Genomic DNA, 144,179 nt, shown 5'->3' with positions numbered 1-144,179 from the left:
ACCTTTTAGTTGATGAAATTCCACCAGTTCCTTGAGTAGTTCTTCGTCATGTATGATGATTTCCATGGAGTTCTTGAGCTCAACTACACTTATTATCCTAGTCCGAGACTTAGCTATAGTAGACTAGAAATCAAGACTTATAGTTTTGATCACTAACATTGACAAACATGCTTGAGATAACAACGCATGCGATTTCGACCGAGCAGTGCTCTAACAGTTATACCCCCGTATTTTCATGTAAAATCATTCCAAAATAATACCCAAGAATATATGTTACCCTTATTTATCGTGTGTACAAGAATCTGCCCTTGTTTTACGTTTCTAGACCACATGCTAATCTTGTTTTGACCAAACAGGTTGATTCCAACTCAGATCCGCTAAAAATTCTCAAAAGAACTCGTCCAAAATCCAAACGGGAAATACGTTGTAACTGAAATTCCAAAAAAACATCCCGCCAAAAATAACGTTGCTCGAGAAGAAGATGGTATCCAATATGGGGTCCTTTAGCAATTGGGTGCCTTTAGTGAATTTAGCGGGTGCCCATAGTACATTTCATGGGTGCTTTTAACAATTCTATGGGGTTCCCTGAGTAATTTTCACTGGGGAAAAACATCACTTTTCGAGTCAATTTTCCACAGGAGTTTATTTCTCCGAAGACACAAAGGTATTAAAAGTGTGAAGCGTTTTTTATTTTTAAGAAGCGACGCGTATGTTGAAACGTGAAGCGTCGATTCATGATTGATGTTTGAAGCGAATTTTTTCCTATAAATAATAGTAATCTGTTATCAATAATGTAATATTTATGAATATAATAATTGTATAAATTTAACACAAGTCCAATTAATGTCAAAAATAGTAGCGTGGTATAGTGGTTCACTTTAGTTTAAGTAAGTTGGAGGTCGGAGGTTCGAAACCCTTAGAAATCTGGAGCTAGGGTAGGCAACGAGGCTCCGAAATCCGATATTCGTCTCTGTAAATTCGACATCCTATAGGATTTAATCCGACATATCGGATTTCGGATATCGGAATTAACATCTTAATTAACCCTATCAGAATCAGAATAAGATGATTCCGTTTGGTTAATATACGACATCCGATAAGCTTATCAAAACCAACAACTGTGATTCAGTTAGGGATTCAGACATACTAAGCCATGAAATTAATATTCAAACATTAAAGAAACTAAAACTAATACGGAGAGAAATTGGATAGGTATCTGCTAATCAACCAGATCCTCCATCTTCAAGAGTCTGGACTAATGATTTAAAGATTAAAAACAAAGAATCTTGATATAACTGTGCCAATGGGAAATTACCAAGAAAACTGAATGAATTTTATTAAATTCTGATTTTTGTACTTCATTTAGCCCCTACTCTGTAACCTATTTCCTCGATTCTTCAGAATTTCAAATACTGCAAAACATAACTTGTTAGACCATAGATTGTGGAAAACTGAAATTTGTACTTTAATACCTTGCTCCAAACAATTGAGCATTACAAATTTCTCCCAACCCTTGCGCAAAGTCATTTTGTGATAGTTACCAACGCATTCAAATTCAATGCTAAACTTTACCAAAGTATAACTGTAAACCTTCACTAGTATTCCCCCTTGGAGATTTTCATTCAAGTTCAACAAAGGTTGCACCTTGTTTACGAGATCTACTGGCAATTTTAACCTATCATAAACATATCTTTCTGTTAAAATTTTAGTGCATGATACTACTATACCCCTTTGTGCGAGAAACCGGATTTTATCGGATAAAATTCCGATATCCGATAGCTTATCCTTAACCTTATCGAGATGAAATTTTTGGATTCCGCCGGATATTATAGGATATCGGATATCAGATAATCTTAACCTTAACCTTATTAGTACTGCCAATACCTGTCGGATATTTATCCGTTGTCAGCCCTATCTGGAGCGAAGCGTAGCGTGAAGTGGCCCTTTTAAAAACCGTGATCTTAAATAAGATTTTAATACATCATCATCATCCTCACCTGCATTTTCTAGAATCATCACAATCTATTTCGGAGAAAAAGAATTAAGTAACTTGGAGGTCTTAGGTTCGATACCCACCTAATTTTTTTTATTTTTAGTTTAAAATTTAGGCGGGAAATGACTTGACTAAGTCAAGAAGCACATCAATTAAAGGAATCTTCCGATTCATGGTAGATTCGCTTCATAACTACGCTTCGGAGCGAATTGGAAAAATCTGGAGCGAAGCGTAGCGTGAAGCAGCGCTTTTAAAAAACATGAAAGACTATAAATACACAACATTGTAATATTCGTACAAAATTGAGCGCTTATAACAAAATGGAGAATTGAAATCAAACCAGACACAAAAAATGTGTCTATCTATATATGAACTAAAGAAGTATTTTTTTAATTCGAATATAAGAATTTATTTTTGAAATCATCGACTGGTTGAATGTTAAGTAGAAAAGTGAGGAAGAAAGAAAGAAGATGAGGCGCCGATAGAGAGAATAGGGTGATACAAAATAACTAGAATGATTTAGATTCTAAGACTTTTTTTCTTCTTTTTATCAGGATAAGGGGCGTTATGGTTTTTTTTTTATCACTAAAAACAACCCTTTAAAACCCAACCCCATATAACCATTAGTATCCATGACAGTATCTTCAAATATGGAATCTTTTAGAATGTGGGAGTATCCATCCGAAAAAATAACCAGATATAGATTTGTTTTGTACGAATCGAGTCGAGTAACAATTCGATTCTTCCAAATCTTTGTGTTCGGTATGGTATGTATACGAATGAAATTGATTATTACACTATTATAATTTACAAATGATTATTTTTTGGATTATATGCAGAAATAGGCCTGTTTTGGACCCTCACTTTCGTTTGTAGACCTGTTTTTTTATTTATTGCTAGACTAGGAAAGTTAAACGGATTCCATCCACTTTAACTATCTCGGTCAATTTATCGCGTTGACTCTCAAATATCTCACCAAAATATCATATAGGGAGATCTCATGGATGTGGTAAGATTACTGAAATGTCCTTCGCACATGTGTATCAGTCACATTAGATAAGATGTTCACGTGTCTCGATAAGATGTGCACGTGTTTCTTTCTGAGAGCCTAATCTAACTAACATGACATCTCGAGGATTAATTGAACGGCCATGATAGTTCTTCAATGTTATTATCGACAGCACGGGAAGGTGTAAGGAATAACAGAAGACAGAGAGAAATCGATTCATTTAGTTTCTTCTTCTCACTTGTTCTTCAGAGAGGGTTCTTCAGAGAGGGTTTTTAGTAGAGAGATAAATCAGTGAAACAGTGTTTTGTTAGTTGAGATTCGAAGAACAAATTGAAGATTTCCTGCTGGTGAAGATGACGAGACGAAAGAAGCGTTCTACAGAGAGGTGACAAAAAACCCTAATCTGTTTTTTTAGGTTTCATGGTTGATTTTAACGTTTCGGTGATGCACATATTATGGGTTTTGTTTGTAAGGTTGATTTATTTGGGTTTGTCGGTGTTTATATTTCTAGGGTTTTATCTGTTTATAGAATTTTTATGAAGTTCGAATTTGTTCTGCTGATAATGAAGTTCTACTGATAAATTTCTAGGGTATCTTAATTTCAAAATTGGGTTCTGCTGATAATGATTAATTGAAATTGATTTCTAGGGTTTTTTATGGTTTGTGTGATAATTGATTTATAGGGTTTTTATGGTTCTAGAATTTGTCTGAGATGGGTTTTCCATAATTTGTCTGATATATATTTTGTTGTTCTTAATTGTAGAAAGCAAGTGGTTAAAGAGGTTATAAATGAGGTTCAACAAGACATATTTCCAACCAGAGATATTAAGGTGAAGGATCTAATCAACACTACTATGTGTTTTGAGTTTAAGGGTTTGTCCAGAGAAGATATGGGTATAAATCAGTTAAAGTCTAGGATTAGTCCTATGTTGAGATTAACCAGTAGGGAGACATTGGACCTTCTATGGTATGTTGATCCATGTCTACCATCAAACATCATTAATGATGAAATTTTTTGGTTTTTCTGGGAAAATGCAAATCAATATGAACATGGTTGGATTACATTGTATTTGCAAGTGATGCCACTAGATGAGAATGGTGAGATAGATGTATCTCAGGTTACTGCAGATTCACAGCCTCCTCCACCAAAGATGAAACCCAAAAAGAATGTGACTCCGAAGAAGCCAGTCTCTAAGACTCCACCTAAACCAGTTGGTTCTAGTGGTTCATCACCTAAGATAGTAACAAAGAGATTTAGGGATGGCAAGACAGTTAGAAGAAGTCAAAGAATACCTAGGATGAAGAAGAAGAATCCTACTAAAGTATTCATTGATTTAGCTGGTAATGAAGATGTTTCTGATGAAGATGTTGATGATGGAGATGTTTATATTCCACAGTTTACTCAACAAATACAAGCTAGTGCAGCTGAGAATAATCCTGTTTTGGAAGCTAGTGTAGCTGAACCTGAAGAATTGACTCAACACAGTAATGCTAGTGGAGATGAACAAGTTAATGAGATACATGGATTTGAGGAATTTTTCAATCATGACTTTTGGTTTGAAGCTACAACACAGGCAGAAATGGTGGAAGATTTGTTTGCAGTTGCCCAAGAGTACAAGAAAAGTGATGAGTATGTCCTGCACTTGAAGAATGTAGAAGAAGATGAATGTAATCCTGATGATGAGTGTGTCCTGAACAATATATCAGACAAAGACAGTGAAGAGAAAGATATCAAGAGTTACAATAAGTTTCTACAAAAAGTTGAGAATGGGTATCTTTCAGATACTGAGAGAAGTGATGATGGTGCAAGTGATGATAAGGATGCTGCAAGTGATGGTGATGATGCTGAAAGTGATGGCGGTGATCCAAACTTTGGGGAGGTGGAAGTTGAGAATGACAAGGAAGGTATTTCATTGCTTCTGTCTTTTTTTAAAAATTGTGGGTTTGATTTTTAGATTTGTGTAGTACTAATGCACTTATCTCTGTGGTTTTGTAGAGGACCATTATGGGGACTTGGTCTCTGACAGAGAAGAAGAAGGTAAATTGTCATTTTTTTTGTAGTCTTTTGTTTTTCTTATTTTTTGTTTGTTTGTTATGTTTGTTTGAACTCTAATTGAATCATTTGTTTTGGGGAATTTGTATCAGAAAGCAACAAGACTGATGGGCTTGAACTTATAGTATCAGAAAGCAACAAGACTGATGGGCCTAAATGTTCAAAGCCTCATGATAACACCCAGTTTGAGGAAGACCATGCACAACATTTTAAAGAGGAGGAAGCTGAGGAGATGTTCCCTGAGGGAGTTATTTTTCAACAAGTGGATCCTTACAGCCTAGTGAAGGGAAGCAAGTTTGTAAGCAAGAAAGCATTCCAGAAGCATTTGAGAGGCTACTGTGTAAAGCATAAACATCAGGTTAAGTTTAGTGATTCAAACAACTACAAGATTAAGGTAAAGTGCATTCATCATGAGAAGACCAAGTGTCTTATGTTCATTTATGGAAGAGTTATGAAGTGTGAAGGAATTACATTTACCCTGAGAAGTTGGAATCTGAAGCACACATGCAATGGAAATGTTAAAGGGGAGAACAGATGTGCAAATCCAATATTTGTAGCTGATTGGTACATGGAAAGGTTGGAGACTCTTGGCAACAAAAACAACATCCCTGATCCTGAGTCATTTGCAAATGAGTTCAACAAAACAATGAAGGTGAAAATTAAGTACCATACAGCCTGGAGAGCAAGAAATATTGTGTTGCAGAATCTTTATGGCAGCTATGAGGAGTAGTACAAGAAAATTCCTGCATTCTGTGAAATGGTGAAGGTAACATTGTTTTATTATTTGTTTGTTAATGCTTGTCTTTAGTTAGAGCAACATGACTTAATATTACAAATTATATGGCATTAACATTACTTTGTTGTAATTGCAGGAAAAAATGCCTGGCAGTATAGCTAGTTTCTCATATGGAAGCACAGACAACACATTCTTGTCAATGACACTCTGCTTCAAGCCTGCTATAGAAGGATTCTTGGCTGGATGTAGGAAAATCATTGGATTGGATGCTTGCCATTTATATGGGAAGTATGGTGGTGTGTTACTGGCTGCAACAGGTCTAGATGGTTAGAATGGTTTAGTTCATCTTGGTATAATGGTGTGTAGGAATGAAACCATTGAGAACTGGAAGATATTTCTCAAAGACTTAAAGCTATACTGGGTGAAAACTTGCATTTCACCATTATATCAGACAAGCAGAAGGGGATTAGTGAAGCTTGTGACAAATACTTCTACTTGGATGAGCACAGATTATGTTTCAGGTAATGTTATATTATTTATGTTTCAAGTAATGTTATATTATTGTTAATATATTTCCTAATAATATCAGTTCAATGACTAACTATTACTTGGCTACTTGGCAGACATTTGATGAAGAATTTCAAGTCATACAACTTACACACTCATTTATGGAATGTTGTCAAATGTTACAAGAAGAGACACTACCAGGTTTGCTCATTTCTCAAAACAATATAATGTAATTGAAAGTATTACAAACATGAGTTTAATACTATTTATGTTTGTTTTTAGCAACACATGGATAAATTGTTTGTTGAGGATGAAAAAGCTGCATTGTATCTCCTAGATCAAAAACCTGAATGCTGGTTTAGGTCTCATTTCTCAAATGATAGCAAGTGTGAGCACATTAACAATAATTTCTCAGAATCTTTCAACAACATGGCAAAGCCCTTCAGGGATAAGCCTATCATTACACTTGCACAAATGTATAATAAACTGGTGATGGGTCTTTTCTTCAAGAGGAGGAATGAAAGTGAAAAGTGGCAGGATGGTCAGATAGTTCCAAAGGAAATGAAGCTGATTACAAAGATGCAGGACTTAAATCATCTGTTTGAGTTGATTGGAGCAATAAGGGGAAAGGTGTATGAGGTCAGGAGTGTTCATGATGCTGTGTTTATTGTGGATCTTCCCAAAAAGACATGTAGTTGTTTGCAGTGGCAGCTGAGGGGATTTCCATGTCAACATGTTGTATGTGCTTTAACACCATTGAGACCAAACTGGGCTGAGTAAGTCACACTCTCTTTTCATTCCAGAGTTTCATTCCCATGTTTTGATTTGTTATGTTCCCTTTATTTTTCCTTGCTCAAGTTTGATTGTAAACTGATAATTTGTGGATCTGCTTGTCTGATTTCATGTTGTAACTACTGTGACCCTGTGTATAGTGTGGAATACTACAAAAAAACATATGCTCCAGAGTTTGAACCACTGTCAGCTGAAATTGACTGGGTAAGAGCATTAGTTTTATTAAAGATAAAGATATTGATTATTGTGCAATTAATATTTAATAATATCAAAGATTCTTTTAGGGTTTCATACATGCTTTATATAGTACACAACCTTTAAGGGTTTCATATCTTAACCAATATCTTCTCTTTCTTTCTTTCTTTCTTTCTTTCTTTGTGTAGAATATACTGGTAGAGTTCATTAATCCTCCTGTTATCATAAGGAAAACTGGAAGGCCAAGGAAGAAGAGGATTCCTTCTTATGATGAAGATGGAAGTGTGAAGAAAATGAGAAAGTGTAAGAAGTGTGGAATTTATGGTCAGTATGCAGTAACTTGTGGTGGTGGAGAGGTTGGAAAGAATCCAAAGGGCAACAAGCCTAGAACCTGTGTTGATGGCTCAACATCAACACCTTATGTCCCTAAACCATCAAAAATAAAGTACAACAGAAAGAAACCAGTTGCTAGTGCTTCTGCAGGTGCATCTACTACTGCTAAGGATGGAATGAAGAACAACAACAGTTCCAAAACATGTGTTGCTGAATCTTCTAAACAAGGTGCTGCAAAATCAGGTCAAGGGAGTAAGAGAAAGGCTTCTTCTCAACCTGCTTTCAATCAGACTAACAAACATGTTGGATCTGTCAACAACAAAGTCACCTTCACAGTTGCAGATCCAAAGGGAAAGAAGAAACCAAAGAAGTACATGAAAATCTGATTTTATGTTTGTGTTGGTCTCTTTTGTTGTGATTGGATCTGAACAATGTGGTTGATTTTGTGTTTCAATTTGGTTATGGTCTTTTGTGAATGGATGAATGGATGCTTTTGTAAGACAATGCAAGTTCTGAAATTAAAATAAATTTATTATAAAATTGTTGCAGGCTACATTTTCAGATTTTTCTTAAATTCCTTGCATATTTCATACACTTTATCCTTCATTGTTTCTTTGCTTTCAATGACAAGAGCATTTGAAGCCCATCTGAATGCATCACAAGATTTCTTCTTGCACACAAGGTATGCTATGTTGAAATTATGTTGATTTTTGCATATCTTCAGTTCTAATTGAGAGTTGTAGTTGTCTTTAAAGCATTTTTTAAGCTTCAGTGGACATCTTGTAACACTGTGATTGTCTTCTCCACAGGCAATACAACCATGAGCTGATGGAAGCTTGATTGGAAGTGCTGAAGAATGGGAAGAAGCTTGAGAAAACCACTCAAAGTAGCTGCAGGTAGGATTCAAGCATTTCAAGAACAACTTTCCATTACTTACATCTGTTTTAGACCTCAATAAAGCTCTTACTCCATTACAAGGTACACGTTTGCACCTTGAATAAACCCATGGACATGCCTTTGTTTCATGATCTTCTTCCATTTCACATATTAAACACACTATCATGCTACTTGAAGTACTTGCTTTATCATTCATACCACCACCCATTTTTTCAGATCTAAAAATGAAGAGAAGCAGAATTATGTGGTTGTGGAGATATTCATTTATGGAGAAGAAGATAAGAGTGACACGTAAGCAGTGCCACGTAAGCGGTGCCACGTACGCACTATGGGTGACGTATACAGAGTCAACACACATCTGGTTGGGTCAAAATAACCGATTCAAAGGACTTTTAGGTCTTTTTAGTTACAGCTAACGGTGCTAACTTTTCACCCATCACTTTTGGTCAAAACTGACTAGTTTTGCAATAAATAAAAAAACAGGCCTAGTTTTGAAAAGCACAAAAAAAAAATAGGCTTATTTTTGTAAAAAACCCTTATTTATTCAAAAAATTTATTTTATTATAAAAATAATTTATTAATAAATTTATTTTGAAAATCACGCTTCTTTTAAAAGTTACAAAAAAAAAGGTAATTCATAAATATAAATTTAAGTAACAAAGACTTTTTTTTATTAATAAAAAATAAGAATTATTTAAGAAAAAAAGCAATATAAAATACTTATGTCACTATGCATATTTGGGTCACCAATTTTAAGATGCAGCAGCACTTTTTAAGTTTAGGTAGCAGCCCGTGTCTTTACTGCGCTACTGAATTAGCTACACACTACTATTGCCACTATTTCCGTACAAAAAGAATCAGATCAGGTGAAAAGGAAAATGTAGGAAACAGACAAAATGTGTGAAGGGTCAGAAATCGTTGTATAACGTAGGTGATCATCACCAAGTCACCCGATTGGTTGTTAGAGAACAAATCAGATATTGTTAAGGATATTATTGTAAATAAAATCTGACAACCCGCAAAAGGAGAGAGCAGTGCAAATTCCTTTTCGGTGGTCGTACAAAATCAATTGCGTGTGTGTGGAATTGTAATTGTTTTGTTCTTCTTTTTTTCTTCTTCTCCAGGGCTTGTTTACGGTAGCATTTCTTCCCAAAATCTGAAAAAATCAAAATCTTCATGAAGAAGAAAAGCTTTGTATATTCATAACCTACATTGTATCGATGGAAACAAAAGATTTGAAGAACTAAAACACTGAAGGTTTGATGTTAATCCTTACTCCATTTTCATTTTAACTATCATGATAGGTTTTGATATGATAATAAGAACTTGAGTTTTCCTCTTATGTGTTTGTAGAATAATCCAGCTTTGTAATGCTCACCATTAATGGTGAACTATAAGAAAATAAGTGATTTTTTATTAAACTAGATTTTTTTCCTTTTTTAGGTTTCATGGCAGTAGATTTAACTTTTTTAATTTCAAATTTAGATATGAAATCAAGAGCTTGAGTTTTTTTTATCTTACTATTTCATAGAACCGTGCTTTCTAATGATCACTATTATGGTGAAATATAAAAACTTGGTGACTTCGTTATTAATCTACAGATTTCTTTTTCATCTTTTAAGTTTTGTTCGGTCTAGTTAGTAACCTTCACTCTCTTTTTTCCTTCAGGTATCTGGATTGGATTTTGAAAGATGAGTATTAGAGGCATAATGCAATGGTTCACTGACTTTTGGGGGGTGATTGAATTTGTGTGGGGATTCGTCGATTGAGATTCTTTTTTGGGCGTATATGGGAGTTCTTAGTGTCACAATTTTTTTTACGAATCTTATCGTCTTACGCAATACCCATGGCCATTACAATAGAAGGATTTTATGTGTTCCAATGGGGCTTAGTTGATCTTCTTATTCCCACATACTTGTTATGGTTCTTTATCCATGGCGTTGATGGATAGTACTTGCTTATGCCATTGTAATGTTTGACTATAAAGGAGTTATTATGGACTTTGTAGGAGGAAATGGATACTGCACAACAGCAGAAGAAGCAGAATTAAGAGCTTGTCGAGAAGCCACTAGATGGGCCAAAGATATAGGAGCAACAAGAATAGTGTTTCTTAATGACAATCTCAATATCATCAACGCCATGAGAAGAAGAAATTTTGTTGTCAATTGGAGAAGCTACGCTTTTATACATAAAGCTTTAGAAATCTCCAATTCTTTTGCTTCCTCTTCTTTCTATTATATCAAAAGGGATTGTAACTTTTTAGCGGATAGATTTGTAAAATATTTGAATAAGTTTGGTGTGTCAGAAGTAAACTCTATGAACTGGTCTAGGACTAGGAAGATAGATTTCTTTTCAAAGTCTGTAATATAAACCAAAATGTAATGTTTTCTGCTTAGTTGAATGGATTTTCTTTTTATCAAAAAAAAGGAAAAAGATAGTACTTGGTATATTGGTTGCATGGGGTTGTGGACTAAGTAATTGGTTGGAAGGACACACCAATAGAATCTTGACTTTCCTTAGGGTTTTTATTGAGAGCCGAGGCATCGATGAAAACATCATAAGGTGGATCATATCCAATTACACAATGAACTTTTCTATCGTTTTGATTCATCTAAAAGCAAGGCCTTTTGTTTTACTTGGAGGCGTCTCTACCAGTCTAGCAGCTGCTTCAGCTTTGACACTAGGTAGACAAGATGGTGCTGGTCTTGTAGAAGGTCTTGCTACGAGTTACTATATTTCAGCATTAACATTCCTTTACATGACGGATGATGGAGATTGGAAATGGAAACTTGCTGGTGGAGTGGTTATGGCCTGTTTGCGCACTATTTGTGGGGTATGTGACTTTCACTCGTTTTACCATCTTAACTCCTTTGGCCCAACTTGACTTCTTTGACCCTTTTTAATTCAATTTAATTTCTTGATTCCTTTGACCCAGTTTGACTTCTTTGACCCTCTTTAATTTAATTTTATTGTATTTCTTAATAATTGGACAACGACCAAAGGGAGGAGTCCCTATGTGATGAAAAAATGGTGACTTTGTCCGTCACAGAGAATGTGCAGACAAATGAAAAAATTATTCTGAAAATTCGGAAACAGATCAATACAATTCATGAAATTGATCACGGATTTCAATCAAATACAGTAAAGTGAACAAATTACATGTTCAAAGTACAACAAAAAAAACCATTGATTCGATCGGATTTCTTCATCTATCTCAAAAAAGAATAAAAAAACCAAACTTCATTATCATCTTTCTTTTTCTTCCGAGTTCTGATTCTTCTTATTCCGCTTTATTTTTCATTTTCTTTAATATTTCATCTTTAATTACAAGACTTTGATATCGTCATCTAATGGATCAGTTGGTTTCTTTTTCACCACATCTTAGAACATAATGTTTCTAATCTCTGATTTACTACTGGAAACTCCGAAGACAGTTGTCGCTGTTGTTCTCGGTTGATTAAGGAGTTTTTAGAGTTTGTGAGTAATTAGGATTATTGGGTTTGTTTATTACTCGACTTTGCAGGCTAAAGTATTTCAGGGAAAGAGCTATACAAGATGGAAAAGAAACAGCAAATTGACTGATCTATCACCAGTTTCACGTCTACAAGGTGTTTGACCAAAAGTCCCATAAGAAACATTAGTGACTGGCTCATGAATTGCCCTGAAAATGAGCTTTAACAGACGTTTTACGTTCAACTGATTGGTGTATATAATGCTCATAGACCAACAAAACAGTGGTATGTCTCATTTGCTTCTTTGGATTAAGTTCAATTCAAAAAAGAGTGAAAATAATTTGGATTGACGAGAGAAATTAAGATGGTCTACTTATAAGTAGCGTGGGTCTTTCTCGAATCTTTGGGTGTTGATTATCAATGCATGCAATAAATGTCTGGGGATAGTTATGTAGTCAGGTGATGGCTTGGTTGGCTAATTTGACGGTGAAAATAGTTGGTTTGTGTGTGCCGCCAAGAGATAAAAATAAAGAATGAAGTGAATGATGGTGGGTTTGGTGGGAGTGGGAGGAAATACGAGAAGGATGCAAGAGCAGGTATCTCTGCGTTTGTTTCTTCATCAGTTTTTTTCTTCGTCCCCGCACTGCTGCAGCAGTAATCTAGTTAAATATTATTATTTTAATGGATAAAGAGTATTACATTAACTAGTTGGAAGGCTAACAAGTTAAGCTCCAACAACATACTACTACATTAATTGAACATGTTGTTGTGCTAGCCTACCAGCGAGCCTCCTGAATAACCTAGTCAAGAAAATCAAAACGGATGGTGGGGATGAGATTATGTCACAAGGAGACAAACTAACTCTACCTTCCATGTATTTAATAATTTAATTTACTTTATTTCATTGTATTTCTTCATAACAGGCTGGTCAGAAAAACATTAAAAGAACAACATTACCAAAATACCTTTCTGAGATTTCTGGCTGTTGCTTCCACTGTCATAAACATGAGGAAGAATTACAGCAAGTGAGAAAAAAACATGAAGAGGAATTAAAGCAATTGAGAGACAAATATGATGATGAACTGGATAGTATCAGAAAGGAACTTTCTCAATTGGGTCAAGAACTTGGAAGATTTGAAAGCCCAAGGAAAAAGTCTAAGGTAATTTCTATTATACTCATTCATATTAGCATCACAATTTGATTTTCTAACAACAATTAACAAGTGAAATTAGGGATTCTGGATGTATTTGATTCTATGAGTTCAATTTTGGTTTATTTGTTTGCTAGTACGACTTCATTAATAGGCTAGGTTATTTTAGTCATCTCAATTTGCATCCTTTAGGTTTTCCAGCTTCTTGTTATTCAGCCCATATGATTTTGTTCTTGTCACTTTGGTGTGTAGTTTTTGTTAGAAACTGAACTTGAGAATTCTGAAATACAATGACTTTGAGGCGCTTTATCGCTTTCCTTAAAGTGATATTTGCCCACTTCCAGGATATAATAAAGTCTAGATTTTGTGGTTTAGCAAAACCAGAAGTGCTCTTAGAACTTTTATGTCGAAAGAAGGAAGAACAAGACTATTATAAGAGGGAAAATAGAGAAGAGAGAAGAAGTTTCTGTTGTGTTTTCCTTCTCAATTTCACTGGTATAGAGCACAATAGGTACCATTTGAAGAGAGACATCTGTTAGATCATGTCCAATGGTACTCAACAGGTGCAATACGTAGAGTTATCATTCAAAAGGTCACACCTTTTGACATACTCAATCATCTTGTAACTGCAGCAGTTACAAACAGTCACAATCTTCCATCAATCCTCCACTAGATTGTAACAACCATCATAGTCGAATTAACATCCTTATGGATATAAGAAGGTGTCTTTCGATTTAAACCTTCAATTAGTGTAAGCAATTTAAAGTTCTGACAAAGTTTTGGTGGCCTTTAGCTTAAACCGAACCTTCTTATGTTAAAACCGAAATCACTACACATACGATATTGTAGTTCCTTCCATCTAAAAATTCTGAAACATTTGATTTGAGCACTACTATGGCCTTGTGCTCCACCCTGGTTTCATAAACATTTTTCAAGAGAAAAAACCCACACTCTTGGTAGAAGCGGCACCACTTCTTATGTTCATATAGGCAAGGTTTCACATGTCATGTTACTATAGACATCATAACTATAAACCTTATTAAGAGTATACAACTCATCCTTTTCTTTTGACATTCTTGCACTGTCATCCTGGAATGGGCTTGCACCACCATTTAAATGTAACTTGTTATTACCCATTAAACTTTGAATTGGTGATGTTCTAATCAAAGTTGGGTTACCATTACTGATGGTTTTTAATTAAAGGGTTTCAGCCCCCTTCCACTAGATGTATTCTTCACTAAATCTCTTGAGAGACCTTTAGTTAGTGGATCCGCCAAATTGTTACTTGACTTGACATAAATGATGTTTATAACCCCGTCGGTTATCAACTGTCTAACGTATTCATGTCTTAAGCTAATATGTCTAGATTTCGCATTGTATGTTTTACTATACGCTCTAGACAATGTTGCTTCACTATCACAGTGCAAAGAAATTGATGGCATTGGTTGTGGCCACAACTCTATCTCGAATAATAAATTTCTCAACCATTCTCCTTCTTTGCCTGCCGCGGCTAATGCCATGAACTCAGATTCCATTGTGGAATGAGTTATACAGGTTTGTTTCTTCGAAGCCCAAGAAATTGCTCCACCTGCAATAGTATAAATCCACCCTGATGTAGATTTCTTATCATTGTTACCTGTAATCCAACTCGCATCTGAATATCCCTCAAAAGTACTGCCGGGAATTCAGAATAAAACAAACCCAAAGATATGGTTCTTTTAAGATAACCAAAGATTCTGCTAATTGCTTTCCAATGTATTGTACCAGGATTACTGGTAAATCTTGTAAGCTTACATACAGAAAATGCTACGTCTGGTCTTGTTGCATGCATTGCATACATCAGACTACCTATTGCACTAGCATATTCAAGCTGCGCAACCGGTCTTCCCGAATTCTCTGTTATCGCCATGTTTGGGTCATAAGGGGTGGCTGCTTCCTTTATATTTAAATGCTTATATTTCGTTAGCATTTTCTCTATATAGTGCGACTGAGACAATGCATAACCCCCACTATGCTTTCTCAATGTTAAGTACAGTAGGTATTTTATTTAACCCTTGATCTCTATCACCTTCAACCAAGAAAACAATTGCCTGGGAAGAAATAAAACCAGGAGCTAGTGCCTTTTCCTTTCTGACACGCTGGCCTTTTCTAGGTTCACTAGAAGTTTCAAGTTCTTTTCTCTTGTCGGACAAAGAACTCACGTCAGAATTATGTTGAACTACTGGAACAAATTCAGTTTCAGAATTGTGAACAAATTTGTTTTCAAAAAATTCTACGTCCCTAAGAGAGAACATATCCCATGTTCAGAGTAGGGACGTTGCTCTCATGTTGTTTGATAAGTCACCTAAGAGAGAATATCTCAGTGCCTTTTTGCTACTATTTCCTAGATCACACACATTGAACTGTCTGCATGTCTAAATCTGCAACTTAGCTCACCTCAGGAAGGTGTTTGATTATTTCCTTGATGCTTTAAAAAAATTTGTCTCTTTTTAACAGATCGACGCTGATGTATCCAAGAAGTCTTCAAAGGGGTGGAGGAGATTAGGTCCATTTAAAAGTAATTCTCATAAGAAGCAGGAAAAGGATAAGGGGTTGAATCAACTAGCTATTAAAGATGTTACTCCTCGAGGTTTAGCCAACACAGGGAATCTATGTTTTGTAAATGCGACAATGCAGGCTCTGCTCTCTTGTTCTGCATTTGTTTATCATCTGCGGAAGTTGTGTACTTATTCAATTTCAGAGGCAGGTTCTTATTCCATATTGGTCATTTGGACCTCCAATGATGCTATCATTTTCTGATACTCTCATTATCATTTCAGGCTGAGTACCCTACGCTTCGTGCAATATGTGATTTTATACCTCATTTTGAGGCTGATGCAAGCTCAAAGGCATTTACTCCTAGTATGCTTAAGCACCCTGTGGTAGAATTCTCCCCTCCTGTACCACAAATTCAGGAAGATGCTGGAGAGTTTCTAGCTTTCCTTATGGACAAAACAGATACTGAATTTCGCAAGTGGGTAAGTTTCTGCTCGTGCTTTAGTACATTTGATCTATACATTGTGATAGCAGTTCTAGAATGGATAGAGCTAAGAATGGCATGTATAATGGGAAGTCTATACATATACGTAGAAGACACCATTCTCTGAAACAACTAATCTCAACGGGCGTTATTTCCATTGATTGGCTAAGGTCCAGGGAGAATATCGCGGACCCTTTGACTAAATGATTATCATTGACTCGGTTTAACTGTTAGGTAACACTCTGTGGCAATGATGGAAAGAAATCGTTTTTCTCTTGGAGAAAGGGAAAAAACAGTACTGATGCTCCGTTCGCTTCATTAAGAATCACAGAAATGTTTGAAGGGCAAGAGATTATCATTACAAAGGTTCCAGGTAAGAGACTTTTCACAACTTGTCTATTGTAGTTCTGCACTCAATATAACCCATCCGGGATGCTTGCTTTTTGAAATGCAGGGGAGATAGATACCTTCCTCTTGCTCCATCTGAGCATCTTAACAGAAAATGATTCTATTGAGAAAGCATTGGTTCGTCGTTTTTCTGCCTCGGAACTTATCTTATCTGCAGAGGTACTCCACTTAATGAGAAATGCACAAATATCCTTTATTGTTAATGCACTAGAAAATGGATTACTTTGCACGGAAGTGTTATAGTGGTGCTGTATGGAACATGGAGGGTAATGCAGTTTTTACTATGCACCATATCACTTTCCCTGCAATTCGTGTCTTTACTAATAGTCTCCGTTTCATCAGAAAATATCTTGAGCAAGGGTAATTATATTTTTCCGTATTAATGAAGTAAAACCATTGTTCTGAAGAAAGAATCACCTGCTATTAGTGGTTGATTTGGGTACTTCATTTTTTCTTAATTGTTGGGCCAAATCTTTAAGAGATGAAGAGGAGATATTTATGTCCCAACAGAAGAAGATTCTAAAACCGAAGAATAAGTTGAACTGCACCTCTCCCCTTCTTATCGATAAAATATATCATGTTTATAGCTAAAACTCGCACCGTTAGTGCAAACCTTATAATATAACTTGCTAGACTCAGCAATATCTTTCCAGTACGTACTATAATTTCTCTTAGAATTTCCATCTCATCATGTATTTCACAGGTTGAGAAGACTGCGACTGAAATGAGAAAGATTTCAGTTCCTCCTAAGATTTTGGTTTTGCTACTTTTGAGGTTTCACTTTGATGTAAAAACTGGTATCTCCAGCAAACTCGATAAGCATGTGAGATTTGGACTAGACGTAGTTATTGATCGTGACTTATTGGTTGACACTTATCCGTTGGATGAGGTTAGTAGTTTTTATTAAGCCATATAATTAGATAATAACATAATATTATGATTGGTCTTCAGTTTTCCTTTTTTTTTCTGTTTTCCACTAATGTTATCATGGTCATGTTGATGCAGTGTCTGAGTTGCAAATTAATTGCGACTATCACTCATCTAGGAGAATCCTGTTCAACAGGGCATTATTATGCGGATCGATATTGCTCAGATAAACAGTGGTGAAGATTTCATGATCATAAGGTCACTGATCTGACAGAAGATGAAGTTTTATGCAGTCCAGCTTATATTTTATTTTATGAACAAGTTTAGATTACCTTGGTTGTTTATGTGGTCAAGCTCAGATTGCTTGCCTTCATTTTGGTGATAGTCTTTGAGTCCTAAAAACCACAAAATACCCCTCTTTTTTAGTCAAATCATTATAACTCTTTATATATCTTATAATACCCCTCTATCTTTCCCTTCTATTGAATACATATATTCATTATGCAATTAAAAAAAGAAAAAAAAGATACTATGATACTTACGCGTCAGGAAAAATGATACTAAGCTGTTTTTGTGTTTGACATAGATTTTGCAGGAAAAATGATACTAAGCATGCTTCTGTGTTTGGCATAGAATTTGAAATAAAAAACTTGGGTCTGAAAAATAATTTGTGTAGAACTTTGTAAGATAACGTATTTATATCCTTATATCCAATAACCTTAACGAAACAGTATCGGCCGGAAATTATAGGTATTGAAATCCCGATAGAAACTACCGGTTAGATAGGTTTCGTTAACTGCCCAAATTGTAGAAAAAGAGAAGAGAGGAGCCAAAAAAAAAAATTACTCGTTTATAAGAATCAATACAAACCAATACACCTGTAAAAAAATGCATATGCGGCAGCCGCCTTTCACGAGACATTGTAAGGAAAAAAAAAAAAAAAAACTAAATTTATAAGGGAGTGCAAATCAATATATACACCACACAGCCACCCTTTCCTGTTCTTCTTCTTCAAATGAAAGACTTTTAATCAATCAAATTGCTCGAATTCATGACGCGTCGAGCTTGTCGCACCCACCCCATACTTTCCACCTAGAACAATGGGGTACAAAAATATAATATACGATCAACTGTCAACAAACGGTGAGTTATCCTAGTATCTATATCCTGAAGAACCAGGCGGTGGGGGTGGCAACCGGTTTGGCGTACGCCGACTAGCAGAGTTTGATCCGGAGTTTGAGTCACCATTTTGGGCAGGATCACTGTAGCGCCTGCTGTGACCATTGGAGTTTGATCTCCCAAATGAACCATGGTCTCCATTTGCTGCAGCGTCAAAGGCTGATTTCCAGTCATCTCCTGATGCTGCACCTGTAGTTCTCGGGCTGCTCTCTGTAAGGAATAAAGACCATTTTGACGAATGGGTCAATGACGTTTTAAAAAAATTACAGCATTTATTGGAAAAGGCTACACATTATCTTACAGCAAGTAATAAATGAAATTGTAGAAGAAAAATGTGATACTAATGCAAATGCGTTTGCAGAAGGTGTTAATCGCGAGCAAACAAAATCTTAATTCTGGTTTCCTCATAGGTCGTGAGCCGTTGAAAGTTTATAATGGCGCACATTTTGTTCACTCGTGTCAAAACAAGGTGAACGGAATTGGGCAAATGAAATAAGTGATTGTTTTACCTGCTCCACTGTTACCATTGGACCAGCTAGAGGCAGCAGAGGCTCGATTGTCATGGATACCTAGCTGGCGTGTGAGTTTTGACAAGAGATCGGACTGTTTCTGATAGCGTTCCCTCTTGCGCTTAACATTCTGATCTTCCATTAGCAGCTCTCCGATCTTTGCATTGCTTTGAGAACTATCAATAGTAAACCAGAAATAAAAGTGGAATCTTTCTTAGGACAGACGGAGTATAAATGACACTTACAATTAGACAAATGAACAAGTATATAAACCTGATGGAGCTATAAAGCTGAGTTAGCATGTCTTCCTTCGCTTTTTCAACTTGACAAAGAACAACTGCCTACAAAAAACAAATCAATTTGCCATATCAGAAACTTGAAGGTGTCTTACTAAATGAAGGTGACAACTATTTCGCCACATCTAAGGTGTGCGAGCAAAACCAACGACTCGGAGCTATTCATACATGAGCTGTGATACTTGTGACTAATTTATTTTCAAGTTAGAGCTTCTAGAAAAAGCAACTTGATTCAACTCACCCGCCTCACTTCATAACTGCAATTAGTTTTAATTTCTGAAACAAACGGAGGGGAGCTACAAAAAGGTGTACTTGAAAATGAATCCTTACTTTGGGGACATTTGCAGCTAGACTATTCAAAACTGCTTCCACGTATCCACGTACTTCCTGAGACATCCACCTAAGCTCTTCTTCAGGATCTGCAGGTCTTCTAGCCATTGATTCCTGAAAAATCATGCAATATAGTAACCAACTAGTAGGATACAGAGAAAGCTGATAATGATGATTAAACGGCAAATATATTTCATGATAAAGAAATCACAATTAATTAACGGGTACGAAAACCTCAAACCCAAAAACCTAAAAGTAAACCAAAAATAATAAATAGTTCTATCTCTACGACAAATACTGATTGTTGTTTTTGTTGCCGAACTCTGTACATAATCTCAATAGACTGAAACTCACCAATGAACCATCTGAAAGACTTTGTCGCATAGGAACGCCAGCTTCAGAAATACCCTTGACTCCTTTAGAAGTAGCGTTTCTTATCTTGTTCATCCATTCAATCTTATCTGCCATACTCTCGGCCTTCAATACAACAGCACTATGAGCTGCAAAATTAAGGTATTTAGGTGAACAAAATATCCTTTCACTCTAGAAACAAACAATACAAGATAAAAATAGAAAGGAAACCTGCTCTCAAGGAGTAGTAAAAGTTATTTACCTTTGAGAACTGTCTTGTATGGAACCTTGCTAGTTATTTTAAATAATAAATTTGATCCTTTGCTCGAGTCATTTGACTTTTTATCCTTGGAGCTTTTAGATGGTGCCTCCTCTTCTTCTGAAAGCTCTTCGACATTACATTCCTGCAGCATTGAACAGTTTAAAGGGATAGTTCCACATAATCTACTACAACAACAAAAAAACTGACATGGAGATATCAATTTCCATACCTCCAAAGTAATAACCCCACGAAAATGCCTTTCCTCTTGCTTTTTGGTGTATCCAAGCTGTTAATCAAGGCAATGCAGATAAAATCAACTGTAAATACAACTAATGACACCTATAGAACTAGCGACAATCTAAGTAATAATACTGCTAATATGAACTGGTACGGTAATCAAAAAACCAACCTTTCCATTTTTCTCATTTAACACAAACCACCGCCTGCTCCAGCCATTAGTCTTTCCACTTTTCTTTAACAAAAAGCCTGCCAAAAACAGATCTTTAGTATAAAAGGAGGTTGAAAAGTCAATGGCAACAAGAAAATGAATGCCGTGATTTTTTTACATTTTTACTGAAAGTCCTGCTGCAGCACTTGGAGATAATAGATGCATAAGAAACTGCCCTCTACTAGTTACTAGTAAAGCCAAGTAATATTTCCCCATTCGAAGGAAAAATCAGCAAAATAATGTCCAACATTGCTTCCACTCAGTTTTTGTACAAACCTGCTGTTATCTCCCCATCAGGTCCAGCAGTCTTCAGAGCAGATGAACCCTCTGGTGCATCTTTCTCCGGCTGACCAGATTTATCTTTCATCGATTTCAGGCTACCCCCAGTTGGTGGGGGGACTCCTGTTTGAGGGCTCGTTGCCTAAAGAGGAGGACATGAAAAAAAAATAATAAGTAAAATAAGCATGCAAGGTATTTACAATGCATAACATTGTATATACCAGATTGAAGCTTCTGGAAGAACAAAGGTAAAAGGATATTTTGGTAGTATTAAGTGCAGATAATTGAACAATAGAAAATCCCATACTCTGTTCAGTAGTGATTGTTCTGCATCTTGCCCTTTTTTCGATGATTTGTTTCTTACCTCTTCCTCTCTGCGCTGTCGGTCCATCCTGATAAGATCAACAAACATCAAAGAAAAAAAAGAGTGAGTCTATCAAAAGAATGTAATTATTTAATCTATTCCGCATTAACACCACAAGCTACGAGAACTTACTCAAGCACTTTTATATACTAAAAAATGTTTTACGTATTTATCAAAATTAAGACACCATAGGTCAAACAATCCATAATCTATGTGGAAAGAAGTCGATATGCAATATATGTTCGTGAGAAAAAGAAGCAATCCTATTCTGAGTATACCTTCTTTGAACCAAACGGATGAAGTGTTGAGGAGGCACAAAAGCACGTTCCATATCAACTAGAGCAACCACCATTTTTTTAGCTTCATTCTTAAAATTCTCTAAAGCAGTACTTGCAATGGCCACAACCTGGTATGAAGGTCCAATTACTTTTAGCATGATACAAACTTTAGCAAACTCCATAAAACACAAGAAACACTGACCAAAGGCCCTTAAATATACAAAGGCATAACTACCTCTCTCTTAAAAGGAGGATATCTTCCAAGTCCTGGTGTAGAATTTGCAGCAGCAGTAACTATATCTACCAATACACGATGCACCTGTTCCATAAGTTACCAAGAAGTTAGAGAGAGGGGGGGAGAGAGGGAGAAGGGTTTATTACAAACAAATATAGATTAGCAAATAAGATGAATAACACCACTCTGACATATTACCTCATCTACACAAAGACGTGATGGTTCTTTAGCTAGTTCGAGCACAATTTTTATCAAGGATCTCAACCCTTTCTCTGGAGATATAAGATATGGTTGATAACCATCAGCTTCCAGGACAATCTGTGGCAGGAATTGTAAGATGAAACGGAGAAAAGTGAAAAGAAATCAAGAATTTAATGTAAAGTCAAAACTACAGGTTAAACGATACCCTTTTGACATTGTTGAGGTCAAAATGTCTGTCCAAGGGTAGTTGCTTGATCCTATTTGGGAAGTTTCCTTCAAAACTGGCAACAACTTTCCAACCGCCGCCCTACAAAAGAGACATAATATTGTGAACAACAATTATGGTAGATCAGAACTCACGATGCTTCTTAAAAACATTTCACTTGGTAGATATTCAACATCCCAAAGTAATGCTAACCCTTCCAGTAGACATACAGGAAACTCAATCGCCAATTGTCAACCTAACAAAATGACATACCACTCCAAAAACTGAATCCAACTCCATTAACTAAATCTTTAGTGCTACATTAAAGGTAAAAAGATTAACGACTACATGGTGTCTTGCAAGGCAATTCAAAATAACCGACACATCATTTCCCTGGTCCATCTAAAGGTTTATCCATCATTTTATACCCTACAGTGGGGCGTACTCAAACCATGTGAAGCACAGGATGCACAGAAGAAATCCTATGATCCTAATATGAGGAGGCCTAGTGGTTAAACTATATTTAGAGTAATGAGTGGAGCAGTGATCAATTGCCGCATGTGACCTAATAGGTACATTGCCAGCTGCAAAAACTTCACTCCTACAGTGAGGCGTACTCAAATCATGTGAATTTCAAGATGCACTAGAAGAATTCCTACAATCCTAACATGAGGAGGCCTAGTGGTTAAGCTATATTTGGAGTAATGAGTGGTGCAGTGATCAATTGCCGCATGTGACCTAATAGATACATCATACATGGTCAGCTGCAAAGACTACAATCCTTAAAAAAAGGATGCATAAGCCTTTTGCAGATATCCTAGATTCCGTTGTAAAAGTACATAGTAAGTATGCAGGTTGTTCCTATCTAGCTTACAAATGAAATATATTAATAAGCAAAAAAGTATACACTAAAAACTGATTGATCAATGAGTATTTATTATACTTTCTTTACGCGCACTCAAATTTGATCAATGTTAACCGCTAGAGTCTGCCGTCTGTGCAGTGGGTACTAAGTGATCACGTGAGGATTATTTGTGTTCTCTTAAGAGATTTAGCTAGGAGGATTCAGTCTAATGTCTGGGAAAGAAGCAGGAACCTTCTCCCTTCAAACAATGGAACATGTTCTGCTACATGATAAAAGTACAAACCAACCATGTGGAGGACCATCAAATTATCCTGACTTGTTATACAAAAACAGAAAGATGACAAAATACTGAATACACAAAATTAGCGAACTCTGTATAAAGCATCCAAGTTTAATTATATTAATTTGTATGTACATATATGAATGGAAGTATGTGAAGTGGAACTGTGGAAGGGTAACTCACCTCACCAGTAGAAATATGTTGAAGAAATCTGTCCTCAAATTCACGGCAAAGCTCCAACGCAATCGCCCTTGTACCTTCAGGACTATCAACCATTTGTTCTCCGAGCCTCACTAGCTCATCCTCAACTACTTGAGACTTACTTTGGAGACTGCGAGTTATATGACCAAAAAAAAAAAAAGTATCAGAAATACTGTGAAAGAACATACCAATTAACAAATGCACAAACAAGTTCAAAATTTTCAAAACCACTACATCATCACATCCGGATCAACAAAGGAATCAACGTTTACTTAAAATTTGAAACATCAACATGCATTCATAATTTACTGGTAGTATGTTGTACTAATGAAACAATCATTGGACTGCAGACAAGCAGTGATGACCCGAGACAATCTTCAGCTGAGTTACCCCCATCAACTAATGGCAAGTCAGTCCATATCATAAGCCACCAAAATGTATATATACATAGAAAACAAATTAAAACAAAGTAGATGACTTATTTCTTTGAAGAGGAACTGAACCTTAATCGCAGAAAGGAGAAAGAACCCTAAAAAAAGGGAAGAAGAAAGACAATCGAAGAAGAGCTCCAGTTGAAGGTGAATAAAGCAGGAATCAATTGTAGTTTATCTTACAACTACTCGCTAGACAATTTCTTTCACAAAACCACGTTAAAATCATGCCATTCCTGTAACAAGCCAACTAAGTACTAAAACATGCTATTGGAAGAATTTGAGTTCAAAAGATATACTAATGAGCAGCAGACATTTCAATAGATTAATGAGGAAGCAACAAATCTGTTCTTTGAAGACCAAGGATTGCAAACAGTGGGGATAAAAATACATAAGATATGTTACATGTAAATAACTCTTCTAGCATATATGTTAAAGCACATGGATTCTTATCAGTTATCACATAACAAGTTAACTTGATTGAACATAGAATGTACCCAGAGAGGAGGTTCGGAAGCCTGATTTTCATGCGGTTGCGGATCTGCCCAGCAAGAGTTTCTACCAGAGCAACTCTGCCAAGTTTGCTTTGAGGTGCACCAGACAGTATAGATTTAAGGCTTTCACTCTCGGCTCGCCAAGCTGTTTCAAGAGAGTTCTCTGAGCCAACAGATCCTGATTGGGCAGATGCAATAGATACAGATTGCCCAATCAAAGCCACCCAAGGAATGTCAGATGTATTTCTCGGTCCCTGGTTATTTAGCAGAGCCTGAACTGCAGCTAGGACCTTCGGGTCCGAAGATGCTTGATCTATTTTACTAATGACGCCGACAGTTCTGGTACCTGAAATGAACCGAAATGGCCAGCTAATTTAATCAACGAAAATTCGTAGAAAACACAACTCCACCTCTAAAAATATAAAAAAACCACTTTCCAATTTTTAATTTCTAATATCAAGGAAGAAGGTCAAAAGACATACCATCTGAATCAAATTCTTTTATCAATCTCAGAGCTTTGGATGAGGAAATTTCTGGGGACTGGGAAGCTGGAATTACAACTAGCAATATTGCATCATTATGCCCAGCGTAATCACTGACCTGAAACAGTGTACTGTGTCATGTAAGCAGAAGATTTACTTTGGTAATTCTTACACGGAAATTTGCAAGAGCAGCAGAATCCAATGAAAGAATGTAAAACACTGGCACGATAAACTACTACTAACACGTAGTATTTAATGAGATACAAGATAACAGAATGAGTGGCTACGCACCAATGCATCGTCCATCATCCGTTGATCCAATCCAGGTAAATCAACCAATTTTAAAGGAGGAGCTGATGACAAGATTGAGTTAGTAAAAATCCAGACAAGGTTATTTGAACAAGCAAGTAATCACTGCTGTAGACACTTCGCTGATAATGAAGCATTTTAAATCCTTGTACAAAAATCAAAAATAATATAACTGAAAATAAAGATTCTGCAACTACATTAGACTTTGAAGAGAGATAAAGAACCTAACCTGTACTAGTACGAATTTTCAAATATATTTCATCAACACGTCCCTTGCTGGCAGCACTCTTGCTCAGCCTATCCTGCAAAGAATGCCGGAGTGCACCTATACGCGCACAAGAAAGATGTATCAGGTTTGTGTGCAACAATTGTAAGGCACAGTCAATTCAGTCTTTCAAAAATTCAGATACAACAAGTTTATTCTTAGTTAAAACTTAGTGATCTATTCTCACAAGACCCTCTAAACAAGAAACCTGAATGTTAACAAAAAAAAAAAAACTGTGAACTTGTGCAGCATACTCACTTGCAGAAACCTGTTGAGATTTATTGTCAATCTGTAAAACAATTGATTTGGTACTAAGTGAACCATCCCTTTGTAGATCAATGCTGATAGGGGCGCGAGTTGCGCCATTTTCACCCGTTGGCTGAAAGAAGATGCATTGTCAAGGAGGCATCATACACAAATTAAATAAATCACCTCTAACATTCCATATTATATCATGGCTGAACATGAATATTGAGTTTAACACAACTTACCAAAACTGGATGCCCGATTAAACTATTCAATACTGCAGATTTACCCGCACCCTGATATGATGTACCAAAAAAGGAAAATAGATCATGAGTTGCAGAAAGATTACATTTACATCATAATAAATATAAATAACGATAGAATACGAGTACTGGTAGCAACTAGCAAGGATGTTCAATACTAATTCTTCGTAAAACTAATGCCACAATAGAGAATGCTGTCAGATGCTAATTGTTAGCTAATCTGGTTAGGACTTTAGAACAGACCGTAAAATCTTGATATCATATCTTCTCACGAGTTCTGCTTTTCATGTCAATGAATTCATCAGCTGTGAAAGTCTACTAAATACTTTATGGTTTGGTAGTGGTTGTCACACCACCAAGATAAAAAATATTACAAAATCCAATATCAAAAATATTGTTGGTAACAGCAAACGACTGAATGAGATGACTGAAAACTGAAGGCAGGTGGTTTTAGCTCCACCAGAAGTGTTAATACAACATCTAGTTTGGGTTAAGATTTTTGTGAAATTGCCCGATGTTGCAATCTTAAGCCTACTCAGAAGCTAAAAGTTCTCAAGAATCGAGACAAAAGATAATGGCCAAGTATAAAAACCTGTGTTACAACGATACGCCTAAAAAAAAATCAGCCGTATCGATACTTATTTACACAGATACGCGTACTAATACTTCAAGATACAACTCAGTTAGAAAATTTTTGACTAAATATTAGAAAATTTAGATATTTTACTAGATTCTATGAGAAGCTTTAACTATAGTGACAAAATGTTAGTTCCGAATCTGTCCACTGATCTTGCTCTAGACTTTTCTTCCTTCTTATCCAGACTTTTCTCTCTTCAGTGAGGTTAATCATACAGATTATATTTTCATCATGCAAACACATGTATGCTTTTTGTTAAGTTTCTATCTTATATATAATATATTTATGCTAAACTACTGATCAATATTGAGTATGCCGTATCGCCGTATTTTTGTTTTTCAAGTTGGTGTATCATAGTGGCGTATTGGTATCTTGTATCCGATACCGTACCCGTATCGTTGCAACACAGATAAAAACACAATGGAGTAGATGTTCACTGTAACAGGACAGTACCCAGAGGAGAAATGAAGTGATTGAGATTATTACATTGAATAACAGGGGAGGATTTTGCGTTCAACAACATGGAAGAAAGAAAGTTCTTGAAACGGTAGCGGAGTTACAGACAGCAAGGATATTGAGAAGAGATGAATGTCTGTCTATAAGTTTGGTTTTACTTCCCATCCACATCACCACATTGCTACCAGTTCCAAGAGCTCCTAAATCTATCTATACGAAATTAAGAGGTGCTTTTGAGTCATGTCATACTGCTAGCTTTGGACGCGTTGAATTAGGTACGAATGGTTGCTAACTCTCCTACCATGCGAACTTCCATGAAACGTTAATATAAAGTAATGAAATAAGTACTCTCCTTGAGCAGATCAAACCTAGAACTACTAGATGTTACCAAATTCAGTGCGATCTTCTACTGCAACTAATTCCACCCTATACAAAAACCCTAATTACTAGGCAATGTAACCCAAAATCCAAAAATTGAGTATTTTCTTTGCTCTATTAACCTAATGCGATTCACAAAATCAAATCAAAACCTTGTTCTCTTTCAAATTACAAGGGGAAAAAATCAGATCAAACAAAAAAATAGGAAGAGGTACTTACCACATTGCCAAGGGCAACCACGTTGAGAAACGTAGATGCTCGTCGAGATGATGACGGAGATGATTCATCAACATCTTCATCAGCGAGAAGTGCTGACGCCTGTTTCATGGAATCCGAGAGATTCATTAGTTCTTCTATCGCCTCCATCTTTACAGCTCGGATCTACGAGAAGATTTAACAAACCAAAAGAGAGAAAAAAAAATCGATCGGGAAAATATGAAGAATCTCCTGAGTTGATTGATGATGAATGCAACAAGAGGAAAACAAGATCTGGTTTGGATCGACGAGGAAGAGAGATTTACAGGAGGAGAAAGAGGAATGAGGAAACTTAATGAAAAAAACGTAGTACCAAACCAAATAACAAAGGCAAAACACCTCTTTTTTGAATCTTTTGTTTGTTGTCGTTCTCTTTTACAATTTGTTAAAAACACGAATACCTGGGCTGGCGTATGAAATTACGTTACTGGGGTGTCGGTGTTTTGTATTCCCTCCACGTCGTTAATTCCATCACGAGACTGTTCATTCAGAGTTCAAAATTCAAACGCAATGGTAACTTTTTTCCAAAAGGGGAAAAAGTAAAAAGCTTTCGGCCTTCCTCTATTGGACCACAAGTCCATAGCAATTTCACAACAGTATATATTGTATCTATATCGAGCACTGGCGGAACTAGGAATTTAATACATGAGTCTTACGTCAACTAGCATGATCATTTTTCTGTCTCAATCTTAAAGCTACAGTAAAATGTTGATAAATTAATAATTTTGGGAGTAAAATAAATTATTATTTTAGCGAAGCTATCAATTTTTTGAATTAAAATTTAGCTTATACAATTTTTGTTGGGATAGAAAATTTTATTATTTTAATGAAATAATTAATTTATCAAGAGGACAATTGTACAAAAACGTCGGAGGAGGATGGTGTTCGACACACATATAATGCCTCGTCAAAACCTTGAGAAGAAAGACCGTTTAGGTTAAAAACCTTTGACGAAGGAAAAAGAGTACGGTACATTTAATCCCAACCAAAGGTTCCACGTGTTTAATCCCCATGAAAAAAACTTTCTCAAAACGGCGGGTGGTGCATGCATCGTAAAACTTTTAGAAAACTGCCTTACTATCTGCAGCTTGTGGAGGATTTGCTACCTGGTCTCGCGCCTAGTGAACAATCATCATTGTGCACCTTCAATTTAGATCCTCCAACCATTGCATACAAATCTTAGTATCTCGCTTAAACTTTAGGCATGAAATTAAAGGCTTCTTCTGAATTTATTTAGTTATTCGTATAATAGATGTTAACCTTTTGAAATGTAATCTGCAAAATAAAAATTAAAACAACAAGATAATGCATGCACATGGTACATCTAGATCATAACGTAGTTTGTCTACGTACGAGAAAAATAAATCACCTTCCACTCTAAGGGATATCCACGTAACAATGGTGCTAATTTAGCAATACAATGAGTATCATAATTTGGATACCCTAGTCTATGTAGACATTGTCAAAGCATTGCTTGGTTGAACCCACTGGTATTGGTATGTCAAACCAGTTGTCAAATTTAGATGCCAGCGTCATTCTTGATTTAGTTCATTGAAATCAATTTCAAAATAGATTGTTTTAGGTAGTGATATGGAACCAAATGTATCCTTGAAAACTCATGAAGACATTTAAAGAGAACTTCATTTAAGGTTAGTAACAAATACTTTATTCTCTTATTTATTCTACCTATATCTATTGAAACAATATTTATATATGACGACAAATATACTTTTTTATGCACACCTGAAGAGTTTTGATCCACATGACTTTCGTGAGATTAACCAATGACCTTGGAGAGGTCTTTAATTTATAGTGAACGAGAAGATCAATCTAACGAGTCAAGAATCACTCAGTTTTGAGTTATAGGAGAGAAGTTATGAGTGATTTACTAAAGCTGGAAAAGTATGGCTAAAGGTTCATTTCGTGAATACAAAATAGTATATGAAACTGTCACACCCCGAATTTTTAGCATGGCGCATGCTCAAAGATGCGTCGCGGCCTGAAATGAAGCTTCATCTTAAGCTTTCGTTGCGTAGTAAGAGGCAGATTGGCCAAAAGGCCATTATCGTACCAAAGAGGGCGCAAGTTGTAGCTAGTTTGGCCAAGGGCCAATATCGCGTTATTATAGCGCATTACAGAAGTTATATTGGCCAAAGACTAATCTCACATCAAATGATGTATTATTTCAGTTGGGTAGATGGCCTTGAGCATTGTAATGCTACCTTAACGCATTATGCAGGTTATTGACCTAGAGCCAATATTGCACAACAGTTGTGCAATATGACAGAGAGTGCTGGCCGAGTGAGTATTGCACAATCATTGTGCGATACTGAAGTTGGCCTATGGGACAAAATGGAAACACAACAATCATTGCCGGTTATTTCAGAAATACATGGCAGCGGCCATAAATAGTAAAAATGACACCCGGTGATGTCAAAGTCCTTCCTAAGGTTAAAGTTGTAAATATGCCAATAAAACATATATATGGAGGGGTAGTTGGTTGAGGGTGCATATGCGGACTATGCACCAAGTAAGCTTCATAGCTTAGCCGGAAGAGTGTAAATGATGCTTAGGCCTCTTTTGTAGTTGCATAGCCTTGCAAATACTATGCCATGTCGCAGACTAAATTATGCAAAACCATTGTGCATTTTGACGAAATGGCTTATTCGGACTAGGCTGAGGCTAATGATGCACATTTTTTGCGCATCATTAGCAAATAGCCATTTAACATGTACGAACTAGGCATTGCTTGGTCACGTCCTTGCAAATAAGTTGTCTTGTCCCTTTGTGACGAACTACGATCATGCTTGATACCTTTAGAGTAAGGAAGGATATGTAGGCAGCCGCAACGAGTTATAGCATTGCCGGTCCAACATTTTGTCCCTCATATCATCTAATTGTGAGATGATTGCGACATATTGGCCTCTCATATCATTTGGATCGGTATTCCGATGCAAGAGATGATTGTGCCAAACTTGATGAGGCAAGTTGCATACCATTTCCTTGGATGTTCATACTTCCTATCAAGGCGTTCGACGCAGACATATACCAATGGCGCACTGGGGATGGCCAGGAAAATAATTTTTTACCGGTATACAAGTATCAGAGCTTGCATAAGCCTAGATTAGGTAAGGATGATGGAATTATGCCTTCAATGGCCTATGTGCACAACGTTTAGAAGCTAGTGATGCATGCAAGATGCATCGTCCATAGCCTTCAAGGATTTATAACCTTATTATGAGGGTAAGTTGGAACGATGTGAAAGCTGCAACATGCTCGTTAAGCATTCTTGCAAGGGAAAATGAGCATACATTTTCCTAGTTTAGGCCCTGTTAGTATCATAAAAATGACGCATTGGGGAGATTAAGGCATGCTAGCTAATGCGCCAAAGGCGTAATTTTTCGGCCGCCACACGTACTTTCAGCGATAGTTCGCGAACTAAAACTTCAAAAACGTGATTTAAGGTCTATTTTAGTCAATTTTTTGATCTTTCCTTTATTAGACAAGGTGGCTTGAGTATTAATCAATTAATGTAACTACACAATCTATCCCTTGGAAAAATGTGTGTATGTGTTGCATAATGTTGTTTTCCACATCTTATTTTTTCATGGACAAAAGTGAGATTTTGAAAACTTTACTTGGGGATCATAAAGCAATGTAAGCTATCTTTATCTTTGATATTTTTGGGGAACATGTCTTGGGAAATAAAATTTGTAAGGGTAAGGAAAAAGTTTGTTATTTGCATGATCGGAATTCGTCGTGTGTGCAAATAGGGAAACATAGGGAAACCGACTATTTGAAGGATTACAATCAATAAAATTATAAACATCATCCGCCCCTACAATGGATATGTTGAGACAGAACAAACGCAATGATTCTGTGAAAGACTAGCACTTAACTTAAGAATTGGCAGACAGGGGATCGCCAAAATATGAATTCCATCTTGCACCAAAGTTGTGTGTCGTAAACAATTAATTCTTAACTATAATCTTAAAATAAAAAATATAAGGCTCGACAAGAGCTTTCGTTTAGGGGAAAGCATATCAACAGAAGCTAAACAACAAATACGTTATGTCACGTTAAGTATAAGGTGGCTTGCTAAAATTGTAAATCATGGAGCATACCATTATCCGTATGTCCATATATCCTAGAAATCAATTGTGTGCATTTATTTTGAATACATATTAACTACCAATGAAATTTTTACGTCGTAGAACTATGATGTTGTTTATATTAAAAATTTATAAAACAAGATAAGTGAGTAAGAGGCTGAACCAAGGCCCTAGACCCTGGAGATATATAGTATATATATAAGCCTCCACATAGTCTTAGATTTTCTAACAACAATTAACAAATGAAATTAGGGGTTTTGGATTTATTTGAATTTATATGGTTAATTTTGGTTTATTTGTTTGCAAATAGAGTTTCATGGATATGATGGGCTATAGATAATCACCTTTATTTGTATCCTTTAAATTTCCAACTTCTTGTTATTCAACCTAAACCTGTAGATTTCATTTTGTTCTTCCCACTTTTTTGTGTAGTTTAGAATTGAAACTACATCCTCTAATCCCATTTTGATGTTCTATCATGTAGTATTGCTTTCATGAAGTTTGATAAGGTATCTAGGTAAGCATCTCAATATCATCTTCTTAGACTTTACTTTAGCTAAATCTTATGTAGTACCCTCTGCATTAAGTGAATGAAAGTTTAATTTCCATACGAGGGACAATATGAGTGTATGTTAATTTTTCGACACTACATTAAAGCACGATCAATTTATAAGGTGCAATGGACTAATTTGAAAACTAAAATTTTGTTTTTTCATTGACATAGAATTTTGGCAGATATTCTAGTTAAATGGGAAATTGCCGCTAGTTCTTCCGGGTGGAGTATTTACGATTTATGTCTAGTGACAAATCTTTTAATTTTACTTTCACTTTAGATCAAAGTTTTTTTTTATGCTCTTTGAATTTTGATGTTCTTTTCCTCGATTAACAAGAGGTATCTCTTGATAAAACATTAGTATGAAAATTTTGCTTATATTATGATCAACAACGCCGAACTAATAACACAAATGTTTTAACATGTTTTAAAAATTGGAGAAACATAATAATTTTTTTATTTATATATGTATAAGTGTAAACCAAAGAAGACATAAACATTAGTGTACTAATTTCAAGCCACTTTAATTTTTCAATCACCATGGGATGCTCCTTTTAAAAGGAAATAAAATATCGGTTGTCGAAATCATTGGATAGGGGATGTGATCAACTGCAAATTACCCGATTGGTTGTGAAAACACAAACTAGTAAGTGTTAAGGGTATTAATATAATTAAAATCTGACAAGCCACCAAAGGACAATGCATCGTATGCAAATTTCTTTTTATTGGACGTACAAATCAATGTGTAGAACGAGAAATGGGTTTGGTTCTTCTTTTTTCTTTTCTTCTACATTGCTTGCTTAGAGTCGCATTTCTTCTCTATATCTAGAAAAATCACAATCTTCGACAGTATACTCATCACCTACATTATTTTTCAAAAGGTTTGAAGCTTTGAAGAAGTAAAAGATTGAAGGTTTGATATTAATCTTTACTCTCATTTTCATTTTTGACTATCATGACATTAGGTTTAGATACGAAAATAAGAACTTGGGTTGTTTCTTTATGGGTTTGTAAAATAATCGAGCTTCCTAATGATCAACATTAATGGCAAAACATAAGATGTAACTGATTTTTTATTATACTAGATCTTTTTGTCTTTTTTAGGTTTCATGATAGTAGATTTAACTTTCATAATAACATATTTAGATATGAAATTAAGAATTTGAATTGGTTATCTTATGATTCTGTGGAATCGAGCTTTCTAATGATCACCATTAACTATGAAATATAAAAACCTGAGTGATTTTTTTTTTTCTAATATATAATATTATTTCGTAATACATAACAACAACAATAATCAATTACATGTCGGTAGTAGGAAGCCTAGCAACAAGTTGGGCTCCCACCTCTTTTTGGATGACTATCCCTAATCTACGGAAAAGAACATTGTCTATCTTATGATGAGCATCATGGCTGGAATGGATAGGCAGTTTCCTAACCTTTTCGGATATGCAATTGTGTCATCACTTAATTCCCCTAGCGTAGTAAATGCGAGCACGCCAAACCCGTATCCATGTGCAGAGCATTTGTCAAGATACTTTTTCCGTTTACGGGTGATTGCCATGGAAATTGCGTCCCCTGGGGTAAAGCGGCGTGTGCTAGCACTGGTGAATGGAGAGACCCCTGTGACGTCGAAGCAAACATCCTTACCACTTTCCCAATTGAGCACTAGTATGTCTGCAGGCTTTAGGTCCTTGGCCGAGTCAGAGTGAAGTCCTAAAGAAGCTTCTTTCTGCCCACGAACCTTGGATTTGTAACAAACATCAAATAAGACATCTCTCGCAAGGTCATGGAGGTATTTAATCCCCACATCTTTAGCGCAGTGTAGAGAGCGTGATCGCCAAAGGCATCCATTGGTTTATTGCAGCTGGAGCATAGGCTGTCATCGTCGAAGAATGGTATGCCAAGTCGATACTGGATACAACACGAAACTGTCGAGGCCCTACAGCTTGGCCAAGTCCACTAATCGGAATCGCTTTGAGGAAATCCATGGCACGAGGGAGCCTGTTACTGTGTCATAAGAATAAATCCCTTTCTGTTAGCGAGAAATTTGTGGACAGTTTCTCCATGACAACACCGAAGTATTTGGCTGCCAGTGTTTTCATGAACTTGGGGGCAGCATTGACGATGTTGTAGTCGGACATCGTAAGTATTCCGAGTCCCCCTAGTTTGATAGGAAGTGTTGCGAGGCATGGAGGTATCCCACATGCCTGAATGTAGTCCTGTAAAGCAACCTGTAGGTAGTGCTCGAGGCTAACACTTCAGGGAAAGACAATATAGTGGATTGGAGATGTCGGGTCTGTAGATATGAAGAGAGATAGCAATAAACGCCAGTGTCGGACATCGTAAGTATTCCGAGTCCCCCTAGTTTGATAGGAAGTGTTGCGAGGCGTTGTTGTACTCTGCCAAAGCCCGAACCATCCCCTACGATCAGCTTACGAAGATATTGCAGGAGGTGCATATCGAAATTGGAAGCTGCAGGGTGTAAGGCTTGGGTGCAAGTGGTTCGCAGGGTGAAGTAAAGCTTCGAAACGCCACAGCAGTTTCGTAATAGCAGCAGATCCGCTTGCGGGCCATGAAGATTCTGAATTTTGTTCATAAGTTGCACTGTTTTATCAACCTTGCTTTGAACCTCTTAAATTTTGATATGTAGATCAAATTCAAGATGGATATCATTGATGTTAGATAAATAATAAAAACAAATCAATGATAAAATAAATCAATCAAGAATAAATAAATCTACATACCAAAACAATAATGGAGACGATGTTTAACGTGGTTCGGTCAACTCAACCTACGTCCACAAGCAACCCCGTAGGGTGAATAATAATATTGATCATCAGAACATTCTGAGATGAGATTACAATTACATTGAGACACTCTATTTATAGAGTATGAATAATTAATATAGGATATTATATTATTCTCTAGAATATATATCCTAATTAACTAGAATATGAATAATATGAAATTAGCTAGATATTTGACTTATCTAGAAAACTACCTAAATTACACGAGATCTTTTTATTCTTGGAAACTTAACTGATCTCCCTCGATCTTTTGTGTTGTTTAATCTCCGTCGATCTTCTGGTAACTTGAGTCTTGATCACTTCATCTTGACTTTGACTTCAGTTTGTATATTGTATGGTCTTCACTTCACGTGCCATGTATATCACGGTCACTTGACTTAACCTCCACTTCACGTGTCTTACTGCACATTTACTTGATTTAGTCTTCACTTCACCATATAGTTTCCTCGGTCCTTTTCTGCACCTCGGTTACTTGTTTGTATCTGCTATATATTCTAATACCCCCCCTCAAGTTGGACACGCAGAGAAACGTAGTGTGCAACTTGGACAATTGAAGAAAACTTGTGACAAAAATCTGTACTTCACCTTCGAACAAGACACTTGAGACGATGGATTTGGTTAGTTTAATACTAACCATACGAAAGACTTCATGTTGCATCAACATTGAGAAATATTGGTAGGCGTCTAGGAGACTTTTTCAAATGAAAAAGATTCTCCTAAAGGAAAATATTGTGCAAAATCGTAATAATTATTATTACTAAAAAATATGATCGAAAATAGGAAATATTTTCGAAAATAAAAGATAAATATTTTATTGAATATCATTTCATGACATAAAGATCTCGCCAAGATTGGCAATTAAACAAATTTACCACTCTTAGCGTCCTTAAATATAAGGAGAAATTTTACGTAGTAAAGATACAATATAATCTAAAATAAAGATAGAAATATTTTATATTGATTTTCAAAAACACATAAAATATTTTCAAGATAACCCAGAAGCGGGAGATTTTCGTCCTTGAATGTAAGGAGATATTTTTATTCCATACAATATTTTTTATGGAATTATTTTTACTTACTATTTGCAGTAATCATAAAAGTATACCACAAATATGGAAATACTTTTAGTGAAAGAAAAATACTTTTGCATATAATATTCAGACAAAATATTTCGGGAAAGAAATATTATTGAATATGTTATAAATGATTATCTTTGGGATACAAAGACGCTTTGGAAAGTAAATCAATTTCCAAAATAGGATATACGAAAATTAAAATTTTCTGTTGGAGCAACAGTGAGTTCAGTTTTAGACCTTTTGGATGGAAATCAAAACTGAAATGACATAGACGATCTCTGATATGAGACGTAAATACATACACCCAACATGTACAAAGACTCTTGCTGGGTCTGAATGAATTATCGGTCAACTAAATCAATGTTGACGTAAGTACGAAAGTGATGTAAATACATCATTATCTTTGAAGAGAAATTTGAATAATATATTTACTCATAATAATCACAGCTAAGAATATATTAAATATAGTGAAGTATATTTTAAACGAAAACTATTCTTGGAACTGAAATCAATTTCCATTATCATGTGAGATAATAAACAGTAGCAGTGATCTTTGATATTGAAGAAAATAATTTTCCAAGAACACATGTGATAACGTTAATGAGGTTCTCATTAAGTTGATAATAATCATACTCAAACAAATCAGAAATAGACAGTTTTGTTTGGACGATAAAAAAACATAACAAAGTCAGACAAAAACTTTGTTATATTCGATCAAAATTTTTGATGTCCAATTTAAAATGAAATTATTATTGAACATTAAAATAGATTGCGGAAGCGATTGGATCGAGAGCATTGCTGCTCTGATACCATCTTAAATTTTGATATGTAGATCAAATTCAAGATGGATATCATTGATGTTAGATAAATAATAAAAACAACTCAATGATAAAATAAATCAATCAAGAATAAATAAATCTACATACCAAAACAATAATGGAGACGATGTTTAACGTGGTTCGGTCAACTCGACCTACGTCCACAAGCAACCCCATAGGGTGAATAATAATATTGATCATCAGAACATTCTGAGATGAGATTACAATTACATTGAGACACTCTATTTATAGAGTATGAATAATTAATATAGGATATTATATTATTCTCTAGAATATATATCCTAATTAACTAGAATATGAATAATATGAAATTAGCTAGATATTTGACTTATCTAGAAAACTACCTAAATTACACGAGATCTTTTTATTCTTGGAAACTTAACTGATCTCCCTCGATCTTTTGTGTTGTTTAATCTCCGTCGATCTTCTGGTAACTTGAGTCTTGATCACTTCATCTTGACTTTGACTTCAGTTTGTATATTGTATGGTCTTCACTTCACGTGCCATGTATATCACGGTCACTTGACTTAACCTCCACTTCACGTGTCTTACTGCACAGTTACTTGATTTAGTCTTCACTTCACCATATAGTTTCCTCGGTCCTTTTCTGCACCTCGGCTACTTGTTTGTATCTGTTGTATATTCTAATAGAACCATGTCTTGACAGAACTGGATGTCAAGGCTTACGGGACCCCCTAATAGTTTCACACCTGAAACTGCTTACCGATTTGTGGCGGGAATACATCTGCCATATCTCTCCGGGGGTCATAGGTTGGCCAGAACAGTTCAGTCTTGGTTAAGTTCAAGTGCAAACCACGACTTGGTCCCTCTGACTGTAATATATGCAGAGCTTTAGATACCTCCATGGTGTTACCGGCAATTGTTCCGTCGTCAAAATACCAAGCATGGAAATCAAGTGAACATTGAGATGCAATCAACGCTGCGATAGGCTGTAGGGCTAGAGCAAACAGTAGTGGACCGAGGGGGTCACCTTGTTGGACTCCTTGCGCGAGGAAAGGGCAGCGTCATTGTACTAGAGTTTATCTGGGGATGAATAGCAAAATTCCACCCTTTTTGAGATCTTGGGGCAGTGAGCTCTTGTCTCTTTAACCAACGTTGTCCTGTCAACCATGTTAAAGGCGTTGGCAAAATCAATTAAAAGCATTGTCTTGCTAGAAGCATGGCCTTTCAACTCCAATAACCTGTTCGCAGCATGCATAATGCCTTCGGCACCACTAGGGATGCCTATTCCAAACTGAAATGTACCTAAATAGGATGTCATGTCTTTACAGACTGATGTGGCTGCGAGTTCGGAGCACAGCCTTCGCCATATGGTACCCACAGCTATAGGGCGTAGGCTGCCTCCAGGTTTAATTAGAGGGGTTAGTGGTGCACTTGCGACGTATTTTCCAAGTATAGCTGGGCACTTACCGTCTATCCACAAGTTGACAACGCCAGCAACGGAGACAAGTAGATCATCTGCAATGGCTGCCGCAGGGCCACTCATGGCGTCGAGAAGGTGTTGCGCTCTAAGGCCGTCTCTACCACATGAGGTGCCCTTGGGGAAGCTTTTGATAGCTGACTTAACGGATGTGGCGTCAACAGACAGTGATTCGACTAATAAGCTTTCTGTAGGGATCACCGGAGGGCTTACATATGGGTGTTTAAGTTGCAACTCATTTAATGTTTCAAGAGTAGCAGGCGCAACTCCATCAGATTGCAAAATACGTATAGCTGCGGAGAAGTGGCCATTACTTATTTTGCGTCTGCAATCCTCGATGTTGGTGTCCTTTTTCTGCTGTCTGGTTCTTACCTTGGAAAGGTCAAGTAATTGTTGGACCAGATGATAGCAACCATGCGGTTCGATCCATTTGACAAGAGCTTTATTGATAGCTGCAATCTGTAGCTTCTTGCGAGTACCAGACCGTTCTTCGGCAGAACACTTAGCACGTACTGGTTCAGGGTGCAAGCAGGTAGGAGGAGCTTTAACCAAGCTTCCAAACTGGTGGGTTTAGTAACAACATCGTCTAAGGAAGATTTAAGAGCACGAGCAAATTGTAACCCGCACGGCGGTGGAATACTTACAATTGTTGTGATTCTACGTTCGATTATTTATTTTTTTCTTTTAAAAAAGATAGGTTTTTTCAGGAAATTCTAATGGGTCTTATTGACCGTGATATCACCCTGAGTTATGATAATGGAAGAAATTCCATTATACAGACACTGGCATGGTATCACTCTGGGTTGTGATTACCGCAGAAACACTGTAGTGGTATCTGTACATATTGTTCTCATAAAGCAATGATTATGGCATTCCTTTTGAGTTCAGATGAAATTAAACCAAGAATGTATATGTATGCTCCGTAGATCAGTGAAATATTCCAAAAATATACATACACAAAAAAAGTGCAGTCCTATTACATAGGATTGAACGTAAATGAGAATTACTAGATAACTATCCATTTAACTTTTACATGAAGGCATTCTAAGGGAAAGGTTTAGTCCAAAAGTAATTTCGGTGGATTAAAGTTGGCCTTTGCAGGCTTCAATAATTGATTGCTTTGCTCAGGATGCTGAATTCAAAACTCTAATTTTTCCTTGCAGTAGCCACTGGTGGAGCGGGAGAAACATTGGCAGAGACTAGGGCCTTTGGTACCTTCACTAAAAATTACACTTACCCCTCAAACTCGGCTCCAGGTATTACTATCATTCCATATTTGTTGATTTATTTGATTATGTTACAAGCTCAGAAACTCTTTTAAAAATTGTGGCATCGTTTGTATGATTAGTTTACAATCAGCTCAATGGTTTCGGTTTAGTTTGAAGCAGTAAAATCCAATAGAAAAGCTCTGCCTTGGCATGGTGATTGGGGTAAAAACTCACGTTCTCGCATATATCCACTTTGAGTTGATTGTTGGAAATCAGATTTTGTGCTTCTTCCACTTGGATGCCTAGAAATTCACTAGCGTCCAAAGGACCAACAGTTTTGACGGAAGGAATTGCCATCTCGGCTCTTTTCCAAGTAGAAATGAGAATTCTTCTAGGACTGGACAAAAGTACAAACTCACAGTCGTAGCTTAGAAGTGCATGCAGTTTCGCATTCCACGAATAAGCGAGAGAATTAATGACAACGGAAGGAATTTCAATCTCCCACAGAAAGGCTATCTGCTGAAATCCGCATCTACCAGTGACATCCTAATCTTATCTGCAAGCTCAAGAAACCAATCTTTCCATTCTTCAACAACTTCATTTGGTGAGCATCAAAATTAATGAATGGTTTAACACTGGAAACACAAGGATATGCTCATGGTAATTGGTGCATCAAGATCCTCATACATGACACGAGTAGCGATGACTTGCTTAGTGTAATTTTCAGATAGTGTTTATTCGTGTTCTTAGTACAGTTGGATTGAAGTACATATTTGGATGTAAATCAAAAGCCAAAGTGCAGTACTGATGCAATTTTACCGTGTGCACTGTCATTCTTCGGGAGGTGGATAAAAGGAAACATATGTATGGTTGGACCACCATTTTGCCGCAATAACAGTGACTTGCTGAATTTGTACTACATTTAAATTGTTTATTATTAGATTTGCTTAAACATACCTCGCGTTTTTAGGTGCCACTCAAAAGGATTTAGGGGCCAATAATAAAACAAAAAAGGTCACCCAAAGGGAAAATGTAGCCAGCCCTTATCTCGCGTAATTCGTAATGGCAAAATTATCCTTATATACTCGGAGGATATGATAACATTTTTATCCTCCGATTGCAATCGGAAGCCAAAATATTACCCAGACTTCCGATTGTAGTCGGTGCAGTATTAGAATGATTTCTGTTTCATTTTTTCCATTTCTTTTTCATTTTTGAGTTGTTAGAGTTATAGAGAAGAAGGTGAAGGAAAAAAGGGAAAACTCATTTTATCACTACAAAAATGGATGGATATGAAGAAGAATGTGAGAATCATGGCGAAGAACAAAATGTTGAGGGTTCACGACCGTTTAGAGAAGACGATTTGGGGTATATGTTGAATGATCCAAACTTTTGTGGAGAGGAAAACCTAGACGACCCTTTCATGGAAGAAAATGGAGAATCGCCTGATATTGATGCTAACGATGCATGTAAAACACAAGTATTGTGTTAAGAAACTCAAATACTCGATTTGCATGCGTTTGTGTGCTTTTGTAAACAAGAAAAACTGATTATTGCATGCATTGAATGCCATGAACTACCCAGATTCGGTAGATAATTTCTCGAATAAACTTACGAATATAACACACTGAGTACCAAATATGTATATTCGGTAGTTCCAAGATAGTAGTTTACTGCCGAATATGAGAAAAAACCCCAAACTGGTTTTCCAAAAAAATCTACATTCGGTAGTTATGTAGAGTTATTTACCCCCGAATGGCCCCAAAAACGAATTCCTCAAAAAATTTCAAAACTCAGTATTCTTATCCTTTACAATCGGTAATAGTTTAACATTATTTGACTGCCGAATATAACAGTGGCCTCAAAATAAAATTTCCGAAAACTTGAAAATCGGATGTTTATCGATTAAAGTTATCTCCCGGTTATTTATATTCGGCTGTTTTACTATATATTTTAGCTTCCGATTATATCATTTTTGCACTCAGTAAACTGTGTACATTCATTTGCATAAATCGGGTGTTTTGGGTAACCGATAGGATTCCGAATATAGTATATTCGGCAGTTTGACTTATTTAATAACCTCCGATTATTGTATAATAATTTGTTGCTTTCATATGCAGGTCGTTGAAGAGTTTGTTGATGATTTCTATTTGAGGCCCGACACTTCCCTATACTATGCAAACGATTTGGTATACTCATTACTATTTTTTTTTCAAAATTTATATGTTAAATGGTTATGCTTATTAGATTTGTTTTGTTTTATGCACGTTTAGACATTTGGAAGTAAGAAGGAGGCAAAGGAATGGCTTATGAACAAGGCAAAAGATAACATGTGCGTGGTAGTTCAAAATAATCATGTTAGTGACACTCGATTTGAAATGATTTGTGAGCGAGGTGGGACGCGAAAGAGTCACGAGGGAAAGAATAATAAGTACGTACGGAAGACGAATAGGAAATACCGAAGCAATACCAAGAAGATAGGATGCCCATTTAAGATTGTCTTCTATAAGCCCGATGGTATTAAAGGTAAAGAGTATAAAATGTATAAAGTTGATAACGGTTGTCACAACCATGATGATCCGTTGGATTTAATTGGACATGTAATGGTTGCCAAGTTAAAACCACATCAAATGCAGACGGTGAGGTCTATGCGGATCCAAAAAGCGAGTGCGATCTTAAGTAAAATAAAGGCGGACGACCCCGACAACTTGTCTTCTTTGTCTACAATTAAGTCGGCCCTAACTATGATCAAAAGGACTGAATGGGATGGTAGAACGGTCATGCAACAATCGGAGTGGTTAGCGGAGTTACACGGCTACACCTTGAGAAGGGAAGAAAAGGATGGTATAGTGGTTCGTATTTTCTTGGCACATCCCGAAATGATCCAGTTGGCTCAATGCTTTCATCAAATTTTGTTGATAGATGCTACTTATAAGACAAACAAGTATAACATGCCGTTGTTGAACATTGCTTGCCATACTTCGGACAAAAACAAATTTACGATTGCATGGGGTTTAATGGATCATGAGAACAATGTGAGTTTAATTTGGATGTTGGAGACGTTGAGGTCCATTTATAACGGTGATAATTTTCCAAGGTTTATTGTAACGGATAACGATCAAGCCTTAATGCATGCAATAACGGTAGTGTTTCCGGAAGCCCAAAACTTGCAATGTACGTGGCACATTCAATGCAATCTCAAAACCAATTGCCATCATCATTTCCAAGCTAAAAGACCAAGGAAGGGTACCAAGAGGTTAAAGGAAGAGGCATGGGATGGTTCATAATTGTGGTGTGGCTTCTTGGTTAAAGGGTACCAAAACCAATTGCCATCATCTCAAAACGATCAAGCCTTAATGCATGCAATAGCGGTTGTACTCGGTGCACAATTTTATAACATGGTGCACCCTTGAAGAAACATGGGAGGGTTCATAATTGTGGCGTGGCTTCTTCTACTTACCAACAAAAGGACCCAATGAAATGTTAATCCAAAATATACGATCGTCCTGCTGTTCTTTGGGTAGATCTTTCACAATGTAATAATTTTTTATCCATTCGGTCTCTTCCTCAACTTGTTTTAATCTTTCTCTATGATGGAATTGTTCTTCACCTCGCTTCTTAGCCTTGATTTCCTCTTCCTCCTCCTTCGTTGCCACTAACGATGGTTTAATTTTTTTTTTGGGTTGTTTGTTCCTTTTTTGTATTTCTTCTTCCATTGCTGCAATTGATGTAGTTGTTCGCTTGCATCTTCGAAGTATGTTGTCGATTGATGATGGACTTTCCATTGAAAATATTTTTCATTCTGATTTTTTACTCAATAATAACTGAGAGGGGTTAGCCTCCTTATATAGATTAGAGTTCCAACGGCTCTAATTTTTGAAAATATGGCCGTTGAGGTTTCTGAAAATATGGCCGTTGAGGTTTCGTATCAATGATGCACTACAATCGGTTGCTAACGATACACGTATTCCCTCCGAATAAAACATTCGGAGGATAATTTTTTTTGTAAAGTCCTGAATGTACGATGGCCCAAAAATCAGATTTTGTGAAAAACTGATACTTTTCAAATTTTGAACTTGAAATAATCGGAAGTTAACTCAGTTACCAAAACTTCCGAATATGGGGTGTCTAACCTTCTATATTGGCCCTTGGAACCACTTAGAGCCATGGCATGGTTTGTTTTGAACTTGTAATATTCGAAGGATAATTTTTTTTGTAAAGTTCCGAATGTACGATGGCCCAAAAATCAGAATTTGGGAAAAACTGATACTTTTCAAATTTTGAACTTCAAATAATCGGAAGTTAACTCAGTTACCAAAACTTCCGAATATGGGGTGTCTAACCTTCTATATTGGTCCTTGGAACCACCTAGAGCCATGGCATGGTTTGTTCTGAACTTGTAATATTCGGAGGATAATTTTTTTGTAAAGTCCCGAATGTACGATGGCCCAAAAATCAAAATTTGGGAAAAACTGATACTTTTCAAATTTTGAACTTGAAATAATCGGAAGTTAACTTAGTTACCAAAACTTTCGAATATGGGGTGCCTAACCTTCTATATTGGCCCTTGGAACCACCTAGAGCCATGGCATGGTTTGTTTTGAACTTGTAATATTCGAAGGATAATTTTTTTTGTAAAGTTCAGAATGTACGATGGCCCAAAAATCAGAAATTGGGAAAAATTGATACTTTTCAAATTTTGAACTTCAAATAATCGGCAGTTAACTCAGTTACCAAAACTTCCGAATATGGGGTGTCTAACCTTCTATATTGGTCCTTGGAACCACCTAGAGCCATGGCATGGTTTGTTTTGAACTTGTAATATTCGAAGGATAATTTTTTTGTAAAGTTCCGAATGTACGATGAACCAAAAATCAGAATTTGGGAAAAACTGATACTTTTCAAATTTTGAACTTCAAATAATCGGAAGTTAACTCAGTTACCAAAACTTCCGAATATGGGGTGTTTAACCTTCTATATTGGCCCTTGGAACCACCAAGAGCCATGGCATGGTTTGTTTTGAACTTGTAATATTCGGAGGATAATTTTTTTTGTAAAGTCCTGAATGTACGATGGCCTGATGAGTGCTAAAAAGTGCATATTTCTATATATTTTTCTTGGCATTTAACTCATCTTTTGTGCATTAATTCTACATTTTATCCCATATTCCGTGTTTTCGTTGTTTTCAAGAATAAATACTTTTCTTAATTAATTTTGCATTTTTAGGTACTAAATAAAGCCTGGTTATCTCACGGAGCGAAAAGAGCAAAGGAACGGCAAAGACTCCCGCTAGGAGGAAGCGAAGAATGATGTTTGCAAGAGCCGGATCAACTAGAAGTGGGCTTGAAGAGGAAGAATTGTTCTTAAAGAAGATATGGGCTTGGCATACCCAAGACCCAAAACCCTTACCCAAATCCATTTCCATTATCCATACCCATTTCCATGAGAGCCGTCAGATTGGATCCATCTCATTATCCAACGGTCGCCTCATCATTGTGCATCAAACTCCGAAGCTCCTGTCAAACACTATAGTACCTAACTCCATCTGAAGCCGTCAGTTTTGTTGTATCTCATCATCCAACGGTCACTCCTATCGCGCCGTTGGATCATTCCATCACCTTTTCATCCTACGCTTTCGCTTCGCTGAGCATCAACCTTTGATACACCCGCCTCACACCCTAGCATCAGAAACCTACACCCTCAACCAAACGAACCCTAATCCCATTTCCATCGTTCTTTTCTCTTCTCTCCTCCCTCACCTCTGCAAAACTCTCTTCTCGTCTGCAACGCCACCTCCTCCACTGTCTCCTCTGCCGCAACCATTTCTATCACTGCCACCACCTCCATCAGCTCAGTCCTTCCCCCAAAACCCATCCCTCTACTAGCCTAGACATTTTACAAAACTCGCACCTCTTTCTCTGAACCCTAGGGTGTGGGATTTGTAAAACATCTCGAGCTAGTATTTCAGAGACGACAAGAGCAGCAGCATTAGCAGAGAAGGAGAAGTACGAGCATGGGTCGAAGCAGAAATCACAGTGGGTGAGTTGAATTGAAAATTCCCAAAATCAAAATTAGGGTTTCAAAATTTAGGGTTTCTAAATTTTGGGGGAAAACATTGTACTATAAATTGAGAACATTGGGTGTATGTAAAACTTATGCCTGGGCTAGCCAGAGCTTCACTCAAGAGGACTGGACTAGCCAGTTCCTCAACTGTGTTATCTTCAGTTCATGTTTTGTTTGAATGCAATGTTGTTTCAAGTGTAATTTCCATGTTCTAAGCTCATAGCTAGGGTGCTGAGGAAACCCTTTGAGCCATTGCTAAGTTTCATTCAGTTATAAACATAATTCTTGTTGTGCTTGAAATGTTTAGGATAGTCTTAATCAAAGCACTTTACATTTTGCTCTCACAGTGCATATCATGTATGCATTGTAGTTAGAACACCACTATGTGATTGTGCTACAGCTCATGCTTAATTGTCTGTTATGAATCCTTTGACTAGTTGTACTCTAAATCAGACAATTAGTACTTAGGATGAATACTTTAGTTGTGATTAGAACATCCTTTAGATTGTTAAAACACCTAAGTGGCTTCTCTGTGGGTAGTTGCAGTGTGAGAGCCCCAACTACTACTAGGATTAGAATTATTGCCTTTAGCTTCCTTTCTAACCCAACCCTTTGATGAGCAGCAGGCATAGAACCTCCACTGCCATCTAGTTAGTCAGTTGAGCCAAGAAGCTCACTGATAACTATACAAGGGACAAGATTTGTGTGGAACTAGGATAACTTAGTCTAGGTGAAATGGTGGAGTCTAATCCCTAGTCTTCACCCAAAATCCCTCTTTCCTTTATTGTTTCTTGTTTTTACTTGATTCCCTTTACTTCTTTGTTGTCACTTCACTGCCTTAGGCTCATTGCCTTTGTTTCATTAGCTCACTGCCAGTGCTACACTTAGAGATCTAGCTTAGCTAGGAAACCTTCAATCACATACACCTAGTATATGTGGTTCGACCCTGACTTGCACACATCTACTACAACAGACCCTGTGCACTTGCAGGTATAACAAGTAGGCTTCTTTCTTGCTCTTATTTTACACTCTTAAAATCCTACCAAGTTTTTGGCGCCGCTGCCGGGGACTTGGTATTGTGTGTTTGCTGTTTTTCCTTGCTTTCTTTTGCTGCTATTCACTTGCATATATTGCATTTAGTATAATCATTTAGTGTAAGCATTTATCTCATCATAACTTGCATTCATTACTGCATATTCATCTTTGCATTGCATACTCATTGCATCTTGCTCTCCTGATTGCATATCATATTTGCATATTAGTCATCTTTACAGTCTTGCAGTCAATCTTGCGTTACAGTTCTTGTTCACTGCCTTTCTTTGTTGTCCTTGACATTTTTGTTGAGTGACCAGGTACTGTGACCTTGCTGTGAGGCTGAGAACAAACCTCTGGTGTTGTTGTGCTGCTGTGAAGCCCAAATAGAGCTGCTACTGCCAAGCCTGCACCATTGCCCCTGTTCAGCTACTGCTTGTGGTGCTGCTGAACTTGTGGTGTTGCTGTTGCTGCTGAGCTGCTTCTCCTGCTGCTGCTCCTGGTCCTGCTGCTGTGCCTCAGCTGTTGCTGCTGTGCAAAGGCAAGCTGCTGCTACCTCCTGCTGGAGCTGCTGTTGCTGTGATCCAAAGCCCAACTGGGTTGTGCAACTAAAAACAGAGCAGCTGGGTTGTGCTTAAGCAAGTAAGCCTAAACCCATTAAGAGAACCCAACCTGTGGGTTTCCATTTTTAATTTGTGGGCTTGTAATAATTTTTTTCATTTTTTTGTTGGGCTTGTAATTTAAGTTAACTTTTGGGTTTGTATTTGAGCTTAACTGTGGGATTGTCCCTATCAAAATTTTGGGTTTCAAAAACCCAACAAACAACCTAAACAAGTTTAACTGAACCTACCAACTCAGCTGGGCTTCGTTAGTTTCTGGGCTTGCTGAAGTCGTTAGTGGGCCGTGTACCCAAACTCTAGGCCGAGAGTTGGGCTCTGTTTCACAACAATTTTTCCAAAACCCAACAGTGGGCTTGGCCTTTTATCCCATAAAACCAAAGTTTTCAAAACTCAATAAACCAAAGTGTTTTCTTTTCCCATTAAGTCCAATTTTTCTAAAACCCATTAAAAACCAAATTTCTTTTTCAAACCCGACAAAACCAAATGTTACCCATAAAAACCAAATTTTTCCCAAAAATCCAAACCAATTAAAAACCAAATTTTGGGCTTTGTAACATAGTTACTTAGCTTTTGAGCCCAATCATGTCTAGATCTTGGTCTACAGTTGGGGAATACAACAAATCCCTTAGAGAACTTGCGTATGGACATACTTCACGTCATGAGCCTCCCATAGACCATGATGCCAATAGTTATAGGAATTATTATGGACATTTTCAAAGTCCCGAGCTTCAATACATGAACCCTACTGACTATTCGCACATGCATCGTTCGCCACAACGTGAAAATGAACATTTTGCTAATGCCTCACTCACACAATCATCTCTTGTTGATCAATTAGAAGCTCGAATCGCAGCTTTAGAAATGCAATCACATGAGGAATCTGTCACATCTAATTTTCTTAGGCAACCTGAAATCTATGCATGTCCCGCATGTGGTAGTTTAGACCACCCTGTTGAGAATTGTCATATTTTGCATAATTTTAGGCAATCTAGAGAAAATCCAAGGTATGAAATGCCCATAAATTGTGAGGCTGATAGTCATTGGGACCATAATCAAACCTTTGAGGGTTGCGATCAATCTTTTATAAACCCTAATGACCATGCACACATGTACCAATCACCACAATTTGAACATGAAGAATTTTGTACTCCCATGAATTTAGACTCCACCATAGAAGCTCTCAGTGAGCTAAACTTTGATAGATCTACATCACGAATTCAGGCGAAGTTAGATCAGATTTTGCTTCACCTACAAAAGGAGGAAATTCATGAGGAAATGTATGTTGTCCCTAATGAAGTGTCTAGTCCCATTCATGTAAATGATGTTGAATATGAACCTAATTTAGAGGAACATGAATCGACTAATGACACCACCACTGTTAATGAGGACCAATATGCATGCTACCATGATGATGATTATGATGTTATGTTAGAAGAACATGTCTATACTGAAAATGTTATGGAACCTTTGGGTTCAAATACATTAGGCTTTTCTGCCCCGACCTTCATGAATGATGTTTCTTCTAGTATTCCATATACATGTGATGTTGATACTGATTTTGAGCATGTGCATCTCTCCTATGAAAATGACTTAGATAATATGGAATCGTCTGTTGACACTAGTATGCATGAAAATATAATTGATGTGTCTGATTCTCTACCTGGGTCACGTTGTGATGTTTCCACTGATTTGCCGATGCATGAGAATAATTCTTCTGATGATGTTGATGATTCTGATTTGTGTGATCATGGTGAGCATGTTGTGACACTTGTAGAAGACTTAGGAGATATTGATTTGATTAATAATGATGTGCCTATCGTCCTGCCTGAGTCACAATCTAATGGCCTTCCACCCAACCTAGATTTGGTTTGTACCGATATTGTCAAACCAACTTTTCTGAAAATGCCCAACCTAGGTTTGGAACTGTATGCTTCCCAAGTCCTTTTGGACTATTTTGCATCTAAGTATAATATCCTTGAGGAGCCACAGTTGGAATTAGCATGTTTGCCCGTCCCTAGCAAAGTTCATTTCGAGCTAGACCTTGTGCATGATGAACCCCCAAAACTGCGAGATTTTGTATCCAAAATTTTATCTGTTGAAAAATCCAGGTTTGGGGGTAGCTCATTTTGTTTCACAGCTTCACTTGCATGCCTATCATATTATTATTGTGTGAAGCTGTTGAAATGTCTACACTTCGTCTTTTGGGTTGATCCTCAACTCTTTAGATTGTTAGTATATGGTGAATTTTTTGTATATAATCCAGTAGATAAAAATTTTAAAAATCCTTTTGTTCCTTTTGTATATATTTTGCTAATCCAATATGATCTCGGCTGAAATATGTTGGATTTTTGCCTTGAATAACGGAGTTCTAATCTTGCTTTTGCCGACATCCGGGTATTCTCTTTCCTTTTTCTCTACTCAACATGATCCTCTTCATATGTTGTATTATAATTCTTTTTATTCATCTTTTGAAACATTGAGGACAATGTTTAGTTTAGGTTTGGGGGTATAGAGTAGATACCACGATAACATGCTATTATTGAAAAAATTGAACTCTTCCTTTTTGAAAAAAACTCAAAAATCAAAATCAAAAATTGAAAAAACGATAAAAACATAAAAATGGAGCTCAGTTACCTTGAAATGTTGAATCTTGTGCAAATATGTAATTATTAGGATTCTTAGTCTAGATATTTAGGCACCCTGATTCTAGCACAATTCACATAGTGATAAGAAACTTGCACGCGCACGATCTACCAATACATGTATAGCCTCATCCTTGAGGTGTTCTATCGGAAGTTTTAGTTGCCAATCACTTTAGAGTACTGAACGAAACTTGACTAGCTTGTTCTTTGGTTGGTTGGGATAGAAGGTGGAGGTTACATTAAGAAAGACAACCATCAAATTTAACTGGGTGCATCAAAAAGGGCTACCTCTTGCAAAGTGTCATGTAATTTTTTGTTTCTTTTTGCTTATGTATCAAAAGAGTTACCAAGTGTAAAAAATAAAAAATAAAAAAAACCAAGTATTTATCATTTCCATCCTCTCTTGTTCCAAAAATAAAAGAGAGTAGTCAATGCAAATAAGAGTCATGTAAAGAGTCATCTTTTATTGTTTTATTGTAATAAGCAAGGAAGGGTGTATGCCATTGATGTACAACGCGAGTAATTGTGAAATACCTCCAACTCATTCACAATTCTCGTAAAGTCCGGACAGCTAGCTAGATTTCGACCTCGGTTCTTAGCCTGAGAAACTATCTCTTGGTGATTAGTAGTCATAACATCCGATCTTTCTTTACACATGTGTAGATACACTTTACACTCTTATCACGTGTCTTTAGTTGTTATCAGTGCTAGGATTGTGCCTTAGATAGCTAGATTGACATCTCCATTTTGCTGTGAGCTTAAACTGTCTTGCACATGTCACATTTGATGGAATCTGAGCTTATATATTGTCCTAGAACTTTGTAGGTACGTTCTAAGCAAACCTTCACGAGACTTCACTCGTACACTAGGGACACTTAGTGGTTTAAAAGGCTTATTGCATACGCTAAATGCATTCGAGAGACTAGCGACATTGGTATAGGTAGGATTTCCTTAGTTTTGTTTTACTTTAGGACAAGTAAAATTCAGGTTTGGGGGTATTTGATGAGTGCTAAAAAGTGCATATTTCTATATATTTTTCTTGGCATTTAACTCATCTTTTGTGCATTAATTCTACATTTTATCCCATATTCTGTGTTTTCGTTGTTTTCAAGAATAAATACTTTTCTTAATTAATTTTGCATTTTTAGGTACTAAATAAAGCCTGGTTATCTCACGGAGCGAAAAGAGCAAAGGAACGGCAAAGACTCCCGCTAGGAGGAAGCGAAGAATGATGTTTGCAAGAGCCGGATCAACTAGAAGTGGGCTTGAAGAGGAAGAATTGTTCTTAAAGAAGATATGGGCTTGGCATACCCAAGACCCAAAACCCTTACCCAAATCCATTTCCATTATCCATACCCATTTCCATGAGAGCCGTCAGATTGGATCCATCTCATCATCCAACGGTCGCCTCATCATTGTACATCAAACTCCGAAGCTCCTGTCAAACACTATAGTACCTAACTCCATCTGAAGCCGTCAGTTTTGTTGTATCTCATCATCCAACGGTCGCTCCTATCGCGTCGTTGGATCATTCCATCACCTTTTCATCCTACGCTTTCGCTTCGCTGAGCATCAACCTTTGATACACCCGCCTCACACCCTATCATCAGAAACCTACACCCTCAACCAAACGAACCCTAATCCCATTTCCATCGTTCTTTTCTCTTCTCTCCTCCCTCACCTCTGCAAAACTCTCTTCTCGTCTGCAACGCCACCTCCTCCACTGTCTCCTCTGCCGCAACCATTTCTATCACTGCCACCACCTCCATCAGCTCAGTCCTTCCCCCAAAACCCATCCCTCTACTAGCCTAGACATTTTACAAAACTCGCACCTCTTTCTCTGAACCCTAGGGTGTGGGATTTGTAAAACATATCGAGCTAGTATTTCAGAGACGACAAGAGCAACAGCATTAGCAGAGAAGGAGAAGTACGAGCATGGGTCGAAGCAGAAATCACAGTGGGTGAGTTGAATTGAAAATTCCCAAAATCAAAATTAGGGTTTCAAAATTTAGGGTTTCTAAATTTTGGGGGAAAACATTGTACTATAAATTGAGAACATTGGGTGTATGTAAAACTTATGCCTGGGCTAGCCAGAGCTTCACTCAAGAGGACTGGACTAGCCAGTTCCTCAACTGTGTTATCTTCAGTTCATGTTTTGTTTGAATGCAATGTTGTTTCAAGTGTAATTTCCATGTTCTAAGCTCATAGCTAGGGTGCTGAGGAAACCCTTTGAGCCATTGCTAAGTTTCATTCAGTTATAAACATAATTCTTGTTGTGCTTGAAATGTTTAGGATAGTCTTAATCAAAGCACTTTACATTTTGCTCTCACAGTGCATATCATGTATGCATTGTAGTTAGAACACCACTATGTGATTGTGCTACAGCTCATGCTTAATTGTCTGTTATGAATCCTTTGACTAGTTGTACTCTAAATCAGACAATTAGTACTTAGGATGAATACTTTAGTTGTGATTAGAACATCCTTTAGGTTGTTAAAACACCTAAGTGGCTTCTCTGTGGGTAGTTGCAGTGTGAGAGCCCCAACTACTACTAGGATTAGAATTATCTTAGTGTCTTTAGCTTCCTTTCTAACCCAACCCTTTGATGAGCAGCAGGCATGAACCTCCACTGCCATCTAGTTAGTCAGTTGAGCCAAGAAGCTCACTGATAACTATACAAGGGACAAGATTTGTGTGGAACTAGGATAACTTAGTCTAGGTGAAATGGTGGAATCTAATCCCTAGTCTTCACCCAAAATCCCTCTTTCCTTTACTTTTTCTTGTTTTTACTTGATTCCCTTTACTTCTTTGCTGTCACTTCACTGCCTTAGGCTCATTGCCTTTGTTTCATTAGCTCACTGCCACTGCTACACTTAGAGATCTAGCTTAGCTAGGAAACCTTTAATCACACACACCTAGTCTCTGTGGTTCGACCCTGACTTGCACACATCTACTACAACAGACCCTGTGCACTTGCAGGTATAACAAGTAGGCTTCTTTGTTGCTCTTATTTTACACTCTTAAAAGCCTACCATGGCCCAAAAATCAGAATTTGGGAAAAAATGATACTTTTCAAATTTTGAACTTGAAATAATCGGAAGTTAACTCAGTTACCAAAACTTCCGAATATGGGGTGTCTAACCTTCTATATTGGCCCTTGGAACCACCTAGAGTCATGGCATGGTTTGTTTTGAACTTGTAATATTCGGAGGATAATTTTTTTTGTAAAGTTCCGAATGTACGATGGCCCAAAAATCAGAATTTGGGAAAAATTGATACTTTTCAAATTTTGAACTTCAAATAATCGGAAGTTAACTTAGTTACCAAAATTTTCGAATGTACCACACAAATCATTGTCATTTGAACTTGTCTAACTTAGTTACCCAAACTTCCGAATGTACAACACAAATCATTGTTATTTATCTGCTCTTCTTTACTTTACGACCGTGACTACCTCCCAGTCATGCACGACCACGGGTTTGAGCACCTTCAGTTGGAGCAGCTTCAGCGCTCGATGAAGCTCGAGTTCTTTTACCCGTCTTTGATACTGCCACCTTGGGCTGATGCCTCTTCGTGACTTTCTCCCCAAACTGGGAAGCATAATCTTCGTTATCCATATTATCAACTAGATCTCTAGCCTCTTTGATCTTCTCAGCTGGCATGGGATCTCCGCTCTTCAGGCATGCAGTTAACATTTTGGAAACACGCTTGAACCTATTCACCTGTTTTTTATACGTAATGACATAACATCAAACGGTAATTACCTAAGATTTATAGGAATAATATAAAATGAACAAAAATATAAGAACACGCACCAGTCTATCATAACCAGCTTGTTTGTCTTTGATGATACAATTATAACTTGAACCCGCCGCAGTAGTGTTCGATTTGATTTCACGGATAACCAAAGGATGTGATACCTTGTTATACCAACTCATATAGTCTGGAGAATTTTCATCACCTCGGGTGGTTCGTCTACCAGTGTCGATAATGAAGTCATTCCTCTTATCCCAGTTATCAAGAACAGTAGGTGGGCCTGTGTGAACAATCGTGAGATTATCACCACTAGAAGAGCACAACTCCAACTCCAATTTGTAGTAATCCCCCATTTTCTCCACAGGTTGTTGTTGTATATACCCGTGTTGTCGCATCACCCTAGAGGGGTTATACATCACATATCCTGTGGGGTGCCACAATGGTCCAAAATAAAGGGACAAGTCCGACCGAACATTTATATGCCCACTGGCTCGATCTTCCTTGTATGGATCAAAGCATACGTCTGAGTCCTTCAATTGGTCCAAAATCTCCTTCATGCGAATCAACTGCTGCTCTTTTGTCCTAGAACGGTTGTATTCAAATATATACTTTGTTCCTCTAGGAGTACCTTTGCACCACCCCGGGTTCTCTCCGGCCAACTTCAGGATAGGGAAGTGGTCATAGATCCATGCCTATATACATAAGAAACCAAGTTTTAGTAAATATATTGTGTATATTCGGTAGTAATTTCCAAACATTATTTTCGATTATATATAATAGGAAATAAAACTGAGTACCTATCCACCGAATACCAAACATTCAGAAATAGAGATGGATCATTTCCTACCGAATATGCGTCATTTGGAGTTCAGTAACCTATAGTTTTTTTGGCATGTATATTCGGTTCTAATATCAAAAGAATATTTTCGATTGTATATAATCGGAAAACAAAATAAGTACCTAACCACCGAATAACCAACATTCGGAAAAAGAGATGGATCATTTCCTACCGAATATGCGTCATTTTGAGTTCAATAACCTATAGCTTTTCTGGCCTGTATATTCGGTTATAATATCAAAAGAATATTTCCGATTGTATATAATCGGAAAACAAAATAAGTACCTAACCACCGAATAACCAACATTCGGAAAAAGAGATGGATCATTTCCTACCGAATATGCGTCATTTGGAGTTATGGATATGCATCATATGTGTTGTCTACCGAATAACTATAGAGTGAGTTATAGAGTTAAAGAAAAAACCTGCAATAGAGCCACGTTCCCGGCAACTTGGCAGGTTCCTAGCCTCGAAGCCTTTCTCAACTCTTCCATCAAGAATGCTAGGCATGTCGTGCCCCAAGAATAGTCACCGACTTCATGGAGAGGATCCAAAAGTTGTATAAGGTTGGCGTCGATCCGGTTGCCAGAAGTATTGGGGAATACGACACATCCCAATACACAAAGGAGATATGCGGTGGCAGCGTGGTTCACTTGCTCATCAGTTAACGTTCCATTCTTTTCCTTCTCCAAGGTGCCTCGGAACATATTCATCAAAGATGTAATGTTGATCTGTCTTGTTCTGTAACTTGCATGCCTCCTAAACTCTGTTGTTGTTATCTCTTCATCCCAACCTAAGCACTTTTTAGTTAGAGCATAAAGTTGTGCCCAACTTAACTGCTTTGTGTAGTTAAACTTCACAGCTGTGCCTTGGTCGGGAAGGTTAAGAATCTGCACAACATCATCCGGAGTAATCGTCATCTCTCCAAACGGCATATGGAAAGTATCGGTCTCAGGATACATTCTCTCCACAAACGCCGATATAGCCACACGATCATGTTCCAACAATGAATTCTTGGCGGCATTAGCTAACCCCGAGTTGGCAACAATTGACTTGAACCTTTCACATTCACCGGATAAAGGCCACGCAAGCATTTTTGTTGGTGCGGCGGTAGGTTTGAGTAGACGGACCGCATCTTGATGATCCTATTAAAGTACATAAAAAAATCCTTAATACAAATATTACGATATAACACATAGACAATACATTAATAAAAAATAGTAATTTTATTACCTCGGTTTCGTATATTTCTCTGGCCCATGAGTCTTTGTATCCAAATAGCAATTTTCCTCCATCCGCCGGTAGCCCAAGGATTGTCCTGCTGGAATACCCTTCTTCTTCAAGTGCTGAGGGACAAGATGTGATGCTTTCTTAGCAATATCCTTCTTTACACCATCTTTTCCTTTTTTGGCTTTTTGGGTACCACTTGGTTGTCCTTCTTCTTCTACTCTTGGCACTGGATCAACTGGTTCAACACTTGGTTCTGCACTTTGTTGAGCGGCTTGTTCAACACTTGGTTGCACCCCTTGTTCACTGCCTTGTTGTTCTACACTTTGTTCAGCACTTGGTTGCACTCCTTGTTGACTGCTTTCTTTGGCACCCCTTTCCCTCCTAGCACTAGCTGTCACTTTCTTCCTCCTTTCTCGACTTTGTCTAAACAACAAAGAAAGGAACAATATTTACAAACTATACAATCGGAAGACAAAGTATGGAAATATAACCCGAATGTACACATTCGGACGTAAGAAGACACATACTATTCCCGAATACAAAACAATCGAAAGCTAACTAAACATATTTACAACCGAATATGCATCAATTGGAGTTCAGAAGCTCTAAATTTTTCATCCTACACAATCGGAAGACAAATTACACAACTATAACCCGAATGAACAAATTCGGAAGTAAGAAGACACATATTTTTCCCGAATAAAAAACAATCGGAATATAACTAAACATGTTTACAACCGAATATTCATCAACTGGAGTTCAGAAACTCTAAAATTTTATCCTACACAATCGGAGGTATAAAACATTATATTGTCTTCCGAATAAATACTGGCCCCAAAACGGGATTTTTCCTACATCAGAAATTTTGAGATTTTTTCAATATATATATTCGATAGTGAGTGTACTTCCGAATACTGTGTGTCTACTTAAATATATTCGGAAGCCAAAAAATTCATAAAACTACCGATTATTACCAGTTTGTATCCAGGAAGATATGGCCAACAATATTCGGCAGATAACCAACAAATATATCTCCCGAATACTGTCGATGTTCTTGAGAAACGAAGAACACGACTACATTCGGAAGTAAATAAGCATGAATATCGCCCGAATCTGGATAAAAAACCGAAAACCCTAGATTTTTTTTCTCGGTTCGTCGAATTAAAGCGAAATAAACACCAAAAATGATAGATTCTTACCTAATTGGGGCCATTTGAAGTTGACGAAGTGTTTGACTATCGGAATCGCCACCACCGACTACATTGCCGGGTACTTCTTCTTCGCGTTCTTCTTTATTTGCAGCAAGAATTTCTTTATTTCTTGCTAAAATCCCAATCTTTGGATCGATACCCCGAGCAACATTTTTGGTTTTAGGTCTGTGGGTTTCATTTCCCTTATCCATTTTTTTATAAACGAATCGACGATGTTTTGATTTTACGATTCGCGGCGATGTTTCGGTTGAACGAGGGAAAGTTTTTTTTCTTCCACAATCGGAAGATATGAAACTGGAAGAAGAAGAGTTGAAATGAGTAGATTTTTTTTTGATTTGGTTTTTATACGGTTTTACCAGAAGGGCATTTATGTAACTTCAATATCATATAGGGTACCCCTTAACTAGAGTTTTTGGATGGGTATAAATTGATGTCCCCTAAATCCTTTTGAGTGGCCCCTAAAACCGCGAGGTAAACATGTGTACTTCAATTTTGATGTATATGGGGGATGGGGGATTTTAAAGTGATGCATATGCCAAGTATTAAATTCTGGGAGAATGCGCCAGTTATTTGCCAATCAGTGCAATTCAATTCAGTGGATGGTCTGCTAAACTTGATGCACATCGGATTGTCACCGCCTCCGGGAAAAAAAAATATTTTTTTTCAATTTGGTCTAATTTTAAACTAAAATAGAAGAGTAATAATAAGAAAAATAATTTTTTTTCCAGAAACGTAGATAGTATATTTTGTTGAATGCATGAAACTAATCCATCAGTGTGATTTACTAATACAGTAAAAACTCCATATATTAATAGCTTTGGGACTCTACAAAATTATTAATATGTATGGAGTTTATTAATATATAGAGGTATAGCAAAAAGAACTGCTTCACAGGAAACTTTAAACATGTCCGGTAAATTGGAAATATTTTGGTTTCAACAAGACATCAAGATCTTTCCTTACAGGGTGACACTCCAAATTTCAACATAATCACAGCTAATTTTAAAATGGGGATTATATTTAAGTCTAGAAATTCTAATCCACGGCCTGACACCGCCTCACTCATTACCGAAGAAGATGGAAGAAAATCTTCTCAACGGCCTTCCCTCTGATATCAAGTTGGGCATATTTTCTAGGACAGTTTGTAGAGAAAGGAATCGCTATTAACCGAATTGTGGTAATATCAGAGACGGCGTAAGAGTTTGGAAATTTCAATTTCTATCTCTTAATCGCACAATTTTTGTTATTTTATTTTCAGGGTTAACCCTAATTATGGTTTTAAAGACTTCTATGACTTAGAAAAAGTTCATGGAAATGAATTGCTTTTTTACTTATTTAGATATGAGGATGCACCGCTTAACATTCAATGCCAAAAGAATACAGGAGAGATTCATCCAGCATACACACATCCCCTTCATCTCCGATACAATAATTAAGGTGCAAATTCTTTCAAGTTAGTATTCCTGTTATTTAGAGTTTCTATCGACTTTCTTTTGCTATTTAAGATTGTTATCAAAGAAGGAAGGGCTTAACTGAATATTTTGCAACTTTTTGAGTATGAAAGTAGAAGGAAGTTATCCTCAAATCCAACTGTGGAACTAATAAATTGTGGGTGTAGTGATTCAAAAAACAGTGGACTTGGAGTAAGTTCATCTTTCCCCTTCAAATATCTTCTTATTCCATGTTGGTGTTTTAAGTTACAATAAAACCCATCATGCTAAAGCTACTTATGACTAAATTAGATGTTTAATGAATGCATACATCCATACATTGTTTCGAGGAATTATATCCAGTATTGACCACAAAGTTATTTCTATATATGCAACGTGTTGGTTTTATTTGATGCCAGTGGGATTCCTTTGTTGGTTTTTCTATAGCCCTTGATTATCAATCTGCTGGTGATGCATATCCAGGTATTTGCAGTTGTTCATTTGTTTTTCTGCATGTTAATTGATTGGTACTCATACTACTGTGTTAGCAACTCCAAAGCAATGTGTGTTATCCCCTGCCATGTTAATTTGGTTTCTGGCTGAAGTTACTTTGGATACACGGTTTCATTTGAGAAATGCGGTATATATATAGAAACATGGTTTTTATAGAATAAAACAATTGTGTTAAGTTTGATCATGTATTCCATACATGATGACAGGTGTGTTAATCCTGCTTTGTATGTGTTAGAGATGCAAAATGTTGGTGACTTGGATTTGCATTATTGTTGATGTGGTAATGGTAATGGTATTCCTATCCGACTGCATCAATTGAGATGCTCGGAAACTTCTTTTCGAAAACATTTGGAAGATTTCACGAAGTGTGGTGATCGCAGTACCATTCAACTTGCAATGGGTTAGTAACATGTTTGAACTGTCTTCACTTTGGTATAGAAGAAGGTTCTTATTAAGCGAGGACATACAGTTCCTATAAGTTGCCAGCACTTGAGATTCAGCGAAACCTTTTCATAGTTTGATGTATGTTGCTTAATTGAAACTTTGTCGACCTTATGGATAATATTTTACAATGTTCGCTGTAAAACTCACTTCACTACCGCTCACTTTCATTTACTCGAACTGCATTTGATTGTTCAATAGTTAATTATTCATATCTAGGTTTCAATCATCTTTTTTTTTTCCCCGTATGAATTGGATTATTTATGATTTTCTTTCTTCATTTTTGGATTTTGTAGGGGTTCAGATGAGTTCTGAATACTTTAACACTACCACTTTGACTATTTTAGCAAGTGGACTAATTCTCCATCGATGAAAACACCGTCATTACGCCTTGCAAGACACTCCACGAACGTTGTTCCTGTTGTGGGGGTACTTTACAGGTTAATTTCTCTTACTCTCTCCCGCTGTGTTTGTGTAGTATCCTTTACGGACAGGCTATCAATATTAGCTGCATAAAGGTACCGAGTTTGATAAGATGGCTCTACTATTTAAATTGTATTAGAAGATCAATTAAGTCGACAACTAGATTTTTGAGTATAATGCTTTCTTAGTTGGATGTATTAATCAGGGGGAAGTGACGGCATCCTTAACTTAGCTCTACTTTTTGGATGCAAGACTGTTGAAGTTTTTTTTTTTTATCAGTTCTGGGCATGTATCATCAATGTTATATATTGATGCTCCAAGTATCCATATAGCATGTAGAAGTCGCCAGTGTCATCAATTACCTACCACTTGAGAGTAACTCACTGTGGCATTGCTTATGTTTCCAATGTCTAAGCATGTTGCTACGAAAGACTGTTCTTTGTTAATTTGTTATTTTAAACTCTATAAATATCCAAGTATTTATCTTGCAGACAATTTAAAGTTCACAACAGGAGTATTGCTTGGCGAGTTTCAAAGTACCGTGACTTCGTTTGCAACACTGAAACTTAATTGCAAATTTTGGTGAAACTACAATGGGATGACTTGCTCCTGTTGATTCTGACAACCCTGCTAATCCAAAGGTATAAGCTTAATGTTTCATATTTTACCGTCGTTGTTGAGAAGTCATTAATAATGGTTAGATACGTTGACTTTAGACTATTAGGATGTAACGAAGATTGGTATCAACTCAAAGTTCTCCCCTTACTGTTATTCTTTAAGCTCACAATAAAACTCAAAAGGTAAATTGCAGCTTCCAGGCCCAATGACTGATAGTCAGATAGGAAATTAGGCTGTAGCTTTTTTTAAATGTTCATACTATATTTTTTGTGGTTTAATTGTGGATGTGTTTGGTAGTTGTTTCTTCACTAGATCAGAAGAAGGGTAAAGTAATAGTGTTGGCAAGAAAAAATATCATAATCTTAAATGACAAGTCATTACGTGTATATATTTTTGTCGTGTTCAGAATAATTGGGTTCCAGATGACAAGCTTCGATTTTGGAGTGAAAGAGCAACAACCAAAGAACATGGTTGAATAATGTCATCACAACATGTTCCCTATTAAAAAGCTTGAGGTTACTTTCCTTGATGTCAAGCTCAATGTCCATACTATGTTTGACTGCAAACCCATTAAGTGCATGTATTACAAAAGAAAAAAACATACCCAAAAGGTGTAGATTCATGTCCCATTGAACTTATATAATATATCCTTACTCAGTTCAATTATGTCTCCTTTCGCTACCTCACTTGCATATATTATCTCAGGAACGATGTTAACATTGGAGATGGATTTTGGAGAGGTTTGATGTAGAGTCATGTAGTATATGACAGTCTTGATGTCGTGCATGGCACACTTCACCTGGATTTATGAGGTAAGGTTCCAAGTTAAAATGATCAATATATGCAGACAATTAGAGTACGCGTCTCTGTACATAGTTTCCTACTTCCGTTAATTGCTACATGCGGTCATTGCTTTCTCAAAATTTTTGGGGAATAATTAACATATTTGTGGATATGAAATGCATGGTGGGGCATTTTCTATATATGCAGACAATTAGAGTACGCATCTCTGTACATAGTTTCCTACTTCCGTTAATTGCTACATGCGGTCATTGCTTTCTCAAAATTTTTGGGGAATAATTAACATATTTGTGGATATGAAATGCATGGTGGGGCATGTTCTACATACCTTGCATTGTGAGTAGGTATACAACATTCAGTCCTTTTTTTTTTAAATCCTATTATTGACGATATAGAGATTTCATGTGCATTTATAATCTCCTGGAATGAGGGTTTTTATCATGGTTTCTTAACCAGGGATGTTGATTCCATCTTGGTCAAATGCTTCTGTTTGGATATCTCTTTGAAAAAACTATTAGGTATTAGGAATTCATGATGCAAAGGAAGAGGCAAACGTGTTTGTCCAATGATATATTTTCTTGCCTTTAGAGCATCATACATTTATGATAGAGTGCATTTAGAGTAGAATGTCCATGAACAATGGGATCAGAATACGTTGTCCCCAACTATTTAGTGTTTTGGGTCAATAAATAACTTGGTTAGCTATTTTAAACTATCAGCTCAGAATAGTAGGCATTAGTTCTAAATTATGACCAGCGAGCAATTTATTTTTTATATGTTGATATAGTTTTCTAGGGCACTAGTGTTTCATTTTTCTGTATTTCTTAAGGATGCCTTTTTCCTATCTAAAAATCTCCTTATTGTATAGTGCATGCTTCTGTTAAGGCACTCAATGGTGACATCAGATGTTTTGATTCTTCAGGCCAAGGCTGAAAAGCTGGCAAGGTAAGGGTTTTTTAGTAAATATTTGGTAATGTGGACCGATGACTTAGAACTGGGATCTTTTATTAGCGTACATGAGATGGTGTGAGGTACAATCTCTTCTTGATATTACCTCATACTATTAAATCTTTTAGACAAACATATGCGCAGTTGCTATCTTAGCTCAAATGGCAGAGCACGTGGTTTTTACCATGAAGTTGCGAGTTCGACTCCCTCAGATGGCATAGTTATTTGAATAAGCCAAAACCCAAAACCTTATTCCGGTACCAGTGTGTAGGTATATATAGACAGAAAATGTATAAGATTATAAGGCTCTTTGGAGGATTCTTTTTGTCAATTCCAGGACCTAATATTACTGTTCATATTAAGCATCTGTTGCGATCTCTACTCAAGGAAAAGGGTAAAATTTTGCTATGTGCTTTCTCATCAAGTTTGTTTTAGGCTTTGAGCCAAATCAGTGTTTACCCTCTTATGTTAATGAGTTTATTGATCTTTGGTGGTATGAATGGTATGATGGACTGCTTAAAAGGATATTCAGTTGACTCCTTAACTCCTTCCAGGTACTTATATTTTCAGCCACGACATTGGAACTTTATTGAAACTTTAGTCAATAATTCAAGCTAAAGTTGTTGATTAGGAAAATATTGATATTTATCTCAAGAGTGACAACATAATATATTGGTTTCGGCGAATAATTGTTTTAAGAATTCTTTGAGTAACTATTTACTACATGAATTTGTGAATTTTGTTGAATTTGATGATTAAAATCAAGTTATAGGGTCAGTACTTCCGGGTGCAAAACTGGCTTATTGAATTGAAAAAACAACGAAATAATACACGCACATGACACAAATATATTTACAGGTTTTTTGATTTGGTAGCTAAAATATTAACGTTCAACACCAACCAGGCACACTAAATCCAAAATACGTAGAAAATACAAAATCATATTAAACGATCTACACAGTTTCATAAAACTAGACGATTTCCAAATTTAGTCAGAATTCGGTATATACTCACGCATACGAATCACAAGCCGGCATAATAAATAGGTTGTATAAACCAACAAAATAACAAGGTTTGTTGTTACATAAACCCGGAAATAAAAGAGTTCTCGTATTAGGACAGATGAAATTTGAGAACAATAAAATATGTGATTTTGGAGAACAATAGAAAGAGAAAAATATCTCTCCGCAACAAGATAATCTAAATTTCATATCAGAATATTTCAATAGATAGGTACGGCACAACAACTAAAAAACCTATAGATGGTGCCTTTATTTCCTTAGCAAAAAATCTATGGATTCCAAAATAAAATAAAATGAGTTGGAACGACATATGCGGGAAGAACAATATCAATATGAAATAACTTTTTCACAGTATTATCCGAATTGAGGTTTATGAATAATTTTCATGTCGACATGTATGTTATGAAATACATGTGAACATCATGGGGGTCTAACTAACTAAATTGTTTACTTATTTTTTAAAAGTATTTGGATACATTAAATAAGATGTAGTTTGTTTTAATGTATGTAAACTGAAGACTATCACGGGAGGTTGAGCCGGGGCCGTAAGGCTAGGAAAATCAATACTATTATTCCAGTATGTTATTGCTGTTTGGGTTCTTCAAGTAAAGGTAAAAATAGTCATGTGTTTTTTTGTATGTGGTAGCCATGGATGGAGGATCTTGATTCCTGAAGATGATGGCATAAGATGAATGTTGTACATTTGGTCTTATGAAAGTTGACTCTTAATGGGGTCTGATGTTATTGAAGATTTGGCATGGGCAATTGAGGTATAGATATCACATCTCTTAGAAAATTAAGGGGAATGTATATTTGTGTACGATGCATTTCATTTTTTGGTGTTGTCAGTATGACTTGATTTGTGCTTTTGTATAGTGGAGATAATGAAGTCGTTGAGAATATCAGTAAACAAACCAAAAAGGTAGGATGTAAGCACGGTTATGTTAAAGACACAAAAGAAATTCGAATAATGCATTCGGTGGTCATGGAAGGTAGAATAACACAGTCCGATAGTTACGTTCCTGCTTTTACTTATGGGAAAGTGAGTAATCACATTTCTTTTTTCTTAGGAGTTTCCAAAATAAAATAACATTTTTTTTATTGCTAGATAATAGTTACCTTTAGCAGTTCAATGTGGTTCTTGCTCAAGGAGCAGATCAAATTAAAATAGATGGAGCAGGGTAAGCCAAAATAATTACAAACCATGAACAAAGTTATGCTGCCCTTATTCTGAAGCATCCGGTATTAGAATTAATATAATTTGGCACAAGTGAATATCTGCTATCATGTTTTAATTTTTTTATATGCTTCAATTGATGAATAAGCAGTTATTGACAGGGTTACTTGAAGTTAACTTGGAATTGTGAACTCCATTCACCTATTATTGATGCATGGGTGATATTTGGAGGAGCATTCCATATGCTATAGCATTAAAGTAGAAGTATAGAGCATGTGCAGCATTGTTGACCCCTTCGTTGGCTGAGCCTTTGGTATGGCCTCCTCATTGAATTTTATCAGTGAGCTGAATCTAGATGCTAAAGTCCTGTTAAAAGGGGAACTTATCCCCACTAGCTAATGATACTGGCAACAATGTCTCTAAGCTGAGTTTTTCCTCATTCCCTTTATGTTAAGTTTGAACTTACATAATAAACCTTCCATCGACAGTATACGCGTCTATATTTGATTCTTTTGCAGCATCAACAATATAAAATTGATTCATGGGTGATATTTGGAGGAGCATTCCATATGCTATAGCATTAAAGTAGAAGCATGGAGCATCTGCAGCATTGCTGAACCCCTTTGGTATGTGATAGACGCATTTATGTGTCTAATTTATCTCAATTGTGTATATTGTTAGTGCCCATTGTTGTACTTATTTTGGTTTTTAATCTCCTTGTAGGTGTTTTTGGATAAATAAGGTTTTGAGGCAAAATTGGCTAAAAATGTGGCCCTTGGATTGCCGTTGATAGGTACCGGAAATGTCCCAGAAATGTACCGAAAATACCCCGGAGGAACCCTGAAAAAGTGCGGAAAACATCACAGAAGAATTGCTAAAGGCACCCCTAATTTGGATAAGGGGCACCCCATTTCAGGGCATGTACTAAAGTGACAGCGGAACTGGATAGGAGGAGGTCATCTTCAAAATTCAAAACAGAAATTGGCGGGGAAAAAAAGGCAGCAGCGATAGCAGTTTTTGAGCAGAGATTTGAGCGACTTAGGAGGAGATTCAATGGGCATATTTGGTATCTACGGACTCTAGAAGACATTACAAGCCCAGTACAATCAATTGGACCCGGAAAAATGGGCTGGAATACCCGTGAGAAGCAAAGAAAGGGAAAACAGAGTACGTGTTCTCTATTGGGTTTTTAGAATATTTTTGAGAGATTTCTGGAGGACTTTGACGCTGGATTAACATGTACATGATCCTATTCAAGATTATGGAAGAGTTTGGTAGCTATTTTATAGCTAACAGCACGTGAAAAAGCTCAACAGAAGCGATTATCGTTTCAACTGCATGAGAAGAAGAAAAAGAATAATCGCATATTTAGTCGAGATTTATGGATCTGTTGGGCTATATAAGTGTTGGTTTACATCAAAGAAAAGTTTAGAGAGAAATATGAGAGAGCTTAGAGTCCAGGAGAGCCGAGGAGAAGCGATTACAGAGAGTTACAGTGCTGCTGCTGCTGTTCGAGGAGGAAGAAGAAGAGGAAGAACAGACTTGCAGAGTCCGTCGTTCTTCAACAGTCTTAATTTCAATACCCAGTGTCGTTTTTTTACAGCACTTGGCTTGTATCGTTTATTTTCAGCCTTTTCCACTTTGTAACAGTGACGCTGTAACACTTTTACAGCGTTGCAAATTCCTGTTTCATCTTATATTCATCAATAAAAACACCTAATTTAGCCATGAATTTATCTTGTGAGTGTGTTTTTGGGATGAGGAGCTAAACCCATTAGCCGAGACGACGGAGGAAGCCATTGACACAAAATTTATTGGTATAATTCTAATTTTTCTATTTATTTGCAATATTATTATTTAATTATTTGCATGAATTGAATTTGAATTATTAGTTTTTATTGAATAATTGTGAATTAACTTGATGAAGCATGCTGGGTTTTAATAACTTTTGATGTTTTATACTTTTTGATTACAATTATTACTTCAAAAACATATTTGAGGCAAATATTAGAATTGATTTTAAAGATAAAATTGCATAAAAACTATTTAGAGTTTACTATTTATTTGGTCAATGGTGGAATCCTAGTCTTGGTAATTTTCTCTAAACTTGAATTATTTTATTTATTTTCCTTTTTAAATTAAATCTAAAAAAAAATTGTTTTCTTCACAAGTCTGAAAAGACCCTTTTACCACTATTACAATCACTATTTGAAAATACATCAAATTTTTGGCGCCGCCGACGCGGATTTGTGTTTAGGTAGCATTTTTTTTAGTTTTGTTTTATTTTTATTTTTATTATTATTTTTGTTCTTCTTTACGTTTTTGGGTTTTTTTGTTTCCTTGCAGATTTTTGAAGATTGGAGCGAAAGAAAATTTTTCCAAAGCTTGTGGTGATTTACTTAAAGTTTGGGAGCGAAAAGCAAAGCTAAAGGAGCGAAAGAAGAAGATTTTCTTTATTTTGTAAAAGAGAGAAAAAAAAGAGAGATTTTTGTTTTATTATTATTTTTTTTTTAGGCTTTCATTTTTGTTTTTGCACTTTATTTTTGGACTCTGGACTGTGAACTTTGGGACTTTATTTTTATACCCTACGGAAGGGTACCCTTAAATACAAACTGTGTGCAGGGAAGGACGACGATTACGATATCGTCTCGGCCCATCGGGTTCGCACATGACATAGGAGTCGTGGCCCGAGTCGACTTCAACGGTTCATCGCCCGTCTGGTACGGGAGGTAAGCCCAATCGAAACACTCGCGAATCCCCTGCAAGCGAGTTACTGTATTCCTTAAGGTGATAATTGTTTGAGGACGAACCAGACTGTCTTTATTTTCCTAGTAAAGGGCAAGGCCTGGCCTAAACAAGATAAGGGTTCGGATTTCATCACCGCTCCCTTCTTGCCCGCCTTAGGAAAACGAAACCTAAAGCGAACCTAAGCCTAAAATTTGGACTAGAAAGAGACCTATAGGGTATCGAGCTTAACAGGACAATCATTCGAAAAATATTGGTTGCTCTTTTAAGCACACCTCGAAGTTCTTGACAGTTTCTGCGAGTTGAATGCGTGACTGCATCGCATTGGATCGGTGAGGTTTTGGGTATCAAAGCTCCACTGAGCTTCCCTCGCCTCGATTCAACTTTCTTTAACTCGGATTGATTCCAGAGGGGTTTGCTTAAATTGTAACGAATTCCCTTTCGAAGGATTAGAAGCTGGTCTAGAAACAATCTAAGTGGAGCCATCATGGTTGTTGTTTGCTAGAAATCTTTAGGTTTGCTGTGGTAAAGTCGAGTCATCCTGCTGTGTGATTGCTAGAACCTTCCTGTTAGGATTTTTATTTCTTTTTGAATTATTTTTAGTGTATGCCCGATTTTGTTAATAGGGCTTGGAAAAGAGATACTCTAGGTCGATTGATTAGCGAAAAACCTAGTAGTTCTTCTGATTTAAGCAGGGAGCTCGAAGATTCTTCTTTTGAGAGCCCTGTTTTTGGAAACTTCAGTTTTGAGAATTTATCTCTGAGTGATAAAAGTACCCCTAGTACTCCAGTTGTGCCAACGATGACAACTTTGAAAGATTACATGTTCCCAACTAGGACCAACCGAGCTTCATGCATTAAATTGCCAGCCACTACGGCTAATTTTGAGATAAAACCTAGTATCCTTCAGATGATCCCTATATTCTTAGGAAAAGATGATGAGAACCCTTATTTCCATATTAGGGACTTTGAGGAAATTTGTGGAACAATTAGGATAAAGGACCTTACCGATGAAGTCTTGAAACTTAAGATGTTTCCCTTTTCTTTGAGAGATAAAGCCAAGACCTGGCTGAACAACCTACCGTCTGAATCCATAGAAACATGGCAGGAACTTATCGCTGCCTTCTATATGAAGTTCTACCCTAAGCATAAAACTGCAGCTGTTAGGCAGAACATTAGTACTAGTGTGCAACAAGAGGGAGAGTCTCTTTATAGATTTTTAGAGAGATTCAATGATCTTCTATCCCAGTGTCCTCACCATGGATTTGATAAGATGAAACTTGTAGAGATTATTTATAATGGTTTGGACTATTCGACCAAAGCTATGGTCGAATCTATGTGCGCTGGTGAGTTCACTAGTAAAAATGCTGAAGATGCTTTTACCTTCTTAGGAGCTATCGCTGAAAAATCCCAACAGTGGGAGTCTTGTGTTGAACCCCCTAAAAGACTCTTGGTCAATAGAAGTAGCACCAATATGGTAAATACGAGTTTTGCGTCAGATGCTAAGTTTGCTGCTTTGTCCAGAAGGTTAGAAGCTTTAGAAATGGGTCAGTCTAAAAATAGGCCCCTTGTTGAACCTAATAGAGCCTCTCAAGTCTCTAGTTGTGGAATAGAGCCCGATAACTCATTTTGGGAACGTCAGGTTAGTGAAGAACAAGCCCATGATGTCTATAACAATGCTAGGTTTGAAAACCGTCAGAAGTTTGACCCCTACTCAAAGACCTACAACCCTGGTTGGAGAAACCATCCTAATTTCTCTTGGTCTAAGGGCCAGAATCAAGGCCAGTCTAGTAATTCTCAGCCTCCCCCAGGTTTTGGTTATACTAAGAACTCTTCAGGTCAGACCCAGAACCCATCTGAGAATAGACTAGCTAGCTTAGAGGAAACCCTTAGTATATTAAGGAAGAGCCAGGAGATGCTATCACAAAGCCAGGAAATGTTAGTAAAAATCCAGGGTAATTTTCAAGAGGAAACCAAACAGAATTTTAAGAATAGTGCCCAGTCTTTTGCTAAATTAGAGCTTCAAGTCGGCCAAATAGCTAAGTTTATCAATGAGAGAGAAGAAGGAAGGTTCCCTAGTCATATTGATCCTAACCCTAGAGGAGAGAAATTCTACAATCATGTGAACTCTGTTACAACCCTTAGGAGTGGAAAGAAAGTTGATAATAAGGTCGACATACCTGAAAGTGAACATGTTGTAGTTCACCCTTATGAGCCAGAAAATGAGGAGACTGATAGAGTCTCTAAAGAGACCAATGAGGGTCCTGTTAAGCCCGGATTTGTTCCCAGAGCCCCGTTTCCCCAGCTGCTAGTTCCAACTAAGAGGGAGTCCAACTTTAATGATATATTGGAGGTTTTTAAGCAGGTTAATATCAACCTTCCATTATTAGATGCAATTAGGCAGATTCCCTCTTATGCCAAGTTCCTTAAGGACTTGTGTACGCGAAAGCGTAAGCTCAGTGTCCAGAGGAAATCCTTCATAGCTAGTCATGTGAGTTCTATTATTCAGAATACCACTACTCCTAAGTATAAAGACCCAGGGTCCCCGACCATTGCTTGTAAAATAGGTAAGTACCGTGTTGAGAAAGCGTTGCTTGACTTAGGAGCCAGTGTGAACTTAATGCCATACCATGTGTACCTCAAGCTAGGACTTGGTGAGATGAAACCTACCCAGATAACACTTCAGTTAGCTGATAGGTCCGTTAAAGTTCCTCGTGGTGTGATCGAGGATGTTCTCATAGAGGTTGACAAGTTTATTTATCCAGTGGATTTTATTATCCTAGATACCCAACCTGTCCCTGACCCAGAGAACCAAATACCAGTGATTTTAGGTCGCCCGTTTTTAGCCACGTCTAATGCGATCATAAACTGTCGAAATGGTATTATGAATCTATCTTTTGGTAATATGACTATTGAGTTGAATATTTTTAATGTCAATAAGCTACATTTTGAGCTAAATGACACGTGCATCGAAGAGGTCAACATGATAGGAACCTTTGTTCCGAAGTCTGTACCAAACACCGAATCGGAAGATCCATTAGAGAGTTGTCTAGCCCGTTTTAGCATGGATTTTGACGATGATAGCAACATTGAACAAGTAAATGCTCTGTTGGATTCTATTTCTATGTTAGATACCGATAGATGGAAATCTAGGTTTGAACCATTACTAGCTACCGAATCTACCTTAAGCCCTTATTTCGAAGAGCCTAAAGATCCTCCCAAGTTGGACCACAATTATGCATTTGTAGGCTCATCTGAGATTTTGCCTATAACTTCCGATTTGGATAGTGATCATGAGATTAGGCCAGTAAATGTGCTTCAACACAATAAGGAAACTCTAGGGATGACCATAGAGGATATGAAACATATAAGTCCTATAGCTAGTATACCTCAAAAAAATTTAGAGGATGAACCACCTGATTATAACTCAGAGAAAGCAATTGACCTTTTTCAGGAACCGGATGGTCTAGAAATTAGGAATATTGTGACTAGTTTATCTAGAGACACCCAAAACTCTAAGTTTGGGGGTAGTGAACTAGAAGAAGCTCTAGAGTATTTTAAATTCAAGCCATAGTTAAAGGTCTTACGGAGAATAGTGATTACCCTAAATTTGTGGGTAGAGATTGTCAATTATCCCCAGTAGAAGTCCTTAACTTGGGACTCAAGCCTAGTGCATCTGAGGTATCGCTTGAGTCTATTCAGACTCCACAACCTGATCCGCCTGATACTGTCCAGGAGAAAATCCATATGTTAGAGACCCGTTTTTCGGATGAATCTGTTTGCCGAGACACTCATATGAATCCCAAGTGGGCACCTCAGATAAATCCAGTTGTTTTGCGAGAAACTTTAGATCAGGTTGTACTCTATCTGCTCATTTTTCTGATCTTGAGCATTTGTCTCCTATTCGTGGCAGTTCTATTTGGTCTTATGGACCCACAATTGTTTCGACTATTGGTATACGACTTTGGAAGGTGACAATTCTTTTAGAGGTATTTGATGTCTAGCTAATGACTATAAATTTAGCATTTACTGGGAGGCTCCCGCGTTCATGTGATACGGTAATATCCTTCCTTATTTCTTTTCCCTCCAGTGGTAATAGTTTCTCCTTGTTCATGATTTTAATTTCATCTTTAGAACATTGAGGACAATGTTAGATTTAAGTTTGGGGGTGGGGAAGAAACTTTTTGTTAGTTTTAAGTTGTAATAAATAAACTCCAGAGCCTAGAAATTTATCGTTATTAAGGAGGGCACTATCCAATCTAAGTGGATGGAAGCATTTTGGTTTTAGGAGTTGAGGAACCAATTTGATTAGATGGAAACATCTAGAAGAGTCTATTCATAAAAGCACAGAGTTCAGGTGTTAGAAATAACATGATAGTTTCACCATATCTCGTTGAGTCCTTTTCACTTCTATTTTTATTTTATTTTATTTTTGTTTTTAAACCATGTTTCTCTAAGTGATAGGTGGGGCCCACGATTCAAGTTGTTACCAATGCTATGATGAATTAGAGTGATTGAGTTACCAAAAAAAAATGAAAAAAAAAAAGTTGGAAAAAAAAGAGAGAAAAAAAAAAAAAAAAAAATTTGAGACCAGACCATTTGACCAAAAGGAATAAAGTCAACCACTGGTACCCTTGTATATGCCAGTTGTGTTGACCTAGAGTTAGGTTATCGACCACTGGTACCCTTGTATATGCCAGTGTGTTGATATTAGTCAGACTAGTATCTCAATCCATTAGGATAGGTTCATTTTGGCGGAGGCCTTCAGACAGATATGGGAAACGCCGTTCACTTAGTAAACATCAAAACCATATATGTTTTTCTATTTCCATCTTCTTGATCTATCCATGTGATTAGTTTTGACTCCGACTATGATGTCCATAGTGCAACTATCTGAGTAGAGCTCTGTCACTTTATATGAATTTTAGTATGCTTGAGTGCAAACTCGTGTATAACAATTGGAATTTCGCATCAGGGTACTTCTTCCTGTAGTCAATAAGTATGCCAACCAAGGAGATTCTTTAGTGCCTTCCAAGGTTCTGCGTAGATAACTAAGGTCTGAAGTACATGTTTTGTGGGTATATCTCTGGTAAGCCCTCCCGAGACTATAACTCGTCCACTAGGACCACCTAGGGGTTTAAAGGCTTATTGCATACGCTAAATGCAATCGACGATGCCTGCGACAGTGAGTTAGGATTTTATTTTGTAGTTTTGATTTGCTCGGGACTAGCAAATAATAAGTTTGTATGGCATCCTCATTGAATTTTATCAGTGAGATGAATCTAGATGCTAAAGTCCTGTTAGAAGCGGAACTTATCCCCACCAGCTAATGATACTGGCAACAATGTCTCTAAGGTGAGTTTTTCCTCATTCCCTTTATGTTAAGTTTGAACTTACATAATAAACCTTCCATCGACAGTGATGATATTATTTTATATTTAAATTACACTGAATTTTTTTTAATTTTAGCATATAATAAATAATTAATTAGAGTACAATAAACTTTCTAATAAGAGAATATATTACCATTAATGTTTTGAAAAGGTTAATTACAAGTAAAAACAATTATATATTTTATTTTTCTTGACACAAAATTGATAATTATAAAATTGTAACTTTTAAGTCTTTTTAAGAGGATATTAAATGATTAATGGCACATAGAAGGCTTTCAGGACGGGCACCAGGCCGGGTATCAGACCGGGCATCATAATTAATCGCAAAGCCCGAGACCGCCCAATAAATTAATCCAGACCAGACCGGGTGGTCCATGACAGGCTATAACAGGTTTTGAGCTACTTCGGGTACAGGCGGGCTCGGGCGGATACAGGCAGGCCGAATATTTTCGGGTATTATTTACACCCCTAGCCTTAAGGCCCCGGTGATACCTAGTACAGCTATGAAAGATCTTCCGATGCACGGAGTGTGGCTTGGCTAGTATTCCAAAGACTACTGTGATTATAGTGTTGACATCTCTCTATTGGGAAAGATGTTGCCAAACAAGTTGGTTCAAGTCAAGAAGATCAGAATCTCATCTTTTTCTTTTTCCCTTTTCCCGTTTTCCGCAATGGGAATAAGATCAGACCGCATCAGAAGGGCGGTGTAGTTGACTTTTATCGTATCACCATGACACCATCTTCATGGTGGAGTTCCCACCTGTGCTGCAAAAGAAAAGACTATGATGTCAACAAAGAAGAAGAGCTTGAAAACGTTGAATTTCTCTGCCGTAGCTTAACTTATGATATATCATTTTGATTTTTGAGAGACAGAACCCTCCAGAGATTATCAGTAACAAAATATAATGCACATGGATCCTTTCCAGAGGGTCCTAATGGACTCATACGATAGTAAACAACACACAAATTACATTCCATAACGACACCATTAAAGCAAAAACCGATCACTTGAAAACTAAAGATTACATTGGAAAGTAAATTACACATATCCTGATCCTCTACAGCGGCGTATACAATGCTCAACTTCAAAAACACGGAATAAAGGACAACAGACAAGGGACACAGAAGTAACTTATTTATATTTAAGAAAAAGAAGTTGGAATGTAATTCGGGTTATCATGCAACAGCAACTCCTGCAATACAAGGTCGCCTTTCAGATCCATTGTTCTCTGGTATCAGGTCGAGGGGAAGTTTTCTTTTTGTGCCTGTTTTGGTTATATGTTGTACAGGTGTTACATAGCTTCTCAGTCTTTGTATATCTCTTAGCTGCAAGGGTTTGCTCACGAACTCCTCAGCTCCTGTTGCAAGACATCTGCACAGTAGAATTTAGAATTTCAGTGAGACAGACCTAATGTATCTTAATGTATCTTAAGGTTGTCTTTGTGATGAAATATCAGGAGCATGAAATCTGCTAATTAAACAGTTCCGGTTATTGTGGTTTTAATCAGTCCTTAGGTGCTTCTATTTTATGTTCTTCAAGGAAAAGTAGAGTCCATAATCAATATTATTACCAGTTTTGGTTCATATACTAATAATGGAACCAGAACCAGAAAATCAGGAGATCTGTACTTTATAGGTACAGGTATTTCCCTTTAAAGGGCATTTAGTTAACCCAGGATTAACGTTTACCCAGAAAGCTCTTGAACCATGGACGGTCTGAAACAATTTTGACCAACCCAAGTTACCCAACCAACAGCACAATCCAAAAATGCTAGATGTCCCTCAATATTAGACATGGCCATATTATGCGTCAGTTACTTGAAACCAACAGGCAGATATCATAAGTAGCTTCTGAGGTAACATGCTATTTTGTATTCTTGACCAAACACCATCAACAATTCCTAGACTAATTAGTAATAACACACCACACCAACATGAACATGCATCCATCTCTATCATAAGTGACTATAGTAATACCCTTGTTACTTGGACACCTATTGTGAACACTTCGTTAAAAAAGCTGATAACTGAAAAGTTAAGAAATGCAATGCAATCTTAAAAATATTACCAACAACCTTAATTTTGAGTTATCATTGGTGTGAATTTACTAACCAAATACGAGGAATACTAGTAGTGGTTTGTTTAAACGAGAATTCTGAATAAACAGTGGTTTTGAACCACGGCAAAACTACTCACTCACAGTGAATGATGGGTCCCAAAGCCGACCCCTGTTTTCTCCCGTCGGCGGGGCCCACCCACTGTGAGTGGGCGGTTTTGCAGTGGTTCAAAATCACGGTTTATACAGAACCACCCCTGTTTATATTTCTTTGATTTGGGGAGTGTAATAACTTCACAAGACTTGTGTACTTCTGCCTCTATCTTTATCTATAGTAGAATAATGACAACTCATCAAAAAGGCTAAAATATGATCTTTGATCCATCTTGTAATTACAATCATACTTATAATATATCTACTATAAGTAAAAAGACTTAGTTTCAACTGTAGTAAGATTTTGGTACCGATGGCAGGAGTCATCAAAATGTCGCCGCTCAAAATCAGTTACATATGTTAATTCAGGTAAATCAGGGAAAGCACTATGTGTGAAGTGGCGGTGATACAATGGTGACATTTGGTTACAAGTATAATAAACACTATGGATAATGATGGGATGCCATGTAACTGTAGTTACCCAATAAAACAGAGGTTTTCTGTGCCTTTAGAAGAGTCGTGACTGTCAAAACTCATTTGAGGGCTTCTTAAAGAAAATTTGACCAACTTCTATAATATATGAGCAATCAAAAATAGAAATAGACAAGAGGTTATTATACTCTCGCTCTCAAGTTAATGTCACGAATAAGCCACTACAAGTAATAAGAAATCCCGAAGTTCCTAGTAAACAATAGGCGTAACACAAATTCTCGTTTTGTTGCAACACCTATTGTGTATTTCATTAGTTTCTCTCCATCCGTAATCGGAATCAAACTTTTACCGAATGACGCCAAAGGTATCCACAGATTATGCAGATATACCTTGTTAACAACGTCGACTGTAAACCATCGTAAGAACATGGCAGTATGATCCACCTACAAAGCCAAATCAGTTCTTAACGAGCGACCCTTGGCAGGTTTTAACCAAAACTCCCCCCTAAATCATTACAAACGGAGAATCTGAAAAGAACCTGCTACGAATAGTTACGTGCTACCTGAAGTCATAGCTCCATGACTTCTCCATCCTCTAAATTAGAGGAGAGAGACGTTCAAGTTTGGATGTAATGGATAGTTACATTTCTTTTCTTTACCCTATGAAAAGCAGAAGTTAAGCAAACAAATCCGGCGATTCACAATAGACCCTACCCATTTGGGACATCCAAGGCATCAATGCTTTTAAAAAATGCTTGCTAACACATTATCTATTGCAACATTGAGGTAGAACAAGCCGAAAGAACAATGTATTCAAATTCCAAATGAAAGAAGTGATACCTGCTGATTCTATCGGGATCATGTTCCGATGACATTATCACCACGGGGATAGATTTTAGATGGCTGTGCTCCTGAAATTTCACACACATTGAATTAGAAATAACAGAAAACAAAACAGAGAAACCAGCTTTCAAGAAGATTCAGCTAAGTTGCAGCAACTTCCAATGACAAAAAAGAAAAGAAACTGTGCTTAGACCCGTAGTTACCTTGACAACCTTGAGAAGATCATAACCATTCATCTCAGGCATGCAATAATCAGTAAAGATTATATCAATGTTGTGTTCCTGAATGAAACTTTTGTCAGTTAGATTACTAATGTAAGGAAGCAGAATGCTTATAAAAATACATATGGCAAGATAAAAAGATAAACGTTGCCATTGCATAATCAAGTATTGGCAGATCACTGATAGACAGAAACAAGACACCATGAACAAAACCATTGGACTTAATTATCCGGCCTATATCTGAAGCTCAGACAACATGTAAGTTTGTATAATGCTTGGGTCTCACTACAACCAATACTCCTTATTGACAAAATAATAATTTCAGATAACAACATTGAAGTTGCACATACATTAAGAGGAGTTTCAACTTTAGCTTCGTTCAAGCCTAGAACTTCCAATGCTTTTTTTCCGCTTGCAACAGTAGTAACTGCAGTGAAAATAAATTAAATTAATAAAACTACAAGATTTGATCAGCTAAGCAATGAAAAGTGATACCCAGGCAATCACCAATGAGAAGAAATTCCAAGACAGACAGACCTAAATAGTATTTTGTTTTTTCCCGTAATGCTAATGATCATACTATCGAATTCACATAACCCAGGTGACTAACTTTTGATGAGAGGTGATGCAGCAGAATAACATGCAAATTAGCGACATAAAAATATAGTACAGATATGGGCAGGAAAACAACTTTACTTGACCCAAGGAAAGAGTACAAGAGGCATCTTCTCAAATTATGATTTTTAAGGAGGAGACTAGTGAGATAGGCCTGATCTGTTATGTGTACTCAACATTTATAAGATAGTGAATCAGGTCGTTAAATGCCCGGATGCAGTTGCAAATCCCGATGGCAAACACGTGGTTTCACCTTACAAGGAAGCTATCCTGGAGGTTTCTTATTTCTACAAGAAATAATGCAGCACCTAATTGTACTTGCAGAAGGTGAATCACAATCTGAACTGACAACTATGTAAAACATAGCGTGACGAGACCATGTATCAAGAGTGAGCAAATAATAGTCGGAAGTTACAAATCACAATGCTGCTCAAACTTACACAGTACAATCTGAGAACCTAGACACACCACAATGAGTAAATATTGAATTTCGGTCATTCGATGAATCTACGTCGCGGAGAACCATCCTGATTACTTGATAAAATTAGTAAACAAAGACACCTAAGAACACATCAATGAACAGCTAACCAATGTCAATTGAGATACAAAGCAGCCAGATTCTAATCCTAAATCATGCCCTAATGGCCTGGCATATGAGAACCCATTTTGTAACCAATTTTTTCCAAAATAATAGTGTTTCATTAAATCAAAAATTGCAAAACATGGCTAAATTATAGTCTTTGCCAAACAAAAGACATGAAACTTATGTATTATCAGTTTAAAATTAACCTTAGCTATAGGGATGCAAAATCTACATTGCATAGGATCCCCATTTTGGAAATACTACTAAAATAATAAGACATTTACGAAGGGTCAAAACGCATTTTCATACTTTGTTAGGCTACAAATTCATAAGAATGCAAAAGATAAACATAGGGAGATCCAAAATATATACAAGCATAAAGAAATCTCACCCTTAAATTTGGCAGTTTTGAGTAATTTCTCAACGATTTTACGGTCAACCAAGCAATCATCAACAGCTAATACATGAATCACATGACTATTTAAACAACAAGAGGTAGTGGCAGAAGAAGAAGAAGGGGTTGAAGATGGAGATGGAGGTGTAGAAGGAAACTCAGCCATGGTTTAGCCAAAACAAAATGCAACAAGAGAAAAATTTATTGAGAAGAGAGAGATGGAAGTGGTAGATGGGGGCATGAGTTGAAACCATTAAATTGAAAAGGAGGGAGGGACGAATCCATTAGATTGTGCTGTCGGGAATCTTTAGGTGGGAACTTATATTCATTTTTTTTTTTATAAATAAATATTTGCTTTCTGACCTTTCCCTGATTAAAGGACAAAACCATATCAATCCTCCTGTACAATACATCCCCTTTAGACAACTTCTTCTTCTTCTTTTTTCTACCATACGGCTTCTTTCTGATTTTTTTTTTTTTTTGTGGGGTAAATTTAACTCTGTGGCCACTTTGCTGAAAATTTTTGGGTGAATTTTTGTACAAATTACACCTTAATTGATGGATGGATTATTTTTTAATAAAGTAACTACCTTTTTGAACCATATTTAAGAAACTGGCCGTTTTTTTGAATCTTTATATAAACTGGCAGATATTGACATTTTCCATCCCGTTTTTTTTCAAAAAACGGATTTAGGTAGTTAACTGGCTACGTGGCAGTTAACCTGCTAGGTAAAAGACGACTTAACCCTCGTCTGAGTTCGTAACCAAACCAGTATCGAGTCAACTCGGTGACTCATTGCAACGGTCGGATTTGTAACGGTTGGATTTGTAACGGTTGGATTCAGCTTCATTCATATAAATTAGGCCCTGCAGAGAAGAACCATAGTATTTGTCATACTCAACAGATCACAAAAATAAAAATAAATAAGACATGAGCCAAAATGAAGTAAACTCTCCAGGCAGCAGTAGCAGCAGCAAGGTAAGATTAAGATTAAAACAACCCCTAATTTCATGTTCTATCTGTGCACAGGGAATTCATGATCCAAAGGTATGTCCTTGGATTTATTCCAGGTGCAAATATATACCATGTAATGGTATAAGGCAACTATTGTGTTCAAAAGCAAAAGAAACAAACGAAAAAATGTTTTTGAAGTGTTCAATTCCAACCTGTCAGTACTTTGAATGGTTTGACGATGCCATCGATCCTGTCAAATGCAAGATGGTGAAATTACCAGTAGAGAATGGTTGTTACGCTTGCGGAGAATCTGGTCATTGCTTCAAAAACTGCCCACTGCAAAATCAAACCTGCAACAAAGATCACTGCAAATCAAAAATGGAGATGAAATTTTGCAAGAATGAACACAACAAGAACATAGCATACCTCACTTGTACAGATTGTGACGGTTTTAAATGGGTCTCAGATGAAGTCTTCATTGCTGCAAAAAACAGAATTATGCATTCAAGTTTACAACTTAATGCTATATGTAAGGAACTCAACAATCTGAAAATGTAACCTGCAAATGTACTAATAAACAACCATCCACTTTTGATTCAGCATTAATTCAAGTCTACAAAAGAAAAAATATTGTCTTCTTAAACACAAAAAATCAGAAAACGGATCTCAAATCATTTCTTCTTAGCCTTTCCATTTCCCCTTCCCTTTCCTTGTTTTATATTCTGAGATACAGATCCAATGCCAAAGAAGTTCTGATAAAGGTTATTTATTGTAGAGGGTGGAGTAGAAGATGGTGCTATAGATGGCAGACTCATAGGTGTTGTGGAAGCTGGAGTAGAAGATGGTGTTGCCAAAGGCTGACTGCCAGGCCCTGTAAAACATTCACCAACAAATGATGCGTTCTCTTCTTCTTGTTTGACTTAGCTGCACCCCTAACTCCGGTGGTCTGACTTGGCTCTATGTTGCTGAAGGTGAAGCTTTGTGCATCACATTCAGTCCTTTGCCTCTTTGCAGTTGGATTAGATCCCACTTCACCACCAGCAATGTTCTTTTGTTGTGGTTAGTAACATTTCCACATTTCCCACACCTCCTTTTTGTCTTCTCAACACGAGGTTCATCATAACTTCTTACCCTCTTGCTCTTGGGTCTTCCTGGTTTCCTACTGTGAGGAGGGTTCAAGATCTTCTTGTTCATGTTTGGCTACAAGAACAAATGCACTTATATTAATGTAGTTGAGAATATAAATAGGGCATATAGTTACAAATTTAAGAAGAAAAAGTACCTGGACCCATTCACTTTTATCATCTAGTGGTGCAAAAGTTGGTGCATATGTGGCCTTATAGTTCTCCACTGAATAGTAATCACTGCAGTACCTGCTCAAGCAGAGTATGTAAAGGTTAGTGCTAGATACATTTAAGGCCTAGAAATTGCATAAATAAGTTCTGAGACAAGGTACAGATTTAAAAAAAGAGAAATCTTACTTTCTCCATTGTGGCCTTATGCTATGCAATGCACTCACTGCATGCATACAGGGGAACCCCCTCAACTGCCACTGCAAACAAGAGCAAGTCTTGGCAAGTATGTTCACTGTGAACACAGAATTCTTTGGACTAGTCACCATATATAACTCTCCAGCCACACAAGGGTCAACACCATAGTCAGTCACAAATTCCAACATTTTCTTAATCAATGTAACAGCAGTAGGAACCAAATTACCATCTACCCATGATGCAGATTCAGTCCTCCTATTGTACCATGTACCCATCACTAAGTTAGCATACATTATTCCTATCATTATAATTGGTTTATTTCTCATCTTGTTGATCATATTGTTAAAAGACTCTGAAAAATTGTTGTTCATATGTTCACAACAGTGAATAGGGTTAAAAAAGGCCCTGGACCATGTAGCAGGATCTTCTCTACTGAGATAAGCACCAGCTGCAGCACTCTGTTTCACAATATTGTCAAAATGTTCCTGCACAGCCAATCAAAAACTAGCTAACTTGACTGTCAAATAGTGCATAAAACCAATAACAAAGAACTGTTGTGAACTGTCAAACCTGAAAATGCTTTTCTTTGTATGCTTTTGCTGCATTCCATAAAGAACTGTATAATTCAAGACCCTTGTAATCCTTCTTGAAATTTTTGTATAAATGTCTGCATTTTAACACATTGCAATTAACATAAGGACTTTATCTGATCTGACAAACAAAAGAAACAAGAAACAAAGTTAGACAAGAAAGTTACCTCCAACAGTATCTGTGGTGATGGCCAGGGAACACTATACCAACAGCTTCCAATAAACCTTTTTGCCTATCTGAAATGAAAGCCACTTTCACTGGATGTGCTAATATTGCATCCTTCAAATGCTTCAAAAAAATGATCCAATTTTCCTTTGTTTCAGCTCTGCATACCATAATTCCTAACATTACTAACCCATTCTGTCCATCAAGTGCAGTTGCAGCCATCAATACTCCCCCATATTCCCCTGTTAGATGGCAGGCATCAAGCCCTATAACTCCCCTGCATGCTTTTCGCCAACCCCTCATTGCAGGTTCAAATGAGAGTGTCATGCTTTCAAAGGTGTTATTCACTGTGTCAAAAGTGAACTTAGCAACAGACCCATCATTGCATTTTGTAAACATCTTGCAGAATGCTGGTACTTACTTCATTGTAACTTTCTTTATAGTTCCCATATAATGACTCTAAAACTAGATTCCTAGCCTTCCATGCACACTGATATGGTATATTTACTCTCTTTTCAGCTAAGAAGTCTTCCTTGATTTTATAAGGGTCTGGAACAACTTTTTTAGGCTTATTCTTCATCTGATCAAGAACAAAATCCTTTACAAAATGAGGATCAGCAGATCTATTCCTATTTTGGGGATCCCCTTCACACTTATGTTCCAAATTCACTTTCCTAAGAACAAAAGTCTTCTCACCCTCTTTCTTGCTAGCATACACAAACCAAGGACAATCATGATCTGTTTTAAACCTACACTCAGCCTTAATTCTAGAGGGAGCACTTCTATCCAAAATATATTGACACTTATTAAGAACACAATAACCCCTGAGATGTTTCTTAAATGCTTCCTTATTTGCAAATCTAGTTTTTACCTCCATTTTGCTAGGATCTACTGGAGTAAAAACTTCTTCTTCAGGGAAAAGATCTACATCATGCTCACCCTTCATGTACTGACCAAAATCATCATCAAAGTCATCCATGTAAGCAGGTCTTTCATCCACATCCTTACCTTCACATTCAAGATCAACATCAGTACCATATAATAAGTTACAAATTATAATAAATGAAATCAGTTATAAATGAAATATACCTTTTTCTTTGCCTTCTTTTTCTCCTTCTTCTTCTTCTTCTTCTTCTTTCTCTTCTTGTTCTTCTTCATCTGACCCATACTCAATGTCTTCATCACTGTCATATACTGGAGGAGCTTCTGGATTCTCAATTGGGTGACATTCATCTTCTTTGGTGTTTTCCAGCTGAATATTGTCCACATCTTCAACAAACTTAACTTCATTTGTAGCTTTTGACTGACTGCAACCACTGCTACTAGCCTGAGAATGTTTGGACATGGGAACATCCATGAAACTCAGCTTTCTTGATGCACCTTCAACTGATTTATCCACACTATTTAGCCTTGGGGATCTTCTAGGGGTGGTTCCCTTACTAACTGTCTTCTTCTTTGGTGTAGTCTTTGGAGTCCCAAACACTGTGTCTTTCATCCCCATCCATAAACATATACATCCATCCTCATTTACAAAAGAATCCTCCCAAAAATTATCAAAATCATCATTGTTTAACAATGGCAGTGGCAGACATTCTTCCTTAAACCAATATAAATTAAACTTCTCTTTAACATCCATAGACAAACCCTTATACACCATATACTTAAGTGTCATCAAGTCTGTTTCATCTCTATGGCAATCAGGAAATACCAAAGTCTCATTCTTTGGCTCCGCATATACACTGATATTCCTAAATTTGAACTGACTGCAACACAAATGAAACAAAATCAGATATAAACCTATGAAAACCCAATGAAAACCTAATTAAGCAATATTACTTAAAATCAAACACCCAATCACGAAAATTAAACCCCAATTAAACAATAAAAATTTGGTTTCAAATAAACCCTAATTACAAAGGAAAAAAAACATAAACCCTAAAAATCAATCGATCAATTAAATTAATTAACTATCAATACAATGATTTTCATCATATATTAAGTCACGGGTTTCGTTAATCTTACCTTGATTCAGACTGTTTCAATCCCGGTTTGTACCTCATCTTCACTGTATCACCACTATCTCTGAATCCCTAAATATGTATAACTTTTCTTCCAAATACACTCTGGTCTTTCTGCTAACATCTATGTCTTCAGCAAAAACAACTTCAATAACATCAGCTTCAAACAGCTTCAATACCTAACCCTAGTTTCAGAACGAGGGAGAAGAGAACGAGGGAGAAGAGAACGAGGGAGAAAGAGAACGAGGGAGAAAGAGAAAGTGTGGTAAGAGATTACACCACACGGGTCTTTAAATGGGCAAGGGCACAGTCGTAAATTCTCCTACCGAGTTTGACTTATTCAACGCAGCTGACCGATCTGGTGGGTCCAGGTGTCAACTCTAACAGAAAGGCCAGTTTCTAAAAGAATTTAAAAGTTTGGCCGGTTTATTAATTATATGGTTTGAAGCAGGACACTTTATTAATTTTTCTAGTGATAGAGTGAGATATGAGAAGAGAAGAGGGATTCCTAGGACCACATCTGAAAACCCAGACTCATTTAATGTTTGTTATTGCGACTCACCATTAATCCAAGGAAAGGACACTACTATTTGACCGCCACTTAACGTCTTCAGTCTCTTGACGATATCATTTCACCAAATTTTATTCCATCCAACAGACAGACAGATTTTCCATAACTTTGTTTTAAAGTGAAAACTGATGGCAGATTCACTGAAGGTATTACACTACAGTAACCCCCGAGGATACGGAAGCAGGCAGGGTACACAGTACACTATGCATACCGTCTAAATTCATCTGGTCGTCGTGCACAGACAAATGCAACAAGGCCGCAACAAATGAACCTTAGTGCTACTACACTACTACTGCTACCAACGGCAGTGCAATTTCTTTTTGGACAAATGAGCACATCTAACGGCGAGTAAGGCTCTTTGGTCAAGCTCTCGATTATTTTATTTATTATATTTTATTTTTTCTTGTGTTGTTGAGCATTTCGGCCTGCGTACACAGCATGATTTTTCCGTTTTCCCGGTCGGAAACGATTTCGCTCTCGCACTGCTAGGCCCAACATTTGGGTTATTTTGACGTCACCAAATTCTAATATTAACCGTGGTTATCTTCCTTTATTTTAGTTGTCGCCATATATCTTTTACCCTATTTGGCGGCCGTACTTTTATAGAGAGAATACATAAACTCAAATAGGATGAGAAGAGAAAATCAAAGGAAGATTAGACGAAGAAAAATCATAAATGCCATGAGCTAGACTCCAGAAGAAAAAAGCTACAATTTTAGTAGTCCCTCAATTAGTGCTGCACACGGTTCGGTTCGGTGCGGTTATAGGTAAAACCGTTCAACTAACCGTGTTCGGTGCGGTTATCACAATTGAAACCGTAGCCGAATTGTTCAGTATTCGGTTCGGTTTTTAACCGCACCGATACTGTTCGGTTACGGTTCGGTTTTCACCTATACCCTGCACCTGTATAGGTTTACTCTTTAGTCTACAGATAACCAAAGTTGAAGTTCACAAACAAGTTTAGTCTACAGATAACCAAAGTTGAAGTTCACAAACAAGTTAGCCAAAGTCTTAATTCTAAAAGATAACCAAAGTCTGATGAAACGAAAGTTAAAAGAAAACGATGTTGCCAATAACATAAAAAGACTGCAGTCATCCATTTGATCTTCATTTCTCAAGTTAACCAAAGCTAAAAGACTGCAGTCCATCCATCTCTCAAGCCAATCTCCTTAATCTTCATCCTTCCCCAAAATTTCTGCAACAAGAAAAACAAGAAGAAATAAGATAAGAGAAACTAACAGATAAGAAGAAAAACAAGAAGAATGCAAAGAAGATACACTCATTCAAATTTCAGGTCAAAAGAGAAGGGATTCCATTACCATCTTCAATGTTGGAATTGTCATCAGGTACGTAATCACATAGGAAATCAAGAGAGATAGGTTTCTGCAACCAGCTTTGCGTACAGAGAAGTGCTTCAACTGTCCTGGCAGATAGCGAGCTTCTCCATGGAGTAAGAATGCGTTTTCCAGTACTGAATGCAGATTCCGAAGCAACGGAGGACACTGGTATTGCTAAAATATCCTTTGCCATTAGTGATAGTACCTTAAACAACCACAACAGCAAATGGTTTTAGCTGACAGTAGTGGGTCTGATCATGAAATGAGACCTCCAAAGAAAAGAGCAGAAACAAGATTATTAATAAATTTGAGATCACCAAGTATGTGTACTGACAAATGGAGAAATTTATTAAAAGAGTTTAAGAAAATGAAGCATCACCAAGATTGTGGTACTATTAGCCTGCCACCATGCTAGTTTAAGAAATTTATTAAAAGAGTTGATTAAGCAAATACCTTATACTTGGTACTATTAGCCTGCCACCATGCTAGAATATCAAACTCCTTGGTAGATGCTTCACAGTCATCAAGCAAATACCTTTCAAGCTCTGACTTTGGATGAGTATTGTGAACATTCATTCTTCGCCTTTTCTTCCTCGACTCAAGCATATCCTCAATGTTCTCTTCTTGCACACAAACAACCATGTCATCAACACCAGCAGCAGATGTTGAGCCAGTACCTAAGACATGAGAACAATCAATAGTAAGTAATGATGATAAAAAAAATAAATAAGAAATATTAGTAATGAACTAATGATGATCAACGGTAAGTAATGATGTCACCTTTCTCTGCATTGGCATTTGAATACATGTTGTTGTAATCATCATAAAGTTTTCCCATATCTTGTTTCACAGCTTTCAAAACAGTCGTAACCCTAAAATCATCTTGCTCATACAAACATTCAAGATCAAATTTCAAACCAGATTCTTTCTCTCGAGGATCAAGCAACTTAGCAAAATACATCACAGAGTTCATATCTTCATAATCCCCCCAATATGCGTTGTACTTTTTAAACATCATTTCTGCCATCTTAGAAATATGAGGATCTCGGTTTCCTATAGCTCTAAGACGAACCAACTGTTCATGTATCAATGCCAACTGCCAAAGAAATTCATGTGAAGTAACCTGAACTGAAGCTGAGAACCTAACAGTAACATCAAAGAAGATTTTCAAACACTTAACAAGACACCTAGCATATGACCAGTCTGCAGCATATGGAGCATGATGACGATGAGGTTTGTTCTTTTTCTTAGTATTATTCTTTTTAGACACATCTACTTCACATTCAGATTCACTAGATGAACTATGATAATATTCTTCATTATCAATTACAACAATATCAGCATCAGTATTAGGCAAAGCTTCACATTCAGATTCTTTGAAAATATACTTATCTCGAAAGCTCCTATCTTCTCTTTCTAACCTCTTAAAGACTTTTTCATAAGGAATGGCAGCATCAAGCATCAGATACGTAGCATTCCACTTGGTCTTCACATCTAGGAAAACCATCTTCTTACAATCAATCTTCTCGAGAGCAGCACATTCCTTGAATTTGGCCAACCTAGAGGGAGAGCCGGTAACAAACTTGATAACTGATCTGATCCTTCCAATGGACTTGTGATACAACAGCACAACATCTTTGACAACAAGCGCAAGAACATGCGCAACACACCTTACCTGGCAGGAATGAAACAATAAAAGCACAGACAGTTCATCAAAGAATTATTTTATAGCTAGTTCATCAAACAATAACAGAATGAAAGAATCAGTTGCAAGCACAAAGATATACAACAAGTACATTATAAAGAATAGAGCCAAGAAAAGTAATTATACCTGCATGTACTGAGATCTCACTTTTGCTCCGGTCCAATTGATGACACTTGTTTGAAGATACTCAATTGCCACACTATTTGCACTGACATTGTCCAAAGTCACACCAAAAAGATCTTCTAGCCCCCAATCCAGCAAACATTTCTCAAGCATTTTCCCAATATCCACTCCAGTATGACCCTTGATCAAGCAAAACAGAATGATCCTCTTTTGAAGCTTCCAATGGATATCAATGAAGTGCACTGTCACACACATATAATTGAAGTTGTTTGGAGAAGTCCATGTATCAGTTGTGAGAGAGACTCTTTGTTTACTTTCCTTGAAGTATTTCTTCAACTTCTCTTTCTCATCTTTGTAGATGATTAAAAGATCTCTGTAAATTGTCATCCTGCTTGGCACCTTGAATCTAGGCTCCAACTGTTCACTGTATCTTCTAAACCCTTCTCCTTCTACAATTCTAAATGGAAGTTCATCTATGATGACAAACTCAGCCAATCTTCTTCTACACATATCCTTGTCATAACTTACAGCAACCAGTTGTGATGATTGTCCTGGTCTTGGAGGTGGAAACATCAAATTCTTCTGACCCTTCTGCTTCTTGTTGGGATTCTGAGGGCATGTGCCTAAATGTGTCTTCATGCTGGAAGTGCCATTTCCTCTGCTATGTGCTTGCAATTTCTTCTTACAATGCTTACACTGAGCTTGTTCTTCACTGAGCCTTACAAAGTCATTCCAAACTTTTGATCTAGTTTTCCCCTTCTTCTTCGGTACAACCTCAGGTGCAGGGTCCTGTGTAGCCTGCTCTATAGCTTGTGTTTCTTGATTTGTAGCATCAACTTGAGGTGTTATTGATAGTGTCACATCAGTAGACCCAGTTGCAGGGGATGGAGAGGGAGATGCACTTGCCATCTTGCAGCTTGATAATGAAACTGAACTTGATCCAATCATTACCCTGCCAAACAACCAAAGGTAAACAAGTTAGTTCTTACTTCTTAATACAAGCATTCATATTTCTTAAAACAATCAAGTTAGTTCTGAACTTGATAATGAAACTAACTTGATTACCATAATTTGAATCAATTTCTAATTGAAGCTGCACCCATTGGTATCAAGGTTGGGTTCATCCTAAAAACATATTCCTAAATCCAATGAAATTACAGATCCATGGTCTTTCTCAAATTCCAACTGCACAGCTGTTGCTTTAGTCTTTTACTTGCATTCAATCATAACAGATATAAGAAATAAAATTAAAAGATACTGAAAATGCAAGATAGTTTCAATCAAAGACAGAACTACTAGTACTAATAACAATGGAGCTAGTAAAAGAAAGATCAACAAAACAAAAGCGACCCTCTGCAACTAAATGAATACAGAGACAAAAATCAAACCAGTAATCATGAACCCAACTTTGATCTCTCCTCTTGGACTCCAATGCAAAATCTTAAATATAACCCTAGCTAGATTCAACTTCTTCTTCTACTGGACAAGATTACTAACAAAAACTATAAATAAAACCTAACCAACATCTCCTTCATCATGAGTAGATAACTAGTTAGTAGTTACATGTAATCAGAGATTCAGACTCCTTCCTTCCCTTAACTCAAACTGAATGATAATATCTTTCAGACTCCTTCTTGAGTTCCTCCCCTCAACTCAACCAAAACCTAAAATAAAAAACCCATGACTGTAATCAGAAAAATAAGAATTGACAAAAGATGATAAACACAAAACAACAAGCAAACCATTTCGAAGAAAGAAACTCTAAGTCCTAACAGAAGAATAATTAAAAAAAAAACCTAGAAATTGAAAAACAAACAAATCAATCGAAACGAGAATGAGAAATAGAACAGGGGATCTATTTACTTACTAGATAGAGCCAAGGAGGTGGTGGTGCTCTTGATGGAGGTGGTTTAAAAGATCAAAGTGGTGGTTCTACTGGTGGTGGAGGCGACTGGGGTTTCAGACCAGCGAGAGCCGAGAAGAACTGAAGAAGAGAACGAGATGAAAACTTCTGAAAAAATTAGGGTTCCGAAATATATATGGTGTAGGCTTTAATCTAGACGGCTAGGATTAATCAAGATAAAAACTAATCGACGGTCCCTATTAATCGGTTTTTCGGTGCGGTTATCTTGCGGTTATGGGTAAAACCGTACACCGAACCGTAGATCTAACGGTTATTAAAATGAAAACCGTCACCGACCGTTGGATTATCGGTTCGGTGCGGTTACGGTTCGGTTATGCGGTTATCGGTGCGGTTACGGTTATCGGTTCGGTTTCTGTTCATCCCTACCCTCAATCATATATTCCGCGCCGGAAAACATACATAACCCGTTAACAATAGTACGTAACGTTTGGATACCAACTAATTTAGGAAATACTAATTGGGTATTTAGTTAAATAATGGTTAAGTGCCGATTGATTTTGTGTACTGATCATGAAACAATATATAAATTTTGACCGAATTTTACAGGAAAGTCGACAAATTCATCATCATCAAATTCACAGAGCAAAAAGTACCATCACCAGTCACCACCACAAACATTGTGATTATCATACCGGTGATAGTGGTTCATCAAACTTGTTTGATTCTGTTTTGTTTAGTTTTGGTGATATGTGAGATGAAAATAAGAAGACGAGAAAGGAAAAACTCATGCAAACTGTATAATCCATTGCCAATTAAAAACAAATGAAATTATTTTGTACAATCACGAGATGGTAACTGCAACTAAAATAAGTAGAAACTGAAATAGCCAACTGTGGTTAACCTGAGAGTTAAGTGACGTCAAAAGTAGCCAACTGTGTGGCTTAAATGCTGCTAGATCATGTTTGATCTAGCAGTGCGGGAACTAAATATTTTCCATTAAAAAATGAAGAGGGTATGATTTTCCATATATCTATATGAATGTCAAACCAACTAAAATACTCTGCTACTAGTAGAGTAGACGGGTATACAAGTTAGCAGGGTATAATAGATATTATTTGGCTTTGGAAAAGTACTATTTTCTTGATTCTCTACTCACTTGTTTCGGAAAAGTAAATTGTTTTATTTGAAAAATTACTCAAATAAATGCGTATTTTTTCCTCAGGTACCTCTGTGATCTGGAGATTCCTTTTATATTTTATTTTTATGGACCCCACGTTATCCTTCTTTTTCAAAGTTTTAGCCCTTTCTTCTTCCTCCCTCCCTCCCTCCCTCCCTCCCTCCCTATTCACAGTTCCCACGAATCAAAAAAAGTTCAACAAAAAAAACTACTTCTGCTAATCAGCTTGTTAGAAACATGGCCATAATACGAAATTTTCTTTCGTAACGAGATACATACCATGAAAAAAATATGAACATCAAACTCTCACATAATCATTAACACCAGAACCCTTGTGGCAGTGATTATAAGTTTGGTGATCATTAGAAATTTACTAGTTAATACCGTGAATTATTGAACTTGATTGTTGTCGTCAATTAGAAGCTAACGATGTAAATGTGTATCGACAAAGAGAATTAGAAGTCTCAATCTACATTGCGAACATAGTGTACCCTACATTTATCAAATAAAATTTTAATTAGAACTTAGAACTATGCAAATCAAGTTTGTGTAAAACCATAGATCTATCTTAATTAAACCATCAGAAAGATTAAGCATTTATTAACTGCAATTCTTCTTCATTTCCATCAGTGACTTTTGTCTTAACAGTAGCTGCTTTGAAAAATTACGCCATTAATCTTGGAAAAAATTTTGAACTCGCAACATGAATTCCCAGCATCAAAAGCCATTGGATGTGGAGATGTAACATCATGATTTAACCACAGTTATATAATTAGATTTCTAAATATATTATGTATCTTTATTAAAGATAATTGTGGTTAAATTTTTGATTAGGTGATGTCATATTTCCATCATTTGACGGCTGTGATGCTGCGAATTCTTCCTTGAACTCCCACTGCGAGTTCAAAATCTTTTCCGAAAAATTTGGACAATGGATGATTTTGCTTACTCTAATCTTTTAATACAGGAAATGGGCTATATAGCCAAAAGAGAACTTTTTCTGGGCCTTATGGACAGGTAGGAATCAGGCCTGGGTCAAATAACCAGAAGAATCTTTTAATGTGGAGAGACCTTACTACCCTTTTGTAACCGTTCGTCCAGCACGTTCTCCTTCTCTTCATCAAAACCATCGCACTCTTTAACAAAAACCAGAACAACCAACTCTCATCTTCATCTTCTCAAAAAACTCTGTGAGTTTCCAAACACAAAACTCTGTGAGTTTTCAAACCACCGACGTTCATCTTCATCGTCACCAGAAAATACCAAATCGATTTCCTCCACCGTCTACTAACAAATCATCACTAACAGAAATCAGTTTCATCAACCGGTTCAGCACCATCAACTCTACCAGAAATTGGTTTCATCCACCGTCTGTTAAACACCATCAACACTACAAGAGGGGTTTCTGAGAATTAGGGTTTCAAGCATTTCAGTGTATTGGAAGAGTTAGGGTTTCAATCGATCTACAGAATGTCTCCTAGAACTCGTAAGTTTTCAAACCCTAACTCTGTTTTGTTCTTAATTTCAGAATTGCATGATTAAATTGTTGAACTGGTTGTTATTATTTTCATTTCAGTAGATTAATGTGTTGAATTGCTTGTTTTATTTTCATTTCAATTAGTATCTTTTGGCTATGAAACTGGTTTGCATCTGGTTATTTAAGTATTTCCACTGTGAAATTGGTTGAAGTGAAATTGGGTCATCTGGTTATCCAAATTGTTTCAGCAGGTTTAACCAGGATGGAACTGGTTTCATCCAGTGTTAATCTGCAGTGTATATTTTTTCAGCAGATTAAAACTGGATGAAACCAGTTTAGTTCAGGTTTGAAGATACATCTTATATTGAATATAAGACTATTAGCATGATAGTATTGTATGTTGTGAATTTTGGTAATAAATTATATCATGATTTAATTTGGTTGTTGTATGAAAATCTATGTTATGGATTGAATCTGGTTATGTTTTGGATGGATTGCATGAAATTGGGTTTGCATTTGGTTACGAAGTGATGCTCACCAGGTGTTTGAAACTGGTTTTCATTAAACTTTAAGTTAGGATGTAACTGATCTGTTGGTGGTATTAAATTTAATGATTATGGGACTAATAACATCATACTGTAATGGTGTATTTAGGATGTAGACTAATTTCAGATGATGGATTAAATCTGTATAGTTAGGATGTAGACAATATAAGTTGATTCATTTTGTAAAAACTAAACTAAACATCTCAGTTTAAGTTAGGATGTAACTGGGGTAAACACGATGAAACTGAACTAATCGTTGGTCTTAATTTGGTGTTAGGAAGTGTTTGGTGGTTTGCATATTTTGGTGGTCTTAATTTGGTGTGATTATGGGACTAATAACAGCGTAAACTCCTTTTCTTTGCCTTCTTCAGACCATGTTAACATGTATAATATATAGGATGTAAGTGGGTTTCATCTGATACCTGCATAAACTTGGTTTCATCTAACTATTATATATAGGATGTAACTGGGTTTCATCTGATACCTGCAGAAAATGATTTTCATCTAGCATTAAAGATGGGATGTAATTGAGTATCATCCACAGATTTAAAATATGACTTAACTGGTTTCATCAAAATTGTTGCAGGAAGCAGTAGCAAGGAGAGTAAGAAGAGTGCCGGTGCTAAAAGAAAATCCAAGAAAAAGCATGATGTGAGCGTGAGTGGTGAGTCTAGCACAGGGAATGTGGATGATGTGGGTGCCGAAATGGATGAAGACAAGCCAGAGAAAATAGCTGCTGGAAAGTTTGATGTGTTTAGGTTGTTTAGAAAATTTTTATTAATGTAGTTCATACGGAAGTACTTTTTTTTTTGTTGGACTATGTCTTTGCATAAATTTGTGATCCGTGGATTCGTCTTAATTAAAATATGAACTTTTTTACTGAAAAATGCCTATACTTCAATTTCATGATAGTTGTGTTTGAATATGTTAGCCATAAATGATTAAATTTGCAGGTTGAAAAAAGATTTTTTTATCAGAATGTAACCAGGCTTGGATGAAATTGGTTACATCCTAGCCTGTATAAAACTGCAATTTTTTGTCATAATGTAACCAGGCTTGGATGAAACTGGTTACATCCAAGCCTGTATAAAATTGCAATTCTTGTCAGAATGTAACCAGGCTTGGATGAAACTGCTTACATCCTAGCCTGTATATAAACTGTTTTCAGAGTGTGCAGGTTAGAAAAAATAGTACTTCTGTCAGAATGTGAAGGATGAAACCAGTTACATCCTGGCCAAAAATCTCATTTTTTCCAGAATAGGCAGGATGAAACTGGTTACATCCTGTACATTTAAATTTGAATCTTCGCAAACATTCAAAATTTACAGTGAAAACTGAAGGAAATGTACAATTAAACTAAATCAACATAAGACTATAATATATATACTATAAAACTGAAGAGAAATACTTGAAAAAATAATACCATAAGATATTTTTTTATGAACAAAAGAAACAATCCAAGGTAAATAGTAGTTGCGAAAATATAATTCCAGGTAAATGAATCTTAAATGTGCAACAAGAGGCTACAAAAAATAATAAAGTAATGAAGATATCATGGTAAAAAGCTGCAGAGAATGAAGGCTGAAGATGTTCTTAAGCAGGTTCTTAACGTTGCTTTTTCGCAGGAGGATGTGGACATGTCGTGTTGTTATGATGAGCCCGAGTATGGCAGTTACCGCATGTAATGAGTCTCTTGAATGCGCATGCGCTACCAGCGTTAGGAATCCGCTTCTTCTTCGGCCTACCATGTTTTTTTCCTAGGACAGTTGGTGGATTCACGAGATTTCCAGCAGCAACATCAATAGGCTTGTCGTAATCGGGAATGGGCTTTATAGGACGATCATACGAAGCACGAAATCTAGCAATGCTGAAATACGGATTAATGTACTCGTAAACATTGATCTTATTTGAATGCATACATGCAATAGCGTGATCACAAGGGAACTGCTCAGTAAACCAAACCCTACAGATGCACTGAAACTTCACAATATTAACAACATGCGTGTGCTTTCCATCAAAAACTTCCCACTCCATGTCACCAGACTTAGTTATTCTCCATTGGACACCAACACGAATGAAAGCCATTACTTTTTTCTCTAGCCTGGGACAGTGAATCCTTTATACTTCTCCCCCTTCAACTTCCTTTTACTCATCTGATCCATAATTTTAAGTCTAATCCAGTTAGAAAGTGTTGCAATAGGCATAACTTTTGCTTCCTTAATCCAAGAGTTGAATGCAAGGTATGCCTATTGCAATAGGCATACCTTTTGCAATAGGCATACCTCTGCAGTGTTTGAACACATGTCGCCATAACGATAGCCAAGACAATGTGCATTGGACCAACATTCCACTGGAAGGTCACTCAAGAATTTGTGAAGACCATCACATCCCATATCCTTCAACTTTTGCATACCTTGATGAAAGCCTTCATGCGTTGATGAATAGAAACATTGTTTGAACAAATCCATCGCAGCACCATGCTCTCCCTTTTTCTTGTTGGTCTTACCGCGGACATTATTCTTCAAATGCTGGTAACACCAACAATGAAGGAAAGTTGGAAAAACATCATGAATCCCTTGGATCAAACCCTCATGGCGATCCGAAATAATAGTTAGTATACGAGGACCCAAGATAGTTCTTAGCTTTTCCAAAAACCAATGCCAATTCTCAATAGTTTCACCTGATACGAAACAAAACAAACACAAAAAGAAAAAATCATATTAAACTGACTGAATCTGTGTATATTGTTTCAAATGTGATATTTTTCCAATTAAAAGTCACAAAAAGTGGAATTCTGAGTTCAGCACAATAGGGCACTTACCAAGCCAGTTGCATATCAAGTCATACTCCCCGGCATAAGCTAGTAACTGGATGCCATCATTAAGAAGAGATGGGATACCAACTTCTAGATTCTTCATCCAGTCAGCTTGCATTTCGGAGTACACAGTAGGGCTGCATGAGATGAATTCAATGTTGCCAACTCCAAGAGCTTGCCTGACAGATTTCAGATTCAGAAATTTCTCCAAGTTGGAAAAATCATAACAGAGGCTCCCTTCACATTGCTTCCTTATGTCATAGTACTGAAGACCAATAAAAACATTCATCAAGTTCAAATTCAGTCGAACAACAAACGAAAGCATAAGCGCAATAATCAAACCAAAAGGCTTTCCTTACATTGATATCTCCAGCAATGTTGAGGATACTATTGAATATCGAATTGCACGTGGAGTAAGCTCTGAGGCATTCGACTTCGCCTTCTACAGCTGAAAATGAGATAAATATGAGACATATGGAATACGTTTAATAGACTACGAACAACATTAGAAAACAAGGAATTACCACAAGCTTGTATTGTCCTTTCGAATTCTGGAAGTCTCTGATTGATTTTCTCGTAATCAGATTCTTCAATGGGAGCTTATCTCTCAGTTCATCCATCATCTAGTTTCATATCTCAGTTAACATCTAGTTTCATCCATCATCTAGCCCATTTTCCGTTATCACTTTAATCAATTTGGTTTGAATCTGTGTATATTGTTTCAGCAGGTTTAAACAATCAATCGATTGGATATAAACAAATAATCACGTTTACATGCACCAACTAAAACCAAAAGATAGTTGGTTATTAGTAGAACCCTAGATAATCAAAATCAACAACTAAAACCAAAAGATAGTCAAAAATCCCATAATAATTGATAAAGAAACTTCAAAATCGACATATCCAGATATGCATTACAAAGAATTAGACAAAAACGAAATCAAAATTGGATTAATTGAAACTTGAAACTTACTGATTTGTGTTACTGGTTGTTGATGATATTAGATGACTTGAAAGTAGAGTAATCTAATCTTCGATTCAAGAATCGTTAATCACCATGATTGATCAACCAGATATGAAAAAAAGAATACACGAGCTCTGAATTTTCGATCGAATTCTGCATGTGAGGAATTCTCAGGAGCTCAGGGACGAGGAGTTATGAAAAGAGAAAGAATTTCTCTTTGAAAAGAAGAGTTTTAAAAGTTCGGGGGTATTTTAGGTAACACATATTTTTTTTGTTTTAATTTTCCTGGGTGAAATATCCAAATTGGCTATATAAACAGTATATTTCTGACTTTTGACTATATGAACAATATCAAAAGCTAAGAATCTATTTCACCCAGGATTTTTCATTTTTGGTCTTTTTGACCAATTTTGTGCTTTTAATATCGTGTAGAAAAAAATCGCCTTGCGGGTAGAGTAATAGAAAACTTAATGTGTGTGTTTGCAGTTCGGGTTTCTGAGATTCCTGTGAGATCTACGAATGACAAAAGTGAATAGTATTGTAACCTTGGAAGCTTCGTTTAAAACTTAAAAGTTTTAAACAATTTTCTATGCGAGCCCAATAAAATATATGAAAACAAATCTCGTATTTAAAGGGCATATATGTAAATGTTGATGTGTAAATAACAGTAACTAATTTTCTATTGTCGTGTTATATTTCTAAGGAAAAGGTTGAAAAATAAATAGAAAAAATGCACAACTCATTAATGCTTATCTTGTATGCGGGGATACAAGATTAACAAATGCTATATAGTATATAATTCTTCCCAAACCCGTGGGAAACAAGCAATATTTATGCATCTTTGATCGATGGAGTATTTTGGAAGAGATATACGTGACAATAACCAATGCCTTAGTAAAACAATAAAGACATCATTGAGTGTATTTAAGAGAGGGAACATATGGTATTTTTCCACTGTAATATTGTCACCACCAAGCTAAGATTGTTAATAGGGGGACTGGTTTTGTTTGGGGTGTACCAAATGCTAATAAGACAAACATCATTTGCCTTGGGGTTGGTACACCCCCAAGGAAATTGGTACCCCCATTAGCAGCCTTGCCACCAAGCGTGCCTTCCTTTGTCTCCTTTTCTATAGTATCTCCACCATAAAAGTTGGAAGTGGCATCATAACTCACTCCATTTAGAGTATAAACCCATGAACCACAATTCTATTTTCTGTAAAATGAATGGTGTTTGTCGATACCTTTTTATACTTCTCCTGCAGGGTGCATAGAACGACCAACGTACGTATATCAGAAAACAAAGCGAATATAAGCAGCTTTATTCCAAGTTGAACTGAACCCAGGCAGAAGAAGGGTACGTGTACACAGAAGTGATATAGTTAGTATCATTCTCTGCTGTACTGCTGTATGATATCTGATTTCTCACCTGTGCCAATTCGCTCCGAGATAAACTACCGTAAGTATATCGAATAACAATTCCAAATTGTTCAACGACCAATAAGTGAAATAACAATAATCAAGAATAATGAAAGAGCTAAAGTTCTCATTTTAATCTTCTAACACATCATAGAGTTCTGTTTTGCATTTTGATTTTTCCTTACTTTTTTTTTCTTTTTTTTTTTCTTATTTTTGCCGCACTCAATGGCAGACACTATAAATAGCAATTACAATCAAGAATGGTACCCATAAATAATACCATGTATATTTTTATAAAGAAGAAAAGAATTCAGCATCACATCTCTTGCCTAACTTCGATTAGACAACTTTCTGCGGGGATTGAAATGAGGATATAAATCCATTATGTGCTCTGGCATAAAGTCATGTCTCGTTAAGAGTCCGCTGATTGGAGGCCTCTGCAATGAATTAAGATGAAATCCAATTAGTTTCATGCCAGCAAAAATGTAAATGATGTTTGAATATAAATTGCAATATGAAAGAAACTGGAAAAAACTCTGCCAGATTGGTGAAATATCAGGTGATCTTGATTTTTAAGGGGTCTGGAACAAATACTAACATAGCAGAAATTTGGCGAAAACTGAAGTGAAGATGCCATGCACCAGAATTTGAGATTAGCGAATGTGGAAAGAACACAACTTCACTTCAATTCTTGATGTTAGCCAATGCGATTGTTTGTGCATTTTATGAAACAACACCAGGGAATATTTAGTCAAAATTATGAGAGATAAGGAGTTGTCTAAGCATAAAAGGTTTTTCTAATGCGTCATGCGTGCTGAAAACAAAGTGAAAAAAGAAAAGGATTTTCTTACCCCTGGAGTCTTTGGCACGACGCACAAGTGTCTGAGGCCAAGTTGTCGAAATAGAACTGCTGCTTTGGCCAACGACATTGTCTCCACAACAGTATATGGGGATGAATTAGTGATTGGGTGGAGATCCACATACATATCCATCTCCTCGGGGCTAATATCCAAGTCCTCCACCTTCAACCCTTTACCCGACCCTGCTTTTGCAAAATCAAATGCATCAAACTTCCGTAATATCCCCTCCCTACACAAGATTCTCTCTTTTGTAAACTTTTTCCCATTGAGCAACACGACCAAATGAGACCTCAATACAAGCCCGCACAATTCTGGTGCCTCAACAAAAGGTGGTTCATCGATGACGGGGAACCCATTATGCCTTGTCATTCTTAAAACATGCATTATGTTCCCAACCTTCTCCACGCTCGAGAACGTCATCAGTGGACCGGACACAACGTCTCTTGCGACTAAGTGCTTCATGTAAGGCTCCAAGTGAGATTCCATGAAGGGCAAACCCTTCAAAACTAGTATTTGGTCATAAACACCCTTGTTGAAGCTGTCGGCAACTGTTTTGGAAATAAGAAGAACCAGCATAACTAAAGGAAGCATTAGAAGATCATTTGTGAGCTCCAAAAGAATCACGCAGATAGAGACCGTCATTCTCATGGTCCCGCCAAGGAAAGAAGCAGCTCCGAGGAGAGCAAAAAGACCTGGATCAAGGTCACAAATGGAACCAAGTAGGGTTCCAATAAGGCGACCATAGGAGGATCCAGCAAGAATAACAGGGATAAAGAGCCCAGAAGGGATGGCAATGCCGTAAGTTATGATGCCAAGCCCATATATTGCGAAAAAGAACACGAATAAGCTGGAAAGATAAAATTCGTTCTCGGTTCCTGAACTGAATAGATTACGGATAGCATCGTCATTAGTATTGAGGAACAGTGAGGCAAGATCGTTGTAGTGGCCTGGTGGGCATTGGAAATTCTTGTAGTTACCCGAACGACCTATAGTTGGGCACTGCTCTTTAAGGCCATCAGGGCAAGGGGTGCAACTTCCAAACCATGGAAGGCCATACGAACAACATGAAGTCAGAAGGGATATAATGATGACAAGAAGGACTTTGTAATGGGGACCCTTCCTGCAAATTTATCAAATACATATATAAATAGGAGTATCTTGTAAACTTGATTCAGTGATAAATTTAATCACAGTTCTAAAAAGTTACTATAATACATATTTATTAGTATCCTGCCAGCAAAATTATAATCAGAGGGGTTTATGTTACATACTCGTTGATTATGCTGTAAGTGCGAAGGACTTTGTCCACAAGATAGTTGTATAAACTCCCGAAAAGCCCTCCGACCACGCCAAGGAGTAACACCACTAGAAGATCAGCGGTACTATATGATGTTATAGATGAACTAACATCAAACATTATCAGCCCTCCTTCTCCAAACAGCCCACAATTTCCATTCCTGCAAAATAATATGAAACCTCGAAGAACCACAGCAACAACTGCTGTTGTGAAAAATGTTCTCCAGAGAAGAGCACCCCTCCACCTGACATAATTACACAAAAGAAAAACAGTTCAGACGACTTAATTGAGAGGCATCTGACAATAACTAGACAAATATATAGAAAAAGAGCTTACCATGAAGCTGCTTCTTCTAGAGCAAATAGAACACCACCAACTGGGGCACGAAAGGCAGCTGCAACTCCAGCAGCAGCACCACAAGTGATCAAGTCCCGTCGATCTCGATCATTTTTGAAATATCTGAGCCATGTCCAAGTCAAATGATACTTCCGGGACCCACCTTGGCCAAGTAAATTGGCTATGCAAGCCCCTGTGTGTACCATAGGTCCTTCCTTACCCAAAACAAATCCACCAGCAACTCCAAAAATGGAACCAAATATCTGAACATTTGATTGGAATGTAAATAAAGCCTTTGCTCCCAAAATCAAATTAAAACCTATATGCCAAGAGAGAGGAGAACGGTTTGCCACACTGGACCACATATAGTTGCTAAGGAACTTGTTACGCAGCCTGTGTTAGAGGGATAGATAAATCATAAATATGATTTAAATTGGAGCATACCTTTACAAAGAGAGTACTTGGAGCCAATATAGAATGAGCATCCACACCATTTAGATAAGCTTTTACTTCTGGAATACCAGAACCTGCTGCAGCAGGGGCAACGTAAGCACAAAGAACTGCAGCAGCAATCGCCAAAACCACGTTGCAACCAGCATATGCTACGAATGCCTGGTAGAACCTGTACTGGAACAAGAATAGCATCAGAGTTACTCAATTTAGTTGGAGAAGTTGGCTGAAAAAAACATAGTCAGGTTACTTGTACCATGCTTATTTGGATACTAAAAGAAGTTTTCATATGGAACCTTTTGCTTCAATATGTATTTAGGGAAATAGATAAATTCAGGCTACCAACTAGGCAACTACTTATTACATTTGAAAAGAAACATTTTAAACCAACTCTATTTAAAAGTCATGTGTGCTTCATCTTGAAAACAGTATATAACTCACAGACATAATAGTAGTGAGGCTTACTTTTGCTTGAGCATGAGATCACTAGTAAGCACCAGTTTGAAACCCGCTATGTTCTCCACCGCGAGATTATTAAAGAAACCAACAAGTCCTGTAGCCAATCCTATAAGAAGTGCAAGTGTCCACTTAAGGACAATGTACTGAAATATCTGAAGCTTCTTCCTTGATCTCCAATCCTGCTTGAATAGATCATTTTCAACAATCCTAAAAAAGAAAATGCACAATAAGTAAGGGACCAACAAAAGTTACTTGGACATATTTTAAAATTTCTTATATAAGTCAATGCAAGTGTAAATAGTTCTATATTGGCTCACAACTAACCATTGTTTTATATTAATTCTATAATAGGTTTTTAATACAACCTTCTGTGTCTTCTGCATGACTTTGATTATTAATAATATGTTGATATTTCTTTTGTTTCTCAGCTATCTCCTAATACCATGAGATCCAATTGCACAACACAAACATGAAAAAATCCACAAACCAATTCCAGTTGAGACACAAAGAAACAAAGAACGACACTTACTCATAGTCAAGGCTTTCAATTGGACAGACATTTGCACCGATCAGAGCAATCTGAGAAGTGGTGTTGGTCCTTTTCCTAAGAAGTGGCTCTCTAATCATGTCTTTGTCGAATAAATCTGAACCATTTCTCACAATCTCTTTTCCATCAATTGGCAACACCTCACTTTCTATGTCAATCCCATTATTATCTGCTCGATCCATTTAACAAAACTAGTATTTTACCTTGGCAACTGAATTTCTTCAACTGTAGTTGAAATTCACCTGTATTTTTCTACTCCAATCTCTGAAACAAAATCTACCTATTGTTTACTTCTGCTTCATGTTCTTGTCCATCCTATGACATCACTTATCACTACCTGTACACAACAATTTTAACAAAAAAAGAAGAAGTTAGTCTCTTAACAAATGGTATCAAAACATCCAAAATATATATAGCTATCTACATCTCTATAACAGTACCCAATTACTTTTTGATACTCATAAAGTAATAGAAAATAAAATCTATCAACTTTTTCGTTCTAGATTCTTTAATCATTGGGTTTGATCCTAATGGACCCCAAGTGGAATAAGAAAAACTAAATTTCTGCAAAGAGAATTTCACATATCCAAGGTTTACAAAAAACATTCCAGGATTTTCAAGTCAATTTACTCATAATATTATCATAAAAAACAAGATTTAGAGGAAATCTGTCCATTAAGGTAGCAAAAATGATTCATAAATGAAGTATAAATAGAATCACCAATCTCAGTCAATTGAAAAAAGAACCCAAATTTCTGATTATCCATACAAAAGGAAAAAAAAACACTACCATCTAATTCATCTCCGTACATGATTCAATCTTTCAAGCTACAGAAACTTCAAAAAAATATATTTGAAAAATGGTTGATCAATAAAAAAAAAAAAATTAAAAATGATTGAAAGAGATAGAGACCTATGATTTTCCTGGTATTCTTCTCTGGCATTGCATGTGATCAACTTCTTCACCTAAAAACTTCAACATCAAAAGACATGAGAAAACTCTTCTAGATTTATAATGACAAAATGAACGATATTCCTTGTACTAACAATTAATATTACTCCTTTTTAAGATTTATTGTACAAGTTCAATTCACCTATAGAGAGACAAATTCTATGATAATTAAAATCAATCAAGAATACAAGTAAATTTTGTTAAATTGGAAAGCAAAATCCAAACAAAAATAAGCTTTTTTAAGGAATACTATTAAACAGATTTTATTACGAAGAAAAAAGTTGTGAACTTTCCGGTAATGAACATGAACTTTCTATGTTTAAACAGACATTATTAACCTTCTTTTTGTTCAGAATTTACCATTTGTGACATTCATTAATTTCATTTCCACTTCTCCATTTTTAGGAAAGCAAACAAAAAAAAACAGAGTTCGAAAACAAACCCAGAATGAAATCGTGTCATTTTAAGAAATGTTCAAAGACAAACCCAGAATTATATTTACCTGATTGAATGAAAATTGTTCTTTTGATCGCCACCTATAGAATTGAGATAAAGAAAGTGAAGAATCTTCTTCTCCTGATCACCAACTGGAAAATCCTCAAACTCGGTACTAAAATTTAGATCTAATTGAACCTATGAGTAATTAATATAGGAGAAGATCTTTCTCTCTCTCTTCTTCTTCTTCAATTATGAGAGAGAGAAACAGGAGAGTATACACGGATTGGTGGTGGTGGAAGGTGAAATAAAAAGCTCTGTTTTTAACAAGAAATGAAAAAGAGGAATCGCTCATATCCGTAGGTGTATGAGTCAACCTATTTCCTTTTCATTAAATAATTTTATTTGACTAGATGACAGGTGTATGAAAGTCATTGGTTCAGATTTTTTGATGTAATAACATATTTAAATATTACTATTATTGGTCACTGAATAAAGGAAGAATACATAGGGAATTAAGGAGTGCGTGCACACTCTTTAACGAATGTATATTTTCACATTTCAATCTCTATCCTTGATTTAATTTAGGAAGTTATGTAACGAGGGCCATGATTCTAAACATGGAGGGTAATGAGATCATCGGTTAAATAATCAACCAATCAGAAGAATATGTGAAATATACACTCGTTAGAGGAATGTGAACAGATTTGGACTCGGGAATTAAGGATCTAGTTGCCTGCTCGACAACGACGAGAAGAGACTGTTGGGTGTAATTGAGAGGTGTTCCTTGTGTATGGTTTACCATGTGGGCAGCCAAAATGGATTCCGTTATCCAGGTGATTTAGAAATTGTACGAAGTAAACATTACGTGGTTCGATGGCCAGTGCAGCCATGGGCGGAGCCAAAAAACCTATAAGGGGAGGCAATTTTTTTAAGGGAAGGTAAGAAGGCAAAATTAGGCTTTGGACATCTAAAATTTTAAGAAAAAATAAGGAAAATGGGCTTGGGAGCCGGCTTGGCAGGGTAGGCAACTGCCTACCCTTGCCATGGGCCGGCTACGCCCCTGAGTGCAGCTGAGGTGCCATTAATTTTTTACTTGTGTATATTTCTAATTGACATATATTTGTCCATGAATGTTATCTCCACGGTCAATGAATTACCTGGGTTCCCCTTGAGTAGTAGGTCAAAATGCTAAGTTAAGTGGGATGCTATTTTATAGAAAATTCAACAAAAGCTCTCTACTTGAAAGGATAGATACTTATTTTAAAGGACAAAGATTTTTAATTGTCAGCAATGACTTAGGCTAGCAAGCCTGCCAGTGTATTGTATATCTATGTATCAGATGCTTGTCTTAGTTATGAAGGAAATTGAGAAGATTGTGAGGGACTTCATTCGGGGTTCTTCTACTAATTCTAAGAAGAGGAGTTGGGTTTCTTGGACTAAAGTTGTTTCACCTAAGAATAGAGGGGTTATTAGCGTTAAGAAGCTCAAACTTGTTAATAAAGCTCTCCACTGCAAATGAATTTGGAAGTATGGATCTGAAAGAAGATATTTATGGAGAAAGATTACTCATCAAAAATTTGGTGGCGGTCTTTCCTCTTTTTTTCCAAACACCTCTATCATGTCTACTAAACACAGCTTATGGGAAAGTATTCTCAAAGCTAGAGACCATATTTCTCAGAATTTTCCTTTTATAGTTAAGAGCGGTAGTAGAGTGTTATTCTGAAAAGACAAATGGATCGGAGATGTGCTCTGCAGGTTTCTTTTAATTCCCTATATAAGTTATCCGGAAAAAAAAATGCTTATGTTATGGATTGTAATTCTGCATAAATTTTTTGGTCTTTGGATTTATTTAGAAACTTGAATGAACATGAATTAGAAGATGTGGTTCTTTTATTACAACTACTGGTGATCCTGTTGTTGTATCTGCTAATGTTGATGGAGAGGGAGGTAATAGATTGTTCAGGGAGGTGAATTCTATGTTGCAAATTGCTACAAATCTCAAGATGTTGATTGATATCTTATTTTTCCTCATAAGAAGTTTCGATACTCTGAAGTACCATTGAAAGTTTCCTTCTTAATGTGGACTCTATGCTATAATGGTGGTCCTACACTTGGCTATCTGGAAATAGTTGGTAAATCTGATCATAACAACCGTCTTTTCTGCAACACTGAACCAGAAACAAACAAGCATATTTTCCTGCATTGTAAGGAAATTTACAAATTGTGGAACTACTTCATCAGTAGTTTCATAGTGGATTGGGCTTTTGCAGATTTTGTTAATGTCAAGAGCATTTGAAGAGTTGCGTTGAAAGCTAAGCAAAACTTAGTTCTGGTAGTTATTATTTTATTTTTTTATTTACAGCGGGTTAGTCGTGGGAGAGTTCGAGAGATTTTAATGTATTTAGGTTTTCTCCTGTTAGTCCTGAGGGAGTTTGAGGGAGTCTCTCCAAATCTCCGTTAGTCGTGGGGGAGTTTAGAGGAGTCTCCTAAACTCTCTAGAAAACACATGTTAGTCGTTGGGGAGTTTAAAAAAAGCTCTTGAACTCCCTGTTAGTCATAAAACCCTACAATACTAGGGAGTTGGTTGTTTTGGGGAGTTCGAAGGAGTTTTTAGTGTATTTTGGTCTCACAACAAATCTCTCAAAAGAGTAGAGATTTGGGAAGGAGTTTGGTGCGTAGAAAACCATAGGAGAAAGAAAAGGAAACGTTTTTTTCCAGGTATATTTTTTTTCTTCTTTGATCTCCATGATTGTTTATAATAGTTTGATTTGTGTACTATTTTGATTGTTTTTCATATCTTTGATCTCCATGATTGTTTATTTTGATTGTGTGTATAGTTTTTTTTGTGGGTACTCTCTCTGTAATAACCCTAATTTGTGGTACAAAAGATCTTGGTAAGAAATTGCATGATTTGATTATAATGATATATTTAAATTCAACCGTTGGAATATGATGAAATTTGAGTATATCGTAGTTTACCTTGTTATAGAAGTACCGTAAAATTTTCACGCGGATCAGGTCACGTTTGCTACCGCAAAGCTTGCACAATATATGACTATGGTCTGCTGAATTTAAATCCCGAATAGGGGACTGATTCCTATTTATCTCATTCTCCGCTTATCGTACAAAGCTGAAATTTTAGTATGATGTTTGTATATATGAAGGTTACCTACTGTAGAAATTTCATGAAGTTCTGATCACTTTAGGTACACCAAAGTGTGAGAAATCCGGAACTGAATTCTGTATGCACGTATTGAAAGTAGTCGGGTTCTGAGTAATGTATCTTTTTAATGAACCGTTGGAATGCTATGATTTTTGAGTGTGTTATGGAATATTGAGTTGTAAGTGTACCATAAAAATTTAAAAAGGATCAGGTAAGTATTATTACTGCAAAGATTGGACAATCTGAAACTGTGTTTCGGTGAAACAGAATTCCTTTACAGCTATCTTCATAATTTGTTATGTCATCATGCATTAATTGGCTTGCTACTTTGCATGGGTGTCATTAAGAATCACTATCACTTGTTAAGTCATCTTATTTAGACACATACTTCTCTTATATTCTATATGCCAAAGTTCAATACAGTGGCGTACTTCATTCCGTATTGGCGTGTTTTAGCCAATTCATACGGTGCTTTTGTTAAAATGATATCTTTAAATTCAACTGTTGGAATATGATGAAATTTGAATATGTCGTATTTTACCTTGTTATAAAAGTATAGTAAAATTTGCACGCGGATCAGGTCACGTTTGCTACCGCAAAGCTTGCACAATATATGACTATGGTCTGCTGAGTTTAAATCCCGAATAGGGGACTGATTCCTATTTATATCATTCTCCGCTTATCGAGCAAAGCTGAAATTTCAGTATGATGTTTGTATATATGAAGGTTACCTACTGTAGAAATTTCATGAAGTTCTGATCACTTTAGGTACACCGAAGTGTGAGAAATCCGGAACTGAATTCTGTATGCACGTATTGAAAGTAGTCGGGTTCTGGGTAATGTATCTTTTTAATGAACCGTTGGAATGCTATGATTTTTGAGTGTGTTGTGGAATATTGAGTTGTAAGTGTACCTAAAAATTTAAAGAGGATCGGGTAAGTATTAGTACTGCAAAGATTGGACAATCTGAAACTGTGTTTCGGTGAAACAAAATTCCTTTACAGCTATCTTCATAATTTGTTATGTCATCATGCATTAATTGGCTTGCTACTTTGCATGGGTGTCATTGAGAATCACTATCACTTGTTAAGTCATCTTATTTAGACACATACTTCTCTTCTATTCTATATGCCAAAGTTCAATACAGTGGCGTACTTCATTCTGTATTGGCGTGTTTTAGCCAATTCATACGGTGCTTTTGTTATAATGATATCTTTAAATTCAACCGTTGTAATATGATGAAATTTGAGTATGTCGTATTTTACCTTGTTATAGAAGTACAGTAAAATTTGCACGCGGATCAGGTCACGTTTGCTACTTCAAAGCTTGCACAATATATGACTATGGTCTGCTGAGTTTAAATCTCGAATAGGGGACTGGTTCCTATTTATCTCATTCTCCGCTTATCGGACAAAGCTGAAATTTTAGTATGATGTTTGTATATATGAAGGTTACCTACTGTAGAAATTTCATGAAGTTATGATCACTTTAGGTACACCAAAGTGTGAGAAATCCGGAACTGAATTCTGTATGCACGTATTGAAAGTAGTCGGGTTCTTAGTAATGTATCTTTTTAATGAACCGTTGTAATGATATGATTTTTGAGTGTGTTGTGGAATATTGAGTGGTAAGTGTACCATAAAAATTTAAAGAGGATCAGGTAAGTATTAGTATTGAAAAGATTGGACAATCTGAAACTGTGTTTCGGTGAAACAGAATTCCTTTACAGCTATCTTCATAATTTGTTATGTCATCATGCATTAATTGGCTTGCTACTTTGCATGGGTGTCATTGAGAATCACTATCACTTGTTAAGTCATCTTATTTAGACACATACTTCTCTTATATTCTATATGCCAAAGTTCAATACAGTGGCGTACTTCATTCCGTATTGGCGTGTTTTAGCAAATTCATACGGTGCTTTTGTTAAAATGATATCTTTAAATTCAACTGTTGGAATATGATGAAATTTGAATATGTCGTAGTTTACCTTGTTATAGAAGTACAGTAAAATTTGCACGCGGATCAGGTCACGTTTGCTACTGCAAAGCTTGCACAATATATGACTATGGTCTGCTGAGTTTAAATCCCGAATAGGGGACTAATTCCTATTTATCTCATTCTCCGCTTATCGTACAAAGCTGAAATTTTAGTATGATTTTTGTATATAAAAAGGTTTCCTACTGTAGAAATTTCATGAAGTTCTGATCACTTTAGGTACACCAAAGTATGAGAAATCCGGAACTGAATTTTGTATGCACGTATTGAAAGTAGTCGGGTTCTGAGTAATGTATCTTTTTAATGAACCGTTGGAATGCTATGATTTTTGAGTGTGTTGTGGAATATTGAGTGGTAAGTGTACCGTAAAAATTTCAAGAGGATCAGGTAAGTATTAGTACTGCAAAGATTGGACAATCTGAAACTGTGTTTCGGTGAAACAGAATTCCTTTACAGCTATCTTCATAATTTGTTATGTCATCATGCATTAATTGGCTTGCTACTTTGCATGGGTGCCATTGAGAATTACTATCACTTGTTAAGTCCTCTTATTTAGACACATACTTCTCTTCTATTATATATGCCAAAGTTCAATACAGTGGCGTACTTCATTCCGTATTGGCGTGTTTTAGCCAATTCATACGGTGCTTTTGTTGCAAGGAGTTGCTATGGGATTTTCTTTGATTAACAATTTGGCTAAGTAGCTCTGCGTGTTAGTACTGTGTAATCTAGTATCACAATTTTTTATCATGTTTACATTAGACTGTTTGGTGTTATTACTATCCTTGCTTTGTTAAGTTCTAGTATTAGTCTAAGTACTAATGTAGCTAACATGTCACACCATAGAATGGAAAAATATAGCCAACCTTCTGAAAACAACAAGAAGAAAAAGAATGTTAGGAAGAATAAGAATACGGAACCGGAAACGGAAGTGACTACGAATTACAAACAATGGACAACTCGAGAGACTGAGAAATTATTGGAACTGTTGGTAGAAGCTACACTTGAGAAGAAGAAAGACACTAGTGGATGTTTTACTAAGAGAATAGTGGAAGAGGAGATACTTCCAAAACTTAACCAAGCATGTGGTTGTGACAAATCTTTTGAGAACTATAAAGGGAAACATAGATGGCTGAAGACTAGATTTGGTCAATACCAGGATTTGTTTAAATCTTGTACTTCTATTTTGTGCAGAGTTCTAATTCATGCTTTATCCTTTATTTATTTTTTGTATGTTAACAGAGCCATCCAAACCAAACTAACTTAAGGGAAGATAATGGTAAAGACTATGGTGACTTGTTTATTGTATTTGGGAATAAATGTGCTTCTGGAAAAGTTACAGTTGATCTTACCCATGAGGGTACAAGTGCTAGAACCTGTGATAAGGAAGATGATTACTTCGATGTTGATTATACTCAACGAGAGCAATATGATAATGCTTTTAACGTATCATACGTGGGATATGGCTTAGAGGAAAGTGATGAACAAGATAAAGATGAAACTCAAGATATGAACATAAAGAAAATTCCTGTCAGAAAAACGACACCAAAGAAAAGACCAAGGTGTGACATTGGTGACTCTTATACATCAACTAATCCTACTGGGCGGTCTGATTATCTAGAGAAATTGATTGCCAACAGTTCATCGATTGCTTCTTCTATTGATTCAATGCATGCTCTTATTGCGAAAGAGAAAGAAGACCGCAAAATTGAAAAATAAATGCGCAGAATTGATAAGGATAAGAAAGATAACCAAGTATGGGATCTTGTTTATGGCATGAATGAAATTTCTTTGGAAGATAAGCTGAAAGTAATTGAAATGCTGGACAACAATCACAAGAAGAACTTATTCATACGTTTTACTCCTGAAGAGAGAAAGTTGTGGATTGGTTCAAAGTTAAAAGCATAAACCTGTCATCTTTGCAAGTTTCTATTAGGTTTAATGGGCTTTTAGAGTTACAACATTTGATCGTTTTTCTTCATAACTATTAGTATTTAATTTTTCTTTTCTCCTAGTTGAGAACTTATTGTTATGAATTGATTGCTACTAATTTTTATGGGTTGACATCTATATGGTTATTATGATTGAATTTATGAACTTTATATTCTATATGCTTATTTTCGATATACATATACTTTTATGCTTTTGAAATAATGATGATTCTAATAAAAGAAAGTACTTTTATCATCTTTTAGGTGAACATGTCTGATTTGGATTTATCTACTGATAGTGAAGATGAAGCCTTTGATACAGAAGAAGAAAGCAGTGATGATGAAGAGGTAAGCAGCAATAATGAATTTGAACTATCCATATTTTTGAATATACTTTCAGCGGTGCATTCATGGTTGATGGATATAATCAAGCAATTGCAATACATACAAAGTCAGCGTATTGAAAGACCAATGAGACGCCCAGTTACTTTGTTTGGATATAACTATATAAGGAGAGTTTTGCGTCAAGACCCAGAAGACTTTCGAAGAAGTTATAGGATGTACCCTGATATTTTTCTAAAACTAAGTTGTATCATTAGAGAAACTACATCATTATGTGATACAAGATGTGTTTCTATTGAAGAAATGCTTGGTACATTTTTACTCGTTGTTGGCCAAAGTTCACGATATTGCACAATACGTGACACATTTGGTCGCTCTCGGCGGACAGTTAGTAAAAACTTTAACAGGATGTTGCGAGCTTTAAATTCTATAGCTCCGAGGATGATGGCTAAGCCAACAAGTGCAACTCCATTTAAAATTCGTGAGAGTACACGATTTTATCCTTACTTTAAGGATTGCATTGGAGCTATGGACGGTACACATATCCCAGCAATGGTAGAGAAAAGAAATGCAGCCGTTTATCGGAATCGACATGGAATTACATCTCAAAATATGTTAGCGGTTTGCAACTTCGACTTGGAGTTCATATACGTGCTCAGTGGATGGGAAGGGTCTGCTCATGATTCGAAAATACTTAACGACGCAATGAAAAAAAGAAATGGACTGAAAATACCGCAAGGTAATTTTACTTTTATCTAATGTGAAGTTTTGAGTTTTTTGGTTAAGTTATATTCGGGTTCTACTTGACGAAGTTTTCTTTTTGTGTTTTATTCAGGTAAATATTACTTGGGGGATGGTGGGCATGTAAACCGACGATATTATTTAACACCATTTCGTGGCCAACGTTATCATTTGAAAGAATTTTCTGGTACGGATAATCATGTGAAAAAGGCTGAAGAATTATTTAACATGCGTCATGCTTCTTTGAGGAATGTAGTTGAAAGATTGTTCGGTGTTGTGAAGTCTCGTTTCTTGATCTTTAAGTCTCAACCTCCATTTCCGTATCAGGTGCAAGCGGAGATAATGACAGCTTGTGCAGGCCTACACAACTTCTTACGAAAAGAATGCCGTTCAGATGAGTTTCCGGTCGAGGAAGAGGAAGAGGAAGATAGCCATCCATCAACGCTTGTAAATGACGATGAAATTTTGACACAACAAACTCAAGAACAACAACGTCAAGAAGCTAATGCATGGAGAAAGAGTATAGCGGATGATATGTGGGAAAATGTTCGTGAACAAAGGGAGTTAGAATTGTATGGAGACCGTTAAATTGAAGGGAAAAAAAATTATCTCGTTGCACAAAATAACATACTATTGATACAGAGATATGATCATTTTCTTTTATTTTTTTCTTTTGATTAAAGATCAATGTTATTTGCAAATAAGGGTTTATTGTTTCTTAAAAGAGAATGAGTTAGGAGTGAACTCTCCCAAACTCCCCCAAACTCCCCCAAACTCCCTCTAATAAACTCTCTCAAACTCCCTACACTCCCCCAAACTCCCTGAACTCAAACACAGAACTCTCTCAAACTCCCTACATTCTCTCAAACTCTCTCAAAATCCCTGAGATTTAAAATACACTCAACTCCCCCGAAATCACTCGAGGACTAACCCCGTTAGAGTTTGTTTGTATTTCTTAAAGGAAAGGAATATCTAACAAACCCTCATATTAGACTCATCCACTCCCTTACCCGTAGTATTTCAATCTGGTGAAGGCGAATTGTCCATCTGAGATTGAGCTCAAAAACTGAACGAAGGAACTTTCTGTATCGTATATCAACAAAGTAATCACACAAGAAGAGGGTAACAAAGTACAAACAAGATCATGTTTTAGTTTCATACGGGATTTCATTTTTTCTTTCATTCTATAATCTTTTCTCTTTCATTTTCATGAATAACTAGGATCTGTCTTTCTGCATCTTTATGTTGATACTCATTTGATAGGTTAAATCTCAGTTCTTTCTTTCTTGGTTTGTTATTAGTGATATTTTTATTTCTTACGGTTTGTTTTAATGGCAGCTTAATCTCTTTGTTTCCCCTATATGTGTTTGCAATTCTTATTATCCCTAATGGCTTTTGCTAATGTTTATGTTGTGATTATGGCTTTTCCCCTATAGTCTTCAAGCTTTTGCTTACAGGATTAGGTGTTATGGATTTCATTGCTTTTGCTAAAGATGCTTTGTGGAATATGACTCGGTACCAACTCAGTTTTTTCAGTATCGGTTTGATCCCATCCCGCCTCAGTCAATTTTCAAAAAAATTCAAATTCAAAAAAGTCAGATGCATGCGGTTATTCAGCAGCCTAATTTTGCTTTTCTCGCTCAGTTACAGCTGTTACACTTCAAACTTGGGATAATTATCATATATTCTGCTCCCATAATTATAGACTAGAAAATAATTTGAATTTATCTAGTAGATATTATTTCATCCAGTATTACTCTCATAACCCTATAATATTTCAACCAACTTATCCTCTTACCAATTCTTCACCTTTAAGTTTTCGTAAACCTTACACTCTAGTACATCCTAAATCAGATTACTTGGGTTTTGATCATCAATTTCTGGAAGTTACGGAGGAAAGTAGTTGCAACGGACAGGAAATTTGGACTTCCGCCGGATCGGGATCCGCCCGACTGGCAAGCACAAACCTCCCATCACGTCACTCGAAAACACAAAAGATTGACAACAAAAGAAAAATAAAACACAATAAAAAGATATAATAGAACTTAGAAAAATAAAACACAATAAAAGGATATAATAGAACTTAGATGAGATTGCCTGGACCATTTACTTACAATGCAATACATTTGCAAAAATGGGATTCTCATAAAAGAATAAATACATAAAGCCTTAAGTACATTGAATAATTGACACCCAGCTCTGGCATAGTTTAAGTAAAAGACAAGAGGCAAGAACAGAAATGAAAATTTTACACATCGTAAAACTTAAGTGCATTGTGCACAGTCCAAACTAAAACTACTCAACAGTTTCGAATAAAATGAGTTAAGTACATTCTTTTTTAAGAAGCAGAAATATTAAAGACATCATATTTCATTTTCATAAAGCAACAATTCACACCAAGTTTTTTGTACGCAAAAATAGCTTAGTTCAAAACAGCCTCAGTGTATAACAAACGGTATGCTAAAACAGTAGAGAAAATATGCATATTTTATACCATGATCCAACACAGCAAAATTAATCAAGTTCAAGAGTTTTTTAAAAAATCAAACGAGCACTTCATGACACGTAAATGAGTATGCCTGCAGTACATGGATATTTCACAACTAATGGGATTCAAAAACACTGTTGCAACACCCAAAACCAGACCCATCGTATACGAAACCTGCAAGTTTACGGTTACAGACCATATAAAAATCATGTACAAGATTCCAATGATAACTGCAAAATGTACAAAAATGACATGTAATCAAGGCAAACAAACTAAATTACCCAGGTACCCCGTGATATACATATCAGAGATACAAGCAAAAATACCGGCTTTTGCTCAAACGCTTCTTGCCGTAAGCTCTTTCCAAGCTTACTGCCTCAATCTCGCTTCGTACTCTGTGGGAAAACAAAACAAAACGGGGTGAGCCCACAGCCCAGTAGAGGTTACGAAATAACGTGTCGATTGTAAAGCAATCAAAATGTAAATCAAACTAAATAAGTTGAGCATCTAATATAAACGCGTAAGCAAGGAGCAACGACAATAATTAAGTAGAGAAATAAATACTTACGCAAATACCGTTTAAACAAGATTTAGAGCTGTAAATAAATTTACTCTATTATTCATGGTCAGTGCCACCGTCAGGGTAGTTCTGGATACCAGCCATCGTTGCCGCAACGATCTTCCGGGTAGCCACCGAGGTGGTGGGGTGCCACTTAGGCCCGACGTTCCTAAAGTAGAGTCTAGTTCCTCATGACAGCAAATCACAAATGAATTCTCATGTAAAGAACACTTTCTGAAACCAGATCCAATTCTCAACAATCAAGGGCAACGACGCCGCAACTTACCAAAAGCCCGCGCCAAGCAAAAATACCAAACTTGAAGTATAGTTTACACACCATAGAAATTTCAGCAAAACCAGATCCATAAAAACAGGGTACAAGATACACATAATTCAGCCCAAAGGAGGTAAGAACAGTCGTTATAAGCCTGTCATAATTAAAGGGAAATCTTGCATTTGAAATTTAGAAAAAATGAAGCCAGTCCTAATTGCCGGAGGAATTATCAGTAAAATAGAAAGGAAAACACATCCAAGATGTACTAGTAAATTAAGGAACCAATGAGTACTCATTCCTCCCATTTGCGACAAAATTTCAAGATGATCAGGACAAAAAAAATAAAACTATAGCATAAGCGAGTTGGGACTATTTTGATCACCTATGGGAGGTTTTAAGATTCGTATGTAAAGACACCAAATGACACAACAAAGCACTAAAGAGTGGTAAAGATTCATATGTTTCATTTAAAATGTAATAAAAATCAAACCTTAAGCAATGAATTATACATTAATAGAAGTAAACTTTTCAAATTGGGTTGCTCAAACTAGGAGTTTAAAGAATCACGCTGGTAATGTAATGTAAGGAAAATTCATTTACTTATAACATTTAGATTGCGTGGTAGTAAAAAGAGTAAAATGAGAGAATTCTATGAAACCATTTCATTTTTGGTTATCAGGTAGAGCTTTAAATGTATATTCATTGGGTCATTTTCGCAAACAGTTAAAAGGCTAGTCTAATGACTGTTTACAAGACTTGATTTACGGTGAAAATCAAACTTAATAGCTGCATAATTTTGTTAAATCTTTCATAAATCATTTTCGAAAACTTGGAGTCATGTAGTTCCATACACAAAGAATAAACATGAGGAAAGTGGAGGCTTTTACACAAACTTCTTGCATGTTCAGGACATTCAAAGAATAAACTTAAAATGGAAAGAATGAGGTGATTTATTAAACCAAAGCATTAACCCATATTGTAAGTGATTCAAAAGTTCAAACCAGTTACCTAAAAGATCAATATAAATACGGAAGTCAAAATTCAAATTCACTCTCGGCAACTACGACAAGACGAGTAAAAATATCAGGGATCAATCATGTTATTTTGATTTGTCTAAGAAATTCAACAAAATTTTGACGAACATGAACTCATGAAAAATCAAAGAGAAATGAAATCAATTATTCATAACAATATCATTGAACACATTTGGAACCCATAGTGCAAAAGGAAAGAAAGCATCAATTGGATAATTGAGAGAAAACCCCCTACCTTTGCATGATACAAACTCCTCTCCAAAATAAAAGGTGGGTTTAGCCGGGATTTTGATTTGAAACAATCAAAACTTCTTCTTCATTCGAATTGAGTTTCAAAAAAACAAAGTCTTCTTTCTTGCTCGTAGCCGTGGTGAAGCAGTAATAGAAAATGGGAAAGAAGAAGATGGTGTCACAACAAAGAAAAGAAAGAAAAAGAGGCATGTTTCCAGTTAAATCCTCGGGTTTTGAAAATCAAAAGACAAAAACGCCCTTGTTGCATTCTAAGTCACGTGTCAACCATGCTAATGCTTCTAGAGATTTCTATTGCTTTTACTAGCCAAGCACCCTAACAATACTACGTGATAGCCAATTTAGTAGTAAAACACTTGCATTGGATTAGGGCACTCACCATGGCTATGCAAATCCTCTACCAGGATTGCACACGCACTCCGTAATTCTAACTTCCCACTCAAATGGGTTGAGTTCGGGTCCAAAGTTGAAAGTGATATTTTGGTGTCGATACACCATTAACTCCTATAAAAAGAATTTGGTCCTCAAATTCAAAAATAAAAGAAGAAGCTAAGAAGGATACCTAGAAATAGCTTCGGGTAGTTGTCTTGCACCTCGTCTCGACTCCCATGTTATGTCTTCAAAAGTTATCATGTTACGTCTTGAAAAGTTATCATCGCGTCTTCGGGTAATTATCATCGCAAGGGTTTTCCCACGTAAGGTACGTCGTCATTCGGCTACAAGTCTCTCCACTTGATTACATATGATGGGTCTGCAACATTCGTCAATCTTAAAGTTGGTCTCTCTCTCTTCGATTATAACCCATACAACGTTTCTGGAAAATCATAAACAACATCTAATCACTAAGACGTCTTCTGGCGTACCCACAATTTCGTCGCCTCACTAATATGAGCAAGATGAACAATGTGCCCTTCAGTTTCGTCTCGTCTTCCTATTTCTGGAATCGAAAGGCTTACGGTATTCCACTTCTCACCTTGAACAAATACACGATTGCCATACGCCGTCACAAAGAAGCCCTCTTCTCAGCACCACACAATGTAGCCTGATTTACTGATATCCACTCAATTTCCATAACTTCAAGAAAAAATCCCTCGAGTCTACAGCAGTACTCGACTTCCCAGTCTCTAACAATGTAAACGACAATCATACTGAACCTACAAGTTTTTCTAAATTATTATCAAGGTGCTCTTTACTTCCGTTCGGGTTCTTCTTACGTACAAAGCTCGAGGCTACGAATTTCGCACACCGCGATATCTTCAAAATATAAAATGCCTCAGATTCACAACTGGATAGTAATGTACATTACTAACACAACTAAAGATATGTATATCGTGGTATCTAGATAGTTTTACCCAGCCTCAAAATAATTCGATAAAACCGAAAACAACCTTCCATTTATCAAAACTGAAATGAAACCGTTGGGCGAAACAAGCCAAAACAATTTGTTTACGTCTTAAAATCAAGTACACGGCACCGGAAATTAAGTAAGTACAAAACTCACAGTCCCAAGTGAATCAGAACTCCTCTGATACCAAATTGTAACAGACAGGAAATTTGGACTTCCGCCGATCAGGATCCGCCCGACTGGCAAGCACAAACCTCCCATCACGTCACTCGAAAACACAAAAGATTGACAACAAAAGAAAAATAAAACATAATAAAAATATATAATAAAACTTAGAAAAATAAAACACAATAAAAGGATATAATAGAACTTAGATGAGATTGCGTGGACCATTTACTTACAATGCAATACATTTGCAAAAATGGGATTCTCATAAAAGAATAAATACATAAAGCCTTAAGTACATTGAATAATTGACACCCAGCTCTGGCATAGTTTAAGTAAAAGACAAGAGGCAAGAACAGAAATGAAAATTTTACACATCGTAAAACTTAAGTGCATTGTGCACAGTCCAAACTAAAACTACTCAACAGTTTCGAACAAAATGAGTTAAGTACATTCTTTTTTAAGAAGCAGAAATATTAAAGACATCATATTTCATTTTCATAAAGCAACAATTCACACCAAGTTTTTTGTACGCAAAAATAGCTTAGTTCAAAACAGCCTCAGTGTATATCAAACGGTATGCTAAAACAGTAGAGAAAATATGCATATTTTATACCATGATCCAACACAACAAAATTAATCAAGTTCAAGAGTTTTTAAAAAAATCAAACGAGCACTTTATGACACGTAAATGAGTATGCCTGCAGTACATAGATATTTCACAACAAATGGGATTCAAAAGCACTGTTGCAACACCCAAAACCAGACCCATCGTATACGAAACCGGCAAGCTTAAGGTTACAGACCATATAAAGATCATGTACAAGATTCCAATGATAACTGCAAAATGTACAAAAATGACATGTAATCAAGGCAAACAAACTAAACTACCCAGGTACCCCGTGATATACATATCAGAGATACAAGCAAAAATACCGGCTTTTGCTCAAATGCTTCTTGCCGTAAGCTCTTTCCAAGCTTACTGCCTCAATCTCGCTTCGTACTCTGTGGGAAAACAAAACAAAACGGGGTGAGCCCACAGCCCAGTAGAGGTTACGAAATAACGTGTCGATTGTAAAGCAATCAAAATGTAAATCAAACTAAATAAGTTGAGCATCTAATATAAACGCGTAAGCAAGGAGCAACCACAATAATTAAGTAGAGAAAGAAATACTTACGCAAATACCATTTAAACAAGATTTAGAGCTGTAAAATAAATTTACTCTACTATTCATGGTCAGTGCCACCGCCAGGGTAGTTCTGGATACCAGCCATCGTTGCCGCAACGATCTTCCGGGTAGCCACCGAGGTGGTGGGGTGCCACTTAGGCCCGACGTTCCTAAAATAAAGTCTAGTTCCTCGTGACAACAAATCACAAATGAATTCTCATGTAAAGAACACTTTCTGAAACCAGATCCAATTCTCAACAATCAAGGGCAACGACGCCGCAACTTACCAAAAGCCCGCGCCAAGCAAAAATACCAAACTTGAAGTATAGTTTACACACCATAGAAATTTCAGCAAAACAAGATCCATAAAAACAGTGTACAAGATACACATAATTCATCCCAAAGGAGGTAAGAACAGTCGTTATAAGCCTGTCATAATTAAAGGGAAATCTTGCATTTGAAATTTAGAAAAAATGAAGCCAGTCCTAATTGCCGGAGGAATTATCAGTAAAATAGAAAGGAAAACACATCCAAAATGTACTAGTAAATTAAGGAACCAATGAGTACTCATTCCTCCCATTTGCGACAAAATTTCAAGATGATCAGGACAAAAAAAATAAAACTATAGCATAAGGGAGTTGGGACTATTATGATCACTCTATGGGAGGTTTTAAGATTCGTATGTAAAGACACCAAATGACACAACAAAGCACTAAAGAGTGGTAAAGATTCATATGTTTCATTTAAAATGTAATAAAAATCAAACCTTAAGCAATGAATTATACATTAATAGTAGTAAACTTTTCAAATTGGGTTGCTCAAACTAGTAGTTTAAAGAATCACGCTGGTAATGTAATGTAAGGAAAATTCATTTACTTATAGCATTTAGATTGTGTGGTAGTAAAAAGAGTAAAATGAGAGAATTTTATGAAACCATTTCATTTTTGGTTATCAGGTAGAGTTTTAAATGTATATTCATTGGGTCATTTTCGCAAACAGTTAAAAGGCTAGTCTAGTGACTGTTTACAAGACTTGATTTACGGTGAAAATCAAACTTAATAGCTGCATAATTTTGTTAAATCTTTCATAAATCATTTTCGAAAACTTGGAGTCATGTAGTTCCATACACAAAGAATAAACATGAGGAAAGTGGAGGCTTTTACACAAACTTCTTGCATGTTCAGGACATTCAAAGAATAAACTTAAAATGGAAAGAATGAGGTGATTTATTAAACCAAAGCATTAACCCATATTGTAAGTGATTCAAAAGTTCAAACCAAGTTACCTAAAAGATCAATATAAATACGGAAGTCAAAATTCAAATTCACTCTCGGCAACTACGACAAGACGAGTAAAAATATCAGGGATCAATCATGTTATTTTGATTTGTCTAAGAAATTCAACAAAATTTGACGAACATGAACTCATGAAAAATCAAAGAGAAATGAAATCAATTATTCATAACAATATCATTGAACACATTTGGAACCCATAGTGTAAAAGGAAAGAAAGCATCAATTGGAGAATTGAGAGAAAACCCCCTACCTTTGCATGATACAAACTCCTCGCCAAAATAAAAGGTGGGTTTAGCCGGGATTTTGATTTGAAACAATCAAAACGTCTTCTTCATTCGAATTCAGTTTCAAAAGAACAAAGTCTTCTTTCTTGCTCGTAGCCGTGGTGAAGTAGTAATAGAAAATGGGAAAGAAGAAGATGGTGTCACAACAAAGAAAATAAAGAAAAAGAGGCATGTTTCCGGTTAATCCTCTAGAAAATGGACTATATAGCCAGAATTGTGTGTTTTTTGGGCTAAATGGACAGTTAGGATTCAGCCTGGGTCAAATGGACAGAGAAATCTTTTTAATTGAAACTGACCCAATTACCCCTCTCCAGATCTCCACCATTTCCACTTCTTTCTTCTTATGCTCTCGATCTTCTGTTTCTCCACCACCACCGTTTCAGTCATGGTTGCTGTTACTTCTGTGAGATCGAGAATTGAGAGATTTGATGGGCAGAGAAGATGGTGGTCGACGTGATGGGTATGATGGCTAAGATCGAGAATCAGTAATGGGTTGACTCGAATTTGGATTATGAAATTGAGAGTTGCAGTGAATGAATGAAGTTAGGGTTTGCTTCTTCGGGTAAATCAGATGAAGAAATTGTGGATTGATAAGGGTTTCCGAAGATAGAGAGGATGAAATTAAGATGGGTTCGATCTGTGAATCCGTGATCTGAGAGCTTCCACAATTAAATTGATTCGAGACTGTGTAGTTGATGGGTTTAATGGCCGATTGGTTCAAGAAGATGAAGTTGCAGAAATTGCTATGGGACTGAACTTAGTTACAACAATGGAAGATTGAGAAGCAGATGGGATAGAAGGAGGAGCAGCAGATGCTGCTGTTGAATCTGAAACGAAATTGTAATAGTTTTGAGGTTGGATCTGTGATGGCTTGCAGTGAGGTTATGAACTTGAAATTCAGGGTTTGACTCAACAGAGGAAACGGGGATTTGAAGCTGCTTCCGATTGAATGCAATGGTGGTGCTGAGCATTAAAAATTTTCTTCCATCAATTTCACTGGTAAGTTTCTTGATCCTATTGGTTTAACTTTTGTAAAATCCATTTTAAAATTCATTGAATTTTGTTTGTATGTAATTAGTTTCATCTGGGTTAAGCTTATGTAAAATCTGGATTGACCTGAAATTGCTTTTATCCATTTTATACTAGGATGAAACCAGTATCATCCTGTTTTAGATTGACCTGAAATTATTTTCATCCATGTTATACTAGGATGAAACCAGTATCATCCTGTTTTTGATTGACCTGAAATTATTTTCATCCATGTTATACTAGGATGAAACCAGTATCATCCTGTTTTGGATTGACCTAAAATTATTTTCATCCATGTTATACTAGGATGAAACTGGTTTCATCTAGTTATAGTCTGTGATATAATTACGTTTTCGTCAAAATAATCCGGATGAAATCAGTTTCATATAGATCACTCATTGGTATAACTTTATTTCGTGAAAATACTCAAGATGAAACCAATTTCATCTAGTTGTAGTTCTGGATTGACCTGAAATTGTTTTTATCCATGTTATACTAGGATGAAACCAATATAATCCTGTTTTGGATTGACCTGAAATTATTTTCATCCATGTTATACTAGGATGAAACTGGTTTCATCTAGTTATAGACTGATATATAATTGTATTTTCGTCAAAATACTCAAGATGAAACCAGTTTCATATAGTTTACTCATTCATATAACATGCAGATGGTAGTAGTACCGGTGGATGTGCTCGAAATGAGGTTAGATGGTACTCGCAATGGCTGCAGTGTTGGTGGTCTGCTATGCTGGTGTAACTATAAACTGAAATAAACTGGCTGGTGCAGAAATTGCAGTGGTGACAGATATGAATACGCAGCTGGTGCTATGTACTGTGAATGATGGATGCTGAGTAAACAAGGAATGGAGGAAATGAAATGTGTTTGAGGTGTTGGGGAAGATGCAGCTGTTATGAGTCCAAGTGCATCTGAAATTATGAGTAAATAAGTCATGTGTGTTCATGGTGGAGCAGTTGGATGCAGTGAAAGTTGAAGTTGCAGCGGTGGAATGTGGAATGATGGAACAACAATCATGGCTGGATGTAGTGACTCAGCCTTGACATATTTTTTTTTTCTTTCAGATTTGGTATTGTTGGTGCCGTTCAAATACTCAAAATTTTTGGGATATTGATGTTATATTAAATTTGTACGTGGGACAAATTTGTTTGCTATAAAAAACTTAGTTTAAAGGGTCAAAGGGGTATTTTAGGTGATTGATATCTTTTTGTTTTTATTTTCCTGGGTCAAATATCCATTTTGGCTAAATGAACAGTATTTTTCTAATTTTTGGTTATATAAACAGTATCTAAAGCTAAGAATCTGTTTCACCCATGAATTTTCTGTTTTGGTCTTTTTGACCAATTTTGTGTAAATCCTCGGGGTTTTGAAAATCAAAAGAAAAAAACGCCCTTGTTGCATTCTAAGTCACGTGTCAACCATGTTAATGCTTCTAGAAATTTCTATTGCTTTTACTAACCAAGCACCCTAACAATACTACGGGATAGCCAATTTAGTAATAAAACACTTGCACTGGATTAGGGCACTCACCATTGATATGCAAATCCTCTACTAGGATTGCACACGCACTCCATAATTCTAACTTCCCACTCAAATGGGTTGAGTTCGGGTCCAAAGTTAAAAGTGAGATTTTGGTGTCGTTACAGTAGTAGTAGCAATGTTACTGATCTGGTAGACAAATTCAAGAAAGCCACTCTGGAACTGGGTGATATCAATGAAGTTGTTGTGATGAATCAAAACACATGCAATTAGAAAGAAGATGAATCCGAATGGGAGGCAAGTGCAATTGGAAAAATAATTATCGAAGGAAGAATGAGTTATGATACTGTTCAGAAGTATATTACCTTCACCTGGCCTTTCTTAACTTTGGAAAATCTTAAAATAATTGAGGTGGAACTAAATATGATGATCTTTTAAGTTTAATGATTGGGATCTGCTTAACACAGTAATTGAACAACGTCCATGGATCATCAACAAACATCTGTTGGTTGTTCACGAGTACATTCCTGGCATGATTTACACAGAGAAACATCGGGGTTTTCAAAAATTCTGGATTCAGCTTAAGTACATCTTACCTGAACACATGAATCCCATATTTGTGACTAAAATTGGTGAAGTGTTGGGTGAAGTCACTGCTATTGAGCCTAAGGATGGTATACCAGTTGGTAATACCCCTGTAAAGATATGTGTCAATGTCGATCTGTCAATGCCGATGAGAAGAGGTGTGAAGTTCTCAACTATGGCTGGTTTCACCAAGTGGCAAAAGTTCTTTTATGAAAGGCAGCCTATTAATATATGCACAAAATGTTATATAATCAATCACAATGAGAATGTGTGCAAGGCGGCTGCAGATTACCTAAAGTTGTCCCATGAAAAGCCATACTTTGTTGGCAAGGTAGAAAATATCCGCAAAAATATTGTCGCAATCAAATCTAATCAAGCACCTGCAGTTAAGACAAACCCAAAGAAATTTGTCAAAACTGTTGTCTTCATTCCTCCTAAAGATGGTGAAATGGTTAATCTGGATTTTCTTATCAAGAATACTGAGGTGACAGAAGAGGAGGATAGCAGACTAGGCAAGCGTCCCAGAGCTAACAATCCTATTCAAGCTCCACAGATGGTTTCTGAGTCTTCGTCACAAAGCACCTTAATGATATCCAATGCACCTGACCAGACTGCTCATAGGGTCACTTCGGGGGTAATCAAATTGCTGATGCTAGCAAGGGGAAGCAGGTAACAATCTTAAATTTTTCTCAATCATTCCATAATAATTTCGCTCTCTCCTTATTATTTTATTGTTGTAGCATTTATTGGTCGTCAGTTCTTTTAGTGATTCTTTTTATCTTGATTTCAGTTCCTATCATATTCCACTTAGGTCTAGGAATAATTATTAGTATTTACAACAATCATTAGGTTTTGTCAAACTGCATTAATCATTTACATGCATGGTTGATTTCTCAAACTAGTTTTATTCACAGCTACTCACATTACACCAGTACTAATAAGATGAAATCTTGTCATTACATACTATCTACTCTTTTCATCATGAAAGTAGTCTCTTGGAATGTTCAAGGCCTCAACTCCCCTTCTGCTAAAGATCATCTAGGAGATATAATAAGAACACAAAATCCTGACATTTTGTTTCTATGTGAAACTAAAATTAAAGAGGATAAAATGAGAACCTTATTAGCTCCTTTTAGATATCCTAACATTAGATATCTACAGCCAGTTGGTCGCTCAGGGGGATTAGTATTCATGTGGAAAAATGGATTTGTTTGTGACATAGTTGGTTCTGATGATAACATGTTTCATGCCATTGTTCAAAGTCACCCAAATGAACAGGAATGGCTTCTCTCCTGTATGTACGGTTATTGTAATTATAGCAAAAAGAAGAATCAATGGGACTTCATAAAGGATATTGGTTCTAACATTAATCAGTCTTGGGTGTTATTATGAGATATTAACTTTCATCTTCAAGAAAATACTTCTCATGCTTCTTCTTCTTCTGATAGTCTGGTAAACTCTATACTTCATGACATTGGCTTAGAAGATCTGGGTTTTGCTGGTAGAGATCATACTTGGACAAATAATAACCTTGGTACAGGTAGTCAAAGGTCCAGAATTGATATGGCCCTTGTAAATGCTGCTTGAAATTCTTAGTTTCAAGACTCCAAGCTTTTTTTTTTTTCCTCGGTCAATAAAAATTAAAAAAATCGAAAACTGTACAGTGATGAGATTAAACTAATGCTAGCCGTTTGGCCATCACTAGTCTAACCTATTTAAAACGAAAATAAACCTCTCCAGGCCACTCCACAGAAAGAAGAAAGCCTGGCCTACCCTCGTAAAACTCAAAAACATCTTCAGCCAACAAACATGCTTGTTTGGCCAAAGCATCAGCGGATAAATTAACTTCCCTATAGTTATGCACATAACGAATGTTATCATAAAAGCTCCTCGCAATCTTCCACTTCGTAACAAGCTGCCAAGGAAGCTCACCCGTCTGAAAAGCTTGAATGCAACTCATTGAATCTGAACGAATACAAAGATTTTTAACGTTCCATCTCTTAGCAAGCAAGGCGCCATAAATCACAGCGCAAACTTCCGCATAATAATTGGTTTGAAAACCCAGGCCAACTGAAAGCACTCCAAGCACCGCTGCATTAGACTCCAAGCTTCTTCATCTTACACAACATGGGAGTGATCACTGCCCAATAATGTTAGTCACAGATTACTCTTTGCCAAGTCTGTGGAAGCCTTTCAAATTCTTTTTCACTTGGTTAAATGATACAATATGCTCTACTGAGATATCAAAAGCTTGGGAGAAGGAAGTTCATGGCTCTCCAGGACATAAATTCATTAAGAGACTTCAGTTGACTAGAGCTGCTCTCTTTAAATGGAATAAACTCCATTTTGGAAACATCAACCATAATGTGGATAATCTACAACAAGAACTAGTTGATATTCAGAAGCTTCCTTTTTCCAGAGAGAACACTATCAAAGCTGAAGAAATAAGTAAAGAGTTAAACAAATGGCATCAGATACAAAGTGAGTTCAATAAACAGAAGTCTAGAGACAATTTTGTGAAAGATATGAACTATAACACTAAGTACTTCCATACTTTAACAAAAAGAAAAAGAGCAAGAAATAATATTGACTCCTTGAGAGACAATAATGTTCATGGGTGCATACAAGAGAAGAGATATCTATATTGCTTACTTCCCACTTCAAAGACATTAGTACTTCTACTTCACCTGTTATAGAAGAGCAGCATTACTCTATTCTGCCTAATTGTGGATGGGGAAAAATTGGTCGCCGGTTTTTCGGAAAGTGGAGAGACGAGCGTGGTGTCGAGATTCCTCGACCGGGAAAAATGTTAATCCTCACACAAATGCACTGCTGCAAAGGGGGTGCTTAGATTCGGGAAATCAATCTGTATGACTCCGGCCTAAACCAAGACAATGGCCGTTCAAGAGTCAATTCGGTCGCAAAGAGGGAAATGGGTTGATCTGTAGGAGGGAAGCTGAGAATTGTGTGGGATCAGTGATAATCAAGGATTGTGGGTGTGTTGAAGGTTTCTGCAATAATGGTGAACTGCTGAAGTTGAGTTTTGTGAATAAGTTTGTATCGAGTTATTGGCGGAAAACGTTGATACTGATGATTTGTCGTCCTCGATTTTGACTTATTTATATTGCAAGAATGATGAACCACTAATCCCTGTAAGTGTGACGGTTTCTTGGGTGAAAAAGTGGGAAAGTGGGTGATCGTGGTAAAGTCAGCTCCATGTCGTGTGAAGACTTGACTGATCGTGCACCCACTACTTTGCTAACTCCTTTAACCGTTTACACGACTTACGCACATTTCTCGTTGTGGATGAATCCACGTGTCGTAGACCGCCATACCAAAACCCTAAGTGATATCCCCCCATTTGTGACGTGATTGATGTTTCACAAGTCGTGGAGTCTACAGGGTAGACGTGTTTTGATTAGTCAATTGTTGACTGATTAGACAATGAGTCTAAGTTTTGGTGAATCGAGCATGAATGGTGAATGCTCAGCGATTCATGGATCGAACATGTAGTTCTTTGAAGGGACGTCAGTATTGTTAATTCATTGATGAATTGCTGACTAGTTGAACGATTGAGCAAGTATTGCTCAATTCTGCGAACTACGAGAATTTAGTTAGCAATTGAGCAAGTATTGCTCAATTCTGCAAATATTGAGAATTTGATGGACAACTGAGCAAGTATTGCTCAACTCTGCAAATTACTGAATATTAAGAATTTGATGGGAAACTGAGCAAGTATTGCTCAATTCACCAAATTAATGATTTTGATAATCTGACGTGCAACTGAGCAAGTATTGCTCAATTCGACGAATTATCGATGAATTACCGGATATTGATTATATTCGGGTAATCGAGCAAGTGTTGCTCGATTCAGCCAATTATTTACTGGTGACGTGACCCAGTAAAATATCAATTAAAATATTGATGTTGATTAGTGAATCAACGTAAATTTTATTAGTGTTCAAAAAGTGCTCAGAATGATGGTTTCACAGAACGTTCATTCGAAAACCCTAATTTTTGGTCAATCCTCCATCAATTGGGGAATTGCTGAAAATTGATCAAGAATGATAGGGACCGAATACATGGGATGAGGAGTGTCCATGTGGTGCCCAGTGCTCGAGTGAGCACGCACCAGGATTCTCAGAGAGTTGGTGAGAAATCATGAATAAATGGTGGATTCACCATTTACTGAAAATATTGCTGGGTTCAACATTAGGTGTAAAACCTAGGTATGAGAGATGAGGACCGACCAAGAGGGTATGGGACCAGCTCTAGGTGGTCACGTGACCAGTTGTTGGTCGTTTGGAGGATTCTCCAGTTGGTTGGAGAGAGTTCGGGCCCAGTATGAGCAATTGAGCAAATTAGGTCAGAATTGCGAAAACATGTGGGACCGGCTTCGTGCAAGCCCTAGGAACGACCTGGTCGGTCATAGAGGCACGCACGTGTTACCATGATGTAGATACTGAGAGTTTCAGTATTTTCTGATGCGCATTTGAGCAATATCGTGAATTTTCAGAGGAGTTTCATCTTGGCTGAGAATTCTCGATTTTTTGGTGGAATGAGCATGTATGCTCAATGCATCAATATTTTAAAAATATTAAAATAAAAATATTTTAATATTTAAAATTGTCGTGAGAGGATAGCCGGCCGTGTGACCATGTTGGCTTTTGGTTTTTCGTGATTCGAGCAATATTTGAGAAAATATGGAGAACTCACGAATTTTACTCAAACCCAGGAGTTTCATGAATTGGGAAAATAATAATTATGAGAAATTAGGGATTGCAAGGTGTCAGGCCGGCCATGGCTAAGGCATGGCCGGCCGGCCAAGTTGCCCGGCCCCGCACACCTTTCCCTATTTTATTATTATCTAAGTAGATGATAATTGAATCTAAAATCTCAATTCTCATTCATTCTGAACCCACAAAAATCTGGTGTGGACAAATATGGTGAGAGTATTGCAAAATACAACTCTCTTATTAACTCTGGCCCCACACCAATTAACTCTTAACATAATCTTACACCACACTTACACCTTCAATCTAATCCACTACAACCTTCCATCAAAATTAACCGTCTAAAGCAACGAATCCCACTTCTCCACCACTTCCTTATTATCGTAAAGAGGAAAAAGTAATTCTTTTGCATCTTCATCCTCCAGATGTTTCTGAATCAGTTCACACATGAAAGTAGAATTTCAGTTCGTACTGAGTTTGATTTGATTTTTACAATTTTAGTTTAGATTTAGATTTTCTGTTCCATTGTACTAATGTTATTGTGCGTTTTTTCACAAATTTTCAACTGATATGGATAGTTCAATTGACACCCTCTACTCCAGGTATTAGAAAAGGGATTACATCTATCAGAGTTTCAAAGGGAGCTCCAAAAGTACTGTTGAACTGAATCAAAAGCACTGTGCTTCTTACAACATTTGATATACTTCCGGTAGTATTGTGTATGTGCATTCACTCTTTGTTTTCCAAGTTTTGACTCCGAAAAACTTATAGAGATTGATCTATCAAAATTTTAATTTCAAGTTGAGCACTCAGAGCATTACCAATTGTTGGTAATTTTCAAAGAGCAAACCTAACGCACTTTAGCTGTTTGTTAAAATGCCAAGCAGAATTCCATTATAAATTCCAATGTGTTGCAATAACTTTGAGGCGAAGATTCAGGTAACTTTGATTCCATTATAAGAACTCATACTTTAAACTTTTTGAATGGGTTTTAGTTTACATGAATAACTGGTAGTGATGGAACTGTGCTTTGCACTGTATTTGTTAATGCATTTTTTGCAATTTTATTGGTAGTGATGGAAAATTCATAAGCATATTACTTTTCATTTCCCGTATGGATTTAACGCCCTAAGGAGCTATCAATTTTCAGCTTAATTTATGCCTGTTTGTTTTTATCTTTTTCGTTTTTTAATGATGACCAATTTTCTTATTTCGTTGGGATTTATTAGGATTTAATATCCTACCAACAGTTGCTTATAACGGGATCCCTATAACTTATTAACTATACTACCAGCAGTTGCTTATAACCAAGGTAGGATTTAATATCCTTTCCTTGAGAAAGTTGTTTTGTTGTTACTGAATTAGTATCTTTAATTCTAAAATTTGTTGCCTTACTTCAGAAATGAACTCCATCCACCTACATTCCTACTCATAACCGGACTTTCACCACCAAACCAAGATAGAAACGAGATCCCTGTAACTTATTAAAATTCTACCACCAGCAGTTGCTTATAGAAGGAATTCGTTTCTTAGGAATGGTTTCTATGAATGCGTGTTGTTAAGATTGTGAACTAAAATGGATGTTCCTTCCTGTTAATAAAAAAAAAAAATCTTTATACATGCACTGTACTTGAGTTAATGACTTAAAGATTCAGTGTGTATGCTTTGTGTTGTTTCAGTTTAGATTGCTATGGAAGTATTAGCATACTAACAACGAGAACTTTAGAAATGGTTACACTACATGTTTGGTTGTATATTGTGCAAGTCTCCTACATTAAGCATTCTGATGCTCCCGTTTTGAGACACTCAATGATAATGGTGACTTTTTTTTGTATGCCTGTTGTTGTTGTGAAGACTTGACATGAGCAGTGTATAGAGTAACAAGGTGAAATCACATCATCCAAAAGGTTTACATTTGTAATTGCTTATTTCTTGGGTAGTGGTATATCAATTTAACTGGATAGCTAGAGCATGAAAAATATGAGTGCTTACCATGTTAACTGGATTGATAGAGCATCAGTTAGTGAACAAAGGACAATCCTCCTGAACGGGAGCGCCGTAATTCCATATGATGTCCGTGGGATTTTTTTTGATATTATGTTTTTTTATTTTCATGTACTTGCAGAGCAATGAATCTGGAAGTAGGACATGGCACTATATTATACCAACACACCAGGTACCCCTGCATGAAGTACCTATCCTAAGACTTATAAATATTTGTTTAGGTGATATGTTTTGTTATGGCCAAAATTTGATTTCATTTTTCCATCTAGACACCAAATCTTCCCATTCAAACCCATGCATGCTATTTTGTTAACGTACAAGAGAAATTAACCTCAATAAGGGACAAAATAATTAGGTTTCATAAAGTAAAGAAAAGATATTTGGCATCTATTTTACTTCCGGAACCCAATTCTATTAAGAATCCTTAAAACCAATGATGATAACATAGACTATTTGTTAGGCTACAACACGACATATGCATCCATTGTTACTTATGCATTGGGGAATTCTTAAGACAAACGACAAGATGGAAAATGCATTGGTAAGCTCCATAATCTTCAATTAATGAGTTTATATTTAGGTCAATTTGCGTATCTAGAATTCTACTTATCTCATTAATCCTCATGTACATTGAAGTTAGTGGTTTGATAAACATTCCATTATGTGCAGGATTGCTTTCATAATTAACGCTTTCATTGCACGGGTGGAGAAGGATACTGCAGCTAAACTCAAACAAGCCAGTGACATTGATCATTATGCTGAGCTAATGTACTTTTCTCGGTATTGATTAGGCTGTTATAATTTGCTCCAAATTAAGATACTGTGATTTGATTGTTGTTGTTTGATTTAGCATGACTATGCTTCCAACTAAAATATTGGCCAACAAAAATATCGCCGATGCTAAACCTGCAAAGGACTTTGAAGGGTTAAAAGAGTTTTAATATTGTTGCTGAAAGGGAGGTACAGTGGCCCTTATGTGAATAAATCAGTTCATTTCAGCTGGGTTTATCTCCCCCAGTATGACCCTTAATTTTGTAGATTTTTCTTCCAATGTAAGTTAATTAAATGGTGCAACAAAGGGTGGAAATGAGTATATTAATACCAAAACATTTGTAATCCATTACTCTTTCTCGGTTATTCTTAAACTAATTTCTTTTTCAACGGTCAATATGTTGTTGTAATAGTTTTGCATCACTTTTCTCTGATTTGTAGGAAAGAGGCAGGCAACATTAGACACTCACGGAATGAAAAACATGGATACACATTCATTAAAGAAATTACATACTACTAAAAAGCAGAGCATACCATAGAGTGTGGAACCCGATGCGTAGTACGGGTTACTTTCTAGTTTTTCATGAATCCTTGAAGTTATGGAGAGTCCTTGAAGATATGGAGAATCCATGAAGATATGAAGAATCCATGAGTTTTTATTGAAACAAGGAGTTTAATTATAAAAAGCTAAGGATTGTGAGGTGTGGGACCGGCCACGGCTTGGGCATGGCCGGCCGACTGGGTTACCCGGTCTCGTACACTTTTTCTTATTTTATAATATTATTTGGAGAATCCACCAAGTTATGGAGAATTCACAAGTTTTGCACAAAATAAGGAATTTTTCTAAGATGGAGAACCCTCGTGAATTTATGAAAATAAAATAAGGAAAAATAATGGGAGGGGCGCGGACCGACCGTGGCTAGGGCACGGCCGGCCGGCTGGCTGGCCCACCGTGAGCGCCTCCATTATTTTAATGTTTTCTCCTGTTTTGCGAAGGATTCCCCATTGTTTCATATTTTTGGATGCTCGTTCGTGCATCTGGGTGCTCAGTCGTGCATCATTGTCGAGTGCACTTGCACCATTTTTGTGGGGCTTACTCAGTGATGGTCCAGATGCCCAGTTGTTGAGTATTTATTACTAATTTATGAGATTCAGTGGAGAATAATTCATGAAACTGAGTAATAAAAATGAATAGTTGTTCATTATTAATTCATAGGATCAGATGTGGATTCGACTATGAATTTAGAATAATAAAACGAGCATTACCATCCTATGGGATCGTGGATTCGACCATAGAATCAGAGTAATTAAGATTTATCTATCACCATTTCATGAGACCAGGGGATTCTATCATGAAATCGGAGTAATGAGATAATACAGTTGTTTCATTGCTATTCTATGAGATCAAGCCGTGGATTCGATCATAGAATCAGAACAATTGTTTATTGACATTCCATGGGATCAGGCCGTGGATTTGACCATGGAATAGGAGCAATGATAGATTATTCTAGAAATTCAGTAGTGAATGTCACGACAGAGGTAATCTACTTCAGAAAAGATATTAGCCAGTTAAAACGTCACATCTATTCTGAGTGGTGCATAGTCAGGGAGTCACGATGTTGTTTACGACCTGAAGGCATTAGTGTTCTCAATATACGGAGAACCGCCTGAATCTATGCACTCTCTCCACATAATTAGGGAACGGTGAAGTGTCACCGACGTCCTGAAGGCGTCCGCCGCCCAACTATTCTTCTATGTGGAGGTGGGTCACTCTCCTGCAGTCAGGGAACAGTGAGTATCACCGACGTCCTGAAGGCGTTAAGTCCTCAATCTACGGAGAACTGTCCAAATATGTTATTCTGCATAGAGGGAACGATGAAATGCCAGGGATCGAACGCTCAGCTGGTGGAGGCTTTTCGAAAACATATTCATCATGGCTTCGTAAAATATGAATCATTGCATGCCTGAAATCCGCGTCAAAAACATGCCTCATGATTTTACGGTTTTGCACTTTGTTGAAAATCCACCATCTACATTAAGTCCCCTGCTTAGTGGGGAACAGTCATGTTCCGCGGTATGCATTAAATGGTGATTTTCAGTCGACGAGATCAGTGATTGAACTCAGTCTACAAAGGTAGTTTCAGAATCCTCGATTTCCCCCAATGAAGTCATGTACGAGCAAATGCGTGGATGAGAACTCTGATAGTAAGGTAGAGTGTCACCTCACGAGCGTGGAGAGATGAGGCACTGCTGATTTGGGTGTTTGGAAGCTTAGTTATGGTCGATTTAGTATTTGCGGGCCCGAGCCCAAAAAAAAGAAACCATGTTTTATTAGGTTTTTGGAAATAAATTTGATATAAAAGGGAATAACCCTAAAATTTATTTTTTGTGTTTTGATTGACCGACCAATGTTCTCCTCACCATAACTTCACGAGCAGTAGCAGGAAAATTAACCGGAGCCAGTAGCACCGCTGCCCGTCCGATCACCGCCGGCCGAATTACGTCCGGCGCCGACAAGTAAGTTCGTGATTTATTTTTGGGTCTGGTTTTATGATTGATGAGTTGTCCATAAAACCAAAATCCCATGGCTGTATGCATATGATTTATGAAGGATTTTTAGAAAACGTATGTATATGCACGTTTGTTCGTTAGTCGGAGGAACGAGCAAAAAATCCCTAATATGGAAGAGACACATAAAATTTGAATAGATATGACCTAGTTTCAGTAGAAAAAGGTTTTGTTTGTTAGGTTTCACGAAAACCCAAGTTTGTTTTTGAAGCATGAACTTTGCAAATACTTTTAGAAACGTAGGTTCGCTCGTAAAAGTAATAAATAATAATCTTTAGAGTTAAAGGAGTTTTGAAAATACCTGGAGTTCATGATGAAAATTTGTCTGAGAACTCTCAAGATTTATTTGAAATATGGAGAGTTCTACAAAAATAGCGAATCCTCGTTTCATAGACGAATGCTCGATTGAGCAAAAGTTTTTTTTTTATAATTTTTTTTTGTGTGTGCGTGACTTATTCACGCTTTATTGAATGAAAATTGAGTTTTTTGAAAACACACAATTTATGAGTTTGGTGAATTGTATGTGTGAATTCAGCGATTTTATAGCGTATGTACGCGCAAAAATCAGCGAGTGCTTACATAGAAGGTTATGTGAATTACTCATAATTTCTCGAAAAATCGGTGTTGACTCTTGAATAATATGTTTCATGCTCGATTTTGCAGGTTTGAAAGAACGGGCAAGTTTTGGGGGTTTTACGTTGTTATCACTAAGTTTGTGAAATCGTAAATAGGTAAGAATTGAGGAGTACCATTTTTTGCAGACGTTGATGTTCTAGTCGCTTTAATTCCATTGTATTGATGAAATTCATGTATGGATGTTGCAGCAACTTTGTGAAATGGCTGAATCCCGTAGTGTTTCTGAAGATGATGTTTCTTCGAGAGATGATGTTTCCACAGACGCCTCTTCCAGAGATGATGGTTCCTCCAGAAATGATGATCCTGAGATTTCTAAGGAGAAAGAGGGAAGTCCCAAGACTAAAAACATTCCCACCGCTGAAGATAAATTCTTTGTGTATCTGTACAGACCTGAGAAACGTCCCTTAGGCTCCTCATTTCGGTTGCTGATAAATCCCAGGATCACTAATCAGAATAAATTAGTGTCTCCCCAAGCAGTAATTCGGTTTTGTCTGCAAGGGAAACACTTCACGGCTTTTCAGATGGATTTCAAGCTTTCTTGGAGACCTCTGATGCATTTCTCTGGATGGGCAAGGCACATGTTAGGTCACAGCCGTGTGAGGGCCATATTGGATAGTGCCCAGGTGACTCGAGCCATTCAAGCTGCTGGAGATTTGATCATAAACCATGATATACCAGGTATGGAAGCCTTGCTCGCCCGTTGGTGCGTTCCCACTCACACATTTATATGCAGATGGGGAGAATTCACCATTACTCTGGAAGATGTAGTTACTTTGTTGCATCTTCCGATTACTGGTAATTTTCCTGAAGAACTTTTGATAGAGGAGAAGGAGATATCTGACGTATTAGAAGCCAAGATGCACGAATCCAATGAGTCACCCGCATCCTGCTATGCTCGATGGTTATCACACTGGTGGCCAAGAGATAGAACTCCTGAAGGACCGGTTGATGTCGTTTTAACAATTGCGGCTTTCTTGTGTCTGTGGCTCTCCAGGGATATCTTTGAAGATTGTGGACACTTGCTGAAGCCGTTTGTGATTCGCTTTGCCATTAAGATGGCCAAAGGTGAGAAAATTCCCATTTGCAGTCTATTTTTGGGTTCTTTGTTCGCCAACTTGGACTCTTTAGTTATAGACTCCAGTATTTCTGATGGCTTCATGAAAGTTGAGACGTATGTCAATATCATTTTCTACAAGCCTTGATGTGGGAGCATCTTGAGAGTTACGCCCCAATTCCCCGTAGCATTTTGCAAGGACGTAAGGTCGACACTCGTCATTCCCTCCTCGAGGAGAATAATGCTAGGATCATGCGCTGGTCTAGAAAACAACCACAATATAAGATATGCATTACTGACGTTTTGGACATTGAGTCTGAGTTCAACTTCCTCCCCTGGGTGTCGGTTCCTTCTCTATTCTCACAATTGATCACTTTTAATGTTGCTGAAGAGAATATCATGTTGAGTACTGGTGCTGGTCTGAGCGAAGGAGAGAGATCTTTTGTCTTGATTTGCACTCCTGGTTTCTTGATATCAGTAATGAACGGAGGACTCCAGGTTGAAGAATATAACATTGATAGAGCCGCTAGACAGATGGGACTTGATCAATGCGTTCCGGGCCATCAAACAAACAAGCCAGAGATTGAGTACCTGAAGACTCACTTAGACTGCACCCATGTGGAAGGAAATAAATATTTATTCCCATGTTCTAACCGAGACACCTTCGTAACTCCTGGTTATATAGACATTTGGCGTCAGCAACTTGAGCGTGTATACAAGTTTGTAATGGATGTTCAGTCCCCAATTCGAGAGTTCCCCTATTCTGACATGATTTCCGGTCGACCCAGGCTGAGATACCTTCCTGGTGGTGATAAGAGGAAAACGTCTCTGAATGCGTCACAAGTAAGTCCCCTTTTTTGTGATTTCAGCTGAAGTATGCCGATCACGTTTTAATTGCATTGTTGTACTTGTGATAGGGTGGTCGTGCTGTGAGGCCTCGAATCGACGTAAACTCTCCAAACTTTCAAGAAAGTCCCCATGGAGGAGAAGGCAGGAGTAAGACATCTCATAGAATGATACCAAACAATATACAGTCCCCTGCCGCTTCTTTGATGAGTTGGTAGCGATTTTCTTCATTGTAACTTCCTCGTCCATGTAACTAGGATCTTAAAAGAATATTTTCAATCCATTCCAGAATTTTTCTCCATCGGTTATTGATGGTCTCCGTTTTGCTCTTGGTCGAACAATTCAGGAATCCAGCACTGAGGAGGTTGACGTAAGTATTCCCTTTTCGCACTGATAATTGTAACGTGCCTTAGGATGAATGAGTGATGATTGTTGTTGATGTGTCCAGGAGGAAATCACTGTGGATAAGGAGCATGTTGATGAAGCACATTCCTCTTTGGATCATGGAAGCATGGAGAGTTCCCGAAATTCCGAATCGAATGAAGATAACGGAGTTGCCAATGGAGATTCCAACATTGCCGAGCCCTCAAATGGTTTAAAGACTCCTCTAGTAAGTATTTCTCCTATGGTCTCTTATGAGATTTCTGATTTGTGCATGAATGAATGAGAACCCATATGAATATATGAATAATTTTTCCGAAATACGTCACCAAAAAATTCAGACTTCAGCTTTTAATGAAAACACCGTAAAAACCTCGTTTGGTGTCGGATTTTCAATGTCTGCATATGCATCCTCAAGCCCAGGAAATATCCAAGCTTTGAAAATGAAGCTTTTTGAATTTTGAGCATGTTTAGGTCCTTAAAAAGGCGAAACAGTAAAGTTCCAGGAGACTTTCAGAACTTTTCCAGATTGCATGTAGTCCAATGGTTTGGCCACATCTCCTTGCTCGTTCATCCAATTGTTATGAAATTTTGACATGTTGTAGAGGACTTCCATACGAAGAGAATGGTATATAACCCAACTCTATATTACACACCAATTGCTCCAAGTTCGTCTTTGAACAAAGGGAAGTGTAAATTTTCTTCAGCTGCGTCTCTTTGAAAACGTGTTTCACGACTTTTATGCTACTTGTACATGTATTAGATGCATAATAAGGAACTTAGATGATGTTAGTTCACTTACTTCCTTAATTTTATGGTTGTATTGGATTTCCACACTTGGATCATTCTAATCCCATGTAATCTTCGCATTAGGTGCCGAATGTCGAAGTTGGGAAACATGGATCCAATAATGACAGTTTGGACAATCCTGGAGCTGTCGGTGATGAGACTCCCACCCCTTCACCTCAAGGTCATGAAGTGATGGTTGTTGATGTCGTGGAGGTGGTTGAAACTCCAATTTTGCCCGAGATGGTGGAACCCGAATCAACAATAGCAGATGCAGTTTCGTCTCAAGTCGTCTCTATGATTGTTGATGTTGCTCCAGTAATTGAGAAGCGTATGATAGTGCATGAATATTCCAATGCAGGGATTGCTTTTGATCCTCCATTCGGTGAGTTACTCCCATATCACCAGTTTGTTGGCGGATTTAGCGTTCCCATCGGATATGCTGCTATGTACGAGAAACTATGGGAAATGTATGGACACATCGTTGTTACTCAGGATCCATGACGTAGTTATTTATTGACGAGGCAAGTAGAAGCCATATTGCGTGTTATAAATGATATCCAGATCACAGCCAGAAATGTTGTTACCCGAGATGTACTCTTTGATTGGGGGTACAACTTGAAGAATGCTGGAGAACTTGGCTTCAATCTGAAGTGGCTTCGTCAGAAGTTTGAGGCTATCAGGAAGGCAGTAGAGGGTGATGCTCCTTTCCCCACCAGTGATGTTGTGATGAAGAAGATGAATGAAGTTGCTGAACTGACCAAGAAGCTGGAGGCGTAAAAGGCAGCTTTAAAAGTCTTGGAGGAGGCAGAGGAGCGGAAATATTTCTTTGATGGATTTCTTTAGTTTTCTTTTCATGAATATTGAACTTCAGAGAGATGTGAGATTTTATTTGGGTTTTTATTTTCGATAGGTATTGAGTTTATGAGGATTTTCTTTTGGATTTGGATTTGATAGAGATTTTTCTTAAATAAAGAACTTTGATAAATTGCTGAATTTTCAAATACTGAGCGCAAGTATGCACACGTTTTGGAGGAACTGAAAATACAAGTAAAAGAAAATCCTAAGGTGTAAACGTCAGATGTTTTGAGCGTTTGCCTTAGATATAAAACATCCAATGTTGAATGCTTCATGCGTCGAAAATCTTGAGCCAATTCTCATGAATTACTGGTACACTCGTCTTGCCTTTGATGTCAGCCAATTTGTAATATCCTCCAGCAACCGACTTAGCAACCATAAAAGGTCATTCCCAGTTCGATTTCTTTGCGGAATGCCAATTTCGCCTGGTTTCCTTAAGAACTAAATCTCCTTCATGAAATTCGTTAGGCTTAGTTGCCCGTGCCTTGAATATTTTCTGTTGGTTTGGAATTCCTCGTGGATTCCATGTTGGTGGAGCTTTCCAATTCTGCGGTACATGTGGACATTCATGCAAGAAAGAGTATGTTGGGTATCGCTTGTCGAACTTAGCCAGGTCTTCAGCGATAAACCTTTCAATGGGGTGTATAGTTGGAAGGGACTCCAATCATTCAGTGTAATATTGCTGAGGTGAGACTATCCACTCATAGCGTTTGATGATGGCTTGGTCGTGAGTGAGATTAAGTCCTCGAACTAGGGTAGCATACTTGAAAGTTGGTAATACATATGCATTATGAGGAATAAGACTTGCCTGAGTGCGTAACCTCCTGGAGAATTTGCTGGGGCTTTCCTCAGGTTTTTGCGTGAATTCCATCAAAGCTTCGACCTTTTCCAAATGCTCGAAAGGTTGATCATCCTCTGAGTCAGAGCTTTCTTCTTCGGCGGAGAAGTTTGCAACTGAGGATGAAGGTATCTTGGAAACTTTTCCATCATGAATCCATTCTCGCCCAAGAACCACGTCGTATCCATAATCTTCTTTGACTATGAAGAATTTAGTTTCTGTCCAGGTAGAATCACTTCTTATGTTGAGAATGATGTAGCCGTAAGCATCCCTGGAGATTCCTTCATGATCTCTAATTGAGACAGGAGAATGAGTTGCTTCTTGACGAGTGATGCCGGCAGCTCTGAGGGTTTTCAAAGAGATTATGTTAACAGCAGTGCCAACGTCGACTAATGCTCGTTTGAATTCATTTCCCTTGAGATGCACCATGGTGAGAAGTCCCCAGTCATACATTTCTTTGTCTGTCGCTGGAGGCTCAGGGAATGTCTCTTGAATTTTCAGTCGTTTGCCTGACACAATATGGTTCAATGCAGCAAACATATCGTCTCTATGAGATCTTGACAAGTACAACAACTCGTAGACGTGTTCAATTAAGGATTGAACTGCTTCCTTGACCGGCTGCTCGGAGAGTGCGAATGTTCTGATTAGGAGAGGATTTCTGTGTACTCCCTCAGTCATCAGTTCCCCCGAGTCGGACTTTTCTTTGAAAATACGCTTCAAATTTATGCAATCACTTGTTGGATGACTGACCTACCTATGGAAATGGCAGTAGCGTGCGTTTTCCATTTGTTCCGCGGTTGGTTCCTTTTTGACAGAAGGTAGTTTGATTGCACCGTCTTGGATCTAGACTTCCAGTAGTTCGATCACTTCTTCAATGGGAAAAGGGAAATAAGGAACTTCCTCATCATTCTGTTGAGGTTGTGCGTTCCTAGTCTGGTTGTCCTTCCTTGGATATTTTGGAGGGTGAGACATTGGAGAAACATTCTTATGCTGATGTGCGTCGGCTTTTCTCTTGCTCCCTTCAGCAACATTCATGGAAGATTAAACGTTGTATTTCTTGTTGATCAGACGCCGAGAGGTGCTGCTTCGATTGTCTTTCGATTCCTCCATTTAGACAGTTTTAGTTCTTTCGAGCAAGGCAGGAGCGGTTGTCGCTGATTGCTTGGCCGCTTCATGAAGTTCTGAAAAGGTTTGAAAGCGAAGATTCTCCAGCAAAGCCCTGTAGACTGGGATCATGCCATTGATGCACAAGTCCACCAGTTTTTGTTCAGTAACGTTGGGATCATGACAATCCAAATCTTTAACTCGAAACCTCTTCACATAATCATTTGGATTTTCGGCAGTCTTCTGAGCCATCCTTCCCAAGTCAGAAAGAGTAATTTGCTCAGAGACAAAAAAGTATTTCCTGTAGAAAGCGTTGATCATTTCTCCCCAATTAGCTATGCTCCCTGGTGCAATGTTGTTGTACCAGGTATATGCTCGACCCGTCAGGGATTTTGAAAACTCCTTCAAGCAGACAACATGGTTGTGTTCATGCTCTCCTAATACTCCCAAGAATCGAGAAACGTGTTCTCGGGAATTCCCCGTTCCGTTGTAGAGTGTGAACATTGGAGAAGTGTATCCCTTTGGGAGAAGGATCCTTTGTGTGGTTGCAGGGTATGGAGGCTGATGACGGTGCACGGTCGTTGTATGACCAATTCCTCGATTCTCCATAAAATGCTCCAAGTCTTCACGGGTGATGAAACCGGCAGGTTGAGGTTCTGCAGCTTTGCGAGTTTCATCGTCATCAGGGACTGGAATAACCTCAGGATCGGTATTTAGAGAAGTTTCCTTATTTTTTCCCTTCTCTTGAGTTTTGTCTGGCGTTTTGTCAGTGAGAATTTTGAGATAGTTGAACAGTTCCTTCTTAATAGCAGCCATGTCAGTTTGTCGTGGCGAGAACTTCTTAGACTTTCATGAGATCGCCTATGGTAGGCGGATTTTCTCTGATTTCTTCTGGATGTCGCCCGAAAAGAGGATGATTTTCGAATATTGGTGTGAGGAGAGTAATGTCACCACCATTATTAGAAGCAGGAATGGTTTCCGGAGTACCACCACTGTTGTTGATGGTACTAGCGTTGTTGGTGTTGGGATTTGTAACTAAACCTGACCTAAGATCGACTATCTTTGCGAAAATGAGAGATTGCAACCGAGAGATTAATCTCCCACTGTGGTTTCCAATGTGTGGATGGGGAAAAACGGTTCGCCGGTTTTTCGGGAAGTGGAGAGACGAGCGTGGTGTCGAGATTCCTCGACCGGGCAAAATGTTAATCCTCACACAGATGCACCGCTGCAAAGGGGGTGCTTAGATTCGGGAAATCAATCTGTATGCCTCCGGCCTAAACCAAGACAATGGCCGTTCCAGAGCCAATTCGGTCGCAAAGAGGGAGATGGGATGATCTGTAGGAGGGAAGCTGAGAATTGTGTGGGATCAGTGATGATCGAGAATTGTGGGTGTGTTGAAGGTTTCTGTAATAATGGTGAACTGCTGAAGTTGAGTTCTGTGAATAAGTTTGTATCAAGTTGTTGACGGAAAACGTTGATACTGATGATTTGTCGTCCTCGATTTTGACTTATTTATATTGCAAGATTGATGAAACACTAATCCCTGTAAGTGTGACGGTTTCTTCAGTGAAAGAGTGGGAGATCGTGGTAAAGTCAGTTCCATGTCGTGTGGAGACTTGACTGATCGTGCACCCACTACTTTGCTAACTCCTTCAAGCGTTTACACGACTTACGCACATTTCTCGTTGTGGATGAATCCACGTGTCGTAGACCGCCAGACCAAAACCCTAAGTGATATCCCCCCATTTGTAAAGTGATTGATGTCTCACAAGTCGTGGAGTCTACAGGGTAGACGTGTTTTGATTAGTCAATTGTTGACTGATTAGACAATGAGTCTAAGTTTTGGTGAATCGAGCATGAATGGTGAATGCTCAGCGATTCATGGATCGAACATGTAGTTCTTTGAAGGGACGTCAGTATTGTTGATTCATTGATGAATTACTGACTACTTGAAAGATTGAGCAAGTATTGCTCAATTCTGCGAACTACGAGAATTTAATGAGCAACTGAGCAAGTATTGCTCAATTCTGCAAATATTGAGAATTTGATGGACAACAGAGCAAGTATTGCTCAACTCTGCAAATTACTGAATATTAAGAATTTGATGGGAAACTGAGCAAGTATTGCTCAATTCACCAAATTAATGATTTTGATAATCTGACGTGCAACTGAGCAAGTATTGCTCAATTCCACGAATTATCGATGAATTGCCGAATTTTGATTATATTCGGGTAATCGAGCAAGTGTTGCTCGATTCAGTCAATTATTTACTGGTGACGTGACACGGTAAAATATCAATTTGAATATTTATGTTGATTAGTGAATCAACGTAAATTTTATTAGTGTTCGAAAAGTGCTCAGAATGATGGTTTCACAGAGCGTTCATTCGAAAACCCTAATTTTTGGTCAATCCTCCATCAATTGGGGAATTGCTGAAAATTGATCATGAATGATAGGGACCGACCACATGGGATGAGGAGTGTCCATGTGGTGCCCAGTGCTCGAGTGAGCACGCACCATGATTCTCAGAGAGTTGGTGAGAAATCATGAATAAATGGTGGATTCACCATTTACTGAAAATATTGTTGGGTTCAACATTAGGTGTAAAACCTAGGTATGAGAGATGAGGACCGACCAAGAGGGTATGGGACCGGATTTAGGTGGTCACGTGACCAGTTGTTGGTCGTTTGGAGGATTCTCCAGTTGGTTGGAGAGAGTTCGGTCCCAGTATGAGCAATTGAGCAAATTAGGTCAGAATTGCGAAAACATGTGGGACCGGCTTCGTGCAAGCCCTAGGAACGACCTGGTCGGTCATAGAGGCACGCACGTGTTACCTTGATGTCCGTGTCTCAATACTGAGAGTTTCAGTATTTTCTGATGCGCACTTGAGCAATATCGTGAATTTTCAGAAGAGTTTCATCTTGGTTGAGAATTCTCGATTTTTTGGTGGAATGAGCATGTATGCTCAATTCATCAAAATTTTAAAAATATTAAAATAAGAATGTTTTAATATTTAAAATTGCTGTGAGAGGCTAGCCGGCCGTGTGACCATGTTGGCTTTTGGTTTTTCGTGATTCGAGCAATATTTGAGAAAATATGGAGAACTCACGAATTTTACTCAAACCCAGGAGTTTCATGAATTGGGAAAATAATAATTATGAGAAATTAGGGATTGCAAGGTGTGGGACCGGCCACGGCTAAGGCATGGCCGGCCGGCCGGCCAAGTTGCCCGATCCCGCACACCTTTTCCTATTTTATTCTTATTTTTCATGAATCCTTGAAGTTATGGAGAGTCCTTGAAGATATGGAGAATCCATGAAGATATGGAGAATCCATGAGTTTTTATTGAAACAAGGAGTTTAATTATAAAAAGATAAGGATTGTGAGGTGTGGGACCGGTCATGGCTTGGGCATGGCCGGCCGGCTGGATTATCCGGTCCCGCACACTTTTCCTTATTTTATAATATTATTTGGAGAATCCACCAAGTTATGGAGAATTCACAAGTTTTGCACAAAATAAGGAATCACTACACCATTTTTTCCAATTCGAAACGGTTTTTGAGCGTTACGAATCGGGGTTGTAACGGTTCTTGACCGTTACGAAAAGGGGTGCTACAATTTTTTCGCAACGACCCAGCAGCCGTTACGAATTTTTTCGTAACGGCCCTTGTAACAGCTTGTAGCCGTTACTACGTGGCACTGTCGTAACATGCCCGAGCCGTTACGAATTTATTTAGTAACAGGATGTTGTAACAAGTTCAAGCCGTTACGAATATTTTTGTAACTGTAAAAAAATTACTGTCGGTCAACCTTGACTTGGTCAAGATCAGTCAGCAATGACCAATTTTGACCAGGTCAAGGTCGGCCGGCAGCTCATTCTCGGCCGGAATACGCCGTAATTCCAAATAACCACCTGCATACACCTTTTATTTATCCTCCACAATCAATTTTTTTTTCATTCAATCACATTCATCTCAATTCAATCAATTCTTATCACATTCAAATGGATTCATACAAAAAAGAACTTAAATTCTTCTAAGTACCAAATTTTATTTGTTAAGTATCAAATACTAGGGGAATATATATATATAACAAGTATCAGTTCATAGAAATTCCCGTGTTCACAAATTCATCTAACTTGGAATGTACATAGAAACTTACTGCAACCTAATGTGTGCCTTTTTCTCCAACCTTTTTTCTCCAAACTTGTTGCAGCAGAGCATCATCCAATTAACCTGCAAACACAAAAAATATATACTTAGATGGAAGTATCCGCAGAAAAATCAGTCCATACAAAAAAGAACACAAAGTCATCTAAGTATCAATTTTTTTATTAAGTATCAAATACTAAGGGAATACAGAGGGACTTACTAAGTTCAATTCATAGAAACTTCCTATATTCACATATTCTTCTAACTTAGAAAATACATAGAAACTTACAGAACTTGCACCTGATCTCCAACCTAATCAAGCTTCGTCATACACAACATCCAGGATAGAAACATGATTAATGGATCCATCATCTATGCTGGCATGCACTTGCCTACCAACAAACATGAAATAAAAAGAAATAAAATGGGTGACCGACTGATCGCGGAAAAGAAATCGCAAGCCAGATCTTTTTTCTTCTGCTTGTAAGTGTGCGAAAGGGTCTGAACTAAGTGACTTTATACGCAATTTTTAATGCCATACATACTACATAGTGGGAAGACAAAGCCAAAGTATGATAGGGATATATATGTTGTGCTAT

General features: G+C 37.0%; 8 protein-coding genes and 2 long non-coding RNA genes across 23 annotated transcripts; 3 read left to right on the top strand and 7 right to left on the bottom strand.

The window, feature by feature from the left end:
* Nucleotides 1-5,812: 5,812 nt before the first annotated feature.
* LOC113331896 lies at nt 5,813-8,004 on the top strand. The gene is made up of 7 exons (XM_026578539.1): nt 5,813-5,821; nt 5,928-6,117; nt 6,243-6,312; nt 6,415-6,499; nt 6,581-7,074; nt 7,231-7,294; nt 7,474-8,004. Exons 1-7 carry the CDS (start codon nt 5,813-5,815, stop codon nt 8,002-8,004), a joined length of 1,443 nt encoding a protein of 480 aa, XP_026434324.1.
* Nucleotides 8,005-11,868: 3,864 nt separating this feature from the next.
* LOC113332049 (ubiquitin carboxyl-terminal hydrolase 24-like) lies at nt 11,869-17,894 on the top strand. Its single transcript, XM_026578713.1, has 8 exons — nt 11,869-12,563; nt 12,891-13,127; nt 15,615-15,860; nt 15,938-16,135; nt 16,372-16,510; nt 16,592-16,704; nt 17,249-17,434; nt 17,551-17,894. Exons 1-8 carry the CDS (start codon nt 12,510-12,512, stop codon nt 17,650-17,652), a joined length of 1,275 nt encoding a protein of 424 aa, XP_026434498.1. The 5' UTR covers nt 11,869-12,509; the 3' UTR covers nt 17,653-17,894.
* A 343-nt stretch (nt 17,895-18,237) lies between these two features.
* On the bottom strand, nt 18,238-28,282 carry LOC113332048 (dynamin-2A-like). Its single transcript, XM_026578712.1, has 22 exons — nt 27,876-28,282; nt 26,168-26,218; nt 25,935-26,055; nt 25,641-25,736; nt 25,394-25,455; nt 25,103-25,220; nt 24,624-24,966; nt 23,678-23,825; nt 22,350-22,451; nt 22,142-22,261; nt 21,944-22,027; nt 21,709-21,836; nt 21,374-21,458; nt 21,064-21,208; nt 20,749-20,825; nt 20,569-20,625; nt 20,340-20,481; nt 20,081-20,226; nt 19,727-19,840; nt 19,374-19,441; nt 19,101-19,276; nt 18,238-18,801 (listed from the first exon to the last, which is right to left on the bottom strand). Exons 1-22 carry the CDS (start codon nt 28,020-28,022, stop codon nt 18,566-18,568), a joined length of 2,766 nt encoding a protein of 921 aa, XP_026434497.1. The 5' UTR covers nt 28,023-28,282; the 3' UTR covers nt 18,238-18,565.
* A 29,928-nt stretch (nt 28,283-58,210) lies between these two features.
* Nucleotides 58,211-65,496, top strand: LOC113331987. 10 transcript variants are annotated; one of them, XR_003351268.1, is made up of 6 exons: nt 58,211-58,519; nt 58,682-60,166; nt 60,641-60,790; nt 61,174-61,378; nt 61,473-65,341; nt 65,439-65,496. It is a non-coding gene; the product is annotated as an uncharacterized LOC113331987 (long non-coding RNA). The 10 variants fall into 10 exon arrangements; XR_003351267.1 differs by having other exon boundaries at nt 58,211-58,536; XR_003351269.1 differs by having other exon boundaries at nt 58,211-59,255; nt 60,023-60,166.
* Nucleotides 65,497-73,686: 8,190 nt separating this feature from the next.
* On the bottom strand, nt 73,687-78,594 carry LOC113332017 (two-component response regulator ORR3-like). The gene is made up of 5 exons (XM_026578673.1): nt 78,146-78,594; nt 76,907-76,983; nt 76,539-76,616; nt 76,333-76,403; nt 73,687-74,224 (listed from the first exon to the last, which is right to left on the bottom strand). Exons 1-5 carry the CDS (start codon nt 78,312-78,314, stop codon nt 74,029-74,031), a joined length of 591 nt encoding a protein of 196 aa, XP_026434458.1. The 5' UTR covers nt 78,315-78,594; the 3' UTR covers nt 73,687-74,028.
* A 1,180-nt stretch (nt 78,595-79,774) lies between these two features.
* LOC113331895 lies at nt 79,775-81,756 on the bottom strand. The gene is made up of 6 exons (XM_026578538.1): nt 81,351-81,756; nt 81,164-81,260; nt 80,585-81,078; nt 80,386-80,476; nt 80,108-80,303; nt 79,775-79,974 (listed from the first exon to the last, which is right to left on the bottom strand). The coding sequence occupies exons 1-6, from the start codon at nt 81,746-81,748 to the stop codon at nt 79,775-79,777; spliced, it is 1,476 nt and encodes a 491-aa protein (XP_026434323.1). The 5' UTR covers nt 81,749-81,756.
* Nucleotides 81,757-82,671: 915 nt separating this feature from the next.
* LOC113331894 lies at nt 82,672-83,513 on the bottom strand. Its single transcript, XM_026578537.1, has 3 exons — nt 83,372-83,513; nt 82,730-83,112; nt 82,672-82,676 (listed from the first exon to the last, which is right to left on the bottom strand). The coding sequence occupies exons 1-3, from the start codon at nt 83,407-83,409 to the stop codon at nt 82,672-82,674; spliced, it is 426 nt and encodes a 141-aa protein (XP_026434322.1). The 5' UTR covers nt 83,410-83,513.
* Nucleotides 83,514-94,943: 11,430 nt separating this feature from the next.
* LOC113331892 (serine carboxypeptidase 3-like) lies at nt 94,944-95,654 on the bottom strand. The gene is made up of 4 exons (XM_026578535.1): nt 95,651-95,654; nt 95,506-95,568; nt 95,341-95,429; nt 94,944-95,246 (listed from the first exon to the last, which is right to left on the bottom strand). The coding sequence occupies exons 1-4, from the start codon at nt 95,652-95,654 to the stop codon at nt 94,944-94,946; spliced, it is 459 nt and encodes a 152-aa protein (XP_026434320.1).
* Nucleotides 95,655-97,436: 1,782 nt separating this feature from the next.
* LOC113332030 (chloride channel protein CLC-c-like) lies at nt 97,437-103,026 on the bottom strand. Of its 3 annotated transcripts, none has more exons than XM_026578692.1 (9): nt 102,767-103,025; nt 102,226-102,278; nt 101,295-101,649; nt 100,772-100,972; nt 100,301-100,478; nt 99,857-100,119; nt 99,495-99,764; nt 98,215-99,343; nt 97,437-97,800 (listed from the first exon to the last, which is right to left on the bottom strand). In XM_026578692.1, exons 3-9 carry the CDS (start codon nt 101,492-101,494, stop codon nt 97,693-97,695), a joined length of 2,349 nt encoding a protein of 782 aa, XP_026434477.1. In that variant the 5' UTR covers nt 101,495-101,649; nt 102,226-102,278; nt 102,767-103,025; the 3' UTR covers nt 97,437-97,692. The 3 variants fall into 3 exon arrangements, with proteins under 3 accessions (XP_026434477.1, XP_026434475.1, XP_026434476.1); XM_026578690.1 differs by having other exon boundaries at nt 97,525-97,800; nt 102,226-102,285; nt 102,767-103,026; XM_026578691.1 differs by lacking the exon at nt 102,226-102,278 and having other exon boundaries at nt 97,525-97,800; nt 102,767-103,026.
* A 10,083-nt stretch (nt 103,027-113,109) lies between these two features.
* Nucleotides 113,110-120,218, bottom strand: LOC113331961. Of its 3 annotated transcripts, XR_003351243.1 has the most exons (5): nt 119,706-120,218; nt 115,468-117,996; nt 113,934-114,105; nt 113,647-113,760; nt 113,110-113,539 (listed from the first exon to the last, which is right to left on the bottom strand). It is a non-coding gene; the product is annotated as an uncharacterized LOC113331961 (long non-coding RNA). The 3 variants fall into 3 exon arrangements; XR_003351242.1 differs by having other exon boundaries at nt 113,647-114,105; XR_003351241.1 differs by lacking the exon at nt 113,934-114,105.
* Nucleotides 120,219-144,179: the final 23,961 nt, after the last annotated feature.

The sequence above is a fragment of the Papaver somniferum genome, unplaced genomic scaffold, assembly GCF_003573695.1.
Source record: "Papaver somniferum cultivar HN1 unplaced genomic scaffold, ASM357369v1 unplaced-scaffold_128, whole genome shotgun sequence".
Classification (NCBI taxonomy): domain Eukaryota; kingdom Viridiplantae; phylum Streptophyta; class Magnoliopsida; order Ranunculales; family Papaveraceae; genus Papaver; species Papaver somniferum.
Note: the sequence above shows the minus strand (reverse complement) of the source record. Positions and strands in the feature narration are given on the sequence as shown.

Bases quoted from the DNA above. Each gene is read 5' to 3' on its own strand.
- LOC113332030 (XM_026578690.1), bottom strand. From the start codon at position 101,494: ATGGATCGAGCAGATAATAATGGGATTGACATAGAAAGTGAGGTGTTG. The intron at 100,479-100,771 runs GTAAGCCTCACT...GTTCCAGTACAG, and splicing joins GATCTCATGCTCAAGCAAAA to GTTCTACCAGGCATTCGTAG. The intron at 99,765-99,856 runs GTAAGCTCTTTT...TAATTATGTCAG, and splicing joins CTAGAAGAAGCAGCTTCATG to GTGGAGGGGTGCTCTTCTCT.
- LOC113331895 (XM_026578538.1), bottom strand. From the start codon at position 81,748: ATGTTTACAAAATGCAATGATGGGTCTGTTGCTAAGTTCACTTTTGAC. The intron at 81,261-81,350 runs GTAACTTTCTTG...GTTAAAATGCAG, and splicing joins CACCACAGATACTGTTGGAG to ACATTTATACAAAAATTTCA. The intron at 80,304-80,385 runs GTACTTTTTCTT...TTGTTCTTGTAG, and splicing joins ATAAAAGTGAATGGGTCCAG to CCAAACATGAACAAGAAGAT.
- LOC113332049 (XM_026578713.1), top strand. From the start codon at position 12,510: ATGATGGTGGGTTTGGTGGGAGTGGGAGGAAATACGAGAAGGATGCAA. The intron at 16,136-16,371 runs GTAAGTTTCTGC...TTTAACTGTTAG, and splicing joins ATACTGAATTTCGCAAGTGG to GTAACACTCTGTGGCAATGA. The intron at 16,511-16,591 runs GTAAGAGACTTT...TTTGAAATGCAG, and splicing joins TATCATTACAAAGGTTCCAG to GGGAGATAGATACCTTCCTC.
- LOC113332048 (XM_026578712.1), bottom strand. From the start codon at position 28,022: ATGGAGGCGATAGAAGAACTAATGAATCTCTCGGATTCCATGAAACAG. The intron at 21,459-21,708 runs GTATACTCAGAA...TGATCTTATCAG, and splicing joins ATCCGTTTGGTTCAAAGAAG to GATGGACCGACAGCGCAGAG. The intron at 19,841-20,080 runs GTGAGTTTCAGT...ATGATTTTTCAG, and splicing joins GTCTTTCAGATGGTTCATTG to GAATCAATGGCTAGAAGACC.
- LOC113331896 (XM_026578539.1), top strand. The intron at 6,118-6,242 runs GTTAGAATGGTT...CCATTATATCAG, and splicing joins GGCTGCAACAGGTCTAGATG to ACAAGCAGAAGGGGATTAGT. The intron at 7,075-7,230 runs GTAAGTCACACT...CCCTGTGTATAG, and splicing joins TTGAGACCAAACTGGGCTGA to TGTGGAATACTACAAAAAAA.
- LOC113331894 (XM_026578537.1), bottom strand. From the start codon at position 83,409: ATGAGGTACAAACCGGGATTGAAACAGTCTGAATCAAG. The intron at 83,113-83,371 runs GTAAGATTAACG...TTTGTGTTGCAG, and splicing joins TTGAAACAGTCTGAATCAAG to TCAGTTCAAATTTAGGAATA.
- LOC113331892 (XM_026578535.1), bottom strand. The intron at 95,430-95,505 runs GTAATTCCTTGT...TCTCATTTTCAG, and splicing joins AAGGACAATACAAGCTTGTG to CTGTAGAAGGCGAAGTCGAA. The intron at 95,247-95,340 runs GTAAGGAAAGCC...ATTGGTCTTCAG, and splicing joins ACATTGCTGGAGATATCAAT to TACTATGACATAAGGAAGCA.
- LOC113332017 (XM_026578673.1), bottom strand. From the start codon at position 78,314: ATGGCTGAGTTTCCTTCTACACCTCCATCTCCATCTTCAACCCCTTCT. The intron at 76,984-78,145 runs GTGAGATTTCTT...TTTTCACTGCAG, and splicing joins CAAAACTGCCAAATTTAAGG to TTACTACTGTTGCAAGCGGA. The intron at 74,225-76,332 runs GTATCACTTCTT...TCTACTGTGCAG, and splicing joins GATCCCGATAGAATCAGCAG to ATGTCTTGCAACAGGAGCTG.